This window comes from Acipenser ruthenus, chromosome 2 (assembly GCF_902713425.1).
Source record: "Acipenser ruthenus chromosome 2, fAciRut3.2 maternal haplotype, whole genome shotgun sequence".
NCBI classification, from domain to species: Eukaryota; Metazoa; Chordata; class Actinopteri; order Acipenseriformes; family Acipenseridae; genus Acipenser; species Acipenser ruthenus.
The window spans coordinates 44,168,843-44,313,021 of NC_081190.1; the positions used below are offsets into that span (position 1 = coordinate 44,168,843).

The 144,179-nt window shown below is 39.3% G+C and overlaps 1 protein-coding gene across 4 annotated transcripts; it reads right to left on the minus strand.

Annotated features, from left to right (window-relative positions):
• Positions 1 to 16,501: 16,501 nt before the first annotated feature.
• LOC117409362 (nuclear receptor ROR-beta) lies at positions 16,502 to 105,634 on the minus strand. Of its 4 annotated transcripts, none has more exons than XM_058996358.1 (11): positions 105,251 to 105,634; positions 43,256 to 43,341; positions 40,837 to 40,928; positions 38,697 to 38,838; positions 33,322 to 33,732; positions 29,171 to 29,292; positions 27,370 to 27,502; positions 25,431 to 25,538; positions 21,430 to 21,540; positions 20,969 to 21,084; positions 16,502 to 20,272 (listed from the first exon to the last, which is right to left on the minus strand). In XM_058996358.1, exons 4-11 carry the CDS (start codon positions 38,707 to 38,709, stop codon positions 20,117 to 20,119), a joined length of 1,170 nt encoding a protein of 389 aa, XP_058852341.1. In that variant the 5' UTR covers positions 38,710 to 38,838; positions 40,837 to 40,928; positions 43,256 to 43,341; positions 105,251 to 105,634; the 3' UTR covers positions 16,502 to 20,116. The 4 variants fall into 4 exon arrangements, with proteins under 4 accessions (XP_058852341.1, XP_058852336.1, XP_033871181.2 ...); XM_058996353.1 differs by lacking the exon at positions 105,251 to 105,634 and adding an exon at positions 102,032 to 102,280; XM_034015290.3 differs by lacking the exon at positions 40,837 to 40,928.
• Between the last annotated feature and the right edge of the window lie 38,545 nt (positions 105,635 to 144,179).

A 144,179-nucleotide genomic window follows, 5' to 3' on the forward strand; every position in this document is an offset into this window, starting at 1 on the left:
CTGTGCTGACTGTCTGACGTATGCATGATTCTGCAGGAAGAGGGCAGCAGCCTCGTAAGATCTACATGTCAGTCATGGCAGTGACACAGAGAGGTGGGGAAATAGTGTGTTGGCTTTCCCTCTCTCTGAGTGGCTGAGAGGCGGGACTATAAAATAATGCTCTGTTGTTCCCTCAGACCTGCCCCTTTAAGACGAAAAACAAGCCAGTGGAAGTGCTGCTGCCGGACCAAGCACAGCCGAAGAGGAACAAAACAAAACAAAATAAAAAGAAAGAAAAACATTTTTTTTTAGTAGCGGGGAAAAACTTGGGCAGAACCCTGGAAAGTATCTGCATAGCAGGTTGAGGGAATAATTGAGCGTAGGACGGAGACCCGGGCTGTGCGGATAGCGGTGGTCGGGGTAAAGGCCGTTACACACCAGATGCGACGCAAAGAGCAACACGACAAAGCAATTCGAGAAAATCAATAAAACTTATGCTTTTCAATAGCACCCTTCACACCAAAGGTGACACGACAAGAGATGTCGCCGCGACACAAATTCCAATGCGAGCAATGAAAAAAAAATAGAACCTGGTCCTATTTTTGCGAATTCGTCGCGTGACAACTACAGAACGGAGCAATGAGAGAACAGCTTTATGTCATGTGGTTTGAAATCAAGCCCTGTTTCACTTTGTGACGGGTGCCCATCCCTTGCGTGTATTTTATTATTTATGTAGGTATTCATTATTATTATTATTATTATTATTATTATTATATAAATATATTGTGTTTATGTGCGGACAGACGAAAGCCGTCTGACATGATTATTTATTATTTAAGATGACGGCGAAAAGCCGTGCATTTGTGCTTTGTTTATTTATTTAAAAACCCTGTGTAGAAGGTGACCCTCTCCCAAGTTAATTCATTGACTACTTGTTGCTAATCGGGAGATGGTCACCTGTATAAAAACCTGCAGCTTTCTGCGCTCCAGGAGAGAGTGTCAGAGACGAAACGTGAGTCTAAATTAATAGAGAAACAATTGCTATATCTAAAATATACTTGTTTAGAATTGTTGGTGTTTGTTTTACTTTGGCCAGAGTGCCCTTTGCTTTGTTTGTGTGTTGTTTTTTTTTTAAAACTGTTTATTCTGTAAATTATTAAATACAAGCGCAGCAGTGCCGTTTTGACCATACTACCATTGTTATTGTTTAATTTCCTGGTCTGACGGCACCACCCACACGCACCACAATTTCCAGCTGTCGCGTCGTGTCTGTGATCGCTTCTGGTGTGCACGGTGATCCCACAGCGAATTTGTCGTGTCGCTCCAGTAAAAATCGTGTCACGTCTGGTGTGTGAAGGCCTTAAAGCTGCAGAGTGCAGCACTTTTATTTTGTAGTTTGTTAAAAGTGTTTTATTTTCTCTTTTTCTTTGTACCTTCTGTTTTGGATTACACTATGTAACACAATTTTTGTTCCTGGGTAGTAGGTGTTATTTCCTAATTGCTTTGCCTCAAAAGTATAGAAAATGGCTATTATTCCCCACAAACTTTGCTTTTGTGACCAGGACAGTGATATTTTGAAATGTACCTATTTCCAATGAGAAAACGGGCGAATTTGTGTCTTTTCGTTCACATAAAGTCAGAAAAAAACAACATATGAATCCAAATGAACATGTATTTATACTAAAGTAATACAAAAATGACTACAAAAGATTTAGAAGTGAGTAGTTTTTCGAGATTTACGATTATACTGTAAATCACTTTCACGAATCAGCCCCCAAATGTAGTCTCCCATCATGTTCTCCCATCATCGTTATACTGTCCTTGGTAGCGGCGTTCAAAGTCCAGTATATCCTGGTGGAAGCGCTCGCCTTGCTCCTCCGAGTACGCTCCCATGTTCTGTTGTGCCGTAGTTCTTCACCAGAGTCTCAACCAGCTCCACATAGTTTTCGGCCTTGTGATTGCCCAGGAAGCCCCGAACCACTACGACAAAGCTGTTCCAAGCCGCTTTCTCCTTACTAGTGAGCTTCTTGGGGAATTCGTTGCACTCCAGGATCTTCTTTATCTGTGGTCCAACGAAGACAACGGCTTTGACCTTTGCCTCAGACAGTTTAGGGAAGAAGTCTTGAAGGTACTTGAAGGCTGCTGACTACTTATCTAGAGCTCTGACAAATTGTTTCATATGGCCCAATTTGATGTGCAGTGGTGGCATCAGCACCTTCCGGGGGTCCACCAGTGGCTCCCACTTGACGTTGTTCCTCCCACAGAGAACTCTGTCCGCTGTGGCCAGTCCCGCCTGTGGTAGTGCGCCTTGGTGTCCCTGCTGTCCCAAAGGCCATTTCCTTGATGCTCATCTTGATAAATTCATGGAGAACATGGGAGCGTACTCGGAGGAGCAAGGCGAGTGCTTCCACCAGGACATACTGGACTTTGAACGCCGCTACCAAGGACAGTATAACGAGAACATGATGGGAGACTACATTTGGGGGCTGATTTGTGAAAGTGATTTACAGTATAATCGTAAATCTCGAAAAACTACTCACTTCTAAATCTTTTGTAGTCATTTTTGTATTACTTTAGTATAAATACATGTTCATTTGGATTCATATGTTGTTTTTTTCTGACTTTATGTGAACGAAAAGACACAAATTCGCCCGTTTTCTCATTGGAAATAGGTAAATTTCAAAATATCACTGTCCTGGTCACAAAAGCAAAGTTTGTGGGGAATAATAGCCATTTTCTATACTTTTGAGGCATAAGCAATTAGGAAATAACACTTACTACCCAGGAACAAAAATAAATAAAAAATTTGTTACACAGTGTTATTATTTGTTTAGGCACCTGCGAGTGTCTATTTGGCCGTGTCTCATTTACCATTGCTAGAGCACAAATATATATAATCACTTAACCCACCAGAATAAATGCCCATCCTGTGCTTACCCTTATGAGGCAAGAACATTTGATTTGGCCATCTTTCATAATGGAGACGTGTTTCAGAGGTGAAGCTCAACAGCATCCAAGCAGGGAGGATTGAGACACCACCCTGCCCCACTCCCAGAGATGGGACAGGGTTGTATATGTGGCGTAGAAGCACAGACTAGAAGGACAATGCATACTTTATGATTTCAAAAGGAGACTGAATAGTGGCTCCAGTTAACATTTCTGGTTTGCTGCTGCCAGTGCCAGTACCTTCATTTATGGCAGTAAAAAGTTTATAAAGTTTATTCTAGGTGTCAGTTATTCGATTGTAATTACTGATAAGCAAACCTTTCCTATTGGATTAAATCTGCTGTTCTGTAATTTTCTGCTTATGATCCAGAAGGCTTTCAACTTAGGACAGAAACAGTCAGATCATCTGTTTAAAACTGTAATGGAATATACGGAGCACAGGGAATTGGTAAGTACTGAAAACACATATTTTTTAAAATGTTGAATCCTCTATATTTTAACATACACCTGATGCTATATAATGCTTTAAACATAGTGTACCACAATAAAGTTTTAAAGGTGCATATACCCCATTATATCATTTCTGGTAATGAATTCGAATTTCAAATAACAATCCTATTTTGACAAGAAAATGTATTCTGGCAAACAGTTTCATGCCTCATCTGATTATGCATCCTCTTCAGCAATGTTTTATGCTGTAAGTAATAATTATTGTTTCATATTGCAATCCACTGTGAATTAAATGTGTTGAAACCCTGCACTGGAGACCTGTGATTTTGCATCTCAGTAGCGCTGCGAGGCTTGGGATCTGAATTAGGCTTAGATCTCAATCAAACAGAATTATATAGTTCTCAGTCAGACTCAAATCAAAAGCTTTTCAATTACTAAACAGACAGTTAACAGAATAATTAATTGGAATAGTAAATGTGAAATGTATTTACATATTTATGAAACTGGGGACAGTAATTTGTTCCCAAGACTTAAGTTCTTCCAAACAATTGGAAGCATAACACTTTTCTGCTGCATTAGAATCCAAGCCCCCAAAAGCCCCTATTTATGATGGTAGTTTTGTGAATGTAAAACATACCAGTAGTGCTATAAATGAAGAAAATAATAAGAAATGTATCAGTTAAAAATACAGTAAGTGGTTGATAGAATGCAGATGGTAAAGCGAAAATGCTATTGTAAAGTATATATTGGACCACATGAATTACGCAGTGTAACAATATTTATTTTTTTTTTTGTTTCCTGGGTAGTAAGTGTTATTTCCTAATTGCTTATGCCCCAAAAGTATAGAAAATGGCTATTATTCCCCACAAACTTTGCTTTTGTGACCAGGACAGTGATATTTTGAAATTTACCTATTTTCCAGAACATTCCAGATAGATTCAGTGCTGAGTAAACTTGGAGTAACTTCTAGATCTTTCCAGTAATATAAACAGTAGTATAAATACAGGGGCCTTAAGCTCACCAGTTCAGTTTAGTTCCAGCTGTCTGAGTGGATACATATCTGCATTTTTCTGAGATGGCATCAAGAGGCTGCAAGCATCCGGCAGACGCATTTTGCTATGTCTGCGGCCAATTTATTAAGACAAGAGCGAAAAAGTACTCCGTGGAAGCTAAGATGTGTGAGGCTTACAAGGCATATTTCGGCATGCCTGTCGGGGATCAAGACAAACCCTGGGCACCTCATTTCACCTGCGAGCACTGCAAAAAGAATCTGGAAGGTAAGATGGACAGTTGTTGCTCGGAATTTTATGTTACAAAATTTGTTAAATTTTTTAAAATTGTAAAAGTTTTTAATTTTAAAATGTTTTACAATTTTCAATATTGTTGAAAAAATATATCATATATGAAAAATGTTGCGAGAATCTCTTACACATTAGTCATGGGTGAAATAAATGTATTTTTGTAGGATGTGTGGCAATGTGCCCCGCCCCTGTGTGCATTTGTGTGTTATGTGTTGTATGTTGCGTGTGGTGTGTTAATGTTGGTGTATAGAGATTGGTACACGGGATATAAACGGGTCTGTGTTTCACGTGTGATTTAAATTGTATATTTGTATTTAGGCACAGGATTGCACATCACTGCACATGCATTTAAAGTATAGTATGTGAGCACGGGGTTGCACAGAATTAATTCACGTGCTGGGATTCAAGTGAATAATTAATTAGTAATTGAATCCCAGCACAACAGTATATATAGATGCACATTTCTTTCACCCAGGGTTGGGTGTTCGGTGAGTGGAGAACGAGTGTGGAGAAGGAGGTAAAAAGAATAATAATAATAAGAATAATAATAAGAAGAAGAAGAAGAAAAGAAGTGTCTCACTCACCATGTTTCGTTTGTCTGTCCGTCTGTTTAACCCTTTTACTTTGTTAATAAATGCTGAGTGCTACCATTTGCACTCAGCTTCTCATCACCACCGTCTGTCTGTGTATTCCTTTCTGGTCTGACGCCACCCACTCTGGCCGTCTTTGTGACACGTGGTTTTAGATGTGGGATAACAGCGCCTCCAAGCGTCAGACCAAGAGGGGGGTTTTTGGAGGGAAAAAAAAGGGCAATGGCAGAAGACGCCATCAAGCTACGGGACTGGATCCTGGACAATGCTGGGCTAGAGGCCCATTCTATGCCCATAGCCATCCAGATCCTGTGGCTGATGGACAGGGAGCGATGGGAGGCCTATGAGAGGGAACACACCCTAAGCACCTGGGAGGAAGGTGTGGAGTTGGTCCTTAGCTACCTGGAGGTAGCTATAACCACAACAGCAGCCCAGGTAGCAGGTCCACCAGCAGTGGAGTACCTGCTGTCCCCATCACCACCAGCAGAGGAGGAATGCCTGCTGTCCCCGTCTCCACTGGCAGATGGGGAGTGCCTGCTGGTTTTGCCTCCACAGCCCAAGCGGGAGGAGCCAGAGCGTCCACAGCCCAAGCGGGAGGAGCCAGAGCGTCCACAGCCCAAGCGGGAGGAGCCCGAGTGTCCACAGCCCGAGTGGGAGGAGCCCGAACGTCCTATGCCTGAGTGGGAGGAGCCCGAACATCCTATGCCTGAGTGGGAGGAGCCCGAACGTCCTACGCCTGAGTGGGAGGAGCCCGAACGTCCTACGCCTGAGTGGGGGGAGCCCGAACGTCCACAGCCCAAGAGGGGGGAGTCGGTGCGTCCACAGCCCAAAAGGGAGGAGTCGGTGCGTCCACAGCCCTAGGACCCAAGCTGCCAGCAGAGGGAGAATGCCTGCTGGTTCCACCTCCACCAGCAGAAGAAGAATGCCTGCTGTCCCCATGTCCACCAGCAGAGGGAGAATGCCTGCTTTCCCCATCTCCACCAGCAGAGGGAAAATGCCTGCTGTCCCCATCTCCACCAGCAGAGGAAGAATGCCTGCTGGTTTCCCCTTCAAAGGCAGAGCTGTACCATTCCCCTGCAAGAGAGGCAGAGCCGCATCAGTCCCCTGCAAGAGAGGCAGAGCCGCACCAGTCCCCTGCAAGAGAGGCAGAGCAGCACCAGTCCCCTGCAAAAGGGGGAGACTACACGCTGCTCCCACCTCCGTCGCCAGGAGACTACACGCTGCTCCCACCTCCATCGCCAGGAGACTACACGCTGCTCCCACCTTCATCGCCAGGAGACTACACGCTGCTCCCACCTTCACCGGCAGGAGCAGAGCAGCAGGAGCTGCCTCTACCTCCGCCACCTCCACCGCCAGGAGCAGAGCAGCAGGAGCTGCCTCTCCCTTCACCAGAAGGACCAGGACTAGATGCTGGCGGTCCTCAGCAGCCCTTGCATAGGCTGCTTAGGGAAGCACGGGGAAGAACCGCCCGGCCGCAGAGGCCGAGAAGAGGGCCAACACCCACACCCCAGCTTGTCCTGACTCCCTGCCTCGCTTCGCCCAAGGATGCCTGCCTCGCTTCGCCCAAGGATGCCTCCCTCGCTTCGCCCAAGGATGCCTGTCACGCTTCGCCCAAGGATGCTTGCCACGCTTCGTCCAAGGATGCCTGTCTGGCATCACCTGGAGCTGCCTGTCGCGCCGCATCGCCTGGGGCTGCCTGTTGCGCCGCATCGCCTGGGGTTGCCTGTCGCTCCGCATCGCCTGGGGTTGCCAGCCGCTCCACATCGCCTGGGGTTGCCAGCCACTCCGCATCGCCTGGGGTTGCCAGCCGCTCCGCATCGCCTGGGGTTGCCAGCCGCTCCGCATCGCCTGGGGTTGCCAGCCGCTCCGCATCGCCTGGGGCTGCCTGTTGCTCCGCATCGCAGCAGGAAGTACTGTGGCCGGAACCCCACCAAGGGGAGCTGCCAGCCACGAAGAAGGTGGGGGAGGTCAGGAGACCTGCTCCCACCGCAGCAGTTTCGCTGCCGGAGATCGTGGGGGAGGTCAGGAGACCTGCTCCCACTGCAGCAGTTTCGCTGCCGGAGATCGTGGGGGAGGTCCGGAGACCTGCTCCCACTGCAGCAGTTTCGCTGCTGGAGATCATGGGAGAGGTCCGGAGACCTGCTCCCACTGCAGCTTCTTCGCTGCCGGAAGTACTTTGGCCGGAGCCTCACAAAGGGGAGCTACCGGCTACGAAGAAAGGAGGAGAGGTCAGGAGACCAGCATCCCCCGCAGCAATTTCGCTGCAGGAGTGGACCAGCATGCTGTCAGCTGTGCCACTACCGGCAGGGGTGCTGACAGCATGGCCAGCCATGGGCCCACTGAAGCCTCCCTTCCCAGCCCGAGACTGGACTGCTGGGTTTTTAAGGGGGGGAGGTGGCCGTTGAGGCCATGTGTGCTGCGCACAAGGGGAGGTATATGTGGCAATGTGCCCCGCCCCTGTGTGCATTTGTGTGTTATGTGTTGCATGTTGCGTGTGGTGTGTTAATGTTGGTGTATAGAGATTGGTACACGGGATATAAACGGGTCTGTGTTTCACGTGTGATTTAAATTGTATATTTGAATTTAGGCACGGGATTGCACTATCACTTCACGTGCATTTAAAGTATAGTATGTGAGCACTGGGTTGCACAGAATTAATTCACGTGCTGGGATTCAAGTGAATAATTAATTAGTAATTGAATCCCAGCACAACAGTATATATAGATGCACATTTCTTTCACTCAGGGTTGGGTGTTTGGTGAGTGGAGAACGAGTGTGGAGAAGGAGGTAAAAAGAATAATAATAAGAAGAAGAAAAGAAGTGTCTCACTCACCGTGTTTCGTTTGTCTGTCTGTTTACTGTTAGTACGTTTTGTCTGTTTATTTTGGCGTGAAGTGCCGTGTCCTGTTTTGTGTTACAACCTTTTTATTTTCTGTTCTGTCTGTTAATTATTAAATGCTGAGCGAAAGCATTCGCTCAGCTTCACCAAACCACACCTCTCTGTCGTTTTATTTCCTGCTTCTGGTCTGACGCCACCCACTCCGGCCGTCTTTCTGACAGATGGTACAGAGGGGAAAAGAGAGCCATGAAGTTCGCTATCCCAAGAATTTGGCGGGAACCCACTGACCACTCAAGCAACTGCTAATTCTGCATGGTGGACCCTTCCAAACATCGGACTGGCAAGAATGCACCTGCTATCACGTATCCGGACCTTCCTTCATCCATCGCCCCGGTGCCACACTGCCATGAGCTCCCCGTACCCACTCCTCCAGAGAAAGAGCAGCCGTCTTTAGAAGAGAGCAGCAAGTCAGAGAGCGAGGAAGACGTTGTAGATCCAGATGACAATTTCAGAGGTGGAGCTGAGGAGAGAAACCCATACTACCCCAACCAAAAAGACCTCAACGACTTGATTAGAGATCTTGGTCTCACCAAGTCCAATGCCGAGCTTTTGACGTCTAGCCTCAAGCAGTGGAACTTGTTGGATGAAAGTGTGCAAGTCGCAGATCAGAGGAAGCGTCACCAACCTTTTTCCAGCTTCTTCACCCGTCAAGATGGGCTCTGCTTCTGCCACAATGTGACCAGTCTGTTCGAGGCAATCGGAATCACCTGTAACCAGAATGAGTGGCGCCTCTTCATTGACAGCTCATCCAGGAGCCTCAAAGCCGTGCTGCTCCATAATGGTAACAAGTACCCGTCTCTTCCCCTGGCTCACTCGGTGCACCTCAAAGAGGATTACAACAGCATCAAGACCTTGCTGGACGCCTTGAAGTATGATGAGTACGGCTGGGAGGTCATAGGAGACTTCAAAATGGTGGCATTCCTGATGGGTCTCCAAGGCAGTTTTACCAAGTTTCCCTGCTATCTTTGCCTTTGGGACAGCAGGGACACCAAGGCGCACTACCACAGGCGGGACTGGCCACAGCGGACCGAGTTCTCTGTGGGGAGGAATAACGTCAAGTGGGAGCCACTGGTGGACCCCCGGAAGGTGCTGATGCCACCACTGCACATCAAATTGGGCCTTATAAAACAATTTGTCAGAGCTCTAGATAAGGAGTCGGCAGCCTTCAAGTACCTTCAAGACTTTTTCCCTAAGCTGTCTGAGGCAAAGGTCAAAGCCGGTGTCTTCGTCGGACCACAGATAAAGAAGATCCAGGAGTGCAATGAATTCCCCAAGAAGCTCACTAGTAAGGAGAAAGCGGCTTGGAACAGCTTTGTCGCAGTGGTTCGGGGCTTCCTGGGCAATCACAAGACCGAAAACTATGTGGAGCTGGTTGAGACTCTGGTGAAGAATTACGGCACAATGGGCTGTAGGATGTCCCTCAAAGTCCATATCCTTGATGCTCATCTTGATAAATTCAAGGAGAACATGGGAGCGTACTCGGAGGAGCAAGGCGAGCGCTTCCACCAGGATATACTGGACTTTGAACGCCGCTACCAAGGACAGTATAACGAAAACATGATGGGAGACTACATTTGGGGGCTGATTCGTGAAAGTGATTTACAGTATAATCGTAAATCTCGAAAAACTACTCACTTCTAAATCTTTTGTAGTCATTTTTGTATTACTTTAGTATAAATACATGTTCATTTGGATTCATATGTTGTTTTTTTCTGACTTTATGTGAACGAAAAGACACAAATTCGCCCGTTTTCTCATTGGAAATAGGTAATTTTCAAAATATCACTCAATAGCCATTTTCTATACTTTTGAGGCATAAGCAATTAGGAAATAACACTTACTACCCAGGAACAAAAAAAAATTAAATAGAAATTGTTACACGGTGTAATACCATTTTGTTCGAAGTTTAGTGTGCTTTTCTACCAATCGCCATACTGTGATCAAATAAGAGATTATAGGACCAAAACGTAATTTGCATTGTTTAAGGGAAATACCAGAATAAACCAAATCTTGAAGTCTATGTGGAGACAATACATTTTCTTCTAGCTATCTTCATGAAACAGGAGTGTCAGCATCAAACCACAATGTGATCGGTCGCGGCACAATGACCAAAAATAAAATCTGAAATTTGGTAGAGACAATCCTGCTGAGGATTTCTCACGATGTAATGTATAGAATTTGAGACGTGGCCACTTTCCTCTCCACACGAACTTAGAGATTGTCGATTGCAAATTATCCCAGTATCCAACAGAAGGAGGGAGTGGAAGCATTGAACTGACAAAATTGATACGTGGGAGTACATTCATTTTTATTATGGACATATGGGCTTGGAGGCAGCTGCATCCATTTCTTTAAGTCTGCCTCGACCTGTCTGAAAATCATATTAAAGTTAGCGAGTACAGTCGAGTGTAAAGATGGGTGAATTTCCACACCAAGATATTTAAAATGCTTAACTACCTGTATGTTTGCAGGCAAAACTATATCAGTAGCTTGCATGTTTTCTGTGTCTCCCGTGTGATTGGTCCTGTCTGTGTGTCCTCGGATGCACACTTCGGGCCAATGGGATGTGTGTGTTGCTCTGCCCCTGATTTACATATGGGGGCGGAGCTAAATGTATAAGAAAGGACTGTGCCCAGCATTATGTGTTCTGGTTGTCATGGTTCCTGTATTCTGTGTTGAATCCTATGTTGCTGTTCAGAGCTGTGGATTCTGTGTGGGTGCTAAGCGAGCATCCAAATACAAGAAAAAAGATTTGAAAAGGAACCAAGCGTCTCCTGTTTTCTGCCTCTTGCGCAAAATGCTACAGTATACAAAGGTTAACTTACTGTGTTGAAGTGAGGATGTCCACATTTAGGATTAAGGCAATGTAGAACTCTGGATGCATTTTGAATTGTGAGAAGTAACAGATTTCGTTTTACGTCTCATTACTGCATATCTATCACATTACAGTTTTTTTTTCAGCCCACCCCAGCATATGGTTATAGCGTATTGCAGTAATTAATCTCAGCATACAAGAAGTTATTTACATTTTTTCCTAGGATTAAACATTCACCATGGTACTCTGATTAAGGTTTGATATGTATGTAGCTATAATAATAATAATAATAATAATGTTAATGGCCAGCCACCACTGTGCTGTCAAAAATGCTTAGCAAATAATACATGGATATTGCAATGCGCTCTCTCATGGAATATTGTTTTGCTTTTTTGTGTACACTTTGATATGCTGCACTATAAAATCATGAAAAAGCCTTTAATAATGGTGCCACTCAACAAAAAAATAAATAACTGGTTTTGTCAATGTTTTCATTGATACAGTATGATTTTATTGATACAGTACGATATTCTGAAAATAAGATACAGGGATGTGAAGTGTGAATAGCTCCTGACATTGTAAAAACACTTTGTTTATTTATTTCATCATTACTGTAAACTGGTCTATATTGTATATAGCACACATTACTTCAGAAAGATTCGCTTTATTGACATGTTGTATATGGGCATCATTCTGTTCACACCGATTGCAGCTGGTTCAAATTGCTGCTGCTAGGATCCTTACCAGATGTAAAAAAAACATGTTACCCCCTGTCTTGCCCAGCTGCACTGGCTACCTGTAAAGTTCAGGATTACTTTCAAAATTCACCTGCTTGCCTACAAGGCCCTTCATCACACAGGTCCAAAGTATCCAACCCGCTATGTCCCTGCACGCAAGCTGAGGTCCTCTGACTCTGGCTTGCTTGTTATACCCAAGCAAAAGTTCACCACACTCGGAGAGCGCTCTTTTAGCTTCATGGCCCCGACTCTCTGGAACTCTCTCCCAGCTTTAGTGCGTGCAGCTCCCACAGTCGCTCGCTTCAAATCAACTCTAAGACCCACTTGTTCTCTCGTGCTTTCAATGCTCTTTAAGCCTGATATCTGTTATTAGCTGTTGTCTAAATTGCTATTTCAGGTTTTTCACTCCATCTCTTTGTATGATCCTGTATGACACAAGCATCCACAATGTTTAGACTTCACATCCTAGCCTTGTATTTAATGTATTATGCCTGTATTTAATGTATTTGCTTTTTTTTTTTTACTGTTTGTATTTAATGTACTATGCCCTGTATTTCACTGTATTTAATGTATTATGCATTGTTCCTCACTATCTTGTAAAGCGCTTTGTGATGGTGGTCCACTATGAAAGGCGTTATATAAAATAAATATTGATTGATTGACTGATTGATTGATCGACTGTTTGATCGATCGATGTATTGGGGTTTTTAATTATTGCTGCACAAACTGTTTATACGAGTACTCAGATCAAGCGCTCCACAGGTGTGGGTCGTTGATGTTGATTGGGTTAATTTACCATTCCAAGTGAAACAGGTGGAGAAACAGCTGCTTTGATTTGTGTGGCTTGCTGTTCTTCACAGTCTAACAGTGAAATAGATATGTGTAAGTATTGCTCTTTTAGTGATACAAGTACAGTAATCCGTCGCATATCCCACTGCGGTGGGACCAGAGTAAAGGGGGGATATGTAAAAAGGCTGATGAATGAATCCTGTTTTAAATACCATTATACACAGCTGTAACAATTACTATATTCACAATATTATTGTTTTGAGATTATTAGGGAGCTCCCCTAAATCCGTTGTTTGGAAAAATAGTGTATTAATGCTTGTGACAGAGTAGGTGTCTGCCGTGTGGGAGTGTGCATTTGCTGCTGAGTGACAGGCAGGAGATTGAGAAGGAGGTTGAAGTTGATACGTCCGCAAACGAACAGGATTTATTTACATATCAACACACTGAACTGCTTATGTGACACTACCAGCAATGGCAGCGCATAAAACACATACAACACAGTGTATGGAAACTTTGGTAGGATCTACAATCTCTGAACTAAACTTCTCTGTTCAATAATAAACTAATGTTGTAGAAGAGGTTGATCATGGCGGATATGTGGCGGGCGGATATGCAACGGGTTGCTGTATGAAAATTGGCAGAAATGCACTCCTTAACATTGTGAACAATTTGAGACGTGTGGGCATCCCCACCGCCTGTTACGTCTGGTCATTTTCAAGATGGCCACCAAACAACTTCCGGTACACATGTTTCTATACTTAATACATATACAAACTTACATTTTTTAAAACTTTTAATGGAGCTATCTGCATGGAAATTGGCAGGAATGTACTTTGGGACAATATCCGATGTCAGGGCATCGTCGTCGCCACATAATACCAATCAAAATGGCCGCAACACAACTTCTCGTACAGAACATTTTATTAGAACAAAATAACTGTATTAGAACAAAGGCAAACATCTGTATGAATACTGTCTTGTATTAAAATTAAGGGCAGTTATTACATTCCCCATTGCGTCGACATCGTCCGGTACACTTTAGTTCATTTTTTTTGTGCATTTACACTTCTTTATTCCATCTTCTGTTTCGCACCTACTAGACTTGTTACAACTACAGTGCAGGAGCTCCACACAGGAGGCCATGGCTTCAGGAAGTGTAGACCAGAAAGGATGCCAGCAACCACTGTCAGTCTTGCACCAGCCCCATTCACTTGTGCAAGGCAGATGTGGAGATGGAATTAGTGTTTGTCCCCAGATGTGACCTGCTTGATATGCCGCTCTTATATAATGTTGAAGGAGTGTGCAGTTTTACTATTACCATAATGCAATAAAAAAGGAATTCATTAATAGTACAGAAGATTAATTCATAAGAACTTAATAATAGTGATGAGGCAGTTGTACAGGTTTGCAGTTCTGCATTTTGATTGGTTGAGAAAGTGTCCAACATACCATCATATTTATAATTTATTGTAAATGACTCCAAAGCTTGCGTATGAACTTGGTTCACTGTGTTACAAAGAAGATGTGATTTATTTATTTTTTGGTTCAAGAACATAAACCAATGTCATCACACAAACTTACGTAGTTTATTTTTTAACATACAAGAAAGAAAACCAACATTGATTGTCATTTACAGCAAACATTCAGAATATTCTGTGCATTAAAAAATTAACTCAACATTTTAACTATATATTTTTTTTACAGAACTGGAAATAAGACAATAATAATCTTTACATTCTAAAGTAATGTAAAATGTAAGATGTCTTTACATAAATACGTTTGTATTTACAGAAATAAGAAGACCACTTTTACCTAAGTGCGTGAACTTCTGAAACTACAATAATGGCAGGAGCATCCAAAATAAAACAAAACCAGGTATTATGCATCAAGTAACCGCAAAATTATCAAATTAAATGAAGGTCTCTTTTCTGAACATGTTAGGCCCATCATTCTTTAAACGGAATATTAATTGACATACATTTTTGTTAAACAAGGTAGAATCCATTTAAAATACACATACGAAAGTAAAATGCAACCTAGTCCGCATGTTGAAATTTGCTAACATGAATTTGTCAATTATATTTACTTTAAACTCATATTCTATTTTTTTTATTGTTTTTAAACTCACAACATTAAAAAATAGATACACTGAAATATTGTATTTCTAAAACAGATAACATTTTTGAGCTTTTATGCTTCAGTTGTTTTCTAATGTTTCACTCAAACTGTTTGGGATTTTTATAGCAAAAGGAGATTTTCTTACATGGTGTCCTACTTTAGTCTTCCTCTTATTAGAATCTTCAAAAGGCAATGGCAGTAAAAAGGAGGCACCTTACCATGTAGAGAATAAGCATTGGGTTCTGAACATGTTTATTCTCCTCTTTATATTAATTCATGGTTTACCTGAGCCCATGGTGCCAAATGGCTAGTAAACAAGACTTGAATTTTGCACTTAATTATCAGTGCTATTAATTTCTACTAAAAGTAACTGGTCATTCAATATTGGGAATGAAGCATCCTGTTATGCTATTATATACAAATGAGCTGTTGCAGAATAGTATAAAACTACCAAATTTATATAAGAAACCTTTGCATATTAAGTCATGAAAGATGCAAACTGTTAGCGTTAAGTCAACATTCAGTTAATACTCTTTGGAAAATCAGAGTAGTCAGTACTAGTATTACAAAGAAGGATGGTCCTATATGTGTTATCATTGCTGACAATACATTACAGAGGAAACAGTGGCTGGTTAGATGATGCATTACAATTAGTTCTTGATAGAAAAAGTACATTATTCTTATTGTAAGACAAGGCAGGTGCATCAGTATAATTTGCTTTGTCATTCCCCCTTAAAACATGTACCTAATCCATTTCAAACATTATTTACACAACAAATAAAGAGACAGTAATCCTTGTTTGCTCAATTTAAAAACAAACTAGTATTTGAAGGTCTGTGCTGAACTTGGTCTTTGTTTTATAGAATGGTTATATTGTGAAGTCCTTGCCAATGGGGGTAACAGGGACACAGTTTACCAGAACTTGAACCCTCAGGTGGCAACCTATATTGTGCTTTATGCAAGATTGATGTCTGAGGGTTAGAAAAAAAAATAGTTATTTCCAGCCCAAAGGGATTACGCTAGCTTTTGTAACATACAGTAGAGGATGACCAGTCACATGACCACTTCAAAGTTATACTGAGTTAACTACATCCACATAAGGATGACTATTTAAATGCTGTAGTTGTTACACTGAGCATCTGTAAACATGCTATGATTGTCTCTGTTTGACCAAGATGCCATCCATGCTACAATATACTCTTCCTTGTGGTCTACCGTTGCTACTTTCCTAGTTTCATCTGGTGCTTTTTTCCTGGCATATCTCTGAACTACTCAAGTCATGTGACTTTTGAGCCATTAGTTTAATGAAGTTGGTTTAACTTTTTAGTGTCTGTCTTTGCAAAAGGACAGTGCTTGAGAATGGCACAAACATTTGAGTTTCACAGCTAACCCCCTTTCCCACCCTCATTTGACAAAACATTTGTATATCACAATAACAGTACTAATTTATCTGGGCAAAGTGTTTGGCAACAATTATGAAATAAACAGAGCATATCTGGGCTAATTCAGTGTGCAATATAATGGCCATAATGCAACATGGTTTTATCAAAACTGAAACTTCTCTTGTTCTGCAGAAAAAAAAGTTTAATTTTCATTATCAAACAAAGTGTAATTTTTAAATGAAACCGCTTAAACATAAAAAACATAAATAATATTGTATACATTCAAGGGAAAATATAACTGAAAATATTTTATAACATATTTTGAAGAAATGACAAGTAACACTTTGTTTAGTTTGAATTTCTTTTTTAACAAAACTTAATTTGGCTATGTCATCCTTTAGCTTTTAAAAGAAAATAATCTCTTTTAATAAAATAATTAAACTGTATACAATAAGGAATGGCAACTCCCCCCTCCCCCCCCCCCCAAAAAAAAAAACTAATCAAAACAAAAAACAAACAGGACTTTTACATTTTGCTGCTATACCTAATAGTTGGATACTCTGCACACTTGTTCACAGCCCAGTAAGTACCAAAAAGATCTCAATGCAACGCAGACCAAGAGCTTTTAGCTGAATTCACAATTTGGTAGAGATTAAAACTACTGTATTTGCAAATCTATGTGACCCAATGTCCTTATGATATAGTGAAATACTTTAAATACCTGTCAGAAATAAATAAGTCTTGTTGTAAAACATTTATAAAACTCTTATTATTGAATTGATCTCAGAGAGGGCTCCTACCTGCAGTACTAGATATATTTATTTTCCTTATAGTGAATGACCTAATTGATAATTCCCAACAACTATGCAAATATGAATGGCCTCTTCACATACAGTTTACTTTTCTCAAAGTTGCATGTTCTGATTACATACAATGTTTAACTGTGAACTCTGCTGCTAGATCTTTAGCATACTTGTCAACCCTGAAAGTCTTGTCTGGGTATTTTCAACTTAAAATACTGTACTACAGTGCTGTTGATCCCAGGCAGCTACATTTGACATTCCTTCAGCTTTTATCCACAAAGTCCCTGAGTGAGCTACAGTGCAATGTCTGCCCCATAAGCAATTGTCTTTGACAAAGTGAGCATTCAGTAAATGGGAAACAGGAAGTAGTGGTAGTACTGCCTATAAAAAGCTACAGACCATTCTGCTTTGCCTACATTAAAATAAAATATGTGTTGTAGCTTCACATGGAGATGTCTAAAGTCACTTTGTGAAAAAAACCTTTTAGTCACTACTAGCCAGAATGGCACCATAAGTCACTTGGAGTTATTTAAAGCTGTTCGAAGCCATCAAAGCTTTAAATCTCGAAAAGAGAAATGTTTTCTGATCTTGATAAGCATGTTGCCAGAGGTGCTGTGTGTGTGTGTGTGTGTCGTCGTGCATGTGTTGAACTGTGTTGAGTAATGGTTGGGATGTGGGTGAGCTTAGGGTTCTGTGAATTCGGTTTAGATTTTATACAAACTGCATGCTGTTATTACCCTGAATAAACAGATTAGCGCAGCCTTGTTTCTTTAACACTGAAACAAATGTGGTCATGCAAACCTTTGCTGCTTTATCTCCCAGTTTAAATCTGAACGAAGGAGTATTCGGTCCTCACAATCAGATCAATTATTCTAATTTTAGAACAGTAAGGATTATAGTAAAATAAATATTTACCTGCTAAAATAAATGCTGGTGTGGATAATTCAGTTCTTATCATGTAGATCAGTAAATTCAATCTGACCTTTTTCTGTTATGTTCATTCTTCCTATTTCCTTTCCCACAATAAAATGGTTATATTGTCTATGACCACTAGAAAATGTTTGCTAATTGGGAAGCTGAGGGGGGGGGGGGGGGGGGCTGAATGAAGTGATCTTCAATTGGAATGCTTATGACTAAAATGGCCTTACGTTTTGTAAAACAACTTCAACATCTTCCTATGCACACTAAACTCTTTCTTAATATTGTACCACTGACAGTGGATTGGCTCACTGTAAGACAAGCTACTGTAGCCAGCAAGAGATATAGCCTTGCCATCCAATAAAGCATTACAGTTCTCCAAAACGGGTGAATTCAAACCAGATGGTCTTTATAACAGATTATCAGAGCCAGTGTGCTGATTTTTAGTTTAATCATTCCCTGAGCAGTCAATACAACAACGAAGGAGGAGAAGCAAAACAAAAAACAAAAAAACAACATAGCAAGCAAAATGAATTATAAATGGGCACATTATTTATTTATCTTACATTTAAACAGAAAATAGACTTTTGAACAAATGTGCAGCAAAGCTCAGAGAAACATTGACATGCGCAACACCAGGTGATTGTCTATCACAAATGTACTAAAAAGAACCTCAAAAACAAACAAACAAACAAACAAACAAACAAACAAAAACAAAAGCATCCGGACATAACCAGCGCTTCAGTGGAATGACTTTCATTACCCTGCCCTAGCATAAGAATCACAAATATGAACTTTATTCAAGCTAAGAGGAGTGACTTGTGCTGCCACAAAAGTAAATGTCGCTGGCAGTGAGACTTGTCCTTAATTTATTGGTTGCCAAATAAACTTCAATAACAATGTTAGTAAAGATAAGAACTGAATATGCCCACTCCCCATCCTACAATGCAACTGGTCCAAAGTTGGCAATAAAAAACATTTTTGAATAAAAAGGTATTCTGATAAATCATGTTATCATACCATGGTTAAATGACAACAATCAATGATATCAGCTACGGACATGTCCAGTACATTGCTTCTTCTGGGTGCCAATCAAGTTAGCAGCCTAGTCAGGCTACACAAAAACACTCATATGCTGTAAATAAGCACTGAGTCACTGGTATGCATTGGCCACTAGTGACTTTTTGGATACACAATCAGCCTGTCTTCATTAGGCTAGCCAGCAAAAGTGTAGCCAATAACCACTGGAATGTGAATGCATGGGAAAATAAACTAGAATTGAGAGGAAATTGAATGGTTGTGTGATGAAGCTGAATTTGGAGGCTGCTTTTTTGCCTTACAAAATATACTGCCAAAATGTCAATTTGAAAGCATTCATGTACCTCTCAAATATACCATTTGCCATATCATGCTCTCTAAAATAAAAACAAATATGGGATACAGTAGCATAATAATTATTGCTGTTCTTGAGCCTTCATTAGTCTTCAACACTGTGGTCTGAGGCAAGGAAAAGTCAAATAAAATCCCCAGACATGCCCAGTGGTGTAAAGCTATGGTTGTAGTGCAGTAGTTAGAATGGAAACCCCTCAGGACGAGCTATCTACCACAACATGATAGCAATTCTGCTGAAGCAATCCAGTCGTTGTTGACAAAGCATCTACACAGGCTATTTAAAGTATGCCTGTTTGTCCTTTTTTCACAAAAATATATCTTCATATGGAAAACTAGCAATTAATTTAGTTCATTACAGGTCTGCAGTAGTCTACGAAACTTGAAATATCAAACATTTACATACAAAATCCTAAATAATCCAGACAAAGCTTTTATTAAATCTTAACCAACCTAATTATTTTGTTCCCAATATATCACAAATGTCCGTTACAAATCCTGTTAAATTCTTACAAATTCTGTACATGTAAAACTAAACTAAAAACATAGAAAACAATTATTAGCCGTACATGCTAATTTCCTCTTAAATTACATCTAAACCATGAACAGAACAGTTATTAATACTGTAAAGTTCTGCTCTGCTCCATGGTATATCTACAATATAACTTTTGTAAGATTTACTCTTTCAAAACTCACCCATGATAAGCCCCCACCCCACCTGCACATACACACCCAAATAAAAATCAAAAACAAACAAAAATAACTTACCCAGAGATACAATAACATACAGTGTTCTAAGTCTGTACATTTCTGGCCATTTATGAAAAGCCCCTTTTAATAGGTGCATATTTACATTCTTTAAACTGTATCGGTGAACACAACTGTATTGAGTGCAGGACATTCCTCTAGTGTTGCAGTAGTGATTATTTTCAGTCTCCATTCACAGATTGCTTTATTAGTAACAAGTATCTCATTCCAATGGTTGTGTGGGAGCTCTGTTTCACTTGGAGCACGCGGAAGGGTCCGGGTTAAAGAGTTCCTTGTACAATGGAGGAAAGAGCATGTTGACAGTTTCAGGGTGTAGCTGTTTAAACACCTGGAGTTCCTCTGTGTGTAGATTACAAAGTGATGATAATGTTGGGATCCTAGCAATCAGCTGTGAAATGAAGCAGGATAAATACAAGTTATTTTATGTTGTCAGAATATGGTGGAAACTAATATACACCACAACCAGATTAATTTAGTACAGTTTCCCCGAGTTACAGAACAGAACTTCTTAAACCAGTAGTCTTCTGTTAAAAAATCACTACTTTGAGTCAAGTACACCTGGGTCTCTACAATTTTAGTAATTTCAGTGAGAACAGTTGAAGCACTGCGATTCTCATTCCATAGTTCCCCTCACTTGTATGCTCAATTCTGTTTATTGATTTAAAAAACTGTAAAGAGATCATGGATCATACTAAATTATTTTAGGTAATTTTTTTTTATCACATAACTTTACCCAAGTAACAAGGGAAACACTCAACAATTGATTTGAATGCACCTTTTAGTTAAACCAGTCCAGACAGTATTTAGATTTTGTTTAGTTGTTGATTGCCTTAAAAATGACATTTTAAAATATAAAACACACATTATAGTTTTCTTTTCAAACCTTTATTGGTTTACACCCAGCTTCCCACAGTGGTATTTCCTCTGAGGTTGGGAATATATAAACAGCTGAACCTTATACTGGTTTATTTGCATGTCAATGTTAAATATGGTCCTCAGTTTTTGGATTCCACTCAGCAGATGTTCATTTCAATCCCATGAGGCTCCTTTGTTAAAAGCCTGACTAGTGTCTATGATAACCTACTTTTGCCAGTGTGTCATCATCTAAGTGGTTCTTCTGCATCACATGCTGTAGTGCAAAGTAAATCTTCTCTTGCAGCTTCTGAACTTTCCTGGGTTCCATCAGCCAGGGTCGATCTACTCCAATGAAAAATAAAATAAAAAACATTATTATTTTTCATTCCAACTCCAATTGGGTCATTAAAACTAAGGGGGCTAATAAATGACAATTAATCTCCAAAATCCATCAAATGTTTGTTATTATTTAATTGCATCAGGTACTTATATTCACTGAATACATATTTAATACTAAACATGAAGCTACAAGGAACTAAATGGTATGCTTGTGCTAATTTTGTATGAACAATCCTGTGCCTTAATACATTTGGAGTTTAGGAGTACTGGTAGGACAATTTCCACTTAATAATTGATAAAAGAATACAAATAAATCTAGTAATATCTTCTTCTTTGGTCTATACTACGTACCAGGTGATATCAGCACAGCTGCTGAGAACAAAGCGATTTCCTCTTCGGTAAGCTGAAGAGAGCACAAACTCTTTGCAAAGTCAAAGGCTGCACTGACAAGATCATCTGAACCTGATTCAAAACCCAAAAAAGAAAACAATGAAGCAGCACTTCTTCTTTTTTTTATTTAGTAGTCGCCAATTGATTTTACCCTGTTTTTCTCCTAATTTGAAATATCCAATTGTATTTTAGGCTCAGCTCACAGCTCCCACCCCCGCGCTGACTCGGGAGCGGCGAAGACGAACACATGCTGTCCTCCGAAACGCATGCCGTCAGCTGACCGCTTCTTTTCACTCTGCAGGCCTGCCATGCAGCCAACCCAGAGCTACAGCGTCGGAGGACAACACAGATCTGGGCAGCTTACAGGCAAGCCCGCAGGCGCCCGGCCAGTCTACAGGGGTCACTGGTGTGTGGTGAGCCGAGGTCACCCTGGCCGACCTAAGCCCCGCCCCCCCCGGGCAGCGCTTAGCCAATTGTGCACCGCCCCCTGGGAACTCCCATCCATGGTCGGCAGTGGAATAGCCTGGACTCGAACCAGGGACCTCCAGGCTACGTGGAGCGCCTTTACCGGATGCGCCACTCGGGAGCCCCTGAAGTAGCACTTCTAAACCAGAATTACAAATCCACAACATTCTGAAGTCAAATATAAGTCAAATACACTGGAAGAACCCTTATAAAAAAAGTTTACTGTATTAAAAGCATATCAAAGTGTAACAAAGCATAGTGAAAGCATGGTAAAGCATAGCTAAGCATTGTAAGGAATAGCAAGGTATGGTAAAGCACATTAATAAACATGGCAAACCAGGGTAAAATATGATAAACGCATGATATAGCCATGGTAAAAGCATGGGGTAACTGTGAAAATATTGTGCCAAAATACTGTAAACTTTTATGAAGGAATTATTAAATATATGTATAGTTAAAACAAATGTGGTCACAAAATGTTCATTATTATCTGACTATATCAATAATCACATGACTGTGATAATCATAGAACACAACAGTGTTACAGATATAAAGACACTACTGTATATCATAGCCTGTAGTCTCTTGCAAGGATATTACCAGAAATTTAAAAAGTGGTTAATTTTACTTCCAGTTTATCATCTGGAAATGTGTTGTAAATATGTTATGCTACAATTTGTTAAATGTTTTTATTCTAACTAACAATTCTCTGAATCTCAAATGTTTTATGAGATACGAAGACATGGCACCAACATTGAAGCTTCCCTTACAGGGGTGCTTATGTATGACTTATCAGCTTTTATCTAGCAGTGTCCTACTTTATATTCAATCTTAATTTCTTAAATAAGTGTTAATAGCCTATGTTATATTCAACATTACTTAAAAAGTAAGTAGCAGGGCTCTGAACATATAGTGTTACACGTTCACACATGTTGCTCCAACTGTTTAAATAACGTACCTGTAATTTTACTTTTTATTTAACATCCTGACAACTTTTTACACTTATAACTTTAAAGCAGCTTTCCTCAATTGGCGGCCTTTGAGCATCAACTATCCTTAATTACAAAAGCTGAAATTGCTGATACGCAAGATTGTAATGTCACCGCGATCTACAGGGTATTTGTGTCCGCTAAGAAGCGTTTTTTTTTTGGCAACCTAATCAGGAACAAGTCAGCTGATTGGCCAGCTTTCATTCTGACGAGATTTCATTTTGGCATGCATCACACATCTCCGCCCATTTAGATTAGTGTTAATCTTTTTAACAATTAAAAAGGTCTAATTTAGCACATAATCAGTTCAATTAACGGTCTAGTCCCCTAATCCTCAAAGAAGACGCATGACCACTCAAGAAGTGATTGATATGCTTACCGCTTTGTCCGAAAATGATTCTGATGCAGGGAATGTGAGTGGTCATGACAGCGATGAATCCTGGATTTGTGAAACAGGCAGTTCCACCAGTGAAAGCGAGGAAGGTGCCACTGAAGTGCCACGACCACAAAGAGCAGCGACTCCCGCTGCATCGCCAGCATGAACAGGCATTCGGGAGACGGATGGCACTATTTGGGAAATTATAAATCCTGGTGTTGATGCTGTAGGAAGACGGGCTGCACAAAATGTTTTGAAGGTCCCACGGCGTACACAAAATGCAACCTCGATAGCACTCTCAGTGCTTTTCATTTATTGATCGATATGCAAATGCTACACCACATTCAACGCTGTACTGTAGCAGAGGCACATAGGATACAAAATGATGATTCCTAGGCAATGTCATTGGAGGAATTGGAAGTGTTTATTGCAATCCTGTATGTTTGTGGCTGTAAGCCTTTGCCTAGAGAGCTTTTGGTCTACACAATGCGGAATTGCTTTTTTTATATATATATAGAGACAATGTAGCGGAATAGTTTGAGAAATCTTGAGATTTTTGCATTTTGATTTGAGAGCAACGAGAAGTGCCCACTTTCAGACAGATAAATTTGCTCTGGCATCAGAAATTTTAAACGACTTCATTGGAAACAGCATTGCCTGCTACAAGACGGTAAAGAACCTTACAGTGGACGAGCAGCTGTTTCCGACAAAATAACGGTGTCGCTGGACACAATACATGTCAAACAAACCTGACAAATTTGGGATCAAATTTTGGCTGGCAGCGGACGTTGAGTCCAAATATATGGTGAATGATTACCCTTACCTGGGCAGCTGTTCAGAGACTGGATGACAACGTGGTACTTAAGCTGATGGAAAAGGGAGGAATGTTACTACTGACAATTTTTTTTACTTCACTGCAATTGGCAAAAGAGTTGAAGAAAAAAAAAACAGCCTGGTTGGATCAGTGAACAAAGCAAGAAGAGAGCTTCCACCATCTGCACAAAACCTGCAACCACAGCTGTACTCCAGTACAATTCTGAAACACAATGACTGTGCTACACTAACTGTTTACAAGTACAAGCTGAGAAAGAATGTAATTATTTTCAGCTCCCTTCATATGTCGGGACTGTTGACAAGAAAAAACTGGAGACTGTGGATTTCTACAATGACTCAAAGTACGGAGTGGGCATTTTAGACCAGGTGGCACGTCAGTACTCAGTGAAAGCCGGTTCTCGTCGGTGACTAGTTGCTGTATTTTACAATGTACTGGATCTGGCAGCCATCAATTCCTTTGTTTTGTACAAGGAATGCACCGGGAAAATATCAGAAGGAGAGGATTCACCTTGAAGCTAGCCACAGCGCTTCGACAGAAATATTTAAATCAGAAAACTGCAAAGCAGCAGGCTGCAGCAGCTCAACCTGGATTCAGTGCTGCACCCAGTGACACATGCAAGAGAAAACAATGCCAGGTAACTTAAATATTGTCCTTTTAATACAGTGTTTCAGCTGTGCAGATGATTGATATGATGTGCTTAAATAAAACTTTTGAGTTGTATCCGATAGTTTGTCTTTCATTTTAACACTGAGGTTGTTTAAAATATAACTGTCATAATAACCATGGCAGCGGCTCTAGGTATGAGTATAACCGCGGCGGTTCTAGTGTTAAACAGTTGTACCAACAGGTGGGAATGTGTAACGCTATATTTTTCAGAACCCTGCTACTTACTGTTTAACAGGTTGTAGTGTTTAAATCCCAAGTTTCCTGCTTTGTTGTATGTATTTCTACAATATAATTGTCAACATAATTGCAATTGTTTTGACATTTTCATTAACATATCCCTAAATCAGTTTTGACCAGTTATTTTCATTTCACATCGGTTATGCATCGGGTCTTCCTATCAAAATGTCATCTGAATTCACAACATTGTCAGATTCAATCCCACCTGTTCAATTAGAAACATTATTGGTTCCCGACCGCTCTCACACTATTCAGCATTTTGATTGGTTCATCTGTCCTACCGGCTCGGTCTGGCACAGGTTCAGAGGGGTGGGAACAGATTGTGTTTTAAACCCTACAGCCTGTTCAGTAACACTAAGAATTATAAATTTAAATCAAAGGTAATTACACATACCTAGTGCTTTAAACATCTGCATTCCTCCATATTTTCCCTCGAAGAGCACAGTGTTGTTCAGTGGATTGAAGGCACGGCACATTCTCACCAACACCACTTCCAAACAACCTTACAAGTTAAAAAGTGAACACCATGACTCATACACATTACCCCCATTTCACCCAAAAAATCATCTTCTCATATATATACAGACGTGCTCAAATTTGTTGGTACCCTTACAGCTCATTGAAATAATGCTTCATTCCTCCTGAAAAGTGATGAAATTAAAAGCTATTTTATCATGTATACTTGCATGCCTTTGGTATGTCATAGAATAAAGCAAAGAAGCTGTGAAAAGAGATGAATTATTGCTTATTCTAAAATGGCCTGGACACATTTGTTGGTACCCCTTAGAAAAGATAATAAATAATTGGATTATAGTGATATTTCAAACTAATTAGTTTCTTTAATTAGTATTGCACATGTCTCCAATCTTGTAATCAGTCATTCAGCCTATTTAAATGGAGAAAAGTAATCACTGTGCTGTTTGGTATCATTGTGCACACCACACTGAACATGGACCAGAGAAAGCAAATGAGAGAGTTGTCTGAGGAGATCAGAAAGAAAATAATAGACAAGCATGGTAAAGGTAAAGGCTACAAGACCATCTCCAAGCAGCCTGATGTTCCTGTGACAACAGTTGCAAATATTATTAAGAAGTTTAAGGTCCGTGGAACTGTAGTCAACCTCCCTGGGCGTGGCCGCAAGAGGAAAATCGACCCCAGATTGAACAGAAGGATAGTGCGAATGGTAGAAAAAGAACCAAGGATAACTGCCAAAGAGATACAAGCTGAACTCCAAGGTGAAGGTACGTCAGTTTCTGATCGCACCATCCGTCGCTTTTTGAGCGAAAGTGGGCTCCATGGAAGAAGACCCAGGAGGACTCCACTTTTGACAGAAAAACATAAAAAAGCCAGACTGGAATTTGCTAAAATGCATATTGACAAGCCACAATCCTTCTGGGAGAATGTCCTTTGGACAGATGAGTCAAAACTGGAGCTTTTTGGCAAGTCACATCAGCTCTATGTTCACAGACGAAAAAATGAAGCTTTCAAAGAAAAGAACACCATACCTACAGTGAAACATGGAGGAAGCTCGGTTATGTTTTGGGGCTGCTTTGCTGTGCCTGGCACAGGGTGCCTTGAATCTGTGCAGGGCACAATGAAATCTCAAGACTATCAAGGCATTCTGGAGCGAAACGTACTGCCCAGTGTCAGAAAGCTCTGTCTCAGTCGCAGGTCATGGGTCCTCCAACAGGATAATGACCCAAAACACACAGCTAAAAGCACCCAAGAGTGGTTAAGAACAAAACATTGGACTATTCTGAAGTGGCCTTCTATGAGTCCTGATCTGAATCCTATCGAACATCTATGGAAAGAGCTGAAACATGCAGTCTGGAGAAGGCACCCATCAAACCTGAGACAGCTGGAGCAGTTTGCTCAGGAAGAGTGGGCCAGACTACCTGTTAACAGGTGCAGAAGTCTCATTGACAGCTACAGAAAACGTTTGATTGCAGTGATTGCCTCTAAAGGTTGTGCAACAAAATATTAGGTTAGCGGTCCCATCATTTTTGTCCATGCCATTTTCATTTGTTTTATTATTTACAATATTATGTTGAATAAAAAATTAAATATGGAATAAACAATGGTGGATGCCAATTACTTTTGTCAGTTTCAAGTTATTTCAGAGAAAATTGTGCATTCTTCGTTTTTTGTGGAGGGGTACCAACAAATTTGAGCACGTCTGTATATATATATGTGTGTGTGTGTGTGTGTGTGTTTTTTGAGATTACAAACAACTAATAAGTGATAAAAGTGAAATGTTGTGCCACAGACCAACTGGAAAGCCATTATTCTAAGCAAAATACATGCTTTTGTGGCTATTCCACTGACAAACTTACCTGATTTAAGGAGAAGAATTTGATCATTCTGACATAGATCCATAAACCCTGTTATCCGCTTGGCAAATTCAACCACATACTGAATGGCATGTGTGATCTGGATTGCACATTGCTGCCATAACAGATCCCGTGTCTACAAGGAGAGAACGAAAAACAAAACATAATAGAAAAAAAACAACAAAATGTCTTAAATCATCACAGCATGTGGCCTTGTTCCGCCCCGTGAAATTATTTATATATATAAATATATATATAAGGAGTAAAATCCTGTTATCTGAACTAATTGGGACCAGGGGCTGTTTAGCTAATCGAATTACAACTGTGAAATTGTATAAAAAGAATGCTACCACTTCATCTATAAATATATAGCATACAGTACTGCACTGTTTTGTAAATACCAGATTGAGCCTTAAAAAGGGCATTTTCTATGACAGAGTACAAGAGCAAAGCACACAACAAGACTGTTTACCAGGGGACTGTTCAGATAACAGAAGTTCTCACATAATTGAGGTTCAGACAATAAAGGTTTTACTGTATAATAAAGACTACACTGCCAAAGATTAATTTTGTTATAATTATTTTAAGACTAGGTAAACACTAAAGAACATTAAATTAAATTAAATTAAATTAAATTAAACAATAATTAAAAACAATAGGACGATACAAAAAAAATATTTTTGGAGCCTTAGTCTGTTTTTCTAATGATGATTTTACTTCCTGAGAAGATTATTATCAACAATGTTCTCATTAAAGGAAAAGCAATTTTGAAATAAAAATGTTATATAAGAAAGCTATTTTGTTGTAGTGAACATTTTCCAACCTGTTCTTTAAATAACCCAGATTATTGTACCTATCCGCCACCTAAAGTAACTGGAAAATGAAGGACTATACTAGGTACATGTCTCAGACACGTCTGGCTATATCAGTAATAGTACATCACAGAAAACTAAAATCTGGCCTAACAGGACAGGGGCTCTGCAGGAATCACCTTACTGTTTGAGACAGGGATGTCTAGGTTACGCGCAGGTTGTACTAACCAACCATAAGTTTAAAATATCACCGAGGGACTTTGTTTTCAATAGCACGATGACATGACTTCTCTGGACCCTCAATGGGAAAAAGGTTTTGGAGAGCCCGGAGTGGCTGCATCACACTGAACACAGTAAAAACCAAGATAAGAATCATAAACTGTACAGTAAAAACTGTATTAAACTTTATTTAACCATCATATATTTAAGTACTTAATTTGTGTAGAACTTACAAATCTCCTTTGCTTAGTAGACAAAGTGACTTTTGAGAAAATCTACAGTATGTCACCAAAAATATATTTACATTTTAATGTACAAGTAGTGACAGGCTTTGATAAAATATCATAGGTGTAGCAAACCTAGTAGGCTTCCAAGCCAGCCTAAAGTGAATTATAAGAGATCAGAGGGAGAGATCTTGCATGTCCTTTTTATCATAGCGTTTATTTTACAGCTCTGCATAACCAGTCTCGGCCTTCCATCTCAGGGCTTTGAACTCTGCCAGTAAACACCTTGAGCAACACATTCTGAAAATTCATAAATGTTTCAGACTTCAGACTCAACAAAAGATTATGGTTTGTTTAAAACATTACAACTAATGCCAGAACTAAGGAAAACAGGTCAGTTTAAACATCATTTGGAAGGTCTTTGTATGAATACAACTTTTTATAGTGCAAAGTCCAACAAAGTCTTCCGTATCAATTTGGCTATGTACAGACGATGCAATATTAAGAGAGTCTGTCAGTAAGGAATTTAGGAACTATAAACAATATTACCTTATTTTGATACATTTTAATGTCTTCATATGTGTGGGTCTGCCATGCCAGCTGCTGCAGCTCCTCCACAGTGTATTGGCATGTCTCCAAATGGGACTTTATAATATTCTGTGCAATTCGATCTGTTAGAAAAATCAGGATAGGTTATTAAACTGGAATGGAAACACTCTGAGGTGAAACGCTGGGGAAATAAGGATGTAAAAGTGAGTGTGAGCTTACCAGCTTTGCAACCTCAAACTCAAGAAATGAACTTGGAGAAAAAGCCTTCAGTGATGGGAATAATGGATCACAATCATGTGCATATCAAAGGACAATTTAAAACTTCATACCAAAAATAAACTCACAGGCTGAGAGGGTGAGATAATGTAATGCTCTTTAACCCTTTGTGGTCCATTGTCGGACCTGGTCCGACATTGCAATTATTCCTATCTGGTCCATTGTCGGATCCTGTCCGACATCATCAAAAAAACGCAAAAAACGTATCTCATGATTAGTCATACATGCCCCTGGCATTACATAGGGGCGGTCATAAGGAAACAAGCTGAATGGTACTGTATCAGCACACAGAGACTATCACGGACATCTGCACAGCTTTTTTGAGATGTTATAGTAATAAAATAATGTCTTGGATTGCATTATTGAGGAGTTTGGTGATAAAACGAGTGATCAGGAGATGATCGATCGGTATGTACGACTATTATTATTAGTATTATTTATTTATTAGCATATGTGAAAGCGATAGTGAACGAAAGGGTGGGGCAGGGCTGGAGATGCCTAGTGAGTGCTTTGTTGATATGCAGGGCCATTTAAACCCGTTTGACTGTGAAAAAAAAATAGTTTTAAAAAACGCGTCTAAAATTAACTGCACGTGTGAAAATAAATTGGACCTGACGCGCACTTAATAAATGGACTGCAAAGGGTTAAGATAACAGGACTACAATCTGTACCAGCAGCTTTGGTTCAATCAGCCTAATGTGATCCAGCACAACAGATTGTGCATCATACACACATTTATTCATGCACACAAATCATTTTAATCCCCCTATCCAGAGGGCAATACCTGCTGGATCACTGGCCTTTGTGGTGGTCAGTCATCTAGCAAGCAATACACTGTGCAGAGAGTACAGACCCTTAAAAATATGTACAGTATAATTAGCTAGGGAAAAAGTTCTTAGGCTCTCATACTTAAGTCTTCAGCAAGAGGTGTAATAACTATATAGTGCTTGGAGACCAAGTATCAGAACAAGAAACCTTCCCTAGTCTTGTCAACAAACAGCTAGATTAAAACACTTCACAAATGGGGACAAAGACAAACCCTGGAACCTCCATGGTGCATTACCAGATTAAACTACAGGTTCATCTTTAGTCACTTATTACTTCATGAACTGAAAATTACTTGAGGAATAAATTTGCCTTGCCCATATATAATTCACTTGGACATGAATCCTTCCATTAAGGTTTTTAATTATGCAGTGCGGTATGTTAACACACAGTGAGACTTCTTCAGTACCAGACACAAGTTTAATGTTGTTCTGACTACTGACCAAAAGGTGGTGGAAAAGGATAGTTTAAGTTTAATTTCCTGAGTAAAAATGCTGTTCATTTTAAGTTAATTTCCAAGTCTGTCTGTATGTTATGCATTTTTACCATGAAAATAGAATTTAAATGGAACCTGGTTACCATTTTAGATGCTATGTATCCCACAGTTTTTTAAGGTACCTTCAGGCATAAAGAAATACATGTTTTTTTTGTTTATCCTAAATTTCCTTTTTTCAATGGAACCAGTTACCCATTCAAATTCAAAAATACAACCAGTAATTCTCAAACATCTGAAGAGAGATTTTAGGAAACAGAAAATCAAAAGTAAAAAACTGAAATGCAATGATTTTTCAGACATGTTACAATTTTAGAATCTCATCAAGCAGCTTCTTGAAGGATCCCAGGGTGCCAGCTTCAACAACATTACTGGGGAGTTGGTTCCAGACTCCCAAAATTATCTGTGTAATCTAGGGGGACTGACTGAGATTCTGAACTCTCTTAACTTATAGTATCATTTGTGTGTAACTACACCCCCCCTACAAAATAAATAATTCTTCTTAAATGTTTCCTGGTTGTAGCCAGCACATTCAGCCAATTGCTTTACAAATTAGTGAAATAAGTTGCATCTCAGTATTGATGTGCTGGCAGCATATAAATAGTTTCATGCAAACCTTGGTCAGATAACAGGAGTTATCTACAGTGGCTCTCAAAAGTATTCACCCCCTTTGACTTTTCCACATTTTATTGTGTTACAACATGGAATCAAAATGGATTTAATTTGGAGTTTTTGCCACTGATCAACCCAAAAAAGTCCATAATGCCAAAGTGAAAAATAAAATCTACAAATTGTTCTAAATTAATTACAAATATAAAACAGAAAATAATTGATTGCATAAGTATTCACCCCCTTTGCTATGACACACCTAAATAAGCTCTGGTGCAACCAATTGTCTTTAGAAGTCACATAATTAGTTGAATGGAGCCCACCTGTGTGCAATTAAGGTGTGTCACATGATTTCAGGTTAAATACACCTGTCTCTGGGAGGTCCCACAGTTGGTTAGTCCATTTCTTAACAAAAACTACATCATGAAGTCGAAGGAACATTCAAAGCAAATCCGGAATAAGGTTCTTCAAAAGCACCAATCATGGGTAGGATATAAGAACATTTCCAAGGCATTGAATATCCCCCGGAGCACAGTAAAGTCCATTATTAAGAAATGGAGAGAATATGGCACAACTGTGAATCTGTCTAGAACAGGCCGTCCTCAAAAACGGAGTATCCGGGTGAGAAGGGCACTAGTCAGGGAGGCCACCAAGAGGCCTATGGCAACTCTAAAGGAGTTACAGTCTTCCATGGCTGGGCTGGGAGTCACTGTGCATACGGCAACAATAGCCCGAGCAATTTTGCAAAGAAGAATGGGCAAAAATTGCAGTGTCCAGATGTGCAAAGCTGGTAGAGACTTATCCAAATAGACTCATGGCTGTAATTGTTGCCCAAGATTCCTCTACCAAATATTGACTCAAGGGGGTGAATACTTACGCAATCAATTATTTTCTGTTTTGTATTTATGGACATTATGGACTTTTTTTGTGTTGATCAGTGGCAAAAACTCCAAATTAAATCCATTTTGATTCCATGTTGTAACACAATAAAATGTGGAAAAGTCCAAGGGGGTGAATACTTTCGAGAGCCACTGTATGTGGTGAGCTTTACTCTGAATGCAAAGTCATTTATTGAGGAATTGAAACATTGAAGTGTAAATTATATTAGAAACTTGCTCTAGTAACACAGACAGTAGGATGTTTGCAGTGAAGATAACTTGAAATTGACAGGCGTGTCTTAGTGTATATTGATTCCAGCTTTTCCAGTGCTTTAGGACTGTAAAATACTGTCAATGCAAGACTATCGAACAACACATAGAAACTTAAATTGAAGATACAGGCATGGTAAAAAAAAAATAGTAAAATCAACATGCAGTATATGCTTAATACAGATTATTAATTAATTATTTTTTTTTTAAAGAAAAGACCAGCTGGGCAAACCAATATCAGAACCATAATATGATTAAAACTGGATTTATTGTGTGTGTACACTTACAACTATAAACATTGACTATAAAGTGTCTGTCTTTATAATTTGAATTTTTAAATAAACTTGTCAATTTAATCTTTAAAATAAATTAACTTTAATATTTATCTAAAAAGAGCAAATTTGCAAGCCTAAAGTATAACCTTATGACATAAATGAGGTTTACCTTATAAATAGAACAAATCAGTTTTTCAGCTGCATATTTCTGCATTTAAATTGAACTTCTTGCAAAAATGGGGCTTAAATTACTAAGCAGTACACTCCAGCTCCTCTGTGTCTACTTACCCATGAAATGCACCAATTTATAATAGCTCAATTAGTTTCATAGGTGGTTGTCCTTGCCAGCAGTTCTAGGAGTACAGAAAAGTCTAAACTAACAGATTCTCTTTCTACATGTATAATGCTTCATGAACCGACAGCTGCTGAAAAACTTATTTTGGACAACTGCTGCAAGGTAAAATTAAACATGGAAAACTGGCATGATGTAAGCAGCCCACAGTACATGGGAACAGGTCTACCTACCTAACTCAGTCATTGTTACTCCAGGGGCTAGCTGACCATCTGTAAAAGAGCTGTATGTAAACAAGTTTGGTACAGGTGTGAGGTCATAAATAGGCTCCTGTTTGATTTGCTTGATTTCAGCCATGTCTATTCCAGACTGATCCGGGGAGGGCTGAGTGGAATCAACACTGTAGTAGGCATTGCTCCCCTCTGTTTTTGGCAGGTCGATTATGTGTCCATTGGAATAAGTGCCTCCGATTTCATTGTTAAGGTTACTGAGGCCATTGCTAATGCTGCTGGTGTAGACGCGTGCCAGGGCCTCCACTTCCCCATTCTGCTGCTGCAGCTGCTCCTGCAGCCTCTGCTGGTGTTTCTGCACCTCCACATACAGGCTGTCCCGCTGCTTCTTAGACATTCTTCCAAATTTCACAGCTGGTTAGAAACAAAAAAAAATGCACATGGTTATGAAATAGGGCTCTGTGTTTGTTGGGAAATGTTTGTTGTATTTTTTAAAATAAAAATAAATATAAAAATAGGCATGTTGAGACATTTGTTTACTTATGCACAACTTAAACAAAACAATTTAAATAATGTTATGTTCACTTAGAATTTCCCTACAGTTTTATTTCTGATACAGTAGCACTCTTGTAACCTTTCAGACCACAATGCAGTATTGCACAGAATTACATCTTTACATTTTTTTTCTCTAAAAATATACTGGATAAACTATATCATATTCTTTTTACAACTATTTGTATTTACAACTTGTGTTGCGAATTGAAGTGAGCAACACTGGAGTCTGATGACAGGTAGACTAGCATGATATCAACAAGATATCATTCACGACAGACCCCGATAAGGTAACATTAGGTACTCCAATTTGCTTTGTCTAACCAGCCCGTAGCTTGTTAACTCTAAACAGCAGTTCAGCAATATTTAATAGTTAACCTCTAACATGTTTGCCCCTGATTTTGATGAAAAAAAACTTGCTGCAAATGGGAGCAAACTGCTTTTATGCGATTTTGGTGACATGTTTTGACACGTCCTTTTCTTTTTCTTTTTTTTTTTTTTAATTTAGTCATTGCCAATTATTTTTATTATTTTCTCCCAATTTGGAATGGCCAATTATTTTTAGGCTTAGCTTACCGCTACCACCCCTGCGCTGACTCAGGAGGGCAAAGACGAACACACGGTGCCCTCCGAAGCGTGTGCCGTCAGCTGACCGCTTTTTTTCACACTGTGGACTCACCATGCAGCCACCCAAGAGCAACAGCATCGGAGGACAACGCAGATCTCGGGCAGCTTACAGGCAAGCCCGCAGGCGCCCGGCCACACTACAGGGGTCGCTGGTGGGCGGTGAGCCGAGAAAACCCTAGCCGACCTAACCCTCCCCCCCCAGGCAACGCTTGGCCAATTATGCGCCACCCCTTGGGAGCTCCTGTCTACGGTCGGCTGTGGAATAGCCTGGACTCGAACCGGTGACGTCCAGGCTATAGGCCGCATCCTGCACTCCATGCGGAGCGCCTTTACCGGGTGCGCCACTCAGGAGCCCCGACACGTCCTTTTCTGTCTGCATTAGTGCTAGTGGTCGGCATAACTTTCCGGGTGTGACCTCATTTGCAGGTTAGCTTTGAGCGCTTTCGATGACGGCATAGATGGGGGTGACTGCGTAAAGGAAGGCTTATTTGAAATGCAGGCACAGCCAATTCCATTATGAAAAGTGAGAGGGAGAACACACTTTTACCAAACAATGTATATATTTCTTATATTCTAAAATAAGCAATAAATGTATAGCTGTACAAACTGTGATGTGGAATTTGCCATTGTTAACTATAGGGCTGCTCTGAAAAATATAGATTTATATGGAAAAAAACAAATGCATACAAATATTTATTATACTTCATACTGGATGTAATATATTCCAAAGTGTTTTACATTTGAATATGCGCATAATCAGTAGCTGTGTGGGGTCTTTCAGAATTTGTGTATGTTTCAAATCCCACACAAGAATATTCTCTTAAAAAATACATGATCTGGAATACATTATTTCATACATATATGAAGTATGGGCTTTATATTATTTAAGGAAACAGATTTTGTTTGTCAGAATCTTTTAGAGCATGTATGAAGCCAGTAGGATAATTTTGCCTCTACAGTGTCACTTTGGAAACGTCCTTAAAGCTGTATTGGAAAGACATGACTGATACCCTAACTTTAGTGATACTGTGAAGAGTTCATCCTTTTGTAAAACTATTGTAAACAAACACTATCCATGTTTTTGAAATCTAAAGCTCTAACATTTCGATTGATGTACTGGTAGGGTGACCAGATTTTCAAAGCTTAAAACCGGGACACATTGTTAAATAATTGATAAGACTTAAATATAGGTTATTTTAATAGCCATCCTCTCACTCTTAGTATTGTAATCTTCTCACTCTTAGTGTTGTAGCGACCTGGGGCCTGTGGGGGGTGCCATCACCCTAGAGACTGTTAAGTGTTGTCTGTCATGAGTTTGTCCGTTGATAGGTACATGTGTTGTAAGGGAAAGAGACCACGCCAGGGGAATTATGGCAGGGGAAGGGTGTGAGGGGTAGCGGGAGTGCTGGGCACAGGGATGGGGGGGTGTGTGTGTGTGTGTGTGTGTGTGTGTGTGTGCAGGTGGGAGTGTGTGAGGAACAAGGAGGGGGGGGGGATACATGTACACAGTTTTGCCTGTAACTGGGTCACCCCTCTCAGACAGAAGTGGGTCAGCTCCTGCCAGGGACCGGCAGACAGCGGGCAGCTGATTGGGGTATAGTGTGTGTGTGTGTGGGGGGGGGGGAGTGGACCCGACCAGGTGGCATATAAAAAAGGGGTTCACGTGACGGGGGAGGGAGTGTTACGTTAGGAGTATTTGGAGACACTACGTGCTGGGTGTATAATTCTGAGATTGAAGATGGATAGATTGATAGTGCCGGGTCACAAGACTGAGAGTGACGGAGGGTAGAGTTGATTCAGAGAGAAGGGAAGGACAGTGCATAAGGAGATAGCTAAGACGTGGGTTTGTTATTTTACTGTGGTCTCAGCCCATAGAGACCCTGTGTTATTACTACAGCAATAAAAAGCTCTCAGAGCGTTAACTGAGAAATAGTTGTCTGACCATTATTAATGAAAAACAATTAAATTAGAGACCTACTGCAATGCTACAGTATTATCTTTTTTTTTTTTTAAGCAGTTAGCTAATTTGAGTTTACTCCTGGGTGTATCATTTGTGGCTAATTAGTTTAATTAGCCATATTGTGCTATACATAACGCATACATTTATATTGAGTTCAATAATAATAATAATAATAATAATAATAATAATAATAATTTATGTTTTGGCATTTTTCTTTCTTTCTTTCTCACTGCGTTAGGCTCTATTTATTGATGTTGTTGATGTGGTTCAACCTGGTGGATTCAGATACTTGCCACCTCTCGCTGCTCTGTCTGGGCTAAATCCCGCCAGAACTGAACAGCTACAATATTACCATATTACACACAATTGTAGATTCATATTGAATATAATTAAAAACATGGCGCACTGTGGAATAAGCACCTCTGTGTGTTAATCACTTAATACAAATAATGTTCTTGATTACCCTAGTACCTTGTTGTTTTTATTTTATTTTGTTTTCACTGCAGGTGCCATAAACTAAAAGCGGTTGTTTACGTTATTTTGACAAAAGGTATTTAGAGTGTGTTGCGCTGCAGGAAGTAGCTGAAAACCAGGACTTTTTAAAGATTTTGAGCAAAATGTCAGGACACCAGGACCTTTGATGGAAAACCGGGACTGTCCTAGCTAAACCTAACTTACATTCCATGCTGTGTCAAAAACAATGTAATAAGTACCTCAAAATGAGTGTAAATGACTGATTGGACTCATTCTGCACAGGATATACAGTAGACATGGCTCTGCTGAATGACACAAGCTACCATGGTGTAGTAGTAGGGCCGGAGTGGACCGGAGCTTTGGTTCCCAACTCACATTCGCCAAGGGTCAATGACCTTTCAACTATTGTCACTCAATATCATACAGCTCACAGGGTGTATGCCTCAGTCACACAGCACTGGCAACCGTACAAGACCTTACATAGAAACACCGACGATAGGAAGACATGTGTTTTACAATATTACCAGGTAGAAGTCTTAAAACAGAGGCTACCATTTGCTTTTGACACATTTTGGCTTCTAACTTGGATTTCTTATAAGGAAAAAGTAAAGTGCAAAACAATGTATTATTATAATTCAAGCAACTGATTTAACTGTGCCAGTCAGTATATGTTTTTTTATACCTCAAGTGTATTGTAAACATTAGTTAGTATGTGTATTAGGACTAGGGCTTGAACTTTTCGGTTTTTATTTTCCAAATCTCTACCTCCCTTTAAATGTTAATTAGTAGTTAAGCTGTCTCTGCATCCTAATAAAGAGAAAACTACTAATTAAAGACTGGGTTTAAGATTAGTTTAGTCTTTGCTACAAATCAAGGGCATTTTAAATGATGGACTTGCTATCAGTGTACACTCTATACTGGGTATTTTTTGCTGAAAACGAAAATAACAAAAGCACAGTGATGAACTAGGATCAACGATGAGCAATTAAAGTAATTTGTCACGTCTGTTTAAAATAAAAATGAAGTGAAACAGAATCAGGCTCAGTCAAGACATGAAGGTAAAAATAAGTGGCATTGTTTCGTAATTAACAGCTTTTTTTGTTGAATTAGGAAACAGAATCAGCTCAAAATACCTTTAAAAGGGACATCATGTGATCAAAAATAAAACCTGAAAACTTCAAGTTGGTATCTAATTTAATTAAAAGTAACATTTTATAATAATTAACTGTTTACAATGTATTATTATTGATTTTTTAGGATAGCTCCAGTACCAGCTGTCTGCTTCATAAACTTTAGTGCTGATGTAAAATATTCAAGGTTTTCAAAAAATAAAAACTGTTTTCTTAAATAATACAAACCCCCTATTTCATACACGTGTTAAGTAATTTATTCCAGATAATTATATATTTTTAAATGCACCTTTTCTTTGTGTGTCAGGTTTGAAACATATACCCCGGATTTTTGAAAGAGCAAATGTATGGAAATATCACAACATGAAGGGAGCAGTGCAATCCTCCCTTATGATTGCATTTTACTGCATTTCCTGAAAATTGGGCCCTATGTCTTCTTTGTGGTGTGTGAGGAGTTAGTTACTGTTTTGATAAAGCCTATCCATGCTACATTAGCAGTGTTGATATCTCAGCTTGAGGAATGACATACAGTGACTTTCCTCTTGACAAGATCATCGCCTACTCATGTGCAAACAAACATACTCTACAGGCCTTAAATTCTTTATTTTGTATGCTTGTTTGTTATAAGATCTTACCATCTCGAGACATTCCGAGGGCAAGACACTTCTGCAGTCGGCAATGTTGGCAACGGTTTCTATTTGTTCTGTCAATTAAACAATTCCTCTGTCGTGGGCAGGAGTATGAGGCATTATTCTGTTGACTCCTCCGAAAGAAACCCTGACAAACAAGAGACACAAACATGTTACTGAATGGATTCTAGTTTAATATTACATTGAACACACGCTTAATACTATATACCGTGGAATCACTGAGTAAAATGGTCTTGCTAAGAAAGCTGCTCCAAAGAGGTGGCCCTCCAAATCAAAACAGACAGGTGGTCACCTGGATCTGGCGCTGATCCCACAGTTTACTCCTTTATTGAACCAGTCAGCACTCGTTTTAAGCACTGCTCACTAAGCACTTTCACCTTTTTTCACAAAGTCGTTTTTTTTTTAATAAAGGTAATATTATAATCTTATGTGCTCATTTTTGCAGTTTACTGTTTTTTTTTTCTAGAAGCAATGTAGTAGCATTTAGAACAAGGATGTTAACTTTCTAAATGGTTTCCTTGTAGTTCTGTAGCATATATAACATGTTATACCCAATATCACCATTCCAGTTTCAAGGTGCTTTGTGCCGCTACAGTAACGCTGATTATTTTTACAAATGCATTTTTCATCATTTCTAAAGTGCAAATCTTTAAACTGCACATTTCAAAATTTGTAAGAGTAATGAATCCTTTTTGATGTTGTGGTAAAAATAATTCTATGCCCTCTGGTGTCCCATATTTAATCATCCTTCGATAAACTTTAACACTATAACACTGGTCACATTTTACCTGATATTCCATACTCTAGCATAGTCTGTAACGCTTGGCTTTCAATGCGAAAGCTTCAAACATTCTCTACCAGAGGTACTGCCTGCATTTGGTTGCAAATGACTAATAAGGGTATGAAACAGGGTTGAATATTATTTCCTTTTTACTCATCCAGAAGCTGTTGCTACATACAGCAAGCCATGGATTAAAAAAATACTCCACTAAATGCCTTACCTAAAAAATAATTTTAAAAAGCCATGGCTTATATTGAGAATAATTTGATTTCAAAATGCAGTACATTACTTGAAATTTTTTCCACGTGTGCTGGTTAAAATGTTGCCCTGAAGCGGTTTGCAGTGATGTGTTTGCAGTTATGCTTATGCAAATCTGGGAAGGAACATTTGTGTTTCATTTGTTTCCAAGTTATATAAAAAAAAGGAATGCAGTGTGTGGCTTTTTGGAATGCTGTTTATTTATTTTACTCAATATATTAGCCCACATCTTAAAATGCTTAGCAAGCCCCACAAAAGCAATGAATGAGTAAACATACACCTACCCGTATCTAAAATTCACTTAATACATATCTAGATGTAGCTAACCACTGTATGCAAAAGAGAAGTGTATTTCACAATACATTGAATCACACAGTTTTCACATCTAGCATTGCACAAACCCCAGCCTAATTTATAATATTTAGTATGATTTACAAACGTCTACAGTAGTTTTATTAAGTTCCACTGTGGCCACTCGTTATTAAAAAAGGACTATTCTAAAACTATCACGACATACGTTAAGATCTGCAACCCCCTAAAATAATAATTAGTAGTAAAAAGGTTCTAGTCCATTGTGTTCATTTTGAATATCCATTATTTAATAACCAAGACATATTGTAACTATAATGTATTAGAAAGTCTTGTTCTTACGTAAACTTTTAAATATTTTAAATAAATATTATTAGTAAGTCACAAAGTAACATCACAGAATGGGTCTAGTTTTGCTACCCTTTATGAAATGAGAATAAAAACAGTATGGTTCATATTTTGTAGTTATATATTGTGAGCTTAAAGCCCTGTTTTTCTGAGGATCTTTGACTCTTCTGGACAGACGTGACCCTGAGACAGTATTCAGTAACCCGTATGCACCGGTAATTTCTTTATTGTTTAATAAATCAAAATTTGCTTTCACAGAATAAAAAAAAAAAAAAATGTAAACAAAAACCTAACCATCCACTGGGTATTAACTATCTCACTTTTTGACCCTCTCTAGACTGGGAAATAAAGACCAATAAACAAAACAAATTTCTCTTCATGAGACTGTCCCACAGGTAAGTTTACACACAGTTCATTAATACAGTTCACCTGTGTCTTTTAATTTCCTTCTTCTTGATCAAACCGTTTGTTTGTTCCACAGGTGTTTCCTACACAGGTAAGTTCTTGTTCCTGGTCACCCCCTACCAGAGACGATAGGCAAAACAGGTACGTAACAAAGTTCCACGGTCCAGTGTCTCCCTCTGCTGGAGACTGCAGGTGCAACAGGTTAGTATCAACAGTCCTGGTTCGTTGTCTCCCTCTACTGGAGACGGCGGGAATTGCAGGTTAATAACACAACACACTCCCGGCCCCGCCAAGTATCCAGGAAACAGAACAAGCCCACTCAGTCCTTTGTTTGTTGCAAATGAAATAAAACACAGTTCCAACAACCTTGTCTTGTTGTTCTTTGTGATGTGTAATCGTGAGACACAGCAGGGCGTTTGTTTACCCAGAGTGTTCGTTTTCCCCACACCGTAGAAGCCAGTCCCGAACAAAGGGTTTATAAACAAATAACTTGCACTTACACGTTTGCGAACTACACGCGTGTAGCGCATGTGTGTATTTAGTGTTGGTATAATTTGTATGGGGAATTGGGTTTATTGTGTGTCGTTTTGGAGTTGATTTGTTTGATTACATTATTGTTTACAGACGGGCGCTCGATTGAGACTTGCTGCCTGCTAGGCTTGGTTGAGGGGAAGGGCAGCAAGAGATTGGCTGTGCTGGACCTCAATTAGCAGGTGGGCGGGTCTTGACCGAGTGTCCGTCAGTTTAAAAACATCCGCGGGAGATGGCTTTTGTATTTTTGTACAGCTTGCTGTATGTGTCCTCTGTGCGTTACCATGGCTGGTAACGTCAGATGACCGTCTTTACTTTCGTTTCTGTTTGTATTAATAAATCCTGCGCGCCTGTGCCGGCGTTTCAACTCCACCCCCCAATGTCTCTCTGTATTGCTTAAACAGCGGCTACCCACACACGTGACACGAAGACCCTGTTGCAACGCGTTTTGTGTTTTTATTTTTTTAAAACTAACCCTCAGCCCATACACAAGCGCTTTAGAGTTCTTTTGACTAGCAGTGATTTTAATCACCCACTGCACAATTACAGACATTCATAATGTTACTGGGCGAAAGCAACACTAGATAAATACCCTTTCATATATTGGAAGCCAACCAACAGCCATCTTTTCGTTTTCTTTTGTTCCTTTGTTCAGACCCGGTACACACACGCTGGCTTCGGCCTTCACCACACTCTCCTCTACTTGAGTGCACACTTCTTTTTTATCCCCAGGATGCCCCGCCCTTTCCGCTAACCGGAGCTAAGCACCCTGGGAATTATAGTACATCTGACAGTGCAGCACAATATATCTATTGTGGCAGCAGTGTGGAGTAGTGGTTAGGGCTCTGGACTCTTGACCGGAGGGTTATGGGTTCAATCCCCAGTGGGGGACACTGCTGTTGTACCCTTGAGCAAGGTACTTTACCTAGATTGCTCCAATAAAAACCCAACTGTATAAATGGGTAATTGTATGTAAAAATAATGTGATATCTGTATAATGTGAAATAATGTATAATGTGATATCTTGTAACAATTGTAAGTCGCCCTGGATAAGGGCGTCTGCTAAGAAATAAATAATAATAATAATAATATATGATTTCATAATAAATGCAACTGTGCACATTCGGATCATTATTTGCAATGCATATAATGCATATATCTTGCATGTTATATTGGATGGCAAAACATCACCTCATTGATGAATACCACGTAACCTACACACTATCAGTATGGCACACAATACCAGAAAAAGTGCACACAGCTCGAAGTGACTGCACCGCCATGCTACACAGTCGGGCACTTTGTTTACATAGAGGAGGAGAGCGTCCTCTCCACAGGATAACTACAACGGAACCCTTGAACTGCAAGACGGTGCCTGTGAAGGCTCTGCCCAGCCAGGACTGTCGTAAAGACCCAGTCAGGAGCAACAGCAGTAGGTTAGTTTAGGGGATGATGATCCCAACCAATATAGAGCGGTTTTCGTAGTGTAGTAGGTTCCTGGAGCGGGACGTCTCTTTTAATAAGGCTAGCGCTCGCCTTGTGTGGCAAATATTTATTTTTAGCTCTGTTTTGTTTTGTTTTCTTTATTTAATCTAACACTAGGGCTATCATTGCTGGTACCCTAGTGGTGGCACCTGTGTTTAATCTGCGCGCCTGTGCAGCGTGTCAACACCCAATGCTCTGTATCTGACTCAGTATTATTCAGGGACGACCCACACACGTAACACTTTGGGTACAGTGCACCTAATTTGTTTTACTGAACCACAGGACAGGATCCTATTGTAAACAGCCGTTTGGCCAGTTGGGCCAGTAACCTATACTAAATATATACTGTACACAGCATTTGCATGTGGTTGTAATTGCTTATTTACAATAAATAAATAAATAAATAAATAAATAAAAAGGAACATACCTTACAGCCTTCACATGTTATAACACCGTAATGAATTCCTGAGGATTTATCTCCACAGATTTTGCATGGTATCACTTCAATTTGTGCTGCAAAGAAAAGAAAAATATATGCATCAAGCTTTCAGACTTCATAGAATTATTCATTCAGGTACTGACAACAAATGTTATGATATGAATATTACTTCAGTGGTGCAGAAATAAATATAGACATTAATTTCTTTGGCATAACAATCAGACTTGACAGAGGCAAAACAAAACTGCATTCTCAGGCTTTGCTTATTCTCTGCAATCCAGAAACAAAACAATGTCACATGACTGCAATACGGCCTCCCTATTAGGTCCGAGGTCAAGACTGCTGGTTCATTTAGTCCAATGCGTCTATATTACCATGCAAATATGAAGTCTGCATCTCAAATGGATTCTGAGGTATGAAGTGTTGAGATATCAAGATGCCAGGCGTGATAGCAGTGAATTAGGCACAGTAAGCACACAACAGCAGCCTGGATCACAGTTTTCAAATAACTAATGAGTTCAAGCTACGTAGGTAGGCACTCTAAAGTCCATACAGTTATGGTGAAGGATGTTAAAAAAGAATGCACAAAGAACAGCAAACATGGTGCAGTGGGGTCTATAGAAAATGTCCCCAGTACTGCTTTAGGAATGGCACCTGACACTACATTACACCCTGACTGTACACCAGATGGTGTTGTTTCAAACGATGTGGCACGAACACCTTTAAACAATAACTCTTCAATCCACCAAAAGAAATATATGTTAATTGGAAAAATTTTGATTAAACAAAATGTATATTTATTTATAATGTACATTGTGTTACATTGCATAGTATAACCATAGGAAAAGTAAAATTACTGTAAAAAAATACCATGGTAAACTTTTATAACTTTGGATTTTAATGTCTAAGTTCAATTAAACCAGAGCTCCTAAACTTCTACAATTCATCTGGCACAAGCATCAGTGATGGCACACCAGTTATAAATTACTTTGAAACACGTGTTACTCATGAATAGTGTTCCGCCTTTCAGGTTTATTCCGAATTTTACCAAAAAATTACAGGAATTTTTTTTTTAACTGAATGTCGGTTTTTACTGATTTATACCCGTTTTTTGTCTACTATTCAATATTTTCCCAGCACTATTTTCTAGGAATTACACAATATAATATTTTTTAGTGGATGAGAAATCAACATAAATCAGTTCATGAATATACAAAAGAAAACAAATGTTTCAAAGTATACAAAAAGCAAAAATAGCAGAAGTGGGTCAGATGAGGCTGAGGATGCATAGCGCTGCAAATACTGCTGCACTGACAATAAAAGAACATACTGAAAAATAAGCGATACATTAGACTAAAACAAGAAAGTGAATAGAGAGAGAAGCAATCCATTTATGTGGCTTTTACATTCGCTTTAATAAAAGAGAACGCAGAATGACTGTGTTAATGAGTTTGTCAGAGCGCTGTGCTTTGCTGGACAGCCACTGTTTATTACAGAGAGGTGTGTATTGGTGACTTTGTGACAGTACTGTCTGACCATCAGCTAAAACACTGCTTAACGCTGACAATCTTAATCGTAAATATTTGACAGAAAATGGTGATGCTTTAGTTGGTAAACTTATGGAACGCATTGATTGAAATGTCCAGTGCGATTTTTGATGCGTCTCCCGATGGCTTGCATCGTCCGGTTCGTCAATTTTCTTTTCTTTTTATGATTTCAGGGTAGGGTTGGCCATGAATCGGCTCTGGAGCCTGGAGCCAGCTTCAAGACCCACCAGAGCGGAGCTGGAGCCTGGAGCCAGCTTCAAGACCACCGGAGCGGAGCTGGAGCCTGGAGCCAGCTTCAAGACCCACCGAAGCGGAGCTGGAGCCTGGAGCCAGCTTCAAGACCCACCGGTGCGGAGCTGGAGCCAGAGCCCTGCACCTGAATTGCCACAGAAATAAAGATAAGGCCTCTTTCTGACCAACCCATAAATCACCTGACTCCACAACCCGACTCCACAACCCCGACTCCACAACCCGACTCCACAACCCAGACTCAACAACCCTGACTCCACAACCCAGACTCCACAACCCCGACCCAGACTTCACAACCCAGACTCCACAACCTAGATCCACAACCCCGACTCCACCATTATTATGGTAACAACTAGCTTGGAGGCTTCACTGGACCAAAAACTCGACCTGATTGTAAAATCAGTTAATGCTGTCTGTGACCAATTTAAAACAGTGGAGAACCGACTTGAACATGCTGAACAAAGAATTTCTGATTCAGATGATGCAACGGCAAACTTACAATCAAGGATGAAGCAAGCTGAAAGTAATTTGTTAATATTTGTGTTAACTTTGGTTAGTGTCGGAGACGTACTTAAACTGAAAATACTGTATCTTTTAATGACAAATTGATATGATAACAATGTTATCCTAGGTATGGTAACTAGTGATCTGATGGAGCTTGATCCATTCACCTTAAAAAAGGAAAAGGGCTGTCTCCCCCACCCCCCTTAAAATGTTATGGTTAGTTGATTTTTTGTTTATACTTAATAGTTAATTGGTTGTATGTAATATATTACAAGTGTCTCTTTTTGATTACGATATTTGTTTGTCTCTAAAAACAAACCTATTATATGTTTTTGATTGTTTCTTAAAACTATTGCAGACCTACCTGGTTCCCTCTTAGGGCAGCTTACCACAGAAATTGATAAAAAGCTCTACAATGGCTAATCTGAAGTCCAAATTAAATATCTGTTCATGGAACATTAAGGGGGTGAACCATTCCATAAAGAGAAAGAAAATTCTCAGTTTTTTTTAAAAAGAGAGGGTACTCATTGCTTTATCGCAAGAAACACATTTAAATGATAAGGAGCACTTAAAGATGCAAAGAGAGTGGGTGGGCCAGGTTTATTATTCTTCATTTTCTACAAATAGTAGCAGGGTAGCTATACTGATACACTGTTCAGTGCCATTTGTCTTACAGACCTGTCACACAGACAAAGAAGGACGGTATGTATTAAAACATGGTACGATTTATGGTGAAAAAATAACAATAGCAAATATACAGTATATGCACCAAATGCACAGTCCTCAAATTTGTGGACCCAGATAGCTACTGAAATTGGAGAATTTATATGTCCATTGACAATTCTGGCAGGTGACTGTGACTGTGTATTAGATTGCTTTAGAGATAAATCCCCCACTATGAGAACGGTAAACAAATATGTAGGATCCCCCTAATCGGCTCTATTGTTGTGGTTAATGGGAGGAAACAAGGACTGTGGAAATGTGCGTGGAGTGTTTTGTTTATTTGTAACCTGTTGGTATTTGTCTTTATCAGATGGATAATACGAAGCCGGGAGCTGCAGCACGGAGCCAGCGCTAAGCCTGGACCACACCTGAAAATATACCAGATGCACATGCACAAAGTGCACACACCGTCTGGAGACGGGTTTTGTATCTGTGTTGACTGTCTGTGTTTGTCTTATTATTTCGGGATTGCAACCCCTTTTGTTATATGCTGGCAATAACCATTGTTGGGTACAGCCAGCCTTATTATTTAATGGTCTCAAACGAAGGAGGAGACTGAGTTGAACGACTGTTTGAACAGTAACTTTGTGTTTGTCATTGTTGGAGCACCTACATCACCTGTACCCCTGAGCACTGCAAACCACACATTCACAGATGGATGTATGGAGGGTTTTGCATCCTGCTGAAAAAGATTTTACTTTTTACTCGCCCCCTCACCTCTTACTCCAGAATCGATTACATTTTTCTTGCCCCGCAAGCTATTGGTATGGTACAGAATTGCAAAATGGTTCAATACATATCTCAGACCACGCTCCTATATATCTAGATATTTTAATAACTGACCCCACACCACGGTCCAGTAATTGGAGATTTAGCTCATTTTTAATAGTTAACCCAGAATTTAACACTTTTTAAAAAATCTGAGCTTGAACTATTTCTAGAAAAAAAAGATAATTCAGACACTAATCCTGCTATGATTTGGGAGACAGCTAAGGCATTTCTGAAAGGCTCTATTATTTTTTTCCTCGCTTTTAAAAAGAAGAATGCTGCTCAAAAGCAATAGAAATTAGAGGAACACCTCTTGGAAGCTGATAGAAACCATAAAAATAATCCAACTAAAGACAATCTAAATCTATTAACAACAGTTAAAGCAGCACTAGATACTCTTCTTTCAGAAAAAAACACACAAAGTCTGCTTTATCTATATGAACATGGCAATAAACCTATAAATATATAGCCTATAAGTAAATATTGAGCACGATTAATAAAAGCCCGTCCAACCTCAAATACAATAGCTGCTATTAAAGACCCATCTGGTAAAAGATGCTTTGACAATGCTAAGATTAACAATGTTTTTACAGTTTTATAAATCTCTCTATTCCTCCAACAACACTTGTACCCAGAATAAATTGAACCATTTTTTTCTCCAAGCTAAACCTACCCAAACTCTCAGAATCAGATCAACTCCATCTCGGAAAAAACTATAGATCCTTCAGAGGTTTTGGAAGTCATCTCTTTGATGCAATCTGGGAAATCTCCAGGGCCAGATGGATTTACAAATTAATTTTATAAAAAATTCAAAGATAAAATTACCCCCGTATTAGTGTGAATGTATAATTATTCCTTTCAATGTGCTTAGTCAATATATCATTAATCCTAAAAAAAAAAAATTAAAAAAAAAGACTCAGAAGACCCCTCTATCATCTCGTTAATAAACGTAGATGCTAAGCTGCTGGCAAAGGTTCTTGCCCGTAGACTTGAAATTATATTACCAACCATTATTAAACCAGATCAAACTGGCTTTATCTCTAATTGAAAGTCCTCTCATAATATTTGCAGATTGTTTAATATTATACAATATTCCCGCAGACATGGCTTGAATGGGCTGGTTATATCCTTAGATGCCGAAAAGGCATGTGATCGTGTAGAATGGAGCTATCTTTTTAATGTATCAGAAAGATTCCATATGGTTTGCTTATTTACTGACTAGATTAAGCTACTATACTCCTCTCTCGGTTCTGCTGTTATAACTAATGCTTGCATCTCTTCTCCTTTTAAGTTAGAGAATGGTACCTGCCAGAGCAGCCCTCTCTCGCCCCTTCTATTTGCCATAGCCATTGAACCACTAGCAGAGACCATTGGGGCTTGCACATATATTTCTGGAATTCAGATGAGAGGAAGGGACCACAAAATGTCACTTTATGCAGACGATGTTCTGTTATTTATAACTAAAAAGGAGACCTCCATACCAGCTCTTATTGAGATCATAAATTATTATGGTATGGTGTCAGGCTATAAAGTTAATTATTTAAAATCTGAAGCTATGTCAATTGGAGTTTTAGGGACACCTTCTCCACCTGTATCTTTCCCTTTCGCTGGTCCAACAAGGGATTTATGTACCTGGGGATTCAGGTCTCATCCTCACTTTCACAATTAACTAACCTGAATCTTACTGCAGTGATTAGTAAAATCAAGAACGATCTTGAAAGGTGGAGTACGCTACCTGTATCATGGTTAGGCCGTATCAGTATTTTAAAAATGAACATTTTACTAAGACTTTTATATCCATTACAAATGTTACCTAACATAATTCCCAATAAATGGTTTGTAGACTTAAATAACATGTTTACTAGCTTTATATGGCATGGTAAAACAAACTTCAGCTTCCCACCAATAAAGGAGGTCTGGCTGTACCCAATGTTAGATTTTATTACTGGACTACACAGCTCAGATACATCTGTGAATGGGTTAGGGAGGATCCTGACTCCACCTGGTTAGGTCTAGAGTCTGATAGCTGTGGCTCATTGGCACTGAGATATATTCCATTTGTTAACTATAAGAAAAACATGCCCGAGCTTAAAAGTAATTATATTATCTGGAATACATTACTTACATGGCATAATATTAAAACATTTTTTTAAGATGAAGAAACACTTCTCTTTACTAGTCCCTGTAGCAAATAATCCTGATTTCCTACCATCCCTTCAAGATCCAGTATTTGGGGACTGGCATGGCAGAGGCCTCACACAATTACTGACATTATTTAACAAATATACTTTCCTTTCATTTGAAACTATTAAAGAACAATTTAACTTGCCAAAGTCTCATGTATTTAGATATTTACAGATAAGGTATTTTATCTTATGGAATCTCAATTATCAGACCTCACATACCCCTAAAGTTAACTTTCTGGAAAAAATCATACTGACAGATAAGCCACTAAAATTAATCTCCTCACTTTACAATTCTCTCTATTCCAACTGTAATGCTAATGCTGATGGTAATAGGATGAGTTGGCAAAATGACTTGTCATTGGAAATAGATGATGATACTTGGGAGTCAATAGTAGGAAATACATATGATAAGTAACAAGGATAGAGAAACACAATTTAAAATTCTTCATAAAATGCATTGGACCCCAATTTTTAGAAGCAAGTTTGATCCTAAGGTATCTCTGGCATGCCCTAAATGTAACATAGAAACTGGCACTTAAATACATCTGTTCTGGACATGTCGAACTATCACACAGTTTTGGGACAATTAAAGGAAGATATTAGTGAAATACTTGGGCATCCAACAGGGCTTACTCCACTACACTGCCTTTTGGCAGCTAATTTTGATTATATAACTGAGCCTCACTGGGCTAGGTTGGTTTATATATTATTGTACACAGCCAGAAAGTCAATGTTACAACAATGGATATCAAATTCAGCTCCTTCACTTTCCTTATGGTCTATTTTGAAGTTACTGCCATTGGAAGGGCTTACAAGTGTGCTTAACAGTAAACTAGATTCCTTTTTGAGAATTTGGCAACCGTTTTAGATTATTTGGACCCTACTCTATCAAATATACTAAACCTAGGCATGGATCTTCCCCTTGCTGATGCCAATCCCTAAATATATGTAAAAAATATGTATGTATATGTAGGCACAATTGCCTGGAATTAATAACTATTTTTGATATAAGTACATATCTGAACTAATATTTTGGATTAATTCTTGAACAAGCAGTATGCAGTGCAGCATGTGAGCCTCGGCCAGTGGACTTTAACTGAACCCGACACAAAGGGTCTCTATAGGATCATGAATAGATCGGAGCATCTGATCAGAATTTATGGAGGAAACGAAAGCTGGAGACAGCAGAAGGAAAGTCATAAAGGAGATCATGTGGTCATCCAATGCAGGGTGAGACTACCCATGATCCAAAATAATGGAAGATGGCTGTAGGGGTAATGTATAGGTTTTTGTGTGAAAGTCCTATAAGAACTGGCAACTTGCAGCCAGAACTTTGAATTGGTTTCTGTGATGAGTCAAAGGGGTTTCGGTCTGTAATTCAGCCTCCCGACAGTAGAAGGTATCAAACCGACTCGGGACTTCCCTTACCAAGATCTCGTGACCATGGCGAAAGTCATCTTTATGAGGGGCGGCACCTTGGTGAGGGGCGGAAGTACGAGTATGTAAATTCCAGCCACTGGAGTCACGTGAGGTTCAAGGACACCTGTCAGTTGGAATTGGTGTTCCACTGACTACCGGGGCGGGGCTTTGCATACTAAAGGGAACGTGCTACTGTGTCCGGGGTTGGTCCCACAAAGTGTAGGCGGAGGAAAGGCTGGAGGGAGAGAATCAGTGCCGGGTTCTTGTTGTTTTTATTTTTCACGGTCGGAAGCTTTACTCACGTTGTTCTCTTGGTTTTATTCAGCACATCACGAAGAGGACTAGGGAGCTTCCGATCCTTTCGTTTTGTTTCTCCAGCACGCCCTCCCTCACATCCTTCTTTTGTTTGTTTTTTTTTTCGTGTAAATATTAATAAAGAAAAACTTTTTACACGTAAAGTACTGTCTGGAAATTCCATTATTACTCACACGCCTCACACGTGGTGTCAGAAGTGGGATATGGATCCAGCTACAGTCTTGGCAATGTTTAGGGAGCAGGAGGAGAAACGAGAGGAGAGGGAGATACGGCGCCAGGAACAGCTCGCCCAGTTCTTTGGACAGCTGGTGGAGAAAATGTCGACACCAGCATTGGAAACAGCGGTTGCCCGGATGTTTGCAACACAACCGAAGTTACAAAAGATGACTCCGGAAGATGATCCCGAGGCTTTTCTGGTCACCTTTGAGAGAGTGGCAGAAGCAGCAGGGTGGCCCAAGGAACACTGGGCCATGAAACTGGCACCTTGCTTGACAGGGGAAGCTCAAGCAGCGTATAGGGCATTAATGGCCACAGAGGCAGCAGATTATGCCAAAGTAAAAGAAGCTATTCTCTCACGCCTCGGGATCACAGAAGAAACATACCGGCGCCGCTTCCGGGAATACCAGCTGTCCGAGGGGGTGCGGCCCCGGGTTGCGGGACAGTATCTCCTGGATCAATGCACCCGGTGGCTGCAACCAGAAGAACACACCCCCCAAGAACTGGTGCAGAAGATCGCGATAGAACAGTTCGCGTCTATTCTACCGCCAGGAAACCGGGAGTGGGTTAAACGGAATCAACCTACCACTCTCGAGAAAGCCATCATCCTGGCGGAGGCATATGAAGACGCGAACGAAGGCGCCGTCCCTGACCCCACTCCTGCCCCTAAGCCAACCCGGACCAACCAATCAATGAAGCCCAGAGGGGGTAACCAGACCTTTAGACCATGGAGGCCGAGGTTAGCCCCATCTTGGGCGAGAGGAAAACCCCCTAACCTGTCGGTCACTGACTCACAGGACAAACAAACTCCGTTGGTGCCTTCTACCCCAGTGTGTTACAGGTGTAATGAGCCCGGACATATTGCCAGGGATTGTCCGATGATGGAGGTGGACCTGGCAAAAAGATCCTGGTCAGCGGTAACAGGTAGGAACATTGGGGAATGTCGGGAGGGCCCTTATCAATTAAGAGTACAGGTCGGGGATAAGAGTTCTTACGCATTTGCGGACTCTGGGTGTGCACAGACATTGATTCGACAAGCTCTCTTGGTGGGGGTAACCTGGGAGCCACAGGGTAAAGTGGCTATCTCCTGTATCCATGGAGAAACTCGGGTTTATCCCACCACTAAAGTTAAACTTACTGTTGATGGTTATTCAGCTTACGTTAAAGTGGCTGTAGCACAATGTTTGCCATACCCTGTTCTCCTGGGAAGAGACTGGCCGTTTTTTGATCGTATTTTAGGTCGGGAAATGGTCTTGGTTTCTACCAGGGGACAATCTAAGCAACGGGAGAAAACAATTGGCGAGATTTTCCCGTTGCAAACCGACCTGTTTAACCCTAAAATCCGCCCCAGAAAAACAAAAAGAGAGCGCCGGGTGGAAAAATATGAGGGAACTCTGAGACGACAAGGGGAGGTGTCTGACTCAAAAGTAAACCAATCTCTGAAACGGCAGGGTAAGGGAGTAGGTGTTCAGTGTGACCGGGGCTGCGAGGTTACTGATGTGGAAGGTCAAATAATACAAGATACTCCTCTCAGTGTACCTAACCATTGGGACCGAGATATTGACCTGGGATATGAACAACAAAATGATCCCACGTTACAATACGCTTGGAAACGGGTTAGATATGTTGAGGGGAAGGATATGCAGGAAGGACAACCAGTGGTATTTCCGCATTTTTCTGTATCTGGGCACTTATTATATAGAATAACCCGGGCTCCCGGGACGGGACAGCTCGTAAAACAGTTATTGGTTCCTGGGCCTTTTCAGTCGGAAGTCATGAGATTAGCGCATGACATTCCATTTTCAGGTCATTTAGGAACTGAAAAGACCCAGGAACGAATTCTGGCCCGGTTTTTTTGGCCAGGGGTTTACGGTCTTGTGCGGAAGTATGTATCTGAGTGTCCAGAATGTCAATTAGCTGCCCAGAAGTTAGTTCGCCCCGCACCTCTGGTCCCACTGCCCATTATTGGAGTACCGTTTGAGAGGATTGGTGTAGATTTAGTAGGCCCTCTGGAGGGTGCAGACTCAGGGTATCGGTATATTTTGGTAGTAGTGGACTACGCAACACGATATCCAGAAGCTGTTCCCTTACGCTCTATGAATGCAGAAGTAGTAGCAAATGAATTGGTAAAAATATTCTCTAGGGTGGGAATCCCGAAAGAAATTCTCACTGATCAGGGCACTAATTTTATGTCTGGCTGTATTCAGCAATTATACAAATTATTAAAAATTCGTTCAATTAGAACCTCAGTTTTTCATCCTCAAACGGATGGGCTTGTTGAACGATTTAATCAGACTTTAAAAAGTATGTTGCGCCGCTTTGTAGATCAAGAAAAACGCAATTGGGCCAAGCTGCTTCCCTACTTACTTTTTGCAGTTCGTGAGGTACCACAATCTTCAACGGGATTTTCCCCGTTTGAGCTCTTGTACGGTCGGCAGCCGCGGGGTATCTTGGATCTCATAAAAGAAGGTTGGGAAGAACAGTCAAAAGAGTCTAAAAATGTAGTAAAATATGTGTTACAGTTACGCGATCGCTTAGAATTAGTCGGTCGATTGGCGCATGATAATCTCAAAGCGGCACAGCAGAAGCAGCAGCAATGCTACAATAAAAATGCAAGAATCAGGAACTTTCGGCCTGGGGACAAAGTGGTGTTGTTGCTTCCCTCATCGGAATCTAAGTTGTTTGCTAAATGGCAGGGTCCATTTGAGGTTATTCGAGCGATTGGAAAAGTAAATTATGAGATCCGACAGCCTGGGCGTCGGAAAGAAAATCAAATTTATCACGTTAATCTCCTCAAACCGTGGAAAGAACGGGAGGTCCATTTTATATTTCCTGCACAGGAGGGAGAGGACTTTGGACCCTCAATTGAGCCAGTGTCAGCAATTGAGGTCCCGATGGGGGAACAATTAACTCTTGATCAGCGCAGAGAGGTAAGCAATCTAATCAATATGTTCAGTGATGTGTTTTCTAACGTGCCTGGAAGAACGCATTTGATCGAACATGCTATTATCACTCCGCCAGGTCTAAGAGTCAGACAGAGACCGTATCGCATTCCAGAGAGTCGGAGAGATTCTGTTCGGAGGGAGGTGGAGTGTATGTTGAAACTTGGGGTAATTGAACCTTCCCGAAGCGAGTGGTGTAGCCCAATTGTACCAATAGACAAGCCAGATGGGTCACTACGGTTATGTATAGACTTTAGGAGGGTGAATGCTATCTCTAAGTTTGATGCATATCCCATGCCTCGAGTAGATGAACTCTTAGACAAGCTGGGGCGGGCCCGGTTTATTTCAACCTTGGACCTGACGAAAGGATACTGGCAGATTCCATTAACTAAAGCCTCTCGTGAGAAAACGGCATTTTCAACCCCAGAGGGTCTTTTTCAATTTCGCACTATGCCGTTCGGACTTCATGGAGCTCCTGCTACCTTCCAGAGACTGATGGACAGGGTATTACAACCTCATCGAGAGTACGCTGCTGCGTATATCGACGATGTAGTTATTTATAGTTCTTCCTGGAAAGAACATTTGAATAGATTAGAAGCCGTCTTACAGTCTCTGAGGAAAGCGGGTCTCACAGCGAACATGGCAAAGTGCGCTATTGGAAAAGAAGAAACTAAATATTTAGGTTTCATAATGGGTAAGGGTAGAGTGAAACCGCTGGTTTCAAAAGTCCAGGCTCTGTTGGATTCACCGGTACCTACCACGAAAACCCAGGTGAGATCATTGTTAGGGTTGGCCGGTTATTACCGCCGCTTTATTCCACACTTTTCCACTATAGCCGCCCCTCTCACTGATCTCACTAAAAAGAACGCTCCAAATAAAATTAAATGGAGTGCAGAGTGTCAGACGGCCTTTGAATCTATTAAAACTAATTTGAGTCAGGCCCCAGCATTAGTAAGCCCGGATTTCAGCCGAGAGTTCATCCTTCAGACAGATGCATCGCAGACTGGTCTGGGGGCGGTTCTGTCCCAGGAGAGAGATGGTATAGAACACCCGATATTATATATCAGTCGGAAGTTACTGTCCAGGGAACAGAGGTATTCAGTAGTAGAGAAGGAATGCCTGGCAGTAAAGTGGGCTATGGAGTCCTTAAAATACTATCTTCTGGGACGACCCTTTGTACTCATCACAGATCACGCCCCTTTAAAGTGGTTAGACACAATGAAGGATTCAAACGCTAGGATTACGCGGTGGTACCTGGCGCTCCAACCCTTCGCCTTTCAAATAAGGCATCGTGCGGGTAAGTTACACCAAAACGCTGATTTTTTTTCCCGGGAGGGGGGGAAAAAGGAGGGGTTAGAGGTTTCCGAGTGTTCCTTCGGCTCCACTCTGAGGGGTGGGATATGTGATGAGTCAAAGGGGTTTCGGTCTGTAATTCAGCCTCCCAACAGTAGAAGGTATCAAACCGACTCGGGACTTCCCTTACCAAGATCTCGTGACCATGACGAAAGTCATCTTTATGAGGGGCGGCACCTTGGTGAGGGGCGGAAGTACGAGTATGTAAATTCCAGCCACTGGAGTCACGTGAGGTTCAAGGACACCTGTCAGTTGGAATTGGTGTTCCACTGACTACCGGGGCGGGGCTTTGCATACTAAAGGGAACGTGCTACTGTGTCCGGGGTTGGTCCCACAAAGTGTAGGCGGAGGAAAGGCTGGAGGGAGAGAATCAGTGCCGGGTTCTTGTTGTTTTTATTTTTCACGGTCGGAAGCTTTACTCACGTTGTTCTCTTGGTTTTATTCAGCACATCACGAAGAGGACTAGGGAGCTTCCGATCCTTTCGTTTTGTTTCTCCAGCACGCCCTCCCTCACATCCTTCTTTTGTTTTTTTTTTTTTTCGTGTAAATATTAATAAAGAAAAACTTTTTACACGTAAAGTACTGTCTGGAAATTCCATTATTACTCACACGCCTCACAGTTTCCAATTTGGTTCCCAAATTGGTTTGAGTTTAACATGACTTCATAAGAAAAGATAGCACTAAGCTTTATACCTCTTGACTGCAAGAAGATTCTGTACCCAGCAATAAATGAACGTTAAAGAAAGATCCGTGTTCAGGACTCCTGCTAAAAGGAAAAAGAGACATGTGCGAGTCAGTTTATCTACGCGTCGAAAAGAACCATTCCCGGCTCGGAGACAAGCTTCTGTTCCCAGTCGTAACCACAGCATAACAAGACTGTGTCTGCCTGCGAGGCGAAGCATTCAAGGAAAGAAGAAACCACACAGCATAATGAGGCTGTGTCTGCCTTTGAGGCAAAGTATTCATAGAAGAAAACAAACAGGACATGTGTAAAACCCCCACTTGGGTTTTGAAGATAAAGGAGCCCAACTTGGGTTTGAAGATTTGTGGAAACTAAGTGAAAATATAACTACAACGGAAGATTTGTTCTGCAGACTTTTGGGGTCTTCTTCAAGGAACCGTTGAGTATAATTTCCTTACCTTTCCCTTGTGGAACTACAGTAATTTATTGTAATTACAACACATAGAAATTGATAAAATAGTTATCTTAAATTGCGCTTTTAACGCACGGATGAAAAAGCTCAGAGTGTGAACCTTGTTAGAAAATAACTAAGCTGCTTAACTCATATTGTCATATGAAGTGCTTATTTGAAAGTATACTTGTGTAATTGTTAGTAAACTATTGTAGTCCAGTCTTAGCTGTGATGTGTTATTAGAAGAAGTGTAATTGAGCACAGTTTGTTTGTATTTTAATAATAAATGTTTGTGTTTAACTAGAGTTATATTGCCTGTAAGCGGTAGCCGCAGGGCCACTGTCTGTGTAGTTGAGCTGAGGGAACTGTCAGCACAGTGACGTCATCACCTGCTAGCAGATCTGCACAGCCTGTACTGAGATTGAGACAGAGGAGTTAATGTACTGTGTTAGAATGAGATGTTGAACCTATACTGGATGTCAGGAAAGCAATAGGATTCCACTTGTACTGTAGTTATTGAGAAACGAAATATATAGAAGCATATACATTCAAGGAATAAGTATTTACTTGTGCTGCATTGATATGTATGTGAACTGTTACCTCATAATAATTTTCAAAGTTTTTCCTTTCTGTACCGTTAGTATTATTATCTAATAAACTGCCCGATATTTTAACCTACCTTGTTGTGGTTGAGGGTGTTTTGTGTGTTCATTGTAATTCCTCGATCTTATACACGTCATTAAATAAAATGATTATGAGGAGGTCTTAATTAACGTGCATGAATATTCATATTATTTAACAGATAACTAATAGATTGTCTGTGGTCATATAATATTCATTCAAGTTGATTAACCGCACGTTAATTTGAACTATTGTAATTATTGTTTAAATTGATTATTAAACAAAGTAACGTAATAAGCCCCATATATATATATGTATATATATATATATACAGTGCCTTGCAAAAGTATTCAGACCCCTGACCAATTCTCTCATATTACTGAATTACAAATGGTACATTGAAATTTCGTTCTGTTTGATATTTTATTTTAAAACACTGACACTCAAAATCAATTATTGTAAGGTGACATTGGTTTTATGTTGGGAAATATTTTTAAGAAAAATAAAAAACTGAAATATCTTACTTGCATAAGTATTCAACCCCTGTGCTGTGGAAGCTCCCAGTTTACACCGATGAAAGAAATTGCCCTAACGAGGACACAGTTACCTTACCATTGGCCTCCACCTGTGAACCATTAAAGTTGCTGTCAAATTTTCTGGATAAAAACCCCACTGTTGAAGGATCATTGGTCAGGCCGTGAATCTGAAGGAAAATGAAGACCAAAGAGCATTCTACAGAAGTTAGAGATAAAGTAATACAAATGCATAGGTTACAGAAAGAGTACAAAATAATATCCAAGTGTTTGGATATCCCAGTGAGCACAGTTGGATCAATAATCAGGAAGTGGAAGCTGCATCACACCACCCAGGCACTGCCAAGAAAAGGCCGTCCCTCAAAACTCAGCGCTCAAACAAGAAGGAGACTTGTGAGAGAAGCCACAGAGAGGCCAACAATCACTTTGAAGGAGCTACAGAGTTCAGTGGCTGGGAGTGGAGTAATGGTGCACCAGTCAAAACCATATCAAGAGCTCTGCATAACACTGGCCTGTATGGGAGGGTGGCAAGAAAGAAGGCGTTACTCAAAAAGTACCATCTGAAAGCATGTCTGGAGTTTGCCAGAAAGCATGAGAGTGATCCAGCTGCGATGTGGGAAAAGGTTTTGTGGTCAGATGAGACCAAGATAGAGCTTTTTGGCCAAAACACAAAGCACTATGTGTGGCGCAAACCTAACACTGCCCATGCCTCAAGACACACCATCCCTACAGTGAAGTATGGTGGTGGCAGCATCATGCTGTGGGGATGCTTCTCATCAGCAGGGACTGGGCATCTTAAAATTGAAGGAAGAATGGATGGATCAGAATACAGGGAAATACTGCAAGAGAACCTGCTTCAGTCCGCTAAAAAACTGAAGCTTGGTAGGAAATTCACTTTTCAGCAGGACAATGATCCCAAGCACAAGGCCAAAGCAACATTGGAGTGGATCAAGAACAAAAAGGTGAATGTCCTACAGTGGCCCAGTCAAAGTCCTGATCTCAATCCCATTGAGAATCTGTGGCACTATTTGAAAATTGCGGTCCACAAGCGTCGTCCAACCAACCTGAACAACTTGGAGCAAATCTGCCAAGAAGAATGGGCCAAAATCACTCCGACACTGTGTGCAAAGCTGGTACATACTTACCCCAAAAGACTTAAAGCTGTTATTGCAGTGAAAGGGGGCTCAACCAAATATTAATGTGTGGGGGTTGAATACTTATGCAAGCAAGATATTTCAGTTTTTTATTTTTCTTAAAATTATTTCCCAACATAAAACCAATGTCACCTTACAATAATTGATTTTGAGTTTCAGTGTTTTAAAATAAAATATCAAACAGAACGAAATTTCAATGTACCATTTGTAATTCAGTAATATGAGAGAATTGGTCAGGGGTCTGAATACTTTTGCAAGGCACTGTATATATATATATATGTGTGTGTGTGTGTGTGTGTGTGTGTATATGTATATAAACTGCAAAAAGAGAAAACCACAGAGTTTTTTTTCTGTAAAAATGGTTTATTCATGACTGGTACTAAAGATATGTACAGACGTGCTCAAATTTGTTGGTACCCTTACAGCTCATTGAAATAATGCTTCATTCCTCCTGAAAAGTGTTGAAATTAAAAGCTATTTTATCATGTATACTTGCATGCCTTTGGTATGTCATAGAATAAAGCAAAGAAGCTGTGAAAAGAGATTAATTATTGCTTATTCTACAAAGATATTCTAAAATGGCCTGGACACATTTGTTGGTACCCCTTAGAAAAAATAATAAATAATTGGATTATAGTGATATTTCAAACTAATTAGTTTCTTTAATTAGTATCACACATGTCTCCAATCTTGTAATCAGTCATTCAGCCTATTTAAATGGAGAAAAGTAGTCACTGTGCTGTTTGGTATCATTGTGTGCACCACACTGAACATGGACCAGAGAAAGCAAAGGAGAGAGTTGTCTGAGGAGATCAGAAAGAAAATAATAGACAAGCATGGTAAAGGTAAAGGCTACAAGACCATCTCCAAGCAGCTTGATGTTCCTGTGACAACAGTTGCAAATATTATTAAGAAGTTTAAGGTCCATGGAACTGTAGCCAACCTCCCTGGGCGCGGCCGCAAGAGGAAAATCGACCCCAGATTGAACAGAAGGATAGTGCGAATGGTAGAAAAAGAACCAAGGATAACTGCCAAAGAGATACAAGCTGAACTCCAAGGTGAAGGTACGTCAGTTTCTGATCGCACCATCCGTCGCTTTTTGAGCGAAAGTGGGCTCCATGGAAGAAGACCCAGGAGGACTCCACTTTTGAAAGAAAAACATAAAAAAGCCAGACTGGAATTTGCTAAAATGCATATTGACAAGCCACAATCCTTCTGGGAGAATGTCCTTTGGACAGATGAGTCAAAACTGGAGCTTTTTGGCAAGTCACATCAGCTCTATGTTCACAGACGAAAAAATGAAGCTTTCAAAGAAAAGAACACCATACCTACAGTGAAACATGGAGGAGGCTCGGTTATGTTTTGGGGCTGCTTTGCTGCGCCTGGCACAGGGTGCCTTGAATCTGTGCAGGGCACAATGAAATCTCAAGACTATCAAGGCATTCTGGAGCGAAACGTACTGCCCAGTGTCAGAAAGCTCTGTCTCAGTCGCAGGTCATGGGTCCTCCAACAGGATAATGACCCAAAACACACAGCTAAAAGCACCCAAGAATGGATAAGAACAAAACATTGGACTATTCTGAAGTGTCCTTCTATGAGTCCTGATCTGAATCCTATCGAACATCTATGGAAAGAGCTGAAACTTGCAGTCTGGAGAAGGCACCCATCAAACCTGAGACAGCTGGAGCAGTTTGCTCAGGAAGAGTGGGCCAAACTACCTGTTAACAGGTGCAGAAGTCTCATTGAGAGCTACAGAAAATGTTTGATTGCAGTGATTGCCTCTAAAGGTTGTGCAACAAAATATTAGGTTAGCGGTCCCATCATTTTTGTCCATGCCATTTTCATTTGTTTTCTTATTTACAATATTATGTTGAATAAAAAATCAAAAGCAAAGTCTGATTTCTATTAAATATGGAATAAACAATGGTGGATGCCAATTACTTTTGTCAGTTTCAAGTTATTTCAGAGAAAATTGTGCATTCTTCGTTTTTTGTGGAGGGGTACCAACAAATTTGAGCACGTCTGTATATCAGACTGTACTTGATGTCTGTAACATTGGAATGCATGTTTAAACCAATAAAAAAAAGAAAGAAAAGGCACTTGGAAAGACATAAAAAATAATTCAGGGGCAAGAAAAAAAGACAGCAACCTCAGCTAAAAGATCTTTTTGGAGTGCCATCTGGGAGTTTGAAAATGTAATCCGAAAAACAACGAGATGTTGACAAAGCTATACTGGAGTGGGTTGCTCTTGATCTGCAACCATTTTGTGCTGTAGAAACACCTTCATTTAGGTAAGAAATTGTAAATCATCTCACTTTATTATGTTAATAATTTTTTATGCAGTAAATATGCCCAGTTTGGAGAAATACATATTGTTATACAGAAAATATTATATTAATTATTATAATATGAATTAATATTGAAATAATCAATCTACAGTATTGTTATATTATTATTACTGCTCACAGTATTGTTACATTAGTGTATTAATTGTGAACAAGTCTCCAAAGCTTATTTATTTAATAACTAAAATTGAGATGAAAAAAGTTGCATTTTTATTACATTTTAAGTCTTTAAAGGTATGAAATCTGATTCTAAACATTGTACATTAGTAAAACTAAACCAGCTGAAAAATACAACACAACATTGTGTTTGTCAATACAAAGAGGAAACAAGCTACATACCCTATTACTTAGTTTAAAACTAATATGCTCACAATTTACTGTATTGTGTAAGTAGTTTAATTTTACATTAGAACTTAGAACATAAGTACTTTATTGAAGATGTAAAACACACCAGTGTGGATACTGGCTTAATGCTCTGCAAAACAATATATTTACCAATACAAAGTTATTTCTGTAACTAATCGGTACTTTTGGAATAGAAGCATTTTTAAAGGATTACTGAAAAAAACTTTCAGCCCTATTATTAATTAGTTGTTAACAGAAAATTATCCATAAATATTAATTGTGAAATACTAATTTTCATTTGTAATTTTCAACTTTAGATGAAATTAAGATTTTTTTAAAAGTTTATTATCTCTCTTTTGTTTACTTTAGAAGGATAGAACTAGACTGTTATTGAATATTTTACCATCACATTTAACTTTTTAAAATAATTTACAAAGCTTTTCAATAGTAATTACAGCATTGTTAAGCATAGTTATATTGCATAAAACAATTCTAAGCATCACTTTCATATTTAATGTATTACTGTTACTTGTGAAAGCATTGTTTTTAAAGGACCATTTTCTAACTTTCATTTTGCATAACAGATTTTGTAGAAAGTGTTTGATTGGAAATGTAATCTTTTCAGGAAGATCCTGAACCTGCTTTGTCCAGGATACCAACCACCCTCAAGAAAAACAGTTTCAGGAACACTGTTGAGCAATGCATATTCGGGCATTGTGGGTACTTTAAAACAAGAACTAATGTCTACATCACATGCTGCCATTACTTTTGATCTGTGGACCTGTACCAAAAATCAGAAGCAGTTTCTTGCAATGACATGCCACTTTGTTGACCAGGAGTGGAATTTAACTGTAAAATGCATGGGCTGCATTCCTGCTGATGAGTCCCATACTGGGGAGAACATTGCCTCCTCTGTGCAAAATGTGCTGGACTCCTTTAACTTAAAGCGTTATGTGCTGTCACTGACAGTGGAGCCAGTGTTGTACGTGCTGCAGTCTCTTGAAGTTGAAACGGCGCTCTTGTTTGGCACAAAGCTTACACCTCTGCCTACAGCAAATTATTTTTTCTAGGGAAGAAAAGCAAGTTTCAGTAAAAGAAATATCTTCAGTGATTGGAAGATGTCGGTCCATAGCTACCCTTTTTAAGAAGTCACTGAGTGCTTGGCATGCTTATGCTAAGGGATATCTGACTGAAACTGAATCACAGAAAATTCCAAGGGACTGTGTTACAAGATGGAACTCAAGCTTGCCAATGATTGAAAAAGTGATCGAGCAAGCAGAACAATTAGAGATTGCAGCTGTGAAACTGAAGAGACCTGCAAGAAACATTACTGCTGAACATAAGATGCTCCTAGAAGAGCATCTTATGTTCAACAGAGCACGTGGAAAGCTTGAAACTAAATCTGAATTTGGCTTGAAGTTGACAGACAATCTTTTGAGTCAAATCTCAACAAGGTTATCAAGCTTAGAGAATGACCTTGATTGTCAGATATCAACCTTCCCCGATCCATGGTTTAAACCCGTCTCTTCGACAATGAGCAAAAGAAACTGTGACCAAAGGCTTGTCTGTTCTATGTGGACCTGCTGAAAGTGATCCAGTTCCACCCAAGAGAGCACGTACATCTGAAAACATCTATGAGCTTTCAGACAGCAGCCCTGAAGACGATGATAACATGGAAGAATCTGCTTTGCACAATGAGCTGAAGGTGTATGCAGCAAAGAAGAAGGAACCTTTGGACTGCTGCCCTTTGACTTATTGGAAACATTGCAAAGATTAATTGCCTTTGTTGGCACAGCTGTCACATTGTTTCTTTTGTGTGCCTGCAGCATCAGTGGAAAGTGAAAGACTGTTCTCCAAAGCAGGGGACCTAATCACAGATCACAGAACAAGAGTGAATTCTGCAAATGTGAAAAAATAATTCTGATAAACCGTAACCTATCCATGAGTAAGGACTGAGAAAGGGGAAACTGGAAAAAGTCACTCAGTATCAGACAAAGGGAGCAACTGCTAGAAGGCACCATAATGGAACATGAGTGTACAAAAATAATAGGTCAAACTAAAGGAAAACATGTTTATGTTTAAAATGTTGTGTTCCAATTAATAATCTCATATAAATATGTTCCTTTCTCTTAGTATTTCATATTTTATTTACCCCTAACTTTTAACAGGAACAATATTTAACTGTTTTTTGTTTCTCTTTATTTATTATACTATTTTCTATTTTGTTATGTTTGAACAGTTAAACAGATGTTTTTATGTTGTAAATATGTTGATTTTGTCAAGCAGGTACCTAAAAAAGTTGCACAAGAAAAAAAAACAGTGAAGCTTAAAAAACAGATTTCTATATTCTTATCTCTTTTACTCAGAAAACACATTTAATCATCTTATGCTGATGTCATGTTCATACCTTCTATAGATACTGTTTTTGTCAGCACAGCGATTGCCCAAACATTTGCAAAGTACCAGCTAACTTGGGAAAATGTGGCTTCCACAGATTCTGCTTCATCGTACATGCCAGGGACATTAAACTTAATCAGAAACCAGAAATGCTACGCATCATATTCCACATGTAACATGGGTATACTGAGATTTGTACCCCAGATTTTCTACCGAAATTATTATTTTTTTTTTTTTCCCAATTTTATCCCTATTTTAATATATGTAAAATAAACTCAGAAAATACTCTCATGAGAGAGCTTTTTTTGAGACTAATTTTGCTTCATGAAGTGCCTGTCTATATTACTTTGTGTGTATACTCTCCCAGTGCTGAGACAATAGAGGTCATATTGACTAATGATACAGAGGTGGACTCTAGAGTCTAAGAGTGGCACTTAATGATATATGTTACTTTCTAGTTCCATAGTTGCTGAAATTAAATTCAATTTTTGAATGTTTTTCCAGATAAGGGATTAATGAATCTGACTACACCTCTTTTTGACACGTACCTGTCCTAAGTGAAAACAAAATATTATTTAGCAGTCCTCCTCTTCCTCAAAAGGATAGGATGTTACCTGGCTGAACATAATGTAAGCACAGCATGGAAAATGGACAGCTTTAGAATCAGAAATGACATTTTTTACAGAAACCAATAAATTATTGTTCAGTCAAAATGGGGAGAAATCCTGCTGTCTTGTGAGCTGAAAAGATACACTGTATCTGTTGTGAACTTGTTTATTAGAGCAAAACTGTAAGCATAGTACACTGTCAGTCAACAGTTTAATGAGAAGTCCTGTATAATGTCACTCTGTAAACCACACAAACACATTAATAAAGATTTCCAGTTCAAATGCTTGTCTTAAAGTAACGTTTTAGCATTTTACATATTATTTATTTGACTTTTTTGTATAGATCTGTTTTAGAGCTTCAAAATATTGAGTATCATTAACGACCACAACTAAAATAGAAAAAGCGACAGAAGGACTTGGCTTCACTGTTGCTATCATCAAATCTACAATTAAGTACCTAGTTAACCACTATGAGATAAAACACACATTTAACAAGCATGAGGAAAGTACTTTCAAATATTGTATACATAATTTAATATTAGGATTTGTGTTTGTATGTCAGCTTGAAATAATGTTGTTTAAAAGTGCCCAGAGGCTCTGTATCATTCTGCTGATACTGCACACCTAGAGATTACACCTCTAATCCAACATTCTTTACTACATATGCTTTGCTATATATGAATAAGGCTTAGCAGAGCCAGCATTCTACAATTAATCTCAAACTGATTTTACTAATTATTCATGTAAGCCTGTCAGGATTCATACACCCCAAGATGTACAAATACTGAATGTGTGACTGCTCTTTTATGTGAGACAAATAAGTCTTTTGTTTGACCAATTATTTGTATGTTTTGTTGAGAGATAGCAACTATTTTCACACAAAACAGAATTATTTAATTAAGGACACTTGGTGTTTGCGTACAGGGCCTAGTTATGTGCAAAGTGTCTCAAAAAGCAGAATATAGTGCTGTTAGCACATTCAGATATTCAGAATATTGTCCACACATATATATATATATATATATATATATATATATATATATATATATATATATATATATATATATATATAGAGATATAGATAGATAGATAAAATACATTTTAAACATGCAATAACAGATGTGCAACAGTGGCCACAACCACTATTCAGCAACAAATCATCTCTGGGTTCAACTTCTTTGGAGCACACATTATTCAAATAGTATTAACAGATATGTGCGTCCTTTTTTAATGCAAACAAGTGAATACAGTGACATCATCTTGTACTGGACTAACTCATCTTCTCTTTATTATTGCTTATATTTTTCAATAATAGGAGAAACATTCCTGTCACATGTTAGGATATTCATTAAAAATTTGGATGGATATTGGAATAGTCTTAAATTTTCAACAAGCAGAAAAAAGTGTATACAAAACAGCAATGCATTATAGTAATAACATATCTCGCTTGTGAAACAAACCCTGTATGTACCCAAAGTATTTTATAAAACAGGAGAGAAACACTGTATGTATATCAGCAGCCAGGAAATACAATACAGGTATTGCTAGGTGGCTAGATACTTATATAAAAGTGTGTTTGAATATTCCGATATTTGACAAGCATAATTTTAAATTAAAATCACTTGTATCTGGTTTTATAATTTGTATTTTTAGTAACTGGATGGATTTTGTATACTTTTCGGTGTTGTCTTACATGTTCTTATTCAATTACATAACTTTAATATACTCATTGTATTGTTGCATACAGAGAACACTATTCAAAAGTATATTTAATCATTCAGTTTGTGTTTATTGAAGCTACACACATTTGAAGAAAGCATTCTTACATTGTTTTACAGCAATAATACTGTTGCTTGATGACTGAATGCTAGGAGAGTTTTGTTAAATAATAAATCTGTGTTTTGTAGCTACTGTACCTTTGGTTTTTCTGAGAAGTTACACATCACTTACCCACAACATCTGTTTTCATTTCAGTTTATTTTCACACAAACTGCAAAGGGCCACAGAATATTGCAGAACTGTGAGAACAGTCCTTCCACTGCCTTGCCAATACGGTTTCTCAGGATAAGTAGCAGAGTACATTAATAAGATTAAAAAGGAAGAAGCGTTGAAGACGGAATGTTCCATCTCACTAAGCAAGGGGGATTTGACTTCTATGGAAAACAATTGCTGAAAAGTTTCTTATTTCCAGTATTTTGCCTATTTTAACATTTATGAACTATATTGTTTAGGTCACTCTATTTTAAAACCATGAAAAACGCATTTAAAGCTTCGGCGTGCTGTCATTGTAAACTGGTTCTTGCACTGAAAATATAATTTACATACTGCTCATGAATCGACAAATGAAACTTGCATTTTATATCTACTGTACTATTAAAGGAACTAACAAGACTTTAATAACTCAAGATGACATGACTTGCACTGAGGGTTTATTTTGTAATTAAGCTTATTTTGTAATTAAACTTATTTTTCCCAAATCCAGCTGAAGAAATACGCCAGTGATCTTCAGAAGATGTTATCTTTTGACTGTTGACCAGCTGGGTTTAAGAAATCTGCATCATGCTCTTGTTTAGGTATAGTGTCTACTGGAATACAATGCAATGTTACTTTTAGGCTAAATGCCATCTTCTGCCTCTTCTAACATCCAAGGCCATTACTGTAAGTTGTTTCTTAATTGGTTCATTACTGTTCGGAATAATGATGCTTGTCGAGTTCAGTGAGATCTAACGAAGAAGAACTTCACAACAGTCCTAACATGAGTTTGATCTGGGTGCCATATTTAAAACAACTTTTAAACCTGGCTAAAACTAGCTTTAGTTACATCGCAGCATAAATGCATCAACACAGTGCTTTACTGTTGTTAATTACTAACGATGGCGTAATGACATTAAATAAGTTAAATGTTTGCTAAATTGACTGATTTATTTATTTATGCTCCTCTGATCTGATTACTGAATATTGTTCACTTCACAGTAACAAGGCAATAAACAGAATCCTGCAGTAATAATGGAAAAAAGGGATAATTCCACTTTCCTTAATCACCCTGCCAAATCTTTTCATTTCTATTCTCGACATACTGCATGGCAGGAAGAGGTAGCTCTTTGAACACTAGCTTTGATGGCACTGTACAGGACACACACGTTGTAATGCAGGCTTCTATTGCAAAGCACAGGAAATAAACACAATATTCTGAAATAAAAGCATTCAGCTCACTTCAAGGGCGTTGTCCCCTTCATCAAATGCAACAGGCACCAAAAATGACAAAAACAATTAAGAATAGTCTCTTATCACGATGAGTTTCCTAGCACATTGCCTCTGGTTGATATTAACTAATCTACAGTATGCTAAATTCCTGGAACCTTTATTAATAATAACAATTACAAAAACAATATTTTATTTTGTCAAGGCTGAATTTTAAATCAGTCAGTTTAGACAGTGAAGCACTTTTCCAATTGTTGTACAGACCTAGAATCACACAGTTCTGAACTGTAGGGAGGCGATGTGAAGGAGACTCAGGGTCCTATAGTGTATGACAGTCCAGGATATTCATGATGCACTTTTGTACAACCAAATACATTAGCTGCCCAAAGAAGACCCATAATAAGAGCCCTCGACAATAACTGTATGTTAAAAAGTTTACTTTGCAAAGTTTAGAAAACAATTTCCACTGCTCTAAGAAAGGCATGGTGCATTGGGTCATTCTGGGAAAACTACACATTTCAAAATCCAGTTTTATTGGCCCAGCAATTCAGAAGTTCAGCGATTCATAGTTATTGATGACAATTTCATTCAAATCTCGGATCCATTTGAGATAGAGATTTGATTTTGGTGTAATCCTCATGGAAATAGCAGGGAATGACCTACTTGACAGCCTTTCATATTTTAGAACAACCTCATTTCATTTTTAAGTGCCCTTTGTGGTACATGCTGATATTACCAGTGGTCTGTAACTAAACTCCAGGTTGTCTGCAAACAACTCCCAAAATTCGGTTTCGCAGTTCTTGCAAAACCCAATTTCTACACAATCACACGTTGTGATGCTACTCTTACTAAGCAACACAACAAACAGCTTAACCATGTGATATATAATGATAAGATATGTATGTAGTCTGCATGTTTCCCCTTTATCTATTTTCTTTTATTACAGGTGTGTTTATAAATTAATATATATTACAGCTCCCTTTGATGCAATACCAAGCATCACCTTCAAAGCTGCCATTAACTGAATCAGCTTTCTAATGTGAAACAAATAGTAACTAAATAACTTACACATTATGAAGACACATTTGTCTTTTAAAAACTCCAGACTTATTTAAAAAAAAGAATCTACATTTAACATTCACGTAAATGCACATCTTTCTAATCTGTGCTCATTCTACTGCTTGTGTTCACTATTCAGGAGAAGAAAAAAAATAATAATCTGGCTGTCCCAGCCTTTTCGCTCCATATAAAAGTAACACACTGCATTGAATATTTCTAACTCAGTTGGAATGGCTAAATAAAATAAAATAAAAATAATTTAAAAAAAAACATGAATCCACAGTTTTAGTACTTTTCATTTTCAACAATATAAAATATGTGCTAGGGATATAGGAATATACCTATTATTTCCATATGTTTTTGGAGAGATTAGCTGCATGTAGTAACAAGTTAATGTGAAACAAAAAGAGGCTATATTTGTAGCTTGACTTGTGAACTGTACCGTAGTGTGTATGATCGATTTCAGCTCCATGTTATTATATGGGTTCGGTACCCCCCTCTTGCCCCCTCCGCTCCTCCACCACCGGCAGATTAGCTGTACCCCCCCATCCGCTCTCCCGCTTCCAGAGCCCGCTCCTTGTCCACCCTTGCCCCTCAGTGGTGGAACCACCTACCCATGGATATCAGGACTGCTCAGTCCCTGACCACCTTCCGGCGCCACCTCAAGACACACCTGTTCAGACAGCATCTGTAAACCTCACAACTCTCCACTATATTGGACAATATGGCACCCAATTGTACCAGTACTTGAATCAGCTTGTACTTGCACTGAACTGCTCCATACCTTGCCGTATTCTACCACTGCTCTTAACTGTAACTACTTCCTGTATCTTGTATTTGACTTTAATTGTTTTTTGTAATTGCTCTTATTTGAAATCATTCTCATTCATTTGTTGTACTTACTACATGCTCTTACTGGACTTTACTGGTATGAGCAAATCTTTTTAATATAAGTTAACTGCTCTTAATCAAACCCGCTCTTACATGTAATTATTTACTGTAATCTCTATTTTTTTGCTCTTATTTGAATTTGAACTTTTGCTACTGATTTTATTGTACTTTAAAACTGCTCTTATCTGTAATGTGATATTCTGAAATGTGACACTTTACAATGTGATATTTTGTAATGTGACACTTTGTACTGTGATATTTTGTAACAATTGTAAGTAACCCTGGATAAGGGCATCTGCTAAGAAATTAATAATAATAATAATAATAATAATAATAATAATAATAATAATAATAATAATACATTAATTGTTATTAATACCTGTTCGATTATTCATACAAAGCGATTATGCAAACTAGTATCGGTCCCAATTAGTTCAGATACTTGATTCTCTACTGTGTGTGTGTGTGTGTGTGTGTGTGTGTGTGTATATATATATATATATATATATATATATATATATATATATATATATATATATATAAGCAGTTAAAAGTGCTGCAGAATGAAATCAGCACACAAATTAGTTAGCCAGGTGAGGAAAACTTACACAAAACTGTTTCCAAAACCTTTAATTCTGAACAGTTTAATCACAAGCTAAAAATAAAATGTGGAAAATCATTGTTCATATCTGTATGAAAAAGTGTTAATATTTATTTAAATATCCATACTTCCAACAGTTTTACCTTCGAATTAGATAACAGGGTGTTATGGAATATGCCAGCGCAAATAGACCTGTCTATATTGATAGAGGCTCATTCTTTAGAATAATGCCTCATGAAGGAGAATTTGCAATTGCTCACAGTTACATAGTTTCTGAATCAAATTATAAACTAAATAGTTTTTATGTCTATACATTATGCCATACTATGTTTATACTTATTTTTTCTTTCTCAATGGGGTTTTTAACAAGATAACGTTTACGCATGTCAGTGAAAGGGTCCCATTCTCATATAAATCTACTCTCATTCATGCTTTCAAGGCTGTACTAACTGATTTCAAATTGTCTCTTGAAAACAATAAAATATTCTCTCAGAATGTATACTTATTTGGAGGAAAAAGAGTAATGTTTTATGTAAAAAGAAAAATGCTGACAGCAAAATGGTGGTATTATTCCAGTCTGGTATCGCACTGTGTACAGTATATTTTAGTTGCTATGTACAGCCTTCAATATCTAGCTTAAATAATACACTTTAGCCTTTGGATAGCAGTACATGATCAATAAAATCTTAATTTGTTTTCTCTCAAACTTGGCACGATATGGACACACTAGTCTGACTGCCTATAGTGTAGTACTGATGCACTCTGTTGATATTAGCTTGGCTTCATTAGGGCATTGCACACTGCAGCCAAATCCACAAATAACTTTTTCATCACTTCCATGTCACAATGACGAGATTGTGATTACTGTAAGACAACCTACTTCTGTTTGATACGTCATCCAAGAGCGAATGTGATCCTTACTGTTCTTACTGTTGGTAATCCACTTATTTAAGGTCTGCATTCAGATTCATTTTAAATAAAGTGAAATATAAAGAGGAAGGAGCCTATTATATTTATTTGTTAACTAAATATGCATGCATTTGTATAGTGTGAATACTATAGTCTTGTGAAGATGTAAATATCCAAACATTGCTTTAAAATGTACTGTATTCAGAGGTAAAACTGACCATTCATAGTTTCCAGAGCTATCAAAAACTATCAAACAAATCGTTGGAAAATAGTCAATAGCCTCACTGATGTCAGGTTTTAACCATATTTCAGTTTTATTTCTAATATGTAATATACTGCTATAGTTTGGGAAGAGGCCTATCTCGCTTGTACTAGCATTAACCTCCCTCTCATTCTCACACACTTATGTGGGGGTCTCACAGCAACATAAAAATATCTATTGTATCTATGCCTCACTTAACCAGAGAGGGCAAAAGGCCAAATATTGGACATCATTATAAGCAGGCTGTTGTCTGTCTATATCAAGATGAAAATGCCAGCTGTGTCCCAATATTTGTATAGTAAATTCAATCAAGCTTGAGACTGTGGATTCTAGCAGCACAAGCAAAATTGACATCAATAACATCAACATAAAACTTTTGTATATTTGAATGAAGCACAATGCAAGTCTACACAATGAAATTGCCTCAGAATTCTAATGTTGACACTCAAATACAGCATCACACTTAATGTATACAGTTAGATTCTTTAACAATGAGTCCCCAGTGTTTACAATACAGCAGTACAGTATTTTGTACATAGCTGCTGTTGCTGCATTAAGTTGGTATATTTGAAGCAGATAATGCAAGAGCAAAATATGAAAAGTAAAATAAAGTATTTCATTTAACATGATGACACCTTATATTACTGTACACTAAGAGATTACTGTAACCCAAGATTTTCAAGGTACTGTACTAAAATGATCTTATCTTTCTTGTAGTACCAAAAGTAGCCACAAGATGTCAATAGTTACATTAAAGCAGGAGCACACCATCAAGATCTGAAGAACGTGTTCAAGATAATGCACTGGGAAATGATTCGAGTTTATGCACTGTGTATTTTATACAATGGATGTCCTAAATGTGTTAATGTCACATTCTACCTAACTTAAATGTTCTTGCCAATGGCATCAATATACAGTACTGCTCAACCACACAGTGCACACAAGTCTGCAAGAACGTCATATTTTTAAACCTTAGTCTAAATATTGTTCTTTTATTTACTGTTCTTGTGCAAACAAGAGAAACCACTACTCAGAAAATACAATGGGGTATATAATGAAAGAGCTTACTACTGTTCTTCTGTTAATTTCATGTTAATTCTGCTTAATGTTACAAAATCAGTTACAAACAACCTGATTGTAGTTCAAGATGCCTTAAATTATATTACATGTACTTCAGTATTAAAAAAAATAGGAGTTAATTCAAGACGAGTCAATGCTTTGAGAATATGCCCCCATGTTTGCTAGAAGCAGCAATCACTGATTGGGAGCTCTGGCAGAAGGGGATCGCTGGCCATAGCCCAGAGTATCACAGAGGACCACAGGCATGAGCACACCACTTAAAACTGTAAATTGAAAATTTCACACATTGTAAGCATACATCACATGAAAGCAATTTTTCATAGTGTTCCTCTCCCAGTGTTTGATCACAAGTAAAGAAAGGCCTTATGTTGCTTCCTTGGCAAACAGCAATTAAATTCTAAAAAGATAAGGCAATGTCCAAACCTTAGGGGGCCACAAGGGGCTCAAGATGCAAGTACTGGTGGGGGGTTGTTTAAATGGTCATGAAAATCTGACTATCGAATCGTACTTTACATACAGTAACAGACCTTTGCAACACTACACTTGCATCAATCAACTAATACATGTCAGAAATAACTACTAACAATGGCTTGGTTTACATGCACTTGGAAATCGACTCTACAGTCATGACTGTGTGATGTTGTCATGCGAATACATCGTGAAACAGCAAAAGGACGTCCTCCTGGCAGCGTGACTAAGGGCAGGGTCAATCGCTTTCTCACGATAAAAATAGCTGTAAAAACCCATGTAAACTGGAGCAGGAATCGTGCTTGTGGTTCACGAGATTTCAGCAGTCAAGACTCCGTTCTTCTGACTTAATCTCACGTAACCTTCAACACTAGAACCGCCATCAATATTAAAATGAAAGACAAACTATCGGATACAACTCAAAAGTTTTATTCAAGCACATCATATCAAACATCTACACAGCCGAAACACCGTATTTAAATGAACAATTAAACATAAACAGGTTTATTTTCTAACTTACCACATATAAAGCACTACTTCAAAAAATGAAAAAATATAATAAAATAAACATTTCAAAAGAAACTAGTGTGTAAACAGGTATATGCACATAGAAAACTGTAAAAGCAAGTAGTTTTTAATGTAAAATGAAAGTAACACATGATTTATCTTGTGTGTGTGTCACTCGCAGCACAGAATCCAGGTTGAGCTGCTGCTATAAACAGGCTTTATATATATATATATATATATATATATATATATATATATATATATATATATAAATATTGTAGGTTATATTCAAAATAAAAACATGATTTGTAAAAGGCAGTGTTCCACAAACTCTAACCCACACAAATATAAATTCTAAGTAGTAAAACTTGTAGAAATTATATTTTATATAATTTTCTGTGTGTGTGTGTGTGTGTGTGTGTGTTGGAAAGGTAACCAGACAAACAAGTAGCTAATGCGCGGCGTAATTCAGAATGTGCGCGGCAACACGTGAATTAATTTATCTTGTTAAATGTTTTTATCTTCATGGCAACGCATGAAGCTCTCCTTGCGATATTCAGAGTCGTTCGTTTCCTACTTAGTAAGCAGACATGGACATTTAAATATCCCCTCCCCTAAATGACTATGAATTGAGTAATCTGCATTGGTACAGCCAATTTTTTTTCTTAAATCAGAACTGCATAGCAACGCATTTCCTGAAAAGTACAGCAAACAGCTTGTGGGGATAACTGGCATGACTTGTGCATGTAAACGCTGCCAATTATACAATGTCTGACTGCCATTTAATAATAAAAATAGAAAGCAAATATATTTTTCCTGATATTTTTCTGACAATATTCAAACGACATCTTGCAAACAAATAATTATACAACTCCCACTGTAATGCTATTAAAACAGCATGTTATTCAATTTAATTTTATTAAAACTAGAAAATGTTCTGAAAATGATTGCGCAGCAAGCATTCATAACTAATGAAAGCGCGTTAATTAGTGATCGCTTTATTTATGTTGTATAAGCATCTTATTAAGCGCCTTAAAAGTGTAGCTGTGTATAAATATGCATGTTCTAGCTCCAATGGATTTAAATGTAAATGAAAAGTTAAATACATAGCATGACAGGAAACAGAGGGAAAATAATTTCTTCCAATTTCCGGTGCCTGAACATTTACTGGTGGCCGCATGGCTATTTTTTTCTAAAACTACTTAGTTTATCATATGAAAAATAAAGAAAATAGACATATGCACTTAATTTTTCATGTATTTCTATAATAAAGCCAAACTGTTTCTCATTTTAAAACATATAGCAGCCCCTCTCAACTTCCCAAGCCTTTCTATAATAAACTGGAGACAAAAATCTGGTGTTTTGCAAGATTTAAAAAAAAAAAAAGTTCTGACACCAGGTCAAAAGTAACAGGTTAATCAATCATATATCTTAATACAATACCTAAGCTAAAGTACATTGCTAAAGTATTTAAATTATTAAACGAATACAAAAACTACTTTCACTTGCATGTTCCAATCACATGCTGCATAATTCTCAGCTAAATCTAGTGATATTAAAGTGATTTCCAATACTATTTATCCTAAAACTATATGTAAAACTGTAATATTCCTGAATAGGTTGTGAAGCTTTATTTTGCTCCACTAAATTAACTAGAAAGCAGAGGATGTTAAAACTTAAAATTCTACAGTTTTTCATGTGTGTATTTCAGGCAGAAACAGTACAAAAGCAGACATCGCTTTTTTTTTTTTTTTTTGTTATCCCTGCCATTGTATTTTGGTTTTCGTTTATTGCTCTCCCATAACAGAAAATAGGATCACAACAAAACAAAACGTTGACCGCTATACGTAACATTTACCTTGCTAGTTTGGCCCATGTCTGGAAAGTGTGAAGCATTTTCGAGTGATGTGCTTTACCTGCATCTGTATCCCCTTATTCTGACTCACTTGCCAAATCTGAAGCGTCACTTTGTTGATGTTGTGTTAATCCCACACATCACTTGCCATTTTAGATACAGACGTGGATTTTTCACTTTGAATTAATGTGCAGCAATGTTTGTAAGAATATTCAGTTTCTCCACACTAAAGAAAATAATATTACTCCATGCCGCTGTTTTCATATCACATTAACACTAAGCTAAATGGGTGGAGATTTGTGTCGCATGCCAAAATGAAATCTCATCAGAATGAAAGCTGGCCAATCAGGTGACGGGCCGCATACTGAGGAACATTATCATAGTTTATCGAATGCATAAATGTTAATATTGGAAGGTGAGAATGGGACAGGGTGGACTTAGAGACTGAATGATTCTCAAATGACCAAGTATTCTGGCTTTTAGCTTTAACCTGGTGCAAAAATTATTTTATTTAAATATATAGTAATCTGATGCACACAGAGCAAGTACCAGAGTGAAGTAAAGGAACTCCTAGTCCAGTATTAGTGTTGAAGTGTTCATAATCAAAATTATAATTAAATTACTATAAAACGCTGAGTGGCAGTATAGGGATGACAGATACAGTATTTTAGTCTAGTCCACACACTGGCTTCAGTTAACAACAGGTTATATAATCATTTTATCTAATATACAAATACAGTAAGAGAATACTATGAACAATGACAAGGGGGGTTACTTGTTCCTCTTTTTATATGCTTTGGTTTTACTTCTCTGAGCTATAGTGGAACATGAAGTCACATCCATAACCTCCTACTGCAATACATACTTGTTAAGATCAATTCAAATGCACACAAACCAAGGCAAATCTGATCTGATAAACACTAAGAAATCTCTAAGCAGATGGTATGTACTTTGTTTGAGGAACAGCCTTAGTCTGACCATTTATATATGAGAGAGAGAGAGAGAGAGAGAGAGAGAGAGAGAGAGAGAGAGAGAGAGAGAGAGAGAGAGAGAGAGAGAGAGAGAGAGAGAGCCTCTAATCCAGTTGTAATTAAACTTTTTAAGGACACTTTTTGGCATAGGTTATTGAAAGTATCACAACAGCATATGGTGATAAATAGAGGCTATCTGTCAGTGTGTATCTCTTAATAATCAACATATCATTGACAGGTTTAATTTTGTATTTACAGCCATGCTTGTTTCTATTATTAAAATAATCACATAAAATCAGACTTGTCTCAGTGAGCAATATCCTGGATGTATAAATAACATTTTGTGGCAGCAGAAACGTATTCTTGCATAAAAAATGCAAAAAAAAAAAATCATCATCTGCCATGTCTAGGTTTTACCTGAGGCAATTCCAGTTATTGTTTATGCTCAGACAAAATCTGTTTAAACAGTACAATGCCAATCCCACCAATGCTCGACATCTTTAAAATACCAAACTTATTAAACTTAAGTAAATTGTTTGATTAGTGCCTGTTATGTTTGACATAAACATGGGTTTACTCAGTACTGTCATAGTAAAAGCAATCAAATAAGTATTTACTCCATACAGTGCCTTGCGAAAGTATTCGGCCCCCTTGAACTTTGCGACCTTTTGCCACATTTCAGGCTTCAAACATAAAGATATGAAACTGTAATTTTTTGTGAAGAATCAACAACAAGTGGGACACAATCATGAAGTGGAACGAAATTTATTGGATATTTCAAACTTTTTTAACAAATAAAAAACTGAAAAATTGGGCGTGCAAAATTATTCAGCCCCTTTACTTTCAGTGCAGCAAACTCTCTCCAGAAGTTCAGTGAGGATCTCTGAATGATCCAATATTGACCTAAATGACTAATGATGATAAATAGAATCCACCTGTGTGTAATCAAGTCTCCGTATAAATGCACCTGCACTGTGATAGTCTCAGAGGTCAGTTTAAAGCGCAGAGAGCATCATGAAGAACAAGGAACACACCAGGCAGGTCCGAGATACTGTTGTGGAGAAGTTTAAAGCCGGATTTGGATACAAAAAGATTTCCCAAGCTTTAAACATCCCAAGGAGCACTGTGCAAGCGATAATATTTAAATGGAAGGAGTATCAAACCACTGCAAATCTACCAAGACCTGGCCGTCCCTCTAAACTTTCAGCTCATACAAGGAGAAGACTGATCAGAGATGCAGCCAAGAGGCCCATGATCACTCTGGATGAACTGCAGAGATCTACAGCTGAGGTGGGAGACTCTGTCCATAGGACAACAATCAGTCGTATACTGCACAAATCTGGCCTTTATGGAAGAGTGGCAAGAAGAAAGCCATTTCTTAAAGATATCCATAAAAAGTGTCGTTTACAGTTTGCCACAAGCCACCTGGGAGACACACCAAACATGTGGAAGAAGGTGCTCTGGTCAGATGAAACCAAAATCGAACTTTTTGGCAACAATGCAAAACGTTATGTTTGGTGTAAAAGCAACACAGCTCATCACCCTGAACACACCATCCCCACTGTCAAACATGGTGGTGGCAGCATCATGGTTTGGGCCTGCTTTTCTTCAGCAGGGACAGGGAAGATGGTTAAAATTGATGGGAAGATGGATGGAGCCAAATACAGGACCATTCTGGAAGAAAACCTGATGGAGTCTGCAAAAGACCTGAGACTGGGACGGAGATTTGTCTTCCAACAAGACAATGATCCAAAACATAAAGCAAAATCTACAATGGAATGGTTCACAAATAAACATATCCAGGTGTTAGAATGGCCAAGTCAAAGTCCAGACCTGAATCCAATCGAGAATCTGTGGAAAGAACTGAAAACTGCTGTTCACAAATGCTCTCCATCCAACCTCACTGAGCTCGAGCTGTTTTGCAAGGAGGAATGGGCAAAAATTTCAGTCTCTCGATGTGCAAAACTGATAGAGACATACCCCAAGCGACTTACAGCTGTAATCGCAGCAAAAGGTGGCGCTACAAAGTATTAACTTAAGGGGGCTGAATAATTTTGCACGCCCAATTTTTCAGTTTTTTATTTGTTAAAAAAGTTTGAAATATCCAATAAATTTCGTTCCACTTCATGATTGTGTCCCACTTGTTGTTGATTCTTCACAAAAAATTACAGTTTCATATCTTTATGTTTGAAGCCTGAAATGTGGCAAAAGGTCGCAAAGTTCAAGGGGGCCGAATACTTTCGCAAGGCACTGTACGTCTTATTAAAACAAAACAAAACAAAACAAAAAAGCTTTAACAGGACATCCAAATGTGCAACATGTGAGGAAGACTGAAAGTCAGTTCCTAAAAAAAAAATCAAAATGTGGAAATGGCGTTGTAAAGTGAAGGGGAAAAAACTCACAGTTTTGGTTCTTGTTCATTACATTCCACATAACAGAAAGTAGCAACAAAATATATATTGGGCAGCTGGCTCTTTGAGCTAATATATATATATATATATATATATATATATATATATATATATATATATATATATATATATAGTCTAAAAATGAGGCATTTCAGAATCACATGCTTACCTTTTTTCTGTCCCATGAGATTCTGGCTCGCTCTAAAGCAGCACAATGCATTTTTGATCCCAGGTGGCTTTCTATAGAGATCACTATGCATGTGCGCGCAGAATCTGGTTTACTTTTTACTTTTTGCTGTCTAAAACTTTTAAATAGGCTCAAGAGCTGCTGTGTTGATTCTGTGTTTGATATATATATATATATATATATATATATATATATATATATATATATATATATATATATATATATATATTAATATCGCATATCACATGGAGCTCTTTTCATTTGCCATTTTTTGAAACTGTCGTGCAAATTCTGGTGAGACGGTAAATAAGTGCAAGGTATTTTTGCCATTTGTAGTGAATACGAACATCGGATTATTGTATTATTATTATTATTATTATTATTATTATTATTATTATTATTATTATTATTATTATTATTATTTATTAGCAGACGCCCTTATCCAGGGCAACTTACAATTGTTACAAGATATCACATTATTTTTACATACAATTACCCATTTATACAGTTGGGTTTTTACTGGAGCAATCTAGGTAAAGTACCTTGCTCAAGGGTACAGCAGCAGTGTCCCCCACCTGGGATTGAACCCACGACCTTCCAGTCAAGAGTCCAGAGCCCTAACCACTACTCCACACTGCTGCCCATACATGTATCGAAATACATGTCAAAAAATATTCGTTCGAATATTCAGATATTTGTCCCAGCACTAAATAATAATTAGGGCTGCTCCAATTAACAGATTAATCGGACCGATTAATCAACTAAAGAGCTGATCACATATACATTTTTTTTTACTATTTAATCATGCAGAATTTTAGGTTTAACCAATGGGGGAGTCAAAGATCTGCCCCTTGTTATGCAGATGTCCAATCATTAGTGAGCAGAGGCGAGACATAAATATGCTGGGGCAAGCGGTGTAAGAATAGCTGAATTTCATGCGATATTGCTTATTATAGAAACAATTATTGAGAATTATATTAAGAACTTCGAAGTAATATTTCAAATTGCTTTTTACAAATTAAAAAAAACAATTTCATCAAACAAATTTCTCAGAAAAAAATACACCACAAATGCCAAAACCGACACAGCAAGGGAAGGGATATACACTTCCAAAATTCAAATTATGAAAGGTATCCGTGGCTTACTGGTAGCTGTCAATTAAAAAAAGTATACTGCTGGAACTCAGTCTTTTATTCAGTACAGAAAAGGGGATATGGAACAGCACTCGCTACTGCAATCTAGAATGTCTAACGAAGTCAGCACAAAAACATGAGCGTTCCCAAAGTCACTTGCGAGCCACTGTAACACTCAAAACCTTTGGACAAACCAGGATTGATGCTCAACTGGATGAGCAGAAGCATAGGGATACAATACATCACAATGAGCAACTAAGAAAAAATCATTGTGAGGTTCTTAAACGCTTGATTGATTCTGTTGTTTACCTTGGCAAACAAGAACTGGCATTCACAGGGCACGATGTAGGCACCCATTCCTGATATAGAGGTAGTTATGTGGAATTACTTTCTCTGATTTCTGACTATGACAGCATGTTAAGCAATCACTCGTCAATAGCCACAGTATTCTCGGGTAACAAGATTTTGAACAGCTTAATCTCTTCGGTGTCTAAGGTTCTGCAGAAGTACAGGAAGCTAGGTATGTGACTGACAGTGGCCCAAATGAACGACTGTTCTGTGAAAATGTGTTACTAAAATAAAAATAATAATAAAAATGCTTTTAAAAGACCAAATTCCCATTGGGCTTTTTTTTCAGATAATAATAATTTTTTAGTATTACTGTGCAGGGCAGCCGCTATAAGATTGTTGCTTTTATTAAAAATGTGCACGGATTAATCTACTGATTAATCAACTAATGCTCATAAATTAACCAATCAAATTTTTTTATTGCGTGACAGCCCTAATTGTAATGCATTCTAACAATTTCCCTAAACAAATTTTACATTTTGGAGCATTTATTACCACTGGAATGAACACAAGTTGTATCTATAAATCTGTGTTCACTTACTGGAATTAATATATTGGCAAACAATGTATTTTTTCTTTCCTTCATAATATGTGTATGATGTATGGCTTTTGCCTTTTTTGTCATTAAATTTCTTATGAATTTAACATGAGTGTTTCACTTTAGGGTTGACAATTACTTTCAATAGAAATGCATGGCAAAAACAGCAGTCATCGCCTTGTGGGCCTTGAATATTTTCACAATGAGATATTTTCAGTACAAACACAGACACGGCCATAACTTAATACACATATCATTAAAAAGTATATAGTACACCTACTCCATTGACAACATCATGTCACTGTATGTTTTATTATAGTGATGTTAACAACAAGTGCTAACAAAGGGCTTCAAATTAATTTTCTTACTGTCTTTTTTCTCCAGAAACATTATCAATTGTTTTCCTTTTCTTTTGATGGAGATCATTTGGTTGTAACCATGCTTTTTTTTTACTCTAAAATGGAATATTACAATGCTACAGAAATAAAGAATCAAACTGTTCCTTCCTGGTACACAATCACTTCCTATCATCTGTTGGTTTGTTACTGAGCTATGGCACAGGAAGTGATTTTGTACCAGGAAGCTGCAGCGATTTCTTTTATACATGAATGAACAAAACATATAAAACCTTAATGAATGAGTGCAAAAATGCTCTAGATTTTTGAGAGGATGAAATGTTGCCTCAGTGCACAGAGCCAACCTCTGACACTGTAGAGTCATTTACAGTACAAAGAGCCACACTGTGCGCTAAGAAAAGGGAAACAGAAGATTTACAGTCACATGCTCATGTGCCCAGTCTCAGCCAGCAAAATATATGGTAACTGCTACAGGGCAGAATAAACAGCTTGCGAGATCCGATTTCAGAGTTATCTAAGAGCTCTGGCAGCATTTAGCTCTGCGCTGCACTCTCACACTTTGGGTAGACGGGGAGATTATTCCTACTAATACTTAGCAGCAGACTACTTAGCAGCAAGCATGCAAGTACATTTAACACTTTTCCTTTTAATTGGACAAAGTTAGAAGCCACAGTGTGTCCCTTTAACTTCAGAGTTAAAAGGTTCAGCAAAGTACATAAAAAATGATGATTAATTTAGCATTGGCGTTCAAATCATGTAAAAACTAAATTGCACACCATGAATGCTGCAAGATTAAATACACATTTCATTTATACAATACATAGTTTATGAAATCATATTCACACAAGAACTGCACATGTATTAATTATATATTTACTAGTACGGGTCTTTCCGAGTTCCAATGACCAAATCACTAAATACCAATAACATTATTAATAACACAGAACATTTGATTCTGAGGTATGGACCTGAGGACCTGCAGTTGAAATAATGTGGTTTTGTTTGGTTTAGAAATAAAATGTGTTTAATTTGAAAATTAAATTTGTGGTAGATATGGCAGGTCAGGAGGTTAAAATTCCCTCCCTGCCTAATTCAAGTCCATGTGCAGTAGGGCTGTAAGGTACATTTTGACATTCGAAGGTTCAGAACACATTACCGAATGAAGATCTGAACCTTCAATGGTACTAATTTACATAATTTACTGGTGACGTCACCATAGCTTCTAGTTTACATTTGAGTGAAAATCCTATTCTTACAGGCAATCCTTATAAATGAAATAAAATAGACATTCATATGTAGTTTAAAAATATGTTATATAGAACAGTAATCATGTTTTTATAATTTAAATACAATGTTATTTATGTACATGTAATTGATGCTGCTTGCATTGCAGTACGCTTGCATTGCAGCAGCACCTTATTGCTGCTTATTAAAAGAATGGCAGCTGAAAACAAAGCTTTATTTAATCTGGCCCCAGTGTATATTAGTGTGTGTCACGGAGGTTCCTGCCGCGGGATCTCCCTTTTAGTGGGAGCAGCACTGACCCATTGTTTGGCAATTTTATTGTCAGCTGAGCGGAGTTGCGAATACAACCTCCATATCTCTCCTGTCTATCAGCGGATACCCACACACGTAACTCAACATCCCTGTTACAGGACCCTAGACTCGTTAAAGATTCAGCCAGTTCCTGCACTTGAAGTCGTGTACAAAGCAGAGTACAAAGAGCTCACTCCTTATAAATTGAGTGGTTATTTAATTTGGGTAATTTGACTTTTATACCAGGTGTAACTGTTTATCACTCGCTTAAATAACTATACAGTAGATTTTTCCTCTTTTAGTTATTTTATTTGCTGGTGGCATCACTTGTATGGAATTGGTCATTGTTTTTTTGTTTGTTTTTCCATATACCATTGTTAAAATGACCACACATTTGTTTAATATATTGAGCAGTGACTAACATACAATTACTGTACAAAAACCACAAGTTGCATTCCGCACACTATATAGCCATTGGGTAGTTTACAACAGTGGCATTGATGGGTTATAAAAGCAGTTCCCCCAGCATTCTGATAACATATAGCTGATAAAGTGCATACATAAAGTGCAAAATTAGTTAAGAAATATTCTGAACTTATTCAATATAAAGTGCACCAATATACAGCAGCATGACAGGACACTTTGCATCCATACTAAGAACAGAATATCAGGGACAGCCATAAAACTGGTTTAAAACAGTTAATAAAGAGAAGCCTGTGTATTTAATAATAATAATGAAACTTCTGCATTTCCAAAGTCACAAAGCGCAGTGTCAGACAGTTTGCATAATTTTCCACAGCTTCCAACTGATTAAAAAAACAGGCTTTCAGAGTGTTTTTACAGCTCTGCAAAATATAAACACTGCAGTAAGTTAAAGTGTAACCTGGGAGCAACTACAGCATCAGAAGAGCATGACATCTAACAGATTGATGGGAATTATACAGCTGGTTATTACTAGTTCAGTGTTGTGACCATATCATTTTACACCTCTCTGCTCTCTGGCTGTTTCCCCTCTGCCTTCAAACAGGCCTGCATCACCGCCATCATAAAAAAAAAAAAAAAATCCCTTGATTCCTCATCCCTCCAGAACTTTCATCCTGTCTCCCTTCTCCTGCTCCTCTCTAAAACCCTTGAGCAAGCGGTACAGCTTTCCTGTCAACGTATTCTCTGCTCGACCCCCTCCAATCTGGATTTCGCCCGGCACACTCCATTGAAACTCTCTTCTCTCTGTCACAAACTCTCTACTCTCTGCCTGTGCTGCCTCCCTCTCCTCTTTCCTAATTCTCCTTGACCTCTCGGCTGCCTTTGACACAGTCGACCACTCTATTCTCCTGTCCTCCCTCGCTGACCTGGGACTCTCCGGCACTGCTCTTGCCTGGTTCTTCTCCTACCTCGCTGATCGCACGTACCGGGTGTCCTGGCATAGCTCACCCTCTACCTCTTTCTCTCTTTTGACAGGTGCCCCCCAAGGCTCAGTCCTGGGACCCCTCCTGTTTTCTCTCTACACCCGCTCCCTCGTACCATCTCAATGCTGATGATGCCCAGATCTTCCTCTCCTTTCCCCACTGACCCCGACGTTTCCTCCTGTATCTCGGCCATCTCCTCCTGGATGCACTCGCATCATCTCAAACTCAACCTCTCCAAATCAGACGTTCCCCCCCTCTTTCTCCCCCACCGTTGTTCTATCTCTATCCCCAAATCCACAACCCTCTCTCCCTCCTCACCACCATTATCCACCAAGAACCTCGGTGATATTCTGAAATGTGATACTTTACAATGTGACATTTTGTAATGTGATACTTTGTACTGTGATATTTTGTAACAATTGTAAGTCGCCCTGGATAAGGGTTTCTTCTAAGAAAGAAATAATAATAATAATAATAATAATAATAATAATAATAATAATAATAATAATAATAATAATATTTGGATGGGGGGTTCAAAATATAGCTTATTCTAATGTAGTTCAAAATGACCTTGGTCTAAACTGCCAAACCCATAGAATATAACATTTGTTTTAGCTAAGAAAATATTCCACATTTGCTTAAACAATTTGCTACATTAGCCTCAAAAGTGTTTTAGCAAACATGTACATTTATTTCAAAATATGATATCTGATGTTCCGCTAGGTTAAAGGTTTCCAAGTCTTACTCTCAGGTAGTTCTTCGCTTTTGTCACCAGGAGACTGAAATGGTCCCCTCTCCTTCAACACCTTCCTTTGTCATTAACCAACCAGCTGCTTCCCGTAATGACTGACAGACAGTCACATTCTTTAACTCAAAATTCACTGCTGAAGCAAAATAATCTAGTGAAAAGTGAACACTTTCTTTAATCCAGCATAGCAACATGTACTTATCATGTTTTAAAATTAAAATACATGTTTGCTGTAACATGTGCAACACATAAGACGTATGGAATTATTTTGTTAGCTACAACAACTAAATGTGATGGGGTTTATTGACAGTGGCAGACTAAATAAGTGTTGGAGAAATAGAACCTAGAACTACTGATTGCCATCTTCTGATAATCCATTAAACTAGCATTAGAATCTATTTAATAAATTAAACAATATTGTTAAGATCAACTGAATAGGCCTCCCACTAGTATAGAAGGACCACACTGACCAATCTCTGTACACATACAGTATTTAATTAAACCGATTCTATAAGGATTATAAAAGTCATTTTAGTCCCTTGAGTGGTTGTTGTAAGACATTTGACTGTATCGGTGCCTTTCTCTAAGAGGGTAATCCTGTAATTTACAACCTGTCGTAAGTAATTTCCCTTCATGAGTGAAAGCAGATGCAAATGTAATGCACTTATCGCTGTCTATCAGGTTAATATTTCTGTACAAGGCTTGCACAGCCCGCAGCCTCATGGGAGTTTCTGAGATGAAATGCTCGGTGTAGTACTCCAGAAAGAAAGAAGTTAAGAATTAAATTCAATGTTTTAAAATCCCTTTGATATTCTAAACATTTCCCACCTACACATTTTATGTACCTGTACTAACACGTAACTCTTACTGCATCATCAACATGAAAATAGTTGGCTTTTCTGAATTTATTTTCCCTTTTGACCTAGATTTATCCTGCCACCACACTATAAAATTAATTTCCTGTGCAGCACATAAAAATAATTTAAAAACTGGTTAAAAAAAACATATAAAAATTAACTTGTTAATTCTTACTGAACAACATCTACAATGGAACTTGACTGAGAGAATCATAAAATACAGCTGTGCATCACATTTATCTCCAATCATGTAAACATCTAAAAAAGTGACACCTAACCAGCTAACCTGGATATGGGAGTCAAAACAGGTCTGCAACCAATGCCAAGGTCAGTGAGAAATTCAGCAGGGAGTGTCTATATAACCCTGCAAAGATGTAGTCGCCACCTAAAATGGTCTCTGTCATAACAGATAGTGTTCCACTTACTCTTTGTATGTGCTTTCCAAGGGCCTCAAACACAAAGCTTTGAGTAACTTGTGTTTGTCATTTGTAGCCAGGACACTGGTGTGTGAAGCAATAATGAACTTTTTTTTTATTGTAAATCACAAACGATAGTGGATTTGCATTTTATTTTAAGTCTCCTGCTTTCTGTAAGAAAGTCAAGTAAACAGACACTGGATTCAGCAAATAAAGGGTACAAGGTCAGGACAAATAGCAACCAATAGTGTTTCAGTATGGGATAATAAATATTTTACTTAGGATATCCTGTATTACATGTCTATTGTACTTTATTCTCAATATTGTTACAGTTGATGCCACCTCCTTGAAAAATAAATCATACTTTAGTCACCTTTAAGAATTCCGAAGTCAAAACAGTGATATCACAATCGGTCAAGTACTAAATACGTATGTATCTCGTCTATGTATGGGTTATATCTATAACACTAATAGCACATATTATTCAAGACTGTCAGCAAGACAACACTATACGAGTGAGGGGAAATCTTACAAACGTGTCAATACTCCACATGTAACTTGGCTCCCATTGCATAGCAGTTTGAACTATTCCAGGCTTTACTATGAGCCTGATTGGTTATGCTCCTGAGATTATGACATATTGGGGTAATGAAGTATATGTCTTATTTCCATCCCTGATAGATCATTTATAAATATTTATGTATTTATTTATTTAACAAACCTGCATAATGCATATATCTGACAAGAGACCTCTCAACTTAACAGGCTACCATGAACTCGATAGGGCATTCATTACACCTACATTTTTATAATATTGTATTGTTACATGTTTAAAATCCTATTAGGTCTGTTTTCCATCATTATGTTGTTGTTACTGTTTATGTAATTATTTACAAGGCTTACTAACTTCCAGGGAAAGAAAAAAGTCCTTTTTCAACCACTTCTAAAAGGTGGTTTGAAAAATGACAGTAGGGGTAGGGTCACCAGACGTCCCAGTTTAGCCGGACAGTCCCGGTTTTTCATCAAAGGTCCCGGTACATTTTACTCAAAAGTCTTGATTTTCAGCCACATGTAGTGCGACACACTCTAAATACCTTTTGTCAAAATAATGTAAACAACTGCTTTTTGTGTATGGCACCTGCAGTGAAAACAAAATAAAATAAAAAAGCAAGATACTAGGGTAATTAAGAACATTATTTTTATTAAGTGATTAACACAGGTGTATGTGCCTATTTTTCATTGTACCTTGCCTTTTTAATTAGTTTATATTCCAATTTACAATTGTGTGTAATAAAGTAATTTTGTAGCTGTTCAGTTAGCCCTAGACAGAGCAGCGAGAGGTTGCGAGCATCCGAAGCCACCAGGTTAAACCACAACCCACATCAACAACGTCAATAAACAGAGCTTGACACAGTGAGTTAAAAAAGAAAGAAATGCCAAAATGTAAATGTATTTTTAAATTTATTACTATTATTGAACTCAATATAAAAGTACGCAATACGTATAACACAATATGGCTACGTAAACTAATTAGCCACAAATTATACACCCAGGAGTATACTCAAATTAGCTAGCTGCTTCAAAAAAAAAGATAATACTAAGAGTGACAGGAATGACTGTTTAAATAACCATTAAAACAGCCTATATTTACATGGTTTAATTAGTCTTATCAATTATTTAACAATGTGTCCCGGTTTTGCACTTTCAAAATCTGGTCACCCTAAGTAGGGGCCATATGCATAAAAGAAGTTGGTGATTTCCAACCATTACCGGGCAGTATTTAACACACGATTTTAAACTACTGCCTGGTTATTTTACAGAGCGGTAATGGGTTTAGATATGATTTCCATCATGGACTGTTTTTTATCTAACCAAAGGTATACAAATGGACTGTTTTTTATCTAACCAAAGGTATACAAATGAGCCGTGTCTCCTACTTAAGACGTCAATGGCATACACCGTCTGTTTACATTAGCTTGGTTTACATGCACTTGAAAATCGACTCTACAGTCATGACTGTGTGATGTTGTCATGAGAATACATCGTGAAACAACAAAAGGACGTCCCTTTGGCAGCACAATTTTAAAGGCAGGGTCAATCGCTTTCTCACGATAAAAATAGCTGTAAAAGCCCATGTAAACCAGAGAAGGAATCGTGCTTGTGGCTCACGAGGTTTCAGCAGTGAAGATCCCGTTCTTCTGACTTAAATATCACGTAATCTCCAGCAGAAAGGTTGTACAAAACATAGACACTCCCCAACACACACATTGTACATTTATGGACTACTGCAACACTAGAACCGCCGCAGTTATACTCATACCTACAGCCGCCGGTATATTTTAAACACCATCAATATTAAAATGAAAGACAAACTATCGGATACAACTCAAACGTTTTATTCAAGCACGTCATATTAAACATCTGCACAGCCGAAAAAATGAAAAAATATAATACACATTTAAAAAAAAAAATAGTGTGTAAACAGGTATATCACATACAGAACTGTAAAAACAAAAGTAGTTTTTAATCTAAAACGAAAGTAACATGATTTATCTTGCATGTGTTTCACTCGCAGCACAGAATCCAGGTCTGCTGCAGCCTGCAGCTTTCTGATTGAAATGTTTCTGCTGAAGAGCTGTGGGTAGCTTCAAGATGAAATCTCTCCTACCTTGTACAAAACGAAGGAATTGATGGCTGCCAGGTCCAGTAGAGTAACAACAGGCTTGTATATATATCAAAAAAATTGAATATTGTAGGTTATATTAAAAATAAAATATATTATTTTATATAATTTTGTGTGTGTGTGTGTGTTGGAAAGGTAACCAGACAAACAAGTAGCTAATGCGCGGCGTAATTCAGAATGTGCGCGGCAACACGTGAATTAATTTCTCTTGTTAAATGTTTTTATCTTCATGGCAACGCATGAAGCTCTCCTCACAATATTCAGAGTCGTTCTTTTCCTACTTAGTAAGCAGACATGGACATTGAAATATCCCCTCCCCTAAATGACTATGAATTGAGTAATCTGCATTGGTATGGCCAATTTTTCTCCCTAAAGCAGAACTGCATAACAACGTATTTCCTGAAAAGTACGGCAAACAGGTCATGAGGAAAACTGGCATGACTTGTGCACGTAAACGCCGCCATTGTCACGTTATGGCTATGGAACATGTCTGGAGACAGGCAGGTTGTTCGAAATATCGAGATGTCAGTTTTAAAAATAATAGTAATTGTACGCAAGTGAGAGGTTAGGGTATGTGCAGTATATGCTTTTTTAAATACAATTAGTATATATATATATATATATATATATATATATATATATATATATATATATATATATATATATTAGGGTTGGAACAATAATCGATTATCGTGATATTATCGATAATGTTTTTGCATCGATAATTGTATTGCGTTGGTAAATAATTATCGCTAATCATTTTATCGTCTGTTACCCACTATGATATGCTTGTGTGTAACAGTAACTCTGCATTAAAGCAGTAAGACAGGACTTAACTGTCTGCGTGAGATGCAACACATGACCTGTGCGCGCTGCGTAGTGGGAAGTTGTAACATGTGACGTAAGATTCACCAAGTAAAGGCAAACGTTTGAGCTAATGGCGATGGCAACTGCAGAAACTACCAAACCTTCCGAAAAGATTTTTTAAAAAAAGAAACAGCATCAGTCCAGTGTGGCAGTTTTTTGGAGTGACAGAAAGTGATCCGCAAGGTAATAAGCCAGTCTGTAGGCAGTGTGAAAAAGCTGATATTTTTTAATCGCAATTTATAATTTTTTTTTTTTTTTTTTAAGACTTTTTTTAATAAGTAGCCTATATTTCAAAAGTTGAAAAGCTACCAAACAAACATTTGGTTATATTATTTGTGCTTTTTTATAACCAGCCATTGTTTCATAACTTTTATTAAAGATGCTGGTCTTTTTGAAAATTGTCTAGTTTTATTTCTTCTCGATATAGCTTTAAATTTGATAAATTCCAAGACATTTTACATATGTTATTTTTTTCAGCCGATAATCATGATTATCGTGATAATTGATAGCCGATAATTGATAACTGAAAATGTCATTATCGTCCAACCCTAATATATATATAGTGACAAACCAAGGGGCTGTGTTGTAAATGGCAAGTATGTGAGGGCGGAACTGCTAACAGGGCTCTGTCCTCTCACTGGATTGCGACCAGAGGGAGGACTACAATTCGCAAAATGGCCGCCCCAAAAAGACTACAAGTCCCAACAGCCAGAGCAATGTGCCGAGGCGTGGCAGCCACACCCATTTTTGTACGGAGAACCAGATTTGTGAACTGACCCTTGACATCCCTGACCCTGTGGGCCGTGTGTCCAACACGGCACAAGGTAATAAACGTACAAGCACCGTCTTGTTGGAACAAACTTTATTTGTGACTGTACCTTCTTGTGTGTGTGTCTCCCATACCGATTTGTGTACAAGTTCGCTTACCAAGCAAGAGTGTTGTCACAATATATATATATATATATATATATATATATATATATATATATATATATATATATATATACAGGCGTGCTCAAATTTGTTGGTACCCTTACAGCTCATTGAAATAATGCTTCATTCCTCCTGAAAAATGATTAAATTAAAAGCTATTTTATCATGTATACTTGCATGACTTTGGTATGTCATAGAATAAAGCAAAGAAGCTGTGAAAAGAGATGAATTATTGCTTATTCTACAAAGATATTCTAAAATGGCCTGGACACATTTGTTGGTACCCCTTAGAAAAGATAATAAATAATTGGATTATAGTGATATTTCAAACTAATTAGTTTCCTTAATTAGTATCACACATGTCTCCAATCTTGTAATCAGTCATTCAGCCTATTTAAATGGAGAAAAGTAGTCACTGTGCTGTTTGGTATCATTGTGTGCACCACACTGAACATGGACCAGAGAAAGCAAAGGGGAGAGTTGTCTGAGGAGATCAGAAAGAAAATAATAGACAAGCATGGTAAAGGTAAAGGCTACAAGACCATCTCCAAGCAGCTTGATATTCCTGTGACAACAGTTGCAAATATTATTAAGAAGTTTAAGGTCCATGGAACTGTAGCCAACCTCCCTGGGCGCGGCCGCAAGAGGAAAATCGACCCCAGATTGAACAGAAGGATAGTGCGAATGGCAGAAAAAGAACCAAGGATAACTGCCAAAGAGATACAAGTTGAACTCCAAGGTGAAGGTACGTCAGTTTCTGATCGCACCATCCGTTGCTTTTTGAGCGAAAGTGGGCTCCATGGAAGAAGACCCAGGAGGACTCCACTTTTGAAAGAAAAACATAAAAAAGCCAGACTGGAATTTGCTAAAATGCATATTGACAAGCCACAATCCTTCTGGGAGAATGTCCTTTGGACAGATGAGTCAAAACTGGAGCTTTTTGGCAAGTCACATCAGCTCTATGTTCACAGACGAAAAAATGAAGCTTTCAAAGAAAAGAACACCATACCTACAGTGAAACATGGAGGAGGCTCGGTTATGTTTTGGGGCTGCTTTGCTGCGCCTGGCACAGGGTGCCTTGAATCTGTGCAGGGCACAATGAAATCTCAAGACTATCAAGGCATTCTGGAGCGAAACGTACTGCCCAGTGTCAGAAAGCTCTGTCTCAGTCGCAGGTCATGGGTCCTCCAACAGGATAATGACCCAAAACACACAGCTAAAAGCACCCAAGAATGGATAAGAACAAAAAATTGGACTATTCTGAAGTGGCCTTCTATGAGTCCTGATCTGAATCCTATCGAACATCTATGGAAAGAGCTGAAACTTGCAGTCTGGAGAAGGCACCCATCAAACCTGAGACAGATGGAGCACTTTGCTCAGGAAGAGTGGGCCAAACTACCTGTTAACAGGTGCAGAAGTCTCATTGAGAGCTACAGAAAACGTTTGATTGCAGTGATTGCCTCTAAAGGTTGTGCAACAAAATATTAGGTTAGCGGTCCCATCATTTTTGTCCATGCCATTTTCATTTGTTTTATTATTTACAATATTATGTTGAATAAAAAATCAAAAGCAAAGTCTGATTTCTATTAAATATGGAATAAACAATGGTGGATGCCAATTACTTTTGTCAGTTTCAAGTTATTTCAGAGAAAATTGTGCATTCTTCGTTTTTTGTGGAGGGGTACCAACAAATTTGAGCACGTCTGTATATATATATATATATATATATTATAGCTTATATGCACATGCCTTCCTGAAAAAGAACTGTAACCACCAGAAATGTAATGTGTTGTTACAGTTCATGACTGAATTTTGGTTGGCAAAAAAGGACCTTCTAATGTTAGCACACGTTTCCTTTGTGGTGCACAAGAAAGTAAGAAGGCACTACAAGGTCAAGCTCCAGTTAATTTTCTCATAATGTTACGTTTAAAGCGTAATGGCACAGAAAGATATCATCACATAATACAGTTAATTGCTAAATGGCAGAAAAATCGCCGTTTTTATTTGTTACTGTATTCCCTCAGTTTGCAAAAACCTGCACAATTCACTCTAATACAATACATACAATAACACCTCAAATCTGTTTCTCATACAGTACACCTTACTGTACAAAAAGCTTATTTAAAACTAAAATAAATATATTGTATTAGAAAACGCTACAAAATGATATCGCAAAAGTCTACTGAATAACAGTAGTAAGTTACAGTATTTCATGTTAGATTTCAAAGTGTCACATTTTTCAATTGTTGTCAGTTTTTCATTAAGTATATGGAAAACTACAAAGCGGTATGTAATGTTAACGTAACATTATTCAGCAGGTTTCATTCGACTTTATGAAGCTAAATTAGTTCATTCAATAGGGTGATGCAAAACATTTGGGCATAGCTGTAAATAGTAAACACAAGTATGTGTTGGGGGTTGTAATAAAATATAATTTACTTTAAAATGTCTTGAGCTGCCTCTACCGGTTGATGGAATGCTATGAAAAATATAAAAAGCTAAGTAGCCTACTAGTTTTCTGCACACGACAGTGATACCTGCAAAACTCCCCACCATCAGAATCCTACTCTTGCACTGATTTAATCCGCATTAATACAGGGACAGCCTTGTTTCTAGCAGTTCGACTCTTAAGTACATGTTAGTTCTCCAAAAAGGTGAATAATTGTGTGTAAATCGATACCTTCTAAGAATCACATCATCAAATACACAGCAAGTAGCAGCTCAGATCTGCAGGGTCTTCTCACTCTTCTGGGAGGATCAGTGAGACGGGGTACACCCCACCCCTGTGTGCATATATATTATTTTGTATTTGTATTTGTTGTATTATTTAAATGTATGGTTTGGTATTTTAAAACATGTTGAAATATTGTTAATTATTTTACAACATGGTTAAAATTCCCCATCCATGCTAACCTTGTGCAGAATGTGACCGTCTCCAGATGGATTAATTTATTGCTAAACTGGAGATGGTTACATGTATGAAAACCTGAAGCTTTGGCTGAGTGAGGTTGGGGTTCAGAGTGGAGAATGAGAGATGAGAGACGAGAGACGAGAGACAAAGAAAGTAAGAATAAAAACAATTGCTACTCGTGCTGGCTATAAACCAGCACGTTACTTGTCACTTTGTTTGTTTTGGGCAACATGCCCGTTTTGATATTGTACAAGTTTTTTGCTTGTTTAACAGTGGTCTTTCCCCAGTACTGTGCCTGCCTATGTTATCTTCCTGGTCTGTGACGTCACACCACCCAGTCAACCTGCTACATAGGTGTCAGAGAAGTGGGAAACAGCGCCTCCACACAGGATCAGTACTGCGGGTGAATTTTTTGGGGGAATTTTTTTTTTGTGTGCGTGTGTTTTTGGAAAAGAGAAAATGGCATTAGAGGAAGAAATGGAGCGGTGGCATGACCACCAGCGGCAGTTGAAAGCCAAAGGGGCTCCTTGGTGCCTTCCATGCCTGAAGCATAGGCACCTCTCGGACGTATGTCCCTGGGAAGATCCCCTCTTTATGAAGGCCTTCACTCAGGGTGAGGTGGAGACCACAGAGAAGTGGATCTGTCTGAAGGCCTTACCAATGACCTTACCATTGCCAGCCCCCAGAGGAAGGGGAGGAGTGGCCATCCTTGAAAGAAGGCAAAGAAGCCGGTGCAAGCTCCAGCGCCCACGAGGGGAGAGCCAGAGGGTCCAGCACACACGACGGAGGAGCCCAAGCATCCAGCACCATGGGGAGAAGCCCTGCTGTCTCCAGTACCAGCGTTGCCATGGTCGGAATGCCCCGCACCCCTGCCAAATACATGACAGGAGGGCCACTGGGAGTAGTGAAAGATATGGGACTGGCTGCTGGGCATAATCTTCAACTACCTGGCTTCAGATATGGGAATGGCCCCACCATCTCCAGTCCCATCAGGAAGGGCCAAGCCTATCCCACCTCCACAGGCAGTAGGCACATCCACGCCAGGGCTCAGAAGAGAGCCGCACCAGTCCCTAGCGACTGAAGGAGAACTACACCAGTCCCCCGAAACCGAGGGAGAGCCGCACAAGTCCCCAGTGATACAGGGAGACTACCCGCTGCTCCCGCCTCCACTGCCAGGGGGAGACTACCCGCTGCCAGTTCGGTGTCGCCCAGGGAGGCCAGCTCGCTGTCGCCAGGGGATGTCTGCACGTCACCGCCCGGGGATGCCTGCACGACACCGCCCGGGGATGTCTGCATGACATCACCCAGGGATGCCTGCACGACATCACCCAGGGATGCCTGCACGACACCGCTCGGGGATGTCTGCTTGTCATTGCCCATGGCTTTGTTGTGCCCAGCAGCAGCAGTTGCGCTTGGGCCAGAGCCCAAGAAAAGGGGACCGTTGGCTACAGAAAGGGGGGAGAGGTGAGGAAACCACCTCCACCTTCAGTACTTGCACTGCCAGAGGGCAGCATTACCGCTGCCACCGCCACTTCCGCCGGAGAACACTGCACCGCTGCAAGATGCCTGTGCTGGAGGAGCCAGCCTTAACATTGTCAGCATTGCCGCTGCCAGCGTTGCCACGGGCAGCATTTCCACTGCCAGAACCATCTGTGCTGGAGGAGCCAGTATTACCGCTGTCAGCATTGCCGCTGCCAACATTGCCAATGGCAGCATTTCCGCTGCCAGGATTTCCCCGGCAATGTTGCCCCTATCAGTAAGTAGCCTGTCCTGTTCAGACAAATTAACAATGCAATCTAATGTATGCACTACAAAACAAAATACTTAAATTACATAATTATTGGATAATTAAATATAGACTTTTTATTACTACTATTGGCTTAAATACATGTTCCTAAAGGCAGAAATTATACTAGGAAATGATACAGTTAAGACGCATCTCATTCTTCACCTGGTCTGAGGCACGTGTGATGCCTGTAAGGGTCAATTAACGGCACAATACAGATTTATGAATCAGATGAATAATATGCTAATGAGAAAATTGGTTTCTAAGGGCACGTTATTCTAATGTGATGTTTTTTTGACGGTAAATGACGTTTATGCATCACCCGATGAAATACTGTTATGTTAAACACTATTATTGGCATGATAAAGGAGATGGTTTAAGTTTTATGCATTGGGCCTATGTGTGCAATAGTAATTTTTTATATATATATATATATATATATATATATATATATATATTTTCCACTTACTAATTTGCAGTTGCAATAACTGCAGTGGGGCATAAATACAGCTGCAAACCTCAAGTGGTCATTACTAAATTCACCACACTTCAGAAAGTGATTAAAAAGGGATAATTTTACTGGAATTGTACATAACAATAACAATGATAGAGAACACACATAACAGGATAATACCAAGTAACAAATTAAATATGATGAAAATGTTGGCAGTATAAAATATGCTTTTAATTACACGCAGTTGTGTCCATGAAATAAAAAAGGCACATGCTGGTCTGCCAGAACTGTTTGCAGTTTGACACAGCAGATTTCTTATTATTGCTCAGCTGGTAACCCAGAGTCTGTTTCAGCAGATAGAAAACACACAACGCAAGAACACAGCCAACTGAGGCACACGCATTAATGTGTCCCCTTAGAATTCCAGTCACAAATTGCATTTCTGGATGCGTTTTTCAAAGACACACAAGGAGCTGAACCTAGGGAACAGCACAGAATACCAAACAGACTTTGATGGGAGTAATTTCATTGAGGTTTTGCATTCCATGTAGTTTTATATTAAAATGTCCACCAGCAACCCCCCCCCCCCCCAAACATCCACAGACTCTTCAATTGTAAAAAAAGAAAGTTACTACTTTATAATTATTTAAATCTAGAACAAATGCAAACTGTTCAAAACCTTAGACACATTTCTATAATATACAAAGTGCAGTTAAGTAACTGGTCACAGTATAATTTATAACCTTTTTTGATCATTTTGTGATTGTTTGCCTTTGTCATAAAGTTATCTTAGGTAACAAAACCCTTATCTGTGGCTTCAACATGTACTTGTTTCTTCTTTATTGTTGTGTTGAAAATTCCCCTTCATTTAAGTTAAATAACACAAATCTGAACAACATGTAATATTGTAATTTTAAAAAGTTACATTACGAAGCATGTGTAATAACACAGTGTCATAATATCATACTTTTGGGCCTAACTAAATTAAATAAGTCGTGCCTCATCATTATAGCACAGGAAACAGGAGTCCACAACAAAAACTCAGCACAACTGGAAGAGGGCAAGGATTGGATAGGCATTGAGACCAAATTGCTTCCTCACTTCTCTAGCAGACTGGTCCCACCAGGGAAGGCTCGAGTCATGCTTGCAAAGCAATGTGAAGAAGCTCACAATACTTATGCCTGTGCTAACCTTGCTCTGTTCATAAATATCAGAGGTTTCAGTTGACAATTGCAATCATTTAGCCTATGTGGCCTTTTCCATACTACAAACTGGAAAGGATTTTTTCATCTGACAGCTTTGGGGTATGCAAGCAGACATCATTAAAACATTTATATATATATATATATATATATATATATATATATAAAAACTAATATTTCAATAGCAAGTTATTCACTAAGATTAATTGAAACTTCGATTCAGTTTTGAAGATTATATGTTGTACGATGCCCTTGAAATAAATATTTTGCAGCATAAATCTTTTCATTAATGCAGTCCTGCTATACAGCTAATAAAAATGTAGAATGCATAATAGCTTTTCAGAATACTTACTCCAGTAAAGGTAAATGAATCATACATACCAGCTATATCTAGTTCCCTGGAAATGGACTGCCAGATGTTCTCCCTCTAAGATGTGTTTTTATATTTTTTGTGTCCTTTATTGTACAGCTCCAGGTATTTTGATACTGCAACAATTATCTTTTCTTCCGCCATTGTTTACTGAAGGTGCGCAAGGGAAGCTGTTCCTCATTGGTCAGTTCCTTAGCTGTCATGCAACAAAATCGCAAAAATAGACACCAATCCTATTTTTTCGCATCGCTTCAGTGCCTCTTCAGTGTTGCCCATCACATCGCAGGCAGTGTGAATGGCTCGTATAAAAAAAAAAAATATATATATATATATATTTATATGAGGACTCGGTATGGTACAGTTACCATAAGCGCCGGGTTTATATAATTTTTGGTGGTGCACAGCAGGGGTCAGAGTCCCGCCCCCTATACTTGCAGTCCGATAAAATAAATAATGTATGGATGGATTGGAAACAGTAAAATGTTTAACAGTTTCTCTATATTGCATAAAACCACTGCCGTAAGAAAAACTTATTGTGGCTGTATTTAACAATCTATTTTATTATATATTATTGCCTACGTATGACATACTGAGTTGGAGTACATTGTCCTATAAAATGGTATATTGGAGGATAAACGACAAAGCTCTGCTGAATACAGTAACAACCAAGTGCTGATGGATCCATAACCCACAAAAGCAAATACTTACTAAATTGCGATGTTCTAATTGTTTCCAGGTAACCTGACAAAGTTCTCAGTGTTGCTGCTCTGGCCGCCCAAACAATGCGTTTAACTTTTTAAATGATTAAACCAGCATTTCATTTCAAAAGCAAGGAGTGTAAACAATACTTCTGAGTCGTTTTAAAGCAACAACACAGACAGAAGCAAAATAAATGATATGGTACATAATAGGGCTGTCAGTTAAGCCTCAAAATAGCAATCGGGGCACACAAGTAAATATCATGCTTGTACCACCCACATACATTTTCGCTCCATTCCTCTCCCCGCGACGTTATTAGTATTATTATTTAGTAATCATAAGAACATAAGAACATGAGAACATAAGAAAGTTTACAAACGAGAGGAGGCCATTCGGCCCATATTGCACGTTTGGTTGTTAGTAGCTTATTGATCCCAGAATCTCATCAAGCAGCTTCTTGAAGGATCCCAAGGTGTCAGCTTCAACAACATTATTGTGGAGTTGCTAGTTTATACCTTGTTTTTTTCCCTTCAACAGTACTAATTGAACTTTGCTGATATAATCTGTACAATTTGTGGATTATAAAGAAATTCCTAAATATATTTACAAAATATAGCGATACAAGATACAGCTGCACCGTTGGTCTGTTCATTTTTTGAACACTATTAGTTTACGCATCTTTCTGCAATCCAAACGTAGAGCCCTGGACAATCTTGGTATATTTTTAGAGAGCCGCACAAGTTTCTGAACTGAATTTGCGGAAGTCTAGCACCTACACACAAACATTTTAGAAAGTGTTTACGTCCCATCCTTTTCACTTCTGATTGGCTACTGTGGGAAAAGCTGATCTTCTATGGTTACAAAAAGCCCAGAAATGGCTTCCAAGAGAGCCTCTGGCAATGCACACACCCATCTTTTAAATTTAAGGTATTATTTGCAACAACACAAAAAACACCATAGTCGCTAAGGTATTGGCGGATTAGAAAAAAATCATGTTGAGTCAACTTTGTGGTCAAGCATGTACAGTACTTGGGTTGGAATGTTTAAAAAAAAAAAAAAAAAAAAATACTGTTTAGAAGCGTTTCAGACAAACTTTCCCTGGCAAAAAATGAAAGGATTTTTTTCTTTCGATTTTAGTGTTGCTACCAGGTTTACTATTTACCATATTTACAGTTTTTTTTTTTTTTTTTTTTAACAGAAGTGATATTAGTTATTTATTGGACATCAATTTGTGAAACTATTAAAACATGAAGATTGTCAAATATGTTTAAAACAATAGAAATAAAATACTTATAGTTTATCTGTACAATATTTTAAAATATTTAATATATTATTTTAAAATAAAATAGACTGTAAATCTCATGGCAATGTGTTTATGTATTAATTAATTTATGTATACATTTTTCCGTGAGGGTAGTGTAGGGAAAGAATGGTGTTGTCCCCCCCCCCCCCCCCCCCAAAAAAAGTAATCCGGGTATGAAACCAGGATCACTCTGCTGCAGCAGTGTTCATGTTAGCCATCATGGGACAAGATGTTAGATGAGGAAAAATAGCCGAAAAATGTTGTACACTGTTTTTTTTTTTTTAAGTATATAATACAAATAACAAAAGAAAAAAACATATTTTGTCTTTGCAGAATTTGGGGTTAGAAATCTGGGGTTCAGCAGTTACAAAACTGAAAAATATCAAGAAAAATCTGAATTCCACACAAAGCAGCAGTCATAGTTGGCAATGATTTCGTATCTGTGATGCAACAAACTAAAACACCTGTACATCAGGAGTTGGATTCAGCTTATAGAGAAAGAGTGGAAAAAACAACCAGAAGCTATTTTTATATTTGAATAACTCCCAGGTATTGCTTATTATAGTTGTACTCTTAATATGTTATTTACATTTACTAGCAAATGTATTCCTAACTGCACTGAAAGGAACATTTCCTTAAAGTATGTTATACATTTGTTGAGGTGAGGTGGGTCACAGGGAACCTTTTGTGTATTTTGAAGAATTTAGTGAACCCGTCAAGCTGCAAGGCTAGATCTGCCCCTAATTAATCACTAATTGATTGTGTTCACTGTTAAATAAAACCAAAATCCTACAAGTCTACTTTTTTGTGTGTGTTTTGTGCAATGGGGAGGGGCAAGTAGATTTTTAAGAAGGACAAGTAGATGTTTCGAGAATTTTGTCCCTTGGACAACAAGTTTTTTTTTCAAAAATTGCACACCCCTGTGTTTTACTGTATCGGTATTAGTGAATGCATATTTATAATAGGCTCTTACACAGTATTTATTTTATATTTATATAATATTCAAATTTATAATAGGCTCTTACACAGCAGGTGACTTTTTCAGTTTCTTATAAAGCGTGGACCTCAGTTTAGGAGAATCCTGTTTAGGTCAGACAAAGAGCAGACAGATCCAATGCTGCCCATCGCCCTGCTATTACTATACCCAATCTTCATCTGTACTCTCTTGCTGCCCTTTAAACCTGAAGCTATGTTATATATCACAGCACTCCCATAAGTGAGCCAGTCCAAACTATTTCTTCAACTGTAACTCAAAATGTTTTGTTTTTTTACTTCAATGCGGTTTTCTTCAAAGTTGATTTTTCATCACTCAATCCTAAATTATGAGGTAAAACTAGAATAAATTATGACAAATAGTCAAACATTTTGGCTGATTTGATTTCATCACTATACAGTACTTGTCTATTGTTCTGGGAATTTTCGCGAAGTCATTTTGGCAACCTGTCTACATATGGTTGCCACAATACAAATATATTGTATTTCCTCCATTTAAAGGTAAAAATATATATATTTTATTTAATCAATTATTAATTTGATACATAATGAAATATTACATTTATGTCTAGCTAGAGATTGAAATTATATAGCACCTTATGTTTGCTCAGTACAACTTAGAATATAAAGGTTAATACAATTGAAATATAATTCTACACAGACTCTAAAGTAAAAATATAAATAAAAAAACATGTACAACTAATCTCCACAGCACATTTTCAAGTGTTTGTACTAGTCAGTTACATTATTCATTTGATGCATATTTTTTAGAACTAAATGATTGAATTAGCTATGAAACTATGATCTAAGAAAGTAGCCCTGCTGGGTAATATATTATAAAAGTTTTATTAGTCTTAAAAACAGTGAAATTGTCTAAGTATACCCAATAAAACAAAAACATCAACGTTCTCACCAGTTATATTTTAATGTTTTTGTTTTTTTCTTTGCTTTGTTTTTTTTTTTTAAACTGACCATGCTATGAAAATGAAATGCACTGATTTCCACACAAATGTTAATTTAAATATTACTGCACTGGCCTGCACAGTCATAATTTGAAGAGCATTCCAAAGTTACAAAAAAAACAGCCCTAAGAATTTTCCCCCCCAGAGGTTAGATTTTTTTATTAAATATACATTGGTACATTATCAAAATAAAAAAACAAAGACACAGCATTTTAGTATGACACAGATTAAGAGCAGTACTCAGAACCGAACACTAATTTGAACAGGGTCCACAGGAGCAAAAAACACAAAATAAAAGTAAGAATATATTCTTCTGGCGGCTTAACCACAACACACCACGCCATTTAATACTGCCATTAACCAATTCAAATACATTCATCACTACCTCACTTTTAGTTTTCTTAAATATCATAATGTTCCCTCCTAAAACCTGTTACTTGTAGTTCTACTTGCATTAGTATACAAGCACGGATAATAATTTGCCTTATTAATACAAACATTACCTTTGGCGGTCTACAGCATACAGTATGTTAACAAACAGAAGTCTGAAAATGGAAGCCTCCAAGGGATTCCTGAGCATGGTATTACTGCAGTGGCGATGATATAAAGCTCACTTTCCCTTTTCTTCCTGAACCGCTTTGACAATGGACCCTTCAGGACCAAAAGTAATTGGCTTGTTTGTATTAAACGGCTTTCCAGTTACTTAACTACAGCAAATGTCCAAGCAGCTGAAATGGTGTTCTAGCTCTGCATCACCATCTGCATTATTGTACCAGCGTATGGCAATAGTTGTTGTGTCTGGGAACTTTTCTAATCGGATAAGACTAGGGTTGCCAACTTTTAATTTTTCCAGAACCGGACAAAACCAGCAATGCGAGCAAAGCCATCCGGGGGTGGGGGGTGGGGGGGTGCTGTGCATGATTTTTTTTAAATATAGATGCTCAGTAATCGTATCCCGCTAAGCAGTGAATGGCAGAATATATTTCAGGGTAGTTCTTGAACTTAAAGGACCGATAATAAAAATACAAAAGTTGCACAGCGTTGAAAAAGACTGACTCAGCAAGAACAGAAATACCCAAACGGCAAAAAACAGCGAGTAAGCAAGATTCACAAGAACCAGACATTTGCTGTCCGATCAGTGGATCTGACCGGACACTGTACAAAATCCCTTAAAACCGGACACTGTACAAAATCCCTTAAAACCGGATGTCCAGTCTAAAACCGGACAGTTGGCAACCCTAGATAAGACATTGGTTCTTTTCATTCACATGTTTTACAATAGTAACATTTTGGCAAAGAAACACATTTTCTGTAATAAACCTTATTTTGTCCGCACTTTGAATATACAGCTTCAAAGGTTCAGGTTACTTCCTGTTACTGCATATGATCAATAAGCCACTGCATCTCAAACATGCTAGCATGGTTACAACATTTAGTTTAATATACATACACGGACAGTTTTCATTTAGTTTAATATACATACACGGTCAGTTTTCAGTCAGATTTACCAATAAAAACTTAGCAGCAACACCTGTTTTCCAAATGTTAATTTATTTTTTGGGTCGAAAAATACTTGAAACTACAGTTTTTTTCAGTTCAATCAAATTAATGGTATCGACGTATAAAACAGGTATTGCTCACAGTATAATCTATATTTCTTTAAGAATGAACCCAGTGATTTTCATCTCTGTTCTGTGCTTAAACACAGTCCATATGGTGTAATGAAGGTGTGTCTTTTATATGCCTCGATATTAATGCTATAAACATGTAAGCAGCATAATTTATGGGCTTTCTTAAATCTACCATAATCTTACTAAAATGATTTCCTTCAAAATGTCTGTGATAATGTTCAGCTTTTAATGTTATGTTTTTTATTTGAAAAAATGAGAGCATCTAAAAAACTGTAGATTATGTAATACCATCTACATTTAATAATGTGATAAATGCTTTGCTAAAAAAAAAACTGTTTTAAAGTTACAAAATAATGGGAGCCTTAGTAAAACCTATATCAGTTACAGAAACAGTAAAGACTGAACCCACTCTGAAATGACAGTTAAGCACATTAACATTCTACATGGGATTATTAAAAGTATTTAATGACCAATTATTATTATTATTATTATTATTATTATTATTATTATTATTATTATTATTATTATTGAGTAATTAAAAGAAAAAATAAATACAAAATCTACTTTCTGAAAATAACGCACTGGAAAGGTTTAATCCCAAAAACGAATTTGAATCTTTACTAATTAATTGTAATACGTTAAGGGATACATGCTATTTTATATTTGTTTTAGTAAATAACATGAAACAAAAACAATTTTAAAGTTATATTTACAATAATATTTCAATAAGCAATGTCCGTTATTTGTATACATTATAATTATCCAAGCATGTCAATGTATTAACTCGCAGCTTACTCTCTTCCAAAACTGTTAAATTCTTATTACATTGAACATAATTTATTTTCACTGTAGAACAAAAATGAAAAAGATAAAAAAAAAAAAAAGATTACGCACAATCAAGCCAGCAACCGCTTGAGAAGTTTGATTTTATTCATACAGAAACATAAAACATATTAACACCATATATATTAAATATGACGAGCTATGAACAATTTTGTTATTCTAATTTAGAGTATATAAATGCATTACCTTTTTGAACTTTAAAGTCAAATATTGCAATATTCCAAAAGTTACAACATTGTTACATTTCTAATTCTTATTGTAGTTTTGACAATGTAGCCTCACAGACTTTCTAAACTTAGAACATTTTTGTGTGTGTGTGTGTGTAAAGTAAAAAAAAAATGTAATACCCACTTCACCATTTTATTTTTAATTACAATATTTACAGCACCGGACCTTGTATTTTGCTTAATTCCGTTTTTTGCAGTTATTTTTGAATAAGGCCTGAGCAAACCAATTCTCTACCTTTTGATCCGATCAACATGAGTGGGCACACGAGAAAAGGCAATGCACTGTTTTGGGCTTAACGTCTGTCTGTCGTCTCAGCACTGATGCTGCACTGAGAATCTTCAGTTGTGCTTTGACTGATAGAAGTAGGTCAGTAGAACACATGACAGGCAGACCCTGTAAATACTTTCTTTGCTTCTACTTAGGATATCTGTGTTTCCGGCCCAAAAGCTAAATTATTGATAAACCCACTTAATGCTTTATATATTTTTAATGTCTACTCATACAGCATGCCCCCCGCCCAAGCGCTAAAAATATTCAAGCAACACCTTTATTTCACATCCACTCATTATGCTATTTAACAGATGAAAAGCACAGCAAACAACCATTAAAAACTATATAAAGTATGCCACATGCTACTGTGGATGTTTACTGTATTTGTTGTTTCGGAAGGCGCAAAACTTATTCAGACGTTAATTCCCTGTTGCGCAATCTGCTCATAATCCACATTAAACTGAGGATGAGACTAAAATAAGATGGTTACAACATAGACAAGGAAAGTAAACTTCCATTCATTGAATTGGCACGTTTTGATAAACTTGCACTCGACCTAGCCTTATTTAGCCCTCAGTATGCAAACTATATATATATATATATATATATATATATATATATATATATATATATATATATATTAATAGCGAGATGTAATCAGAGGGTTTTTATAACTCGCCTACATAAAAACGGGTAGATTTAGTTTACATATATTTCACTATTATCTGTCAGAAACAGTTGTGTCCTTACCTCGCATGGTGGCGACTGTCTTCTCACTTCAGTCATGAAGATAGAAACATAAACATTAAAATACAGAATCCTCAGCAAAAGTAGTTGCAGAAGGATGTTATCATCAATAGTTGCAGAAGGATGTTACATTCTAGGCAGAAAGCATTCCAGAAGGCGTTGTGTACAGAAAGTCTGTGTTTCTTGATAGTGTTCGGCAGTTTGAAAGAATAGCATGCGGGTTTTCACATGACATCTCTGTCTGCAGATGCAAGTGTGATTTTCACTGTTTGCAGGAGCGAGGAGAGAGCTGCTGAGAGGCTTATAGCAGACAGGATTGGACAAACACGTCCAGCTCCTCCTACTTTCTATACCGTCTCCAATCATCAACTTCAGATGTCTTCAGGGACACCGTGGTGTCTATAAACACTGTAATTTAAAACTTACATCAGTCTACCTGAAAACCTTGTTTTTGTACAATGCAGTCCTATTCGGACCTGAATGAAAGCGTAAGAAGAGTCAAAATCAAGCATAGTCACTTCGCATCTGCTGCTTTCCCGTGGCAGCATCCCGTTTCAAAGCCCGGGAGGTCATTTCAATGTGTTCTGCGCAACAGTGCATCATATCTAATAAGAGTTGATTTGTATTGTGAAAGTGAACTGGTAACTAATTGTCTTGTGGAGCAATTAGTCTCGCTATTTCTCTCATTATTAGTTAAATGCTCTAGAACTATCAGCAATGCAGGAGTATATACAAATGCGGTAATATTGACATAGTAAGCACAATTTATATTATTATTATTCTGTTAATCTATTAATTATTGCTAATTGCTACTTTGAACAAAGTCCCATATTCAGTCAAGACCTGCCTTTATGTGGCTGCAAAGCTATTTTGCATATTAATGAACTAAAATGTTTTAATGAACAATACATAAGTTGCATTGTTTTGCCATTGTGTAGTACTGTATAACTACACTGAGGTATGCTAACAACTTTTTGTTATGCACTTTTTGCATTAAATACTTTTTAAAATATTATTATTATTATTATTATTATTATTATTATTATTATTATTATTATTATTATTTTGTATAGCTAGGTATTGAATAACATGCTTTGGGGTGCCCTAATTGGGCTTCCAACTGGGCAATGCATGGGGTTAGGCCAGCTTGACTAAGGACAGTCTCCCATCAAAATTTGCTACTGGTGTCATATGTTACAAGTATGAACATCAAAATATCTTCCTTGTCAAAAATACTTTTGTTAACCCTCCCCTTAATAGCAGTAAAATGAGGGAGGCTGTGTGGTCCAGTGGTTAAAGAAAGGGGCTTGTAACCAGGAGGTCCCCGGTTTAAATCCCACCTCAACCACTGACTCATTGTGTGACCCTGAGTAAGTCACTTAACCTCCTTGTGCTCTGTCTTTCGGGTGAGACATAATTGTAAGTGACTTTGCAGCTGATGCATAGTTCACACACCCTAGTCTCTGTAAGTCGCCTTGGATAAAGGCGTTTGCTAAATAAACAAATAATAACAATAATAATAATGAAAGAAACATATCTTTATTTCAGTGTATTTTCTTAGTTTCATGCAGGAGATAGTTCACTACAGTAACACCAGCTCTGTGGGGCTGATGTGTTCTGTTGTACCCTCAATCTGTGCCTGGTCTGGAATAACACCTCTCTAGCCTGCCTAAAGTAATCCTCTGTGCATTTTGGTGGTGTGGTGCATTGCTTTGGGTTATGTTACAAGGGAGCACGCAGTTTAGCGATTGATACAGGAGGAGCAGTTAGGACAACGTAACAGGGTGCAGCCCACGTGTTTCAATGGGAAAAAGAATAAGTGCAGTTAAGCTAAATAACCAATAACCAAATAGTGCAACCAGCCAATAGACTGACAGGTTGATTTTAAATAGGATGCAATCTAGCCTTTCTTGAGCTCAAATGCTGCACCCATTCTAAGCTTGCCTTGCATGCACCTATTTTTAATTAACTCTTTGCTCCAGTCCTGGTAGCGCAGGAGAGTGCAGCTTTAACCTACGCCAGGTGTAACCCACATATGTAGAAAGTCTACACCCCTTTGAACTTTTTTCATATTTTGTTGTGTCAGTGCCTCAGAGTTTCACGCATTTAAATGAGGCTTTTTTTCCACTTATCTACACACCATACTCCACACTGTTAAGGGGAAAAAAGTTTTTATTGAGAAAAAGATTATATATTAAAAATACAAAACTGAAAGATCATAATTGGATAAGTCTTCCCCCCCCGAGTTAATACTTGGTGGAAGCACCTTTGGCAGCAATTACAGCTGTGAATCTGTTGAGATAGGTCTCTACCAACTTTGCACACCTAGATTTGGCAATATTTGACCATTCTTCTTTACAAAACTGTTAAAGCTCTGTCAAGTTCCTTAGGACAGCAAGCTTCAAGTAATGCCACAAATTTTCAGTTGGATTTAGGTCGAGGCTCTGACTGGGCCCTGACTGGGCCACACGGATATTTACCTTTTTGTTCCTTAGCCACTCCAGTGTAGATTTGGCTGTATGCTTTGGGTTGTTGTCATGCTGAAAGGTGAACTTCCGTCCCAGTTTCACCTTTCTTGCAGAGGGCAGCAGGTTTTCCTCAAGGACTTCTCTGTACTTTGCTCCATTCATTTTCCCTTCTATCCTGACAAGTGCCCCAGTCCCTACTGATGAGAAACATCCCCATAACATGATGCTGCCACCACCATGCTTCACAGTAGGAATGGTGTTCTTTGGGTGATGCGCTGTGTTGGGTTTGTGCCAAACATAACGTTTTGAATTTATGCCAAAAAGTTGCATTTTAGTTTTGTCAGACCACAATTCTTTTTGCCACAAAGCTACAGAATCTCCTAAGTGTTTTGTTGCATACTTCAAACAGGATCCAAGGTGGTCTTTCTTGAGTAAAATACAGGCCAGATTTGTGGAGTGCTTGGGATATTGTTGTCACTTGCACACTTTGACCAGTCTTGGCCATAAAAGTCTGTAGCTCTTACAAAGTTGCCATTGGCCTCTTGGTAGCCTCTCTGATCAGTCTCCTTCTTGCTTGGTCATCCAGTTTGGAGGGACGGCCTGATCTAGGCAGGGTCTTGGTGGTGCCATACACCTTCCACTTTTTAATAATTGTCTTGACCAAGGGATTTTCAAGGCCTTTGATATTTTTTATACCCATTCCCTGATCTGTGCCTTTAAACAACTTTGTCCTGGAGTTCTTTTGAAAGCTCCTTGGTGCTCATGGTTGAGTCTTTGCTTTGAAATGCACTACCCAGCAGAGGAAACCTACAGGAACTGCTGAATTTATCCTGAAATCATGTGAATCACTACAATTTAACACCGGTGGAGGCCACTTAACTTGGTGTGTGATTTTGAAGGCGATTGGTTACACCTGAGCTAATTTAGGATTGCTATTACAAGGGGGGTGGACACTTATCCAACCAAGCTATTTCAGTTTTTATTATTAATTAATTTTCTACAAATTTCTAGAATATTAGGGGGTAGGATGTGTAGATAAATTAAAAAAAACAATTTTAATGCATTTTAATTCCAGGCTATAAGGCAACAAAAGGTGAACATTTTGAAAGGGGGTGTAGATTTTCTATAGGCACTGTAAATAAGGCTTGCGCTCAGGTGTGTAGTAGGTGTTTTCTTTTTGTTTTTAGCAATGGATGAACAAACGACAAAATAAGTGGAAAATAAAACAAAAGAATACTGGATGCGGATTGAAAAATGTACAAACCGACACATTTACATTTGATTGATGGACTCATACAATACAAAGAAGACCTGTTTGGAGAAGGAAGCTTGAGCCTTGGAGCAACAGCAAAATACAGAATATGGAACAAAATAAGAGACAATATCAATAGCAGTGTCATCTGTGAAAAGAAGCAGAAAGCAGCACTAAAAAGAACAAAGGATAAAGGAGCACGGATTCGAGCACATGAGACTGGAACAGGTGGAGGACCAGCGCCTGAAGAAAAATGAAGAGACCGAGCTAAAAGTACTCCACCTCATAGACAAATATCCATTGATGGTGTGGGTGTAACTGACTCGCTTAATGTTCAGGTAGATGCTGCATAATGTAAGTAGTTTAGTATCAAATGGAACCATTTAACCTGTTTGTAATACTTGCTTGTGATAGTTGCTCATATGTATATAATCTGAAATGTTGAGTTGATCTTTTCAATAATGTTTGATACATAAAGCAGGCTAATATTGAGCTAAATTGCCCAATACTGTACAATTTACTGACATGTTTATTAGGTTCTACATATTGACTTGTAGGAGTGCTGCAGCCTACAATTAAGTATCCTACTGAGACTATATTCATTTGAAGCACTGAATAATTACACAATAATAAGCTATCAACCATTGTACTGTAAAATATAAACTTTGTCTTTTCAGATACGTCTTTTGATCTGACAGGTGAATCCCAACCAGCAGATGCAGACGTAATTCCTGAAATTCAGGAGCATGATGAACCTGTGGCCGTAGCTTTTGAGATCATAAATTTAGCAGAACATTGCATTGAACAGACTCAGACGGTACCAAGGAATTCAAATGTCTTGATATCTGATGAACAAAACCAGGGTGAACTTAACATGGAGGAGGAAAAATTGTCAGAGAAATGATGAAAATGAGTCTACTCCATCGTACTTGCACCATGAATTTGTGTGCTAGCAGAGAAATCCTTGCAATAATAAATATACTGTCAGTGAATGTTATTGCTACAAAGAGAGAATAACCAGTTTTTAAAGTGTTGAATTGACAAAGCTGTTACAGTAATGAATCTCATTTTCAGAGTCACCAACAGTGTATTTATTCTAATTTAATGAGTGGTATTGTTTGTGATTTCTAAATGCAGTCTCATTCATGCTTGGTGGTTTTATTGGAACATGAGTACAGTGAATACATCCTATGACTTCTGGAAATCCAAACATGTTATAAAAATCAAGCTGTGTCTTTACTTGCTCTCTCTGTGTAACAGGAAAGTGAATGTATTGTGGCATTCGGTTAATCAAAGTATCAGTTACTTGAGCAATGCATTTTGATATTGAGGACTGCGAAAGACCTTCATGGTCACTGTTGTCTGTGACAGTCCATAGGCATAACAATGGAGTGCTGTGGTCACCTTAATCAACACAGGAACTGCATGATTCCTTCTGGTGGGTGCTTCTAGATCACTGTATAACAAATCACAAATATCCAAAATGGGCTGCTTGTTGAATCTGTATTTTTGTATTATTTGTTGCTCAGTAGCATCCATAAAGTTTTCATGTACTCTGTAAATTCTATTTTCAGGGTATGGTCTACTGTGGCAATGCGCCCCGCCCCTGTGTGCATTTGTGTGTTGTGTTGTATGTTGCGTGCGTGTGTAAATGTTGGTGTATAGATTGGTACACGGGATATAAACGGGTCTGTGTTTCACGTGTATTTAAAAATGTAGATTTATATTTAGGCACGAGGAGGGCACAAATCACTTCACGTGCTGGTTAAATGTAATATGTGAGCACGGGGTTGCACGTAATGAATTCACGTGCTGGGATTCAAGTGAATAATTAATTAGTAATTGAATCCCAGCACAACAGTATATATAGAGACACGTAGCACTCAGTCGGGGTTTTGGGTGTTCGGTGAGTGGAGAACGGGATTGGAGACGGAGGTAATTGTGAATAGTAAAAAGTGATAAATAGTAAAATCTGCTCACCGTGTTTTGTTCGTCTGTCTGTGCACTGTTTAGTTCGTTTTGTTTGTCTTTTTATTTTGGCGTATAGTGCCGTGTCCTGTTTTGTGTTCCAACCTTTTATTTTCTGTTCTGTTGATTAAATGCTGAGCGCGATCACGCGCCCAGCTTATACCAAACCACATCTCTCTGTCTGTTTACTTCCTGCATCTGGTCTGACGCCACCCACTCCGGCCGTCTTTGTGACACATGGTATTAGAAGTGGGATAATAGCGCCTCCAAGCGTCAGACCAGGAGAGGGGGTTTTGTGAAAAAAAAAAAAAACATAGTAAAGCGAGGATGGGAAGAAAGAGCTGCAGGAAGCAGCAGAAGCAGCAGCAACAACAACAACAGCTGCAGCCCTCATCCTGCATGCCGGGCTGGGAGGAGGACAGCCACAACGGGGCAGTAGCCACCCCTCTACCCCCACTGCCACCGGGTTCCCCACCGTCCCGGGAAATATGGGACTGGCTGGTGCACCCCGAGGGGAACTTCGCCAGTGACCTCCCCTGGGTTATTCACGCGCTGCAGATGCGAGATGGGAAACGATGGGAGGACTGGGAGCAACAACACAACCCAGCATCCGTTCGTGACCTCACCATGGTGGTGCTGGGGTACCTAGCTGCAGACATGGGAGGGATGCCTTCCAGTGAGCAAGAGGGAGAGGAGCAGTCGCTGCCCTCTCCAGTACCTGAGCGGGAGGAGCCAGAGCGTCCACAGCCCGAGCGGGAGGAGCCAGAGCGTCCACAGCCCGAGCGGGAGGAGCCAGAGCGTCCACAGCCCGAGCGGGAGGAGCCTGAGCGTCCACAGCCCGAGCGGGAGGAGCCTGAGCGTCCACAGCCCGAGCGGGAGGAGCCTGAGCGTCCACAGCCCAAGCGGGAGGAGCCTGAGCGTCCACAGCACAAAAGGGAGGAGTCGGTGCGTCCACAGCCCAAAAAGGAGGAGGTCGGGGATGATGGCTGGGAGGTTTTTTTAAAGAACCTCGCGGCAGAGTTATGCCCTGGCTGTGGGGCTTATGGGCACACGTTAGCCATATGCCCCACCCAGTATGAAGAGGAGGAACTAGCGCCCAGACGGGGGGACCGCGAGCATCCAGCGCCCAGACGGGGGGACCGCGGGAATCCGAAGCCTGAGAGGCAGCTGTTCCCACCTTCACCAGCAGAGCAAGAATGCCTGCTGGTTTCCCCATCACAACCAGCAGAGGAAGAATGCCTGCTGGTTTCCCCAGCACAACCAGCAGAGGAAGAATGCCTGCTGGTTTCCCCAGCACAACCAGCAGAGGAAGAATGCCTGCTGGTTTCCCCAGCACAACCAGCAGAGGAAGAATGCCTGCTGGTTTTCCCTTCAGAGGCAGAGCCGCACCAGTCCCCTGCAATAGGAGCGGAGCCGCACCAGTTCCCTGCAAGAGAGGCAGAGCAGCACCAGTCCCCTGGAAAAGGGGGAGACTACACGCTGCTCCCACCTCCGTCGCCAGGAGACTACACGCTGCTCCCACCTCCATCGGCAGGAGACTACACGCTGCTCCCACCTTCACCGGCAGGAGCAGAGCAGCCGGAGCTGCCTCTGCCTCCGCCACCTACACCGGCAGGAGCAGAGGAGCAGGAGCTGCCTCTGCCACTTGCAGGAGCAGAGGAGCAGGAGCTGCCTCTGCCACTTGCAGGAGCAGAGGAGCAGGAGCTGCCTCTGCCACTTGCAGGAGCAGAGGAGCAGGAGCTGCCTCTGCCACTTCCAGGAGCAGAGGAGCAGGAGCTGCCTCTGCCACTTCCAGGAGCAGAGGAGCAGGAGCTGCCTCTGCCTCTGCCACTGCCAGAAGCAGAACAGCAGGAGCTGTCTCTGCTTCCCGTACCTCCACCACGGGGAGTACGGTGGCCGGAGCCCCAGAAAGGGGAGCTGTCGGCCACGAAGAAGGGGGAGGAGGTCTGGAGACCACCAACCCCAGCAGCAGTTTCGCTGCCGGAGATCGTGGGGGAGGTCAGGAAACCTGCTCCCACTGCAGCAGTTTCGCTGCCGGAGATCGGGGGGGAGGTCTGGAGACCTGCTCCCACTGCAGCAGTTTCGCTGCCGGAGATCGTGGGGGAGGTCCGGAGACCTGCTCCCACTGCAGCAGTTTCGCTGCCGGAGATTGTGGGGGAGGTCAGGAGACCTGCTCCCACTGCAGCTTCTTTGCTGCTGGAAGTACTGTGGTCGGAGCCCCACCAAAGGGAGCTACCGGCTACAAAGACAGGGGGAGAGGTCAGGAGACCACTTTCCCCAGCAGCAGTTTCGCTGCAGGAATGGACCAGCATGCTGTCAGCCGTGCCACTACCGGCAGGGGTGCTGACAGCATGGCCAGCCATGGGCCCACTGAAGCCTCCCTTCCCAGCCCGAGACTTTGTCCTGGACTGCTGGGTTTTTAAGGGGGGAGGTGGCCGTTGAGGCCATGTGTGCTGCGCACAAGGGGGGGTATATGTGGCAATGCGCCCCGCCCCTGTGTGCATTTGTGTGTTGTGTTGTATGTTGCGTGCGTGTGTAAATGTTGGTGTATAGATTGGTACACGGGATATAAACGGGTCTGTGTTTCACGTGTATTTAAAAATGTAGATTTATATTTAGGCACGGGGAGGGCACAAATCACTTCACGTGCTGGTTAAATGTAATATGTGAGCACGGGGTTGCACGTAATGAATTCACGTGCTGGGATTCAAGTGAATAATTAATTAGTAATTGAATCCCAGCACAACAGTATATATAGAGACACGTAGCACTCAGACGGGGTTTTGGGTGTTCGGTGAGTGGAGAACGGGATTGGAGACGGAGGTAATTGTGAATAGTAAAAAGTGATAAATAGTAAAATCTGCTCACCGTGTTTTGTTCGTCTGTCTGTGCACTGTTTAGTTCGTTTTGTTTGTCTTTTTATTTTGGCGTATAGTGCCGTGTCCTGTTTTGTGTTCCAACCTTTTATTTTCTGTTCTGTTGATTAAATGCTGAGCGCGATCACGCGCCCAGCTTATACCAAACCACATCTCTCTGTCTGTTTACTTCCTGCATCTGGTCTGACGCCACCCACTCCGGCCGTCTTTGTGACATCTACATAGTCTTTGAATCCCTTTCAATTAGAAGACAACCACCAATCAATACTTTTGGGATATGCCTGCCTTAGGTAGGTATTCGCTGAGCGTTTTATGTCAGCTGCCGATAGGCCCCTCCATGGAGTGACGTCCTCGGTCCCGCCTGCCAAGGGAATAAGTAGTATCTCAGTGGAGCTCACTTCCTCTTTTGCCTCTCACTATGGTAAGGTAAGCAATCTATATCACTAACCTGAGTATGTTTTGAAAGAGTTCCTCTGAGTCGACTGCAGTTCCCTTGCATTCGTGCTAAGCGCTGGCTTGCCTCTCTCGTGGAATCAGCGGCTCCTTTTTTCTTTCTCACGGCCTGCTTCGCTTGTGTCGCAGGCCATCTTTTCTCTGTTATCCGTCGTATGAGTGTGACTGCCTGTACAGTATTGGTGTGTGCGTGTGTTGTCTTTCAACCTACATCTTCAGGGAGAACACTGTTCCTCCGCCGGGGCTCGGCTTGCAGCCCCCGCAATTGAGCGAAGTGAAGGTAATACAGCAGTGCAGAAGAAACAGACAGACAACAATATCCAGGTGCAATGGTGTTTATTAGTTGTAATTTGTCCAGAGCCTGACGGCAAACAACTGTAAACAATAATGGAGTAAAGTGATACAGTGGCGTGTATCACTTTATTTATCATCCCCGGGTTTGACCCGTAACCAGAAAATCCTGTACTTCCCATACATAACACAAAACACATACACAGTTACTTTAGTGAGTGAATTAGTGCTTGTGGTGCAAAATACAATTCTCCGTGAAACAAGGGGAGTGCTTGTGTCCGGGTTTGATGCTGGCCTTCGGCTACATCTCCGGATCGAGTTAGTAGTCTTAAATAACAAACAAACAGTTTTTACTTGAGAAACAAACAAACACAACACTCACGTTTTTCCACAGGTTTCGTCTTCTAGGTTGTTTCTAACCATTTACAAAGGAAAAGATCACTTTACTACGTCCCCTATTTATACCCTCTCTCATGACCCCTTGGTTAACGAGTGCATCTGCTCCTCCAATCCGCGGATGCCACGGCGTTTCCCGTCCGGGTCATTGAGTTTGGGTACCGTAGCCATGCCCCTTTTCTAGATGGCCGCCTTCCACCTAACCCTGGGAATAAACTGTCATGCAATTTAGTCCAGGGTACTCTGTTCCCTTTACACAGCATCCTAGCAGGTCGAGAGGGAGATCTAACACCAAGAATCATTCTATCTCTGTCACAGTCCTCCACCGGGGCTATGTTCTAACTTGCCCCACTGTCAAGGCTGCCTCGGCCCCTCCACCTCGGTGCATCGGGCCTCCAAAAAAAAAAGTATGTGCTCCCTTCTCCTTTTTTCTCTTACTAACTGAGCTCTCGTCTGCCACGGCTTCAGCCTGTGTGTCTCCCCTGGCGCATGCTGCGCGCTGACCAGGTGGCTGACTACACGCAGTTGGGTAGGCTCCACTGCATTAGCTGCCCCCCGGTGCTTTGGTACCTCGGTGCACACTCAGCCCTTGTTACTTTGGTGCACTTGGTGGTCGGTGCACTCCGTGCACACAGTGCTCGGTGCTTCAGTGCCTCGGTGCGCATAGCGACTTGGTGCTCGGTGCATGTGGTGCTTGGTGCACACAATGCTTTAGTGCCTCAGCGTGCATAGCGCCTCAGTGCTTGGTGCACTCTGTGCCTCTGCGCGCATAACGCCTCAGTGCTCTTGCCCGCTGCGGCTTTGGCCTGTGTGTCTCCCCCAATGGTGCATGCTGTGTGCTGACCAGGTGGATGGCTACACGTGGATAGGTTAAGCACTGCTGCATTAGGTGCCCATAGATCCTTGGTGCTTGGTGCACGCGGCACGGGGCTCAGTGTCCTCGGTGCCTTGATGTCCTCTGCCTTCTCCTCCTCATTTTCCCCCTCCTCTGATCTCTCTATCTCCATTCCTCTAGAATCTACCACGCTCTCTCCCTCTTCCTCAGCTAAGAACCTCGGAGTAACCCTGGACGCCTGCCTCTCCTACTCCTAGCACATATCCACTCTAGCACGCACCTGCCGTTTCTTCCTGAGCAACAATCCGACCCTTCCTCACCAACTACTCCATGCAAAACCTCGTCCAGGCCCTGGTACTCTCCTGCCTACACTACTGCAACTCCCTCCTGGCTGGCCTCCCTGCGTCCGCCACCCGTCTGCTCCAGCTCATCCAGAACTCTGCTGCTCACCTGGTGTTCTCTCTGTTTCGCTTCTCCCATGCTACTCCACTGCTCTGCTCACTCCACTGGCTCCCGATCACCGCTCGCATCCAGATCAAGACTCTTGTACTCGCCTACCGATGCCTTGACCAGACTGCACCCAGCTACCTCCAGACCCTCATCTCTCCCTACACCTCCACCCGACCGCTCCGCTCCGCCTACACTAGAAGACTAGCTGTACCTCCTCTACTCTCCCATGCCTCCAGAGCCCGCTTCTTCTCCACCCTCGCCCCACAGTGGTGGAACAACCGACACCTCCTCAAGACATACCCCTTCAGACAACACCTGTAAAACTCAACTCTTCCCTTCTGGACAATATAGCACTCTGCCTTAATGCAATTCAACTTGCACTTATCTGCTCCCTAGTTTACTGTATTTAATCTTGCACTTCACCCAATCTGTACTATTTTGTATTTGCTCTTTTGTATCTTGATTTTAATTGTACTGTAATTTTTTATATGTATTTTTTGTATAAAACTGTAAGCCGCTCTGGGTAAGGGCATCTGCTAAGAAATAAATAAATAAATAAATAAATAAATAAATAATAATAATAATAATAATAATAATAATAGATGGTGCTCCACTCCACTGTAGGCTATGCCCTGCCCTGGTTGTGTGACTGCACACAGTCCAGGCTAGACACCCTTGTCCAGTTGCTGTGATTGAGCCTGTGTGAAACAGCTCTCTCTCGAGTTTTCAGGAGTTCCCCTGCAATTTATCGCTGGAAGCCGACTTGCCACTTCCCTGGAATCAGAAACTCAGCTATAAATGCTCCACAACTGCGCTACATTTAATCTTTTTCTGTTCAACAGCCTACATCGCTTTGCAGCAAAAAGAAAAGAAAAAGAGAAGCATGATCATCCACCGGGCCCTGGCTCTGCCACACCCCGCTGTTGAGTTTACTCCGCTTGTCTTGGCCCGCCCTCTTGGTAAGCTTCACCCGTTCACCCGCGTTGCCATGGTGACTGTTCTATTTACCCTCACAGCTTAACTGTTGTATGCGAGTATGTGTATAAGCGTGATTCCTCCACCGGGACCCAGCTCTGCTGTGCCCCACTTTTTCTTTGTGTCTAACATGCCGCAGCTCCTTTACCTTGTGCTCCACTCCAGTATATGCTACGTGCTGCCTCGTTGTGTGACTGCACGTGGTCCAGAACCAGGTTAGCGTCGTGCTGCACCACTGTGCGCTTCCCTGTACTGCACTCCTGATTGCTTACCACAGCCACTCGAGCCTGTGTATCCACCCCCGTGTATGCTATGTGCTACCCTAGGTTGTATTGACTACACGTGATTAAGTCTAGGTGCCTCAGAGCCTCAGTGCCTCGGTGCCTCGTTGCTTCTGTGCCTTCGGTGCTTAGATGCTCCGTGCCTCGGTGCTTTAGCACCCCAGCATGTCAATAACACCTGTACTCGACGTCCCAATTCTTCGGTGCACCAGTACTGTATTCTACCTCACTCATTGTCCTCGGTACTTCTGCCCACATGAGTGCTTCATTACACAGGTCTACACACTCCGGTGTTTAAACAACGCCCTTGGGGCCATACAGACATCAAGCATGGCTAAATTCCATGCTTGCACGTCCTGCACAACGTCCCCTGCTAGCACAGCTGAGTCGTGTGCGGCGTTGGGAGCCCCTGTCCAGGCAGCAGGCTCAAGCCCTTGCTCTGGCCTCGGCTCAGCCAATAACGCCGGCCCTGGAGCGGACCTCGTCTGCACCAGTGGTCACCCCGGATGTTACAAAACCGGATGTCAGCATTGCTGAGGAGGACCATAATGCAATTTCCATCACGGCCTCAAGGGAAGGTGGCTCCTTCCTTCAGAAGCAGCTCCTATCTCCCCTTTGGACGAGCGGTAGAGGAATTGCTGCAGCGCTCTCACCGAGAGCACAGGGTGTCACGGCAGGTAACCTCAATGCTCCCCTCTCTGGTATGGGAGAGAACAAGACGCATCTGCCGTCGCACGGTGACTCGGATGGTTCCGATCCCCACTGCCCTGCGTGATGACCTGAGGCACCACCTTCAGGTTTCCGCGACAGCTAACAGCCGGCCTACCCACGGACAATACACAATGGTTATGCACACCGTCACATTTTCCAGTCTGTCCGGCCCAGCGACTAGTTTATAACAGTGGACCGAAGGGGTGCGCATTTCCATGTTCCTATTTGTCCAGTGCACAGGAAGTATCTCTGCTTTGCATTTCAGGGGAGCGTCTTCAAGTTTTCCGTACTGCCATTCATCCTAGCTCACTTTCTGCTGCAAGGGATCAGGGTGATGAACTACCTGGACCAGATGGCCAAGGAGAATCTGGTTTTCATATCTTTGCCAGCTGCTGCAGGGCCAGCCCTGGGATATCCCACTGTGCAAGGATCTCCTCAGTCATGCACAAGGCACCCTCTGGCACCCAAAACCATGCAGACTCCAGCTGTGGGTCTGGCCCCTGAACGGGACCGTCTGTCCGCCTTAGGGCTCTCAGATGCGGTTGTTAGTACATTGCAGAACGCTAGGGCTTCCTCCACAAGAGCACTATATGCTTACAAGTGGAGGTATTTTCAAAAGTTGTGCTGTGGTAAAAGGACCTTGGGTCAAGCCCTCTCGAAGCAGCGTCTGGCCCACTGGATTGTGGACAAAGTATTGACTGCATACAATATTGCTGGCCTACCCCCACCTAGGAGGATGGCCGCACACTCTACCAGAGGTGTGGCTGCGTCATGGGCTCTCTTTAGAGGTGCCTCATTGACTGACATTTGTACTGCGGCTAGCTGGGCTACGCCACATACATTCACCAGGTTCTACCGACTTAATGTGGTAGATCCTTCTAAGCCTTCATAAGATACATGGGTCCTTGAGGTTGTATGAACACACCACCAACACTAGTTGGCTGTCCGCTCATGCTTCCTCGCGATAGCTCTGGTATACTTTCCCAAAAGTATTGGTTGGTGGTCGTCTTCGAATCATTATGTTACTTACCGTAACCCTAGTTCCCTGAAAGAGAAGATGACCACCAAACCTTGCAAGGTCGCATCACTCGCATTCGCGGGTTTGATGCAAAAGAGGAAGTGAGCTCCGCGGAGCGACTACTTATTCCCTCGGCAGGCGGAACCAAGGACGTCAATCCATGGAGGGGCCTATTGGCAGCTCTGACATAAAATGCTTAGCGAATACCTACCTAAGGCAAGCCTATCACAAAAGAATTGGTTGGTGGTCATCTTCTCTTTCAGGGAACCAGGGTTATGGTAAGTAACCAAACGTTTTGTAAACCCTGCCAAAGCAATTGGAAAGCCATTTTGCAAGGACAAGAAATCCTATACTCAACCAGCTACACATTTGTTATTTCCTTAAAGGAAATCATTGGCAGCTTAGCCCTGCACCACCTATTAGCTTGGCGCAGCGCAACCAGATGTAAAAAGTCTGCGCAGGACGATATGGTGTGCTTAAAATTCATACTATCAAGTAAGAACACCTGCGCTTCTCATTTACATATTCAGTTCAACAGGATGCGCTAGTCTCATTGAGGTTGGCGCAGATGAGACGAGTACACTTTTACGGCAGTATGTTGATAGATTGGGCACTTCTTAAAATTGACCCAGAGGACTTTGTGAAACGCAAATACTGTTACGCAACCACAACAGGACTTACCCCTCTTTAAAATCAACCTGTGAGTGTTTGGGCCGTAAGAGCTACCCCCTGTGCTTGTACTTTTCTGAACCACCAACTTACTGGCATTATTTTGAAAACTGGTTCTGAAGAATAGTAATGGGACTTCTGATGATGTTTTTCTTTGATGATCTTGAATATGTTTCAAGAGTAAGTAGCTTTGAATTCAGTCCCCTTTTTATGAGTGTCTATAGAAGTAAGTCTACAACATCTAGTTAACAGGTACTTTGTATTGCTGGCATTGCACAGCTGTGCATTATATGGAACTGGATCTTAATTCTAAAGGGACACTTTTGGAAGTATTCTGGGTTACATATGTCTATGGTTGGCAACTACAACAGAAGAGCAACCCCAAACTCAGCTTAACACTAGAACCGCCATGCAGGTCAATTTGACCCATTTTGAATTTATTATTATTATTATTTGTTTATTTAGCAGACACTTTTATCCAAGGTGACTTGCAGAGTCACTTACAATTACGTCTCACCCGAAAGACGGAGCACAAGGAGGTTAAGTGACTTGCTCATGGTCACACAATGAGTCAGTGGCTGAGGTGGAATTTGAACCGGGGACCTCCTGGTTACAAGCCCCTTTCTTTAACCACTGGACCACGCAGCCTCCTACAGCCTCCTTTTAAAATGTTAACCCTTTGCAGTCCATTTATTAAGTGTGTGTCAGGCGCGTCAGGTTCAATTTATTTTCACATGTGCAGTTAATTTTAGACGCGCTTTTATTTTCCACAGTCAAACGGGTTTAAAAGGCCTGCATATCAACAAAGCACTCACTAGGCATCTCCAGTCCTGCCCCACCCTTTCGTTCGCTATAGCTTTCACATATGCTAAGAAATAAATAATAATACTAATAATAGTCGTACATACCGATCAATCATCTCCTGATCACCAAACGCCTCAATAATGCGATCCAAGTCATTATTTTATTACTATAACATCTCAAAAAGCTCTGCAAATGTCTGTGATATTCTTTGAGCGCTGAATGCGGAAGCAGCTATCTTGTTTGTTTATAGTCGTGCTTTCTCGGCTTTTCAGGAGAAAAACGACTAGAGACCTGTGCTTTATGTCTTTTTGATGATGTTGGACAGGGTCTGACATCAGACTGGAAACCGCTAAGGGTTACATTTCTGAAACTAAAAGTTAATCTAAATATCTTAACTCCTTTAATACAATGGTTTTAGTGCATATTGGGTAATGTATCAGGGTCAATTTAAGACATTTTGTAAATATTCTGAGTGCTGTATTAACCCCTTCTGTGCTGTGAACATATGTCATATAGTTACACAGTTTTAAAAAAAATGAGTTGGATTGCCATTTTTCACTCAGGGTCGCTCATCGAGGAGTTACAAATCAAGAATTGAAAAAGATGAAGATGCAGTGTCAGCAGTGGTGAGTCTACTACAAAGCTGGATCAACCCCTTTGCTGTGAAACAGGATCTCATTATTATCTCCACAGCAAAAGCAGCTTCTCAGGAAATAGCCTCTGACCTGATGAAGGCAAATGAAATAGGAGAGCAAAGTTATGCTGACTTCAGAACTGAGAGACTTGAGAGCAACCCGCCGATGAAGAAATTCCATGACCAAATGAAAATGAACAAGCTGAAAACCTTCAGCAATATGAGCAAGATGAAGGAGGTGAAGAGCAATGGCAGGGCAATAATTCTGGAAGCAGACAGGGCACTCTTTGGCCACATCATTGTGATGGCACAGAGCCGGAACCTTCAGATGGCAGATGTACTCTCCAATCCTCTGGGACCTTTGCCATGGACATTGGCAACCCCAGGAGGGCTCCTTTGAAAGACTAACAAAGCTGCTTTAGCCACACACTTGCAGAAGAATGTAGCACAAGCTGAAGAAATGCCAGATTATTCTGCCACTATAATTGATGGAATGAATCTTGTTCAAACGGTGAGAGGTGATCAAGCCAACATTAGTGAAGTGGCCATGTCTGTGCTACCCATGGCTGTGCTATCCATGGCTCTGAGGGAGGGAAGCAGGAGTCAAAGGATTGATGTGGTGCTTGACACATACCAGGAAACAAATATAAAGAACAGTGAAAGAACAGTTAGAGGGGAAGAGCCTGGACTCCAGCTACAAAGCATCACAGCCTCACAAATTGTAAGGGAGTGGAGAAAAATTCTCAGCCAAGTCAGAAACAAAACAAGCCTCATCTCCATTTTGATGAATGAGTTGAAAAAGGCAAAGTACACTGAGAGACTTCAGGATAAGATACTCTTTGCAACCTCTGAAGACAAATGCTACAAGGTCACATCTGAAGGTAGCCAGGAGGTGTCTGAACTCAACAGTACACAAGAGGAAGCAGATGGTTGCTTGTTGCTGCATGCAGCACATGCTGCTGAAGAAGGCTACCAAGCAGTAATTATAAGCTCAGAGGACACTGATGTTTTCATCATGTGCTTGGCATTCCAAGATTGCATCAGGACCCCATTGTTCCAGAAATGTGGCACTAAAGCACACACAAGAGTCCTTGACATTGAGAAAATAGTAGCTGCTGTTGGCACAAATGTTTGTCAGGCCCTCATACCAATCAATCAATCTTTATTTTATATAGCGCCTTTCATAGTGAACCACCATCACAAAGCACTTTACAAGATGCAGTAACAACAAGAAAATCCATAATACTTTAAATACAGAGAAATGCATAATACATGCTATACAGTAAAAATAAATAAATAAATAAATAAATAAATGCATAATACATTAAATACAGTGGGAAGTGCATGATATATGATAGTATCATAATACATGAAATAGTAGCAGCGACACAGCAGCTAATAGCAGATATCAGGCTTAAAGAGCATGGAAAGCAAGAGAGAACAGATGGGTCTTGAGAGTTGATTTAAAGCGAGCGATGGTGGGAACATCACGCACCAAGCTGGGAGATAGTTCCAAAGAGTCGGAGCCATGAAGCTAAAGCGTTCTCCTAGTGTGGTGCAGTTTTGCTTGGGGATAACAAACAGGCCACAGTCGGAGGACCTCAGCTTGCGGGCAGGGACATAGTGGGTCAGCAGGTTGAGGAGGTACTCGGGACCTGTGTGATGAAGGTCATTGTAGGTGAGCAGGAGAGTTTTGAAAATAATCCTAAACTTTACAGGTAGCCAGTGCAGCTGGGCAAGACGGGGCGTCATTGTGATAACAATTTTTACATCTGGTAAGGATCCTGGCAGTGACTTTCTGATCTAGCTGCAGTCGGTTTAGAATAGATGTTGTCGATTTTGTTCTGCATGAATAAGGAGAAATCATGACAGGTAAGAAAGGAGGATGAACAGGAGTTGGATCTGTCGGTGGCTGGATGAAGGATTTGGTCAATGGTCTTAAAGAGAACATTGGGTTTACCGTGTCCCATAGTTATGATTTCAGAGAAGTACTTCACCCTGGTCGTGGCAAGCGCACGCCTGTAGCCACTGAGATGGTCGTCGAGATCTCTCTGTGAACCATTAGTCCAGACGACCTCCGATTGCGCTCAAGCTTGCGGCAGGCAGACTAAGCACTCGAAGTTTGAGGGTGTACCATGGGCAGTTTCGATCTTTCTTGACGGTTCTGGTTGTAAGCAGGGCAACAGTGTCAATGATATGAGTAAGGGTGGCATTGTAGAGGGTCACCGCGTCATCAACTGAGGACGGGAGACTACCAATTAGAGGGAATGCAGAGACACATTCTGAGAGTTTCAGAGGATTCAGCAGATTCTTGGGATGGAAGATAACAGAATCAGTAGCGGAGGAATGAGCAGGGACATTAATATTAGCAGTGATTAAGAAATGGTCAGAGTGAGCTATCTTGATGGAGAGATTAGAGATATCAAGGCCCCTGGTGATCCAGATCCAGATCCAGGGTGTGTCCTCGGGTGTGAGTGGGGATGTTGACAGATTGAGAGAATCCAGAACAGTCTAGAATCGTGTTGGTTACTAGGGGGGAGATTTTCAAGTTTGTAGCAGGAAGCATAGGGGGAGAAGCAATTAATACGGGTATGTGCAACAGGTACTTACCAGTGTTCATTCTGGGAGTGGAGAATGAGTGATCCCGCTTTGTCCAGGGGATCCAGGTGTTAGGTGTCAGAGTGGGAATGAGGCCTCTAGTAGCCATTGGGAGGGATTTGGTAAAGGTCCTCACTCCACCTGTCCTCGCTCTGACTGCCAAAGCTCAGACTGCCCTTGGACTTGTGGCCCTTAGACGCTGGTGCTAAGAATGGCTGGCGTTCTAAGACACTGATTGCCAATTTATACTATCCTGTAGGCCTGGAGCCGTATACTTAACACTAAATTTGCATTAACCTCACAATTCAACACACCAATACAGTTTGGATCACTTAATTACTTTTTAAAATTTTTAATTTAATTGCAGGCTGCTTACTTAAGCAAGCATCGATTTTAACAAATAAACTACAATCCACTTACCTATTTCAACACCAATTCAAACAGCAACGCGAATTCCAGCCAGGGGAAGAAGCAGATACCACACGTGTTCGCACATTATGCTCTCAAAACTAAGTGGCATGCATGCATATACAGGATGTGACAGTCAGCACATTTGCAGGCAAAGGGAAAATCAGTGTCCTCAAAATCATGAGTACCAACAGAGGCACAGGAAGCCTTCTCACAGTTGGGGGAGAAATTGAATCAGTCTGAGGAGCTGATGGACAAATTGCAGGAGTTCACATGCCTTCTCTATGCAGCCAAATCTACTACAGTGAATGTAAATGATCTGAGATATCACCTATTCTGTGCGAAGAAAGGTGAGATTGAGAGTCACCAACTACCCCCATGCAGAGACTGTTTAAAGAAACATGCCCAATGGGCCAATTACCAGGCTGCAATATGGAGGAGGTGTCTGGAAAAGGACCCAGAGACACCTAGCTCTATTGGGAGAGTCTGGCAGTGGGAAACACAGGATGGGGAAGTGAAGCTCGTAGTAGACTGGATGGAAGGACAGCCCGCATCTCAGGCTGTGCTCGATCTACTGGACTACAACTGTCCCAGGAGCTGCAAACTGCCTAAATGTGTCTCCTTGACAAGTGGCTTTAAGTGAACTGTATGTGTAGACTTTCTGACTGTGACAATCAGGCAATGGGATGTTATGACAGTTCCTCTGAAGAACAGCCAGATGATGATGATTATGGTTGCGATGACATTGTATCTATATCTCTATATATATATATATATATATATATATATATATATATATATATATATATATATATATATATATATATATATATATATAAAACCAAAAAAAAACTTAAAAACGGAAGACTGATTTAAAGACCCTGCAGCACAGAAGAGGTTAATACCTCACATAGAGAATTACACCCAGAAAATTACAAAATGGCCTTAAATTGACCCTAATACATTATTCAATATACAAGTGCACTAAAATCATTGTATTAAAGAAGTTAAGATATTTAGACCAAGTTTTTTATAATTGGTAATGTATTTTGGTTTATGGTTTACTATGACAAAGATATGAATTCATATTATTTAGTATGATATATAGCATAACAAAACACGTACACATCTGTGACTAGTGTCCCATATATGAGAGGCACAACAATGCTTTTTATTTTTTAATAGTAAAGACTAACTTAAAAAATAAATCAGATCTGCACACAAATACAGCAAAGTAAACAGGTTAGTTGATGTCTGCATATGGTATATACACCATATACACTGAGTGTACAAAACATTAGGAACACCTGCTCTTTCCATGAAATAGACTGGCGGGGTGAATCCAGGTGAAAGCTATGATCCCTTATTGATGTAACCTGTTAAATCCACATCAATCAGTGTAGATGAAGGGGAGACAGGTTAAAGAAGGATTTTTAAGCCTTGATACAACTGAGACATGGATTGTGTATGTGTGCCATTCAGAGGGTAAATGGGCAAGACAAAAGATTTAAGTGCCTTTGAATGGGGTATGGTAGTAGGTGCCAGGTGCGCCGGTTTGAGTGTGTCAAGAACTGCAACGCTGCTGGGTTTTTCATGCTGAACAGTTTCCCGTGTGTATCAAGGATGGTCCACCACCCAAAGGACATCCAGCCAATGGCAGGCCAGTGGTCGAAAACGGCTCATTGATGAAAGAGGCCAAAGGAGGCTGACATGAATTGTGCAGAGCAACAGACGGGCTACAGTTAGTCAACTGACAGTCCAGTACAACATTGGTGCCGAAATACCCATAAAAGAATGCACAACTCGTCATACCTTGACATGAATGGGGTATGGCAGCCGACAACCTAACAGAGTTCCACTTCTTTCAGCAAAACACAAGAAACTGCGGTTGCAGTGGGCTAAGGAACAAAAACACTGGACACTGGAGGATTGGAAAAACATTGCCTGGTCAGATGAATCCCGTTTTTTGCTGTTTCACGCTGATGGGAAGACTAGGGTATGGAGAAAACCACATGAGTACATGCATCCATCATGCCACGTGTCAACATTGCAGGCTGGTGGTGGTGGTGTGATGGTGTGGGGTGTGTTTTCATGGCACACATTGGGCCCTTTGATAAAAGTGGAGCAACGTTTGAATGCCACAGGCATTCATGGCAGCAGTGTATCCATCTGCTAATGGGTTTTTTCAGCAGGATAATGCCCCATGCCACACGGATTGTCCAGGAATGGTTCCACGAACATGAATTCAGCTTACTGCAGTGGCCTGCCCAGTCACCAAATCTCAATCCAATTGAGCATCTGTGGGATGAGATGGAACAAGCTATTTGGAGTAGAGATCCACTACCAGCCAACTTGACACAACTGTGGGAAGCATTGGAGTCAACATGGACCAGCATCCCTGTGGAACGCTTTCGACACCTTGTAGAGTCCATGCCCCGACGAATTGAGGCTGTTCTGAGGGCAAAAGGGGGTGCAACTCAGTATTAGGAAGGTGTTCCTAATGTTTTGTGCACTCAGTGTAGATATATGGTATGGAACACCTATTCAACATCAAGATTAACTTTTATCATTTTAAACAACCAAATACTACATAAGAAATGTTTGTATAAGATAAAATAGGTCTCATGACGCATTTGGGAAAAGTTTTGCAGTATTTGTAGGCTTGTGATTCATTTTTTCAGTGAAAATACAATGGGAGTAGTGGTAAACTCATTAATACAGCACCTAGAAAATTACAAAAGGTCTTAAATTGACCCTGATACATTACTCTATATAAAAGTGCACTAATAACATCTTATAAAAAGGAGTTGATATATGTAGATTAACTTTTATCTTAGTTTTTATTGTAAAAAAATGTGTTCCAAAATTGCATTTAAGATAAGGTGCAACAGAGAGGCTGCCAATAGCAAACCAGTGAAAATAAATGAATGCTGTTTGTTGCACTGGTAAATGCAAGTGCTTGACTGTCTTAGCTGTTAATTTCAATGCCCTAACTTAACCAATACAAATTTTATGGGAGACTGATATAAAGACCCTGCTTCACAATTGTAGAAATCCAGCTGCTGGCGAATTGGGGGGTATAGTTGAAAATGTGGTAATAAAACATATTTGGCAAAGAGTTATACACAGTTATCGCCTATTTCCCATCTCTAGAGGTCCACATCTTGCCAAAAATCATAATGATCCTTCGTCCCCCCGTTTGGTACCGACCGACCCCACTGGCTCATGGACTAATAGGATATACTGTATAGACATGAAAGTTACTTTTTCTATTTTTTATTTCTGTACTTTTTTACTTTAAATGGTTCAAGGAAAGCACTCTGGAAGACCTTGAAGCAGCATTAACCAGACATAGGAAGGGTTTAAGTAGGTGTTTTCAGAAGGAGCTGAGAAATAATCTTATGTTATGTTATTTTTTTTCCATTGGGGGTTATATCATTGAGAATGGGCTTGATGGGGAAGTGTGGCAAAGTGGTTTGTAGTGTACAGGTGCACAGTAATGACAGATACAGTACAGTTTACGGTGAAAAAACCAGCTCTTTATTTTCTGTTAAATAATCACATCTGGCTCTATACAACGATTTGTATTGCTCAGGTTTGTCACGTGGGTTCAGTCACGAAATAATAATAGAAGCAGACACACACTTTTAAACACACACGATCACAAGTCCACCAGTGAGTGCTCCAAGTGCAAGTGGTAATTCAATACAGTTTATTCGTCACAACAATGGTGTAGAGTGATCCGGGGTGGGTGCTGGCTTTTAGCGACAGCTCTCGGATTAGTTAGCCATCTACAAATGACAAATAACACAGGTTACAAGACTGGCAAATAACACACACACAAAAACTCACGGCTGTCTACACAGTACTCCTTGCAGGTCGATGTGTAACCATAACACACGACCAGATTGCTCGGCTACATTCCCTGATATACTTTCAGTCACGCCCCCTTTGGTAGCAAGTGCAAACATGTCTCCTTCAGTCCATGACTGACACATCGCCTAGCGCAGTAAGGAGCTGACTTCTAGTATTGCGGCTTCACCCCCTTTTTGGATGGCCGATTTCCGACTGACCCTGGAATGAACTGCCAAACCATCCAGTCCGGGGCACACTGTTCCTGTTATACTGTGCCCTCACAGGTGAGGAAGGAGATTGTTGACTCGGATTCATTCGCTCTCTGTCACAGGAACACACCAGACTTGTACAGGCATTGCAAAAGTCAAAATGTTAAACTAAAATGTCAGAATAATTACATAACATTAGATTGCTTTATTTATAGTTGCCTGATAATTTCTCAAGTCAAGATGTATATAAGGGCTACTACTAACATTGACATATTGCTAAAAAATTATAAAACTGATAGTTACTATGGCTGTTAATAACATTAAGATCACATCATGGAATATCAATGGGTGAAACAATTATGTGAAGAGGCGAACTGCTAGAGGTGGATACCTTTAGCGTACAAGGCAAATGGATAGAAAGTGCTTACCATATACCAAAAAACAGAGGGGTACTATACTTTTCTCCAAGAATTTTCAGGTAATAGTTGAAAAGGAATACAATGATCAAGAAGGCAGAATATTATTACTGCTGATAAATATTTCAGCACAAAGGTTAATTTTAGGTAACATTTATGCCCCAAACCAGGATGACCCAGGATTTCTTTTTACAACTAAACAAAACCATAGCTGAATTTGGAGATTTCCAAGTGGTGTTGGGAGAAGACTATAACCAGGTTATGGATGTGTTTCTTGATAGGTCTAAGCCTGGTGTTACAAGAGGGTTGCAAACTCAAAGAGCAATTTATAAAATGTGCAAGGATACTGGCCTGCATGACATATGGAGGTTGGTTAATCCAACAGCAAAATATGTCACATTCCATTCAGATGCACATAGTGTTCACTCAAGAATCGACTATTTCCTAATTTTACATAAATTAATAGGTAAAGTAGGATCCTGTGGCATTAGTACAATAGCATTGACTGACCATGATCCGATAGACTTGCTGCTTGCAAGTGGAACTAATTGTGAAAAGACAAGGGCCTGGCATATGAATACCAGCATATTACAGGATCAAACACTGTCTATAATGAGACGCCCTACACATTGGGGAAGGTGTATTTTTTGGCTGCTTTGCACAGCCACAATGTCATTGTTTAATTGTTTTATTAATTTAATTAGGCACACCTGCTGTAATTGAGGCAGGTGTATGTTTACACAAGAAAGACAATGAAAAATGTCCTGAAGCATGGCAAAGAATACACCACTGCCACAATAGACTAGCAAAAAACATATAAATCAGGAGAAAAAGCAGGGAAACTATTGGTAAGTCGGTTAAGAACCAGGAACAGCAAGAAACATATAGGAGCAATTAAATCCAAGCAGGGAAAATGATCACTAATCATAAATAAATCAACAAGTGCTTCAAAGATTTCTATAAAAAAATTATGCACATCAGACAGACAATTAGACCAAACTAAAGTCAGTGCTTTCTTTGAGAAAATAAATATGCCACAACTTAATTATGAGGATAGAGAACGGCTAGATTGTCCTATACATCTGGAAAAGATCATGGAAGCTATAACACATCTGCCTCATTTAAAACACCTGGATTGGATGGAATACCCAATGAGTTTTATAAAAAATTAAAATACTGGTAGGTCCAGAACTCCTTAAAACATAGACCCCATTCACACTTGCGGTTTGAGGCGGCACAGGACCGCCTTTTCTCATGTGTGAACACTCCAAAAAAGAAAAGGCAGCCCAGGACTTTACATACTGTATATATGAACACTGTATATATGAACGCAAAGCAGACTTAGGAACGCCTTTTTGTATCACATGACTAATTTGGTTACGTACCTCAGTAGACACTCCCATTCTCCCACGCACGTGAAAGGTAAATAGAAAGGCGAATGCTCTGCTAGCCAAGACGGCAGTGGATCAATATTGAATGGTAATTATTTCTACATCATACAACTTTAATTATAAATTAAATAAGAAAAAAAAATCTAGCAGGTTAACATTCAGGTTGTTTCTTTCACATAATATACGAGCTGCAGGGCATTCATAATTAAGCTTAATTTGTCACAATTACCTTTTCTTCCTGTTATTTAGTAACTAAGCAATAAATATAAAAACTGCAGGATTGTGGATCTTAATAATGATCAATGCTGGCAACTTGGCATATTCAGATGCCATTGTTTATTTTGCATGCACAGCTACAGGTGTGCATCTTTAAATGAAAATGCTGATCATTTCTTTTAGCTGCTTGCTTTTACACACACATAACCTCAAAACAAGTATCAAAATGAGTCCTCCCGCACGAGTCGCATTTGTTATTTTTACTGTTTAAAGTTTACTCCCTACATTCTTTCTCCCGTTCTCCACTCTCGAACACACAACCCTGAGTGAGTGAAACGTGCACCTATATATACAGTTGTGCCAGGATTCAATTACTAATTAATTATTCAGTTGAATCCCAGCATGTGAACTAATTTGTGCATTCCCCATGCTCACATACTAATACACATTGTATCTGCACGTGAAGTGATTGTGCAATCCCAATGCCTAAATAATAACTATATAATTTAAAACACTCATGCTACATAACCCCACATTATGTGCACTTATACATACACCAATAATAACACATTACATACAACAGATAAACATGAAATACACACAGGGGCGGGGCACGCTGCCACACTCTTCCACTCTGAGTGCAGGCTATCGTTCCATAAAAACACAAGCAATTCACCACATTTTAGGCCTCCTTTTCAGTCACATATGTGAACACGCAAAGTCCTTTAACCACAAATGTGAACGGGGTTGCAGACCTAAATATGTGTCTGCCCTGGGCTAGAGAGTGACACAGGAATGAAACAAGTCCTGTCCCATTCTGTCCTGTCAAAAATGTTCCTGTCCCATCCCATCCCATGAAAGAGTCATCATTTCCAATCCTGTCCTGTCCAAATTTTTCCCGTCCCGTCCCGTAACTTTTTTTTTTTTTTAAATTCCCGTCCCATCCTGTCCTGTCAAAAAATTCCCGTCCCATCCCATCCTGTGATAAACATTTTATTTGGAGGTACAGGTATTTTCGTGTTCATGTATAAAATTTGGGTTTATAGGGTTTTGCATTAAACACTACAGGTATACTACTAGTAATTTGTTTTTAGTTCTAGTTTTTTCAGAAAAAAAGACAGTGCAAGCACAGGGTCTTTATAAGCACAATATGCAATATAATGATGTAATATATAAATTTGGTAATATAAAAACAATTGTTCAGAGTTTTGTGCAGCAGTTTCAGTTTCTAAATCAGTTACTAAGCAACCGGCTCAGAGATTTTAGTATGTCAATGAAACAATAAACTGTCATTGAAATACAGTATTACAAACTATTAATTCATTAAAAAAATAAACAACAAAAAAAAACATGTTCATGGAGTATCCATCATGTATGTATTTATTATAAAATCGTAGTATTATACATACCCCTTCAACGTAGCGCCGAAGCAGTACCGAAGCCAAATCGTAGCCTTTGACATCTCTGCATTATGATGATTAGGGGTAATAATCATAAAAACCAAAAATGTGTTCATCCTTAATATACTGCACATATGTATATAGAGAGAGATATGTTAATACATGCCTGTAGCAATCCACAGCATTCGGTTATTCTGCTAGTATCAATGATTCATGTATCAATATTGTTAACTAAAGGACTGACATAACTATACAATAAGGGGTAATATGAAGTATCAATGTATGTTAAACGTAATGGTTTTTATTAACCATTCCGTGTTGCCAAGACGCTGATTCTCCGCGGACATATGCTGTCCCTCTGGTCCGTCCGCGTTGGTGTTGTCGGAGTCTCTCTCTGAGTTTGAACCTTCTGGAGGCATACCACTCGAATTGAGACAATCTCTGTTTTCTCTCTCTGCATCAGATCCATCATTATATAATTCACATTCATAAGAGGTGTCTGAAACTGATAAAATTAGGCTACTCTCACTTTCACTGTCGTTGTCGCTCAGCCAACACTGCCAGATGCAAGTTCCATGTCATAGGCTCTTACGACTTTAAACAGCAAAAAAAAAAAAAAAAAACTCTTCCTGTTAGCTGGTGGCAGAGTAGTCCTGTTCCTTCCCATTCCAGGAAGCTTAAATCCCGTTCTTGCCTGTCCTGCGAGGTTTATTATTTTTTTTATTTCACTGTCCAGCCCGTTCCCGTGAGCTTCACTCCTGTACCATCCCGTCCCGCAAAATTTAACACCATTTTTTCCCGTACCGCGGGAATCCCGAGGGTCCCGCGGGAGTCCCGTTTTCATGTCACTCTCTACCCTGGGCCAGCCCAGTAGTGTGAACAATGCCACAATAACCACAGGACAGCTACCACCATGAATGAAGCACTAATTACTTTAGTACATAAAACTGGTCAGGATACTAAGCTTTGTCACTATATGCTGAAAAGGCATTTGACAGGGTAGACTGGGGCTACCTCCACTGTACTTTAGAGACACTTGACAGGGTAGACTGGGGCTACCTCCACTGTACTTTAGAGACATTTTGATTTGGACCTACTTTCCAGGCATTAGTGAAACTAATTTATAGCAAATCCTTAGCTGCAGTAATTACTAATGGCCTACAATCACACTCCTTCCAACTTAGCAGAGGCAAAAAACAAGGGTGCCCCTTTAGCCCATTATTACATGTCCTTGCTTTGGAGCCATTAGCAGAAGCCATCAGAGAACATACTTCTATATACAGTATTCCTTTAGGAAGCCAGGAACATAAACTACTTTTATATGCAGATGACATCCTGTTAATTGTCTCAGATCCTCAAACTTCAATACCAACACTTCTAGACATAGTGTTTTTCTACTATATCGGGTTATAAGGTCAATTTGTCCAAGTCTGAGGTGATGCCACTGACAAAAAACTGCCCCTCTCAGGAATTCAAAAAAATGGAAATTCAGATGGCTACACAAAAATGTAAATACCTGGGGATATTACTGAATCCCAGACTGGACCAGATAATGGAAGATAATATATCACCACTGATAGATAAAATACAGATCAAAAAAATTTGTATAGATTTCAAATTTCACTGTGGGAGAGGGTCCAGATTATACAATTGGTAATAGCTCCATAGGTAAACTATGTAACCAGCATGATACCTCTCAAAATGCCAGTAAGGTACTTTAAAACAATAGATAGAATGATTACTCAGTTTATTTGGAGTTGTGGCAAAGGGTGGATTGAAGATCCCCAATCTGAAAGTGTATCAGCAGACATTTTTTATCTTCCTCAGATAGCATCCCTATTTAAAGATGGTGACAAAAAGCCAGTTTGGGCTGACATTGAACCACATATAAACACCCATTTGCAAGAAAATGTTCAAAACCCTGTAATGATCCACTCCAGGGAAACATGGAGTCTACTACATAAGGCAGAGAAGACCTCACCATTCCTGATAAGGAATGCAACAATATGGAACAACCACAAAATTACAATAGGTGCACACATTTAAATACTCTTCCACAAATACATTAAATCCTTTGAAGACTTATACTTAAAAGAATACAGCTTGCAGAAACAGGATTTCTGGAAATACTTGCAAATTAGAGATTGTGTGCTTAAAATATGAAGTAAAGATAATAGAGCATCATATCAATCAGAAATTGGGGACACTTTAGAAGCCCAAAGCTCAATGCAACATCTTGCCTCATTCATGTACAGTTTTCTCTGAAAGAATGGGACAGTATTGTTAAAGATATGATTTCTCTGATGCGGGATGTTAAACTCAAACTGATGCAGTTCAAGATATTCAACATAATGTACTGGACCAGCTAAAATTAATCTGTTGGGACTCCAAGGTGTGTTGGAGGTGCTAAGGGGAGACAGGTGACACTCTACATATGTTCTGGAGCTGTACTAAAATAAAACAATTCTGGCAAGAGACTATCTGTCAAATTCAGGAAATTACGGGAACTACAATACCATTGGATTCAGCACTATGCCTTCTAAATAAACACAATACACCCGATACAGTAAATAACAGACAGGTAAAATTGGTGATGATAGCTTTAGATAATTATACTGTGACACTGGTGATACCCCTTCCACGTACATGTATGTGGAGTGGCACAAAACCCTTGCTGAAACTGCTTCCTATGAGAGACTTATATACTGGGTTAATGACATGATGGCACAGTATGAGGAGATCAGGGGCCCATTTCTCCTCCTCCTTAATAATCAACTGATAAAGTAATGTAAAACATTAATAGTGAAGCAAAACAGGGCGGTGTTATAATAATTCTGTGGTTAAATGGATCCATTTGTAGCAGTGTGGTGTATTCAATTTGTGCTCTGTATATAATATAACACGATCAATACAAATCCCATTTAAAAAAAAAAAACAACTAAACATTTGGAGGCATCCTTTGCCTGCAGTGTATTGCCAATGACCTGTTTTTTTCCTAGCAGCATGAATGAACAGATTTGTAATACTGATGTAATAACCAGAGTAGGATAAATTGAAATGGGTAATGGTGAAAGGAGGGGGTTCCATTATTAAATCAACAGTATATATATATATATATATATATATATATATATATATATATATATATATATATATATATATATATATTTAAATGACATTCTGAAATCTAACATGAAATACTGTACTACTATGGCTTCTGGTAAACTGCAATATCATTTTGTAGTTTCTTTGATTACATTATGTAAATTATGTTCATATCGATTTTTTGTTTGTTTTATTGTCTCAATGCTAAAATTCTAGGTGATGCAAAACTTTTGGCCATAGCTGTATATTGAAAAATACATATTCATGTCAAACGGGATTGTTAGTTAGTTCAAGAAGTTGTATTTAGTAACTACAAATAAACTGAAATATTTAGCATTTTCTAATCCTATTTCGGTATCCAGACATGTTCCGTAGCCATAACGTGATGGTGTAAACAGACGGTGAATGCCATTGATGTCTTAAGTAGGCGATACAGCTCATTTGTATACCTCTGATTGGTTAGATAAAATCCCTCGGTAACAATCCATGATGGAAATCATATCTAAACCCATTACCGCTCTGTAAAATAACCAGGCAGTAGTTTAAAATCGCGTGTTAAATACTGCCCGGTAACTATTTTTAATAGTCGGAAATTACAGCCATCTTTTATGATTATGGCACAATGTATTTAGGTTAGGGGGCTGTGAATGCAATGTTTGATTATTTTTTTATTTTTTTTTTCGAATACTGAATAATTTTCATGGTACTTTGAGAATGTAAAATAAACTCATGTACGACAGTGGGCCAATTTGATTGGAATTCCACATTCAAGTGAAGAATCAGTTTTCCTTGAAAAAACCATGTTTAAGAATAAAAAGTTAAGAATATCATACATTTTAGGCTCAGCCTTTATTAAAAAAGTATGTGCCTTGCCCTTGGCAAAAAAGAAAGAAAACTTTCAGAGAAAAATAAATGCAGACATTTGGGCTTGTGTTGAAAAAGTGGGGCAGAGTGTTCATTTCAGTCTCAATGGTGCTGGCCTTTACTTAACATGTACACTTTGAATGGTGTTTTTTTTCTGTTCCATAAAACTGTAAATGTGTTTCCAAAGAGTGATGTCATAGCTCTCTGCAGTTTAGTTAACACCAAGAAAAGAGCGAAGGCTCTTTGAAGAGATGAAATAACCTAAATTATTAATCTAAATTAATTCTGTCATTGCGTTTGCTAAATGATTGGGGCATTGGGGGTGACGCTATTTTTTATTTTTACAAATAAGCTACTTTATTTGTTTGTTTGGTCTTTTAGATTTGTATTACTATAACTGGTATAGCATTTGCAAACTGATAAGAAAGTGCTACATGTGTTTTCAAACTAATGAGAAAGTGCTACATGCATTTTCAAACTGATGAAAAAGTGGTATATCCAACCCCAAATGCTGTATATTCTAAGGTTTTCTTATATTTTGTGATCTTAGAAAACAAATAAGTGTTTTTAAAGGATGCAGTAGTTTGTTCTGACAAGGCTCTGGAAATCATTGTCTCTATTGTCTCAGGTTTTCTATAGCACTTTAAAGACTGTTGTAAAGGGGTTTAAAGAGTACAACTGTTTAAATAATATGCCTGGAATTTCTCTTTTCATTGTTAACAACCTGACAACTTTTTACACTTATAACTTTAAAGTTTATTTTAAAGTTATTTTCAAAATGGCTGCTCTAGTGCACTGGGGTTTGAGATCTGTCCTCTAAGGCCCTGTCCACAGTACATAACCGATCTCGAGAACCATACTCAAAAACGTTTGAATTAATCCAACTCAAACCATCCACACTAAAGTACAGTTTAGTCAGGCTTACTGTGTACAAACACTATTAAAGTGGTTTGGTTATAGTTTCTAGCAGTGCAATGGACTGTGGGACTTAATATGACATTATCCCACCATGCACTGTATTTTATGTTTACAGCCTGGCAAATATGGAGCCCCTGCCCACAGAAGACAGCACTTCTTGAACATTATGGCTTTGTTTCTTAAAATCACAAGGTACATTTTACCACAATATGTGTGTTTAATTTTGAACTCTGAAGTTCTCCTTGACCGATTTCATTGCTCCAGATATCAAGGGGAAACTACAGGGAACTTAAGAAATAAATGCTCGATACGACGAGTTCCTTGTTGCTCGCATCAAACAAGCAACCCTATTTAACCCCCCAAGGGTTTGTAGTTGTGTCTCTTCTGACTTACACGTCACCAGCCGCCGCTGGTACAGAACGGTATATAAGTATTTTGTTGGTCATTTATTTGTTTAGCAAATTAAGTTGATAGGATGTGCTTGATTTTTGTCTGCCTTTCTGAAATACCCATGCAGCATCCATCGCTGGGATGAAGCCCGAGTGAGGCTACCAGACCTGAGATGGAATTAGGGGGATGGTACCTATAGCGGTTGTAGTGCTTCAGTAAAATATGTAGTGAATACCTAGTGTACAAGACAGTATAAGAGAAGTGCTATGGTAGAATATGTTTGAAACATACAAAATATACGATGACACTAATGATTTTGAAAACTGTGCACCATCTGCCCCTCCCACTTCTAGTTTGTGTTATCCAGAGGCAAAACTTTAATTTCTTCATTTACCACCCACCTCGACATCAAAGTGTTGTATAGTGTAAGCTGTATTGAAAGAAATGTCTCGAAACCCCTCTGCTGTTTGGGAGTTTTTGGTTAAATGCCCAGATGACCAAAAAAAAAGTTGAATGTAAACCGTGTAAGTGACTCTTGATGTATCATGGAGGCACAACCAACCTCCGGGGTCACTTGACAAGCGTAAGTTCATATTATTATTATTATTATTATTATTATTATTATTATTATTATTATTATTATTAGTCGTAGTAAAATGTGACTGTGACTGATAACCTGCTTGGAACGGTGACTGTTAAATAAAGCTTTGTTTTGCCTAAGTCCGCTGCAGTTAATTTAATTGGCCGCAATAAGGTGCTGCTGCAAGCTTACTGAATATATCGCAAACAGCATCAATTACGTGTACATAAACAACGTGTATTTGTATTAAAATATTAAAAACACGATTACTGTTCTATGTAACATATTTTTAAACTGCATTTGAATGTTTTTATTCAATTTAATGGATTACCTGTAAAATAATAGGATTTTCAATCAAATATAAACAAGTAGCTATGGTGACGTCACCAGTAAATTATGCACATTATTACCATCGAAGGTTCAAACCTTCCTTCAGTAATGTGTTCTGAACCTTCAAAGGTCAAAATCTACCCTTCGTTGCAGCCCTAGAACACATTCCCTTAATCATTGTAAGACATTGTATTTCTTTTCTGAGACACTGAGGTAGAACTTTTGAAGGCTAGAAAAAGTGACATTGTCAAGGTGTCTGTGACAGTCCCATGGAGGCAGAAAGTACACTTGAGTACATTACAGAATGATACCACAAGTGACATAGGCAATTTCTGAAAAAATTACTTCATCATAATTTGAATCCAAAAAGAATTGAAAGAAGGCCCTGAAGGAGCTTTATTGTGTCACCTTGAAACAGCAGAGAAAATCAATCAAAAAAGTTTAACACTTGAATTCAAATATATTTAAAAAATCTAACAGTGCCAATCAAGGGAGTTTTTTTCTGTGTGCTATGCATTCTACTGTTAAACAGCTACGATTGTTACATTACATGATATTGTCTGTCTCCTACTGTCATTTAAAATGTTAACATTGCCTCATTGTTGGGTCCCTCAAGGGAACATGAAATGCTGTCAGTATTGTTGGGAAGAACAAGGTCATTAATTGTCACATGGGTTTAAGATGAGGCCATCATGAATAAACTCCATTAAATTATCTTTCTGACAGTGACATTTGTAAGCAATGATTGTAGGTCAAAGTTGAAAGAGCAAATATAAAGCTGTTCCATGAGGTGGAGAAAGAGACATAAGTCAAGTAAGAAAAATCTAGCTGTCTACCATAAACGTGAAAAAAATGATGACAAGAATAACATTAAAGTACCATCTTAAAAATAACTGACTGTTAATAAACTTTTTAGAGAGAGCTAACATTCTGTAAAATTGTATATACCCCTCAAGGGTACCAAAAGTCATTAAACATAGAGGGCATTACTGTCTGGTAGTTATTTTATTATTATTTAATTATTATTTAGCAGATGCTTTTATCTAAAGCAACTTACAGAAAATTAAACAAAATATAAATGTATATAAATTACAGGAAATAAAAATGCAAAACAAACACATATGTACAATATATACAAAATTATTATAAATAAACAAAATACAAAAATATATATAAATAGGATTTTACAAATAAAGATTGAATAAGTGGGTTTTGAGAAGACGGTGAAAAGCAGTAAAAGACTGAACAGTCCTGAGGATAACCGGTAGCTGGTTCCACCACAGGGGGACAAGGGAAGAGAAGGAGCGCGAGCATGGGAGGATGGAGAGTGAAGAGAAGGCATAACAAGTTGGCCAGTAGAGGATGAGCGGAGAGGGTGAGAGGGAATATAAGGAGACACAGGGATTGGAGATAGGAAGGGGCAGTATGATGAAAAGAGCAAGGGTCTTAAATTGGGTGTGAGTGGAGATAGGTAGCCAGTGGAGAGTGCGTAGCAGAGGGGTAGTGTGAAAGTAGCGAGGTTGGGAGAATGCCAGAAGAGCAATCAACCCTGGGGTGTGTATCTGGGGATCTCTCCGAATTTTGAATAAGTTGAAGAGGGCAAATAGCTGAAGCAGGGTGACCAGCGAGGAGAGAGTTACAGTAAGCCAATCTAGAAAGAACAAGAGCTTGGACCAGGAGTTGAGTGGAATAAGTAGATAGAAAAGGGCGGATTCTATAGATGTTGCTAAGAAAGAAACGATAAGTACGTGTTCGTGAAGAGATGTGTTGAGAATAGGAGAGGGAAGGGTCCAAAATAACACCTATGTTTCTTGCAGAAGGAGAAAGATTGATAGCATCGAGACTGAGATAGAGAGATCAGAGGAGAGAGGAGAAGTAGAAGGGAAGTAAAGGAGGTCGGATTTAGAATGGTTGAGTTTGAGGTGATGTGTCCAGGATGAGATTGCTGAGAGACAATCTGAAATGCGGGAGGAGATATGGGAGTCAAAGGAAGGAAAAGAGAGAAAGCTCTATCGTCAGCACATAGATGATATGAGAAGCCAAAAGAGGAGATAGGAGTACCTAGTGAGCAGGTATAGAGTGAGAATAGAATGGTAGTTGACCATGTTGAGACACAGGCAGTGATAAGAAACCAGTAAACAGTGACTTTATTGTTATTTTAACCCTTTTAAATGATTACATTTTAGATATATTTACAGATATATATTTCAGATATATTTACCTTTACAATGCTTTGCTGTCCTTCCTTTTAGTTAGCCATTATATATGAAAGTATGCATGTACTGAGGTCATCTACCAAATAAATCTCATACAATTAAATCATAATATAAGCAAAATAAAGCAATCTCATTCACAAATGCACAGTTTGCCAGTAACTTGTACAAACTTAATTTAAAAACATTTAATGAGATGGTAACATTAGAAAGCAAAGTGGTTGGCTTTTTAAAACACTTAAAATTACAGGTGCAGTAAATGAGAATACTGTGCAGTACAGTACCCGCTGAATTCTAGCAGTGGACTCTTCCTTGGCTGCCTCTACGTGAGACTGAAAAGGTAAGGTAACAGTTAGACACACCTGGCTTTAGTGCTACATGTTACTCAGTCTCTTCATAGTTCAAGATTTCTGAATTGCATTGTGTTTCTGCATGAGGTATGTGATGATTGCTATGAATATACAGTTATTATTTGCAAAATGTCTGTTTACTAGATAACACTTACAGCCCAACAGTTCGCTGCTACCCCTTTGGTATACTTCGGGAATACACACAACGCTCTTTGTCTTTCACCTGTATAGAAGACATCTTAACTAATTGTCAAAAATGAATGACCACAGTAAAAAAGGAAAATAGTAAATTGAATAAATAACGTGAAGATTAAGGTAACAGAAAAAGACAGTCAATGATGTAGCATCACATGAGAAAACTGCTTATGTTTCTAGAACAAACTGAATTTGAACTAAAATAGAGATAAAACTCTAAGTAAGAACACTGGAACTGAAAAAAAATGTGCCACCCCATTTGGGACATAACCTTTACAAAGCAATACACTTCTGTACTTCAGCATGAAGATAATAATAAATTAACAAGATAGCAGGACAGTTTCAGCATGCAAGAAGGCATTAAGCAAGAAATATCTGTTTGAAGATTCGGAAAACAACAAAGGCAGCTGGATAACATTCTCCTACTGGCAGGTAATGGATTGTTAAGGCCTGATAAATAAGCCCAAGGATTATATAGTGTACTGCACATAAAAGTGTTGGAGATCTAAAGGTAACAGCATGTCCCAAGGGGAAATTGTTACTTCAGTTGGGGAAATAGTTGATGCTTTTATGAAAAACAAAAATATAGAAATTTAATAATCCTTGTGAACTTGGCATGGGACACAGACCAACAGTACAAGCTCAATATAGACCTGTGGCAAAGTGGTAGATTGGTAGCAGGTGTATATCAGGTGCAGTGCAGATGCAGTAATTCCAATAACAAACAGACAACAAAGTACGAGTGAAATGAGGGTTTTAATGATTAGAAATCCAACTGTCTGATGACCAGCCAGAAAACAATAATGAGCCGGCAATACACAGCAATGTGTATTGCACAGTAATGAAAAAGGGTTGCAGTCCAGCAAACAATAAACACCGTACAAATCACACGCAATTAGACACACACGATCACAGGTCCAAAGTGAGTTCTCAGTGCTTGTGGTGAAGTACAATATATTACGTGCTATTGGTGAAAAACAAGTGCTGTGGTGATCCGGCTTTGTGCTGGCCCCTGGTGACAGCTCCGTCTAGTGCTATTTAACAAAAAAATCACAGACAGTTACTAAACAGAAAATACCAACAACACACTCACAAACTCTTTATTTTTATTTTAGGGATATCTCCCGGTCCTTCCAGTCTCCTCGTATCTCTGAAACCCAAGCGAAGGAAAACACTTACAATTTTCCAGCCCCTTTTATGTGATTATGCATGACCCTTTGGTAAACAATTGCAGCTTCCTGCAACGGAGTCTTGTCTTTTTCCAGGCTGACTGACTTCTCGACCCAAGGTATGAACTGTCAGGCCAACCTGTTCATTGCCTTTCGCTACTTAGTGCCCACACAGGTCGAGAGGGAGATTTACAACCAGAACTCATTATATTTCCGTCATAAGACCATATTTTTTTTTCAATTTCAGGAAATGTTCTAAAAATGAATTGATAAGTGACAACTTTAGGCCCTCTGAGTTAAATTTACATTTTTTGGGAGGGCTTTGTGAAAACCCCATGTTTAAGGTGACCAGATTTTTAAGTCCATAAACTGGAACAGTATGGAAGTATTGTGAATTTTTTAAATTTTATTTTCCAGGTCTGGTGACCAAAACAGTAATCCCCTGGCAATACACACCAATGTGTACTGCACAAGGTAAGTAACACAGGAAAGATAGTCCCAAATAATAAACAATATCCACCCCACAATAATACAGACATGGTCAGCAGTCCTGTCTGCGTGCAGTAGTGCTCGTGGTGGATGATACAAGTTTATATTTGTGACAATGGTGAAGTGCTGTCCGGTTTAGTGCTGGCCCTTGGTGACAGCTCTGGGTCTGTGTTAGCTGTCTAGTAATGCACAAGACAAGACAAGACAATTACAAGACAAACAAACAAAACACTCATGGTACTTTTTATGTGCAACGGGGTCTCTCACAGTCCTTCTCAGTTTATTTACACAAACCAATGCGAAGGAACAGATTACGATTCTCTGTCCCCTTTTATGCTGTCACACATGACCCCTTGGTAAACGAGTGCAACCACCTCTCCAATCTGTGGCTGCCACATCGTTTCCCTTCCAGGTCAATGCGCTAATGCAACAGAGTCTTGCCCCCTTCCTAGCTGGACGACTTCCCTTGAACCCTGGAAAAGAACTGTCAGGCCAGCCGGTCCAGGGAGCTTTGTTCCCGCTGCTTAGCACCCTCACAGGTCAGGAGGGAGATTTACAACCAAGAATCATTGTATTTCTGTCACACTAGTTCATAAATTATTTGGTATTATTCACTAACATACATTTCTTAGAGGATACCTGTGGTGAACTGAAAGTGAAGATAGACATTTCAATAGAACATATGTTTCCAAATACTTTTGTCATGTTTTACAGCCCCTCCTATTGTTGTGATGGGCTATTTTGATGCACAAAGTGTTCAAACCAGGACAAGCTTCAGTGCACTGTGTTCTAAACATGGCACGGTCATGTGACATGACAGCGTTGATTTCCGCAATTGTCGCCTATAGCTACACACAAAGCAATGTATTTTGCACGCAGATATACAAACATCATGGATGAAGAGAATAATTCCAACATAATGCAATGGTACCTGTATGAGCAGTTATTGTTAGACTACAGTAGTCTAACCTCTTCAGGCAGCAGGTGTGATGATTCAGACGAGGATAGCCACCAGTTCGTTTTAGCAAGTCAATGGATTCACCCACCCGCAATTCTGTGATTGGTTGCAAATATGAACATTGACTGTTCAGTAATTCTCCAGATTTGCATGGCCGCTTTTTAATGCTACTGATCATTCAACGTTCTTTAGTCACATCAAGTGTCATTGTACTGTAATAGTTAGATATGGTAGTAACACAGCAGCCTGAATGAAAATACAATATTCTGTTACTGGCGGTATGATGCTCGGGGGAAAAAAAACTGGGACGAAATGAGCGTCCCAAGAAAGGTTCTGGGGACACTGGGACCAGTGTTCCAAAAGTGGGACTGTCCCGTCCAAAATGTCACATTACCTATATTACGTAATAATAAATCATGTGATTTCCATCCAAGGCAACTAAAGTTCACATTTGAATGTATTTTTACACCACAAGGTCTTTTTTTTGTTGTTTTTTTAAAGATGCTACTTAATGGTTAAATAATCCTTCTGTGTGTTTGTTTACTTTTTTACAACATACGTTGTAACGCAAACTGCATGTTTCTGACAAAACATATTAAACCCTACATGTACACATAAGATTCACATTTTTATTTTGTATGCACGCTGAAATGAAAAAAAAGCATTATTGTGTGTAAACGTGTTATTTTTTATTATTATTATTTAAATTTATTGTTTAGTGTTTAGTGTTTAAAAACACAATGTTTTGTTATTGTTTTGCAGCATGGATGAGGTTAAAATTCAAAATGTGACAGTCT

Excerpts from the sequence above, each read along its gene's own strand:
- LOC117409362 (XM_034015290.3), bottom strand. Across the intron at positions 33,733-38,696 it reads CCTCGGAATGTCTCGAGATG|CTGTGAAATTTGGAAGAATG; the intron begins GTAAGATCTTAT and ends GTTTCTAACCAG. Across the intron at positions 21,541-25,430 it reads GCAGATGTTTAAAGCACTAG|GTTCAGATGATCTTGTCAGT; the intron begins GTATGTGTAATT and ends GTTTTGAATCAG.